Source organism: Vipera ursinii, assembly GCF_947247035.1.
Source record: "Vipera ursinii genome assembly, chromosome: Z".
NCBI classification, from domain to species: Eukaryota; Metazoa; Chordata; class Lepidosauria; order Squamata; family Viperidae; genus Vipera; species Vipera ursinii.
In genome coordinates, this window is record NC_139517.1 from 49,926,650 (window position 1) to 50,048,870 (window position 122,221).

The following is a 122,221-nucleotide window of genomic DNA, read 5'->3' on the forward strand; positions in this document are numbered from 1 at the left end:
GTCGAGATGCCTCAAGAGGATCTGTGGTGTTCATCTCATAAGTATGCTGACTTTCAGCAACAGGCTTCATTTGAACTAGAAGAGGCAAAAATTGAAGCACCACAAATGGACAACCAAATACAAACCTCTCTCCTTGACATATGGAAAACAAAGGAACTGAATCATGCCCAGCTACAAACATCTTGGATTGATTTACCAGGATCCACAGAAAAAAATCCTTTCCCCTCTGAATCTGAGATCCCAGTTCACTCATCCCTGGTTGTAAAGGCAGAATCTCCTCCTGCAAGCCAAGTCATTACCCAGGTGCAAACCTCCTCCCTCGATATATGGAAGACAAAAAATCTAATAGACACTGAAATTCAAACTTCCCTATCCTATTTGCCACCAACTACTGAAATATTTCCTGTCTCACAACAGACTGAAAGCTCAAAGCTATCATCTGGTCCTGAAATATTGAGGGTGACAGAGTCAGTGGAAGATCAAATAAAAACCACTATGACTGAATTTCCAGATACCAATGCTCAAGTCTTGACTGATACGCATGTTCCAGAGGACCTTCCAAATGCCCAGAAACAATCTCCTGGGAGCCCTCTACTAAGTTCCCCATCAATCATAGATGTGTCATCCTCCCAATCACATATGGATGCATCTCATGCTCTTTCACACAGAGAGGTGTCTTCTCCTCTTCCGCACATGGTGGTGCCTCTTGCTCCATCACACATGGAGATATCTCCAGCTCCTTTGAGTACTAAAGTATCTCCTGCACCTTTGAGCATTGAAGAGTTTCCTGCTGTGTCACACATAACTGAGTCTCCCTTTCTTCCATGCAAAACTGAGTCTCAGGTTCCATCACGAACTTCCAGTCCAAGGAGACCATCAACTCCTGCACCAGGATATACAAAAACTGAGACTTTCCGCCTAGAACACAGCGGGGCTCTAGTGCAAAAATCATTGCTTGAATTATGGACCATGAGAGAGGAAGCAGTGCTCCAAATGAAAAATACCAATTTTGGTCTGTCCTTTGAGGAAAATTTGAGATTATTTCCAAAACTAGTAGAGAGTCCAACGGAATTTGCAGATGTTAAAATACAAGATGGGGGAAAACTAGATCAAATTTCCAAAGTGGAAAGGAAATCAAAACCTCCTCTATTTACTGAAGCTCAAGTTCAGACCTCATATGTCGACATACCACGGGGAAAGAAATGGCGTTCGTCTCGCATATGTACAGAGGCACAGGTGCAAACCTCTTCACATGAAATCCGTGTGAAAGACAGGATTCCAGCTGTACGTGATCATATAATAGCCAAAAGGTAAGGAAAGAGAGACTGTTCTACAACAGCTTTATGCCACACATTCCATAATTTTTACTTTTTCTAGGACTGACAGATAAATAGATGAACATAAGCCATAGCATGGCTTGCTTAAATGATTTGAAACTGCAAATAGAAGATTTAATGTTAAGGGCTCCCCTGTATAAATTACTTTCGGTGCGTACCAAGCTAGAGAGAGAGATTTCAGATAGTTTTGTTCTGACATTTTTGTTTTGACATTTTGTTTTTATAAATGCTGTAGAAGAATATATAGGAAAGTAGAGGTCCTTACATTTTATATGAGTTTGGGGTTTTTCCCCCCCATTCAATCAAGTCCTATTCTTGGAGTCTGCCTGGGCAAGCCCCTGCAATATTTTTGCCAAGGTTTTTCAGAAGTGGTTTGCCATTGCTTCCTTCCTAGGGTTGAGAGAGAGTGACTGACCCAAGGTCACTCAGCTGGCTCTTTGTGCCTAAGTAGGACTAGAGACTACACAGTCTCCCAATTTCTAGCCTGATCCCTTAACCACTACACCTGACTCTCTATAGATAGAAAAGAATTCTGGATCACTGAATGTGATGAGTGAGTGACAAGGTTTTCAAATATAGGTATAATACTCTAGTTTCCTATCCAGTTCCAAACTCCTCTTAATTTCTCTGAAGTCAAAACACAATGAAGGAAAACACATACACTTTTATCTTCTGGAGAAAAACAATAGTCTTCCCAGTAGCTCTGTATTACTGTGTGGTTAGGATAGCATTTATCTTTGGTATTGCTGGCCACTGATAGCTGTTAAGCAGATTGTATGATCCATGGTTCCCTTTTGTGCAGTCTTAAATTACCGTATGCAGTCCAGAATTATATTATTCAAGATCAATGCTACATATTGATTTAACTAACAAAAGTATTGTGAAAAATACCTGTGAGGTTGTTTTCTCCATTCATATGTTAAAGCTGATCCAACATTTAATAGTTCATGGTCACTAGATCAGAATTACGGATAATTTGGAATTTAATTCAGGTCTTCCTGACTTCAGCCTAGTATTCATTAATTTTGTGGGCTATTTAGTAAGTCTGCTGAATTACTTTTGAAAATGTCAGTTTGTTTTGTCCATCAAAATCTTTATAGGGTAAACAAAAGTAGATTTAAGTTAAATGTAGATTTTTGATATCTATTATGAAATCCAACTATCTCAACGTAAATGATTGTAAAAGTACTACTAGTTAATACTGGTGTGTTTTTTGAACGTAAAGCAAAAGACTAATATTTACATCCAACTAAATATGCAATATGGAAGCCATCCATGCAAGTGAGGAAACATAATAGATTGGTTATACTTCTTTTTAGGCCCATTAGCTCAATGTACCCCATGCTTATTTTATTTTTATTTATTAAATTTATACACCACCCTTTCTCACCTAAATGACTTTGAGCAGTTTACAACATTAGTAACACAAGTTAATTATAACACAAATAACAGTAACTGTCAAGTGCCAGGGAAATCAGGAGACTCAGGCAGTTCAAATGAGATTTATTGCAAGCTTAAGTTTTCTACAAGAATCTGACCAACTAATGGTCAAGGTAAATGAGTGGAAGATAAGAGAGGCATGCAAGGCATGCAGAGACTCGTGACTTATGGCCATCTCCTACAGTAACATTACAACAGTGTTACGTGTGTTACTATATGATACTTATTTCAGAGAGACCCAAGAACAATAATGTAATTATACTGAGACTAATAGTTTATTCCTAGAGTTCCAAGCTGTATGATAAGCTTATCTTATACATAGGGAAGTTTTGTTTTTCAGAAACAGGTTTGTTGAGTGTGAGTATTGTTTCAAAATAAACAAAACTTGTTTGATTTTCTATAACATAGAAAGTAGATTCGCTCTTAATTTTAGATTTACTGAGAAGTGATTTTTTCAATTCTAAGATATGAAAAGGACTAAACCATTTCTTTTCTACCCCCCCCCCCATTTCTGAAACAGCAAAGTGCCTAAAGGACCAAAGCGAGCAGCACCACTGTCTGTGCACTTACACATAAAGATGGCTCCAAAGCATTGACCTAACAGTGGAAAAAAATAACGAATACTTGAATTTAAAGAAATAAAAGATTACAAAATACCACAAGCATAAGCAGTGATTACGTACGTTTGTAGGCAATGTGCAAGTTTACATTTTTGAGATGCATGTGAAGAAACAAGGATATTTGATTTTTTTTATTTGATATTTGGTGATTGATATGAATCAGTGAAATAAAGCTGTCAGTAGAAAAATGGAGTAGCATAGCCATCTGTAGTTCTCCGCTGACTGCTTTTATGCCCCACTTTATACAGGAGACAGTGCAGGGCTGTTGTTTGATTGGTTCTCAATATGTTTTACAAACACTTCTTTTAAGAATTTGATTTTGATGTTTATTTATTTATTTATTTATTTATTTATTTATTTATTTATTGAGTTTATATACCGCCCTATTCCCGTAGGACTCAGGGCGGTTTACAAGGCAATTAAAACATAAAATACAAAAGTTAAAATCAGTTAAAACAGTTATTAAATTTAAGTCCTAAAAATTAAGTCTAAAATCCAATTAAAAATTAAAAACCCCTCAGTCTGGGCCAGACAGCTCGAAGAGCCAGTTTTTCAGGTCCCAGCGAAATGAACGAAGGTCAGGGGCAATTCTAAGTTCTGTGGGCAGTTGGTTCCATAGGGCTGGCGCAGCCATAGAGAATGCCCTTCCCCTGGGAATAACCCGCCGGCATTCCTTAACTGGCGGAACCCTGAGAAGGCCCTCCCTGTGGGAGCACACAGGACGATGGGAGGTTGATGCCGGCAGCAGGTGTTCCCTTAGATCAGGGGTCAGCAACCTGAAACAGTGAAAGAGCCACTCGGAACCGGTTCCCTCGCAAAAGGAAAAACTGGGAGCCGCAAAAAATGTGTGCACATGCGCATACATGCGCGCATGCGCAGAACAGGGTTTGTCTGAAGAGTGGAGCCAAGGCAAGATATGCACTTACCCTGCATATTTGAATTGATTGGTTGAACTTTTGTAGTCCCACTTTTTTTTCTTTTTTGAACTGCACATGGCAGAGGACTGGGAGCCGCAAGAGACGGCTGAAAGAGCCGCATGTGGCTCCGGAGCCGCGGGTTGCAGACCTGTGCCTTAGATAGTCCGGACCCAAGCCATTAAGGGCTTTATAGGTCATCACCAGCACCTTGAATCTCACCTGGAGGGCAACCGAAAGCCAATGCAGCTCGCGGAGAAGAGGTGTTACACAGGAGTATCGGGAAGCTCCCATAACAACTCGCGCGGCTGCATTAGGCACCAGTTGAAGCCTCTGAGTGGTCCTCATGGGCAGCCCCATGTAGAGAGCATTGCAGTAGTCTAACCGGTAGGTCACGAGCGCATGAGTGACTGTGCGTAGGGTATCTCGGTGCAGATAGGGCCGCAACTGGCGCACCAGGCAAACCTGGGCAAAAGCCCCCCTGGTCACGGCTCCTATATGATCTATATGATCCTGAGGAAAACTCAATAGAATGGTTTGCAGTTGGCAGACCTGTCTGATAAGAAAGTCAGTTACATTTTCGTTCCTTAAATTTATCAGGTTATTCCCGCCCTAATCCTGCTTGGCCCCTTTAATTATGACCAACAGTTGCTGGAGCCAGGCAATATATGCCAAATTGCAGTTTTATTTTTTTATTTATTTGTATACTTTATTATTTTCACAAACAACTCAAGGTGGCAAACAACAACCCTGTGAGGTAGACTGAGAGAGTGACTGGCCCAAAGTTACCCAGCTGGCATTCATGGCTAAGGCAGGACTTGAAATCATGGTCTCCCACTTTCTAGCCTGATGCCTTAACCTCTAAACCACAAGTGTCACTCAATCATGTCACATGACGTATTGTGACATATCACATTTTTTTACCTTTGCAGAGCTGGGGTGGGTGTGGCCTACTCGTGATGCATCTGGTCCACGGGCTGCCAGTTTGACACCCCTGCTGTAGACCAAATTGGCTCTCACATGTCTCCTATATATGCCTGATATATCCCATAAAAGTTTATGACTTTTAATGGCCAGCCATCACCTTGATGGGCTACATAGGTGCACTAGCTGATCTCACAGTAGGTCATTGATTTAGAACTGCAGACTTTTCACTCTATCCAGAAACACTTTCTTGAGCCACTGTGCATATCTTCTCCAACCAGCTAGATAATTTTTGTACCCCAAAATTCAGAAAGTGTTTATGCTTAACCATATTCAATGCCAACAGTTATTACTAATGAAAGATGCCAACAAAATCCCCTTTGAACAGGGACTATGGTGAAGAATTAATCAAATCAATGTTGTTCTTAGCTGCGAAGTCATGTCTGACCCATCGTGACACCATGGACAATGTTCCTCCAGGCCTTTCTGTCCTCTGCCATCTTCTGGAGTCCATTTAGGCTCACACCTACTGCTTCAGTGACTCCATTCAGCCATCTCATTCTCTGTCGTCCCCTTCTTCTATTGCCCTCAATCTTTCCCAACATTAGGCTCTTCTCCACTGAGTCCTTCCTTCTCATTAGGTGGCCAAAGTATTTGAGTTTCAACTTTAGGATCTGGCCTTCTAAAGAGCAGTCAGGGTTGATCTCCTCTAGGACTGACCGGTTTGATTGTCTTGCAGTCCAAGGGACTCGCAGGAGTCTTCTCCAGCACCTTAGTTTTAAAGGCTTCAATTCTTTGGCGCTCAGCCTTTCTTATGGTCCCACTTTCACTGCCATACATTGCAACTGAGGAGACTATAGCCTTGACCACGGGTCAGCAACCCGTGGCTCCAGAGCCGCATGCGGCTCTTTGAGCCATCTCCTGCGGCTCCCAGCCGCCCGGTGCACGCGCACCTCTTCGAATGGGCAGTGGTGTGCGTGCACCTCTCCAAATGGAGAGTGGCACCGCCTGTTCCGAGAGTAGCGCGCGCACCTTTCCAAAGGGCGGAGGTGCGCGTGCACCTCTCCAAGCCGCCGCCGTCCCGTCCGGAGACCTGCCGCGTTCACGGCAGCTGTGCAAATGGGATGGCGGCAGTTTGGAGAGTGCGCGCGGACTCGCCAAACCGCCGCCATCCCGTCCAGAGACCTGCCGCGTTCGTCAAACATTGACGAACACGGCAGCTGTGCAAATGGGATGGCGGCGGTTTGGAGAGAGCGCGCGCACCTCTCCCAAGCCGCCACCGTCCGGAGACCTCGGAATGGGTAGCGGCTCCGCTTGTTACGAAAGCTGCCGCGGCCCGTCTGCAAAGCTGCCGCTTTCGGCAGCTTTGCAGACGGGCCGTCGCCGTTGCACAACCGGGAACCGGTTCCATCACACATTAAAAAAAAGGCAACCGCGCGCATCCGCGCATCCGCAAGAAACTTTTTTGCACATGCGCGTGCATGGACGCACGCATGCGGCTCCCACTTTTTTTTATGTGTGATGGAACCGGTTCCCAGTGGCTCTTTTCCCTTTTCGGGTTGCCGACCCCTGCTATAGAGGATCAGGTAGTGAGATGTTACACATGCCAAAGGTCAAGGCCAGAACAGCCGCACACGCTGGTACACAAGTGGGAGGCGACACATAAACCGTGGTCTAGAGTCCACATTGATTATGCCGGCCCTTTTCAAGGTCAAATTTTCCTAGTGGTAGTTGACAGCTACTCCAAATGGCTAGAGGTAGTACCAGTCACTAGTATGACCACAGCCAAAATGGTCCAGGTGCTCAGGGGATTCTTTGCTACACATGGCCTGCCTGATGTAATAGTTTCGGATAATGGCCCACAATTCACATCTGCTGATTTCCAGGGTTTCATGAGGGCCAACCTGATTAGACACGTCACCTCCACGCCCTTCCACCCATCGTCCAATGGGCAAGCAGAATGTATGGTGAGGACGACCAAGGATGCATTGAGATGCATCATCAGTGGAAACTGGCACCAAAGGTTGGCCCAATTTCTTCTTGCACAACACACCACACCGTGTACAACCACTGGCAAGAGCCACCTGTCTGTTGGGGCAGACAGCTTATCACTAAGTTGGACAGACTCCACCCTGACAGAGTGGCCGCAGAGACGGAACAACCCATCCCCACCAGAGAACTACACACTGGCAATCTGGTTTGGGTCAGAAACTATGGGCCGGGACATGTGTGGATTCAGGGGGTGGTGATTGACAGAACAGGGCCATTGTCTTACATTGTAGAGGTGGAGGGGGCCGTCAGGTCAGACGACACATAGACCAAATCAGGAAGCGGGTTCCTGACAAGTCACAGGTTGACAGGCCCACCCAACCGAAAACAATGGGTTCTGGGAAGGAGGAGGATCTCACAGACACTGAACTGATACCAGAGAGTTTTGGCAGGGCCAAACAACAACAGGAACAACAGGCCCTGGCCCACCAGGACAATGCGGTCGTTAAGGCCCAGAGCCAGTTCTCAACTTATGACGCAGCTGTCCAGGACGGGGAGCAACCCCTGAAGCGGTCATCCAGGGCTCATAGGCCACCTGCCTATTTGGAGGACTATGTAAGGATGTAAGGGAGGACTCAACGTGTCTAATCATCACCAGTGAAACGTGTGTTAAAAAAATTGTTTATTGTTTGTTATTATGGGGGAAGGGGTGTTATGTATGGGGTTGAATGAAACACAAGCAGCGGCTCACTGACACCATCAGGTGGCACTGTACTGTGATTGGATTGGCTGACTAGCGCTCAGCAGGAAAACCAGATAAAGGGATTGGCCACGAGCGTACCTGGCCAGGTATATAAGGGGTACAGGTAACCCCTATTGTTCAGTTCAGTACTTCCACCAATAAAGAGCTGCCATGCTGAACCCTTTGTCTGTCGTCTGGCCATGTGGTCGAGAACCCACTACACAATAGATGGTGAAAGGGCAACAGGGCTGCTGCTGGCCAGGTGCTAAGGCAGGACCTCCCTCAGACCTTCCCTCCCTCCTTCCATGCCTCCCTCTTTCTCATTACCAATCCTTCTCCCTTTCTCCCCACTGCTTCTCTCACAAAAAGCCTTTTCTCTCTTTCTCACACCACATGCCTTCCTCCAAATCCTTCCCATTCTCATGCACATGTTCCTCCAAAAGCCAGCCCCTCTCTCTCTCTCTCTCTCTCTCTCTCTCTCTCTCTCTGCTTCTCTGAGAAAAGCCCTTTCTCTTCTGACTTTCTCCACCCATCGCTTCCAAATGCCACATGCTTGCTACGCTGGTGAACTCTGCTGGAGTGACGGCGTGCATGCCCACAGGAGGCCTCTGAGTGCTGCCTCTGGCACACGTGCCATAGGTTCACCATCACTGGATAAGAATTTAGAATCTTTAACAGGTTTCTGTAGTGTTAACAATGGTGGAAGATAACTCGGAAAATTCTTGCAATGATTTAATTACTTTGGACCAATCATTAACTAGTCCTTGTTAATTAGTTTCTAGTAGTAGTTCTAAAGAGGAATCATTATTTTCTTTGAGTTACAAAGCTTTTGTTGTGGTTGATTGCTCCTGCTTTTTGGAGCTTTCTGAAGATAATCACTATCTCTTATTTTCTTAAAAGGTAAGATCTGACAGTCTTTTCTTTTCTAGTTTTGTCTCTCTCCCCACCCCACCCCACCCCACCCCAAAAAAAGCCTTTATCAGGAGAGAGAAATAAATTAGTCCTTTTGGTTGTATAGTTTAAATTAAAGAGAAGAGAGCTGGAGCAGGAAAGTCAAAATACCATATCTATCAGGCCAACCAGCCCTTTGTATTGTTATTCAAAGAGAAGTTTATTCATTTTTTTGGATGAGGGTAAAGATTTTTACTGATTTTGTAATGTAGATATAAATTTTTACTGAAATTGCAATGTAGTGAAAAAGTTTTGTTTTTTTTATTCCAGAAATTGTCCTTGAATAACAGAATTTGGCTAGAGGTTTAAAAAAACTGAACTCATCCACCTGGTTAAGGACAGGAAGTTTTCTGCAGAAATTATTGATTGAGGAAGAATTTGTGACAAAAGTATGGCTACTCAAGAAAAGCTTACAGTGAGTTCAGAATCAGTAAGATCAGCTACAACAAAACTTTTCATCCCTTTATTGATTGTTCAAGTAATGCTGATAGGAAATGTTTTATGTGGGCATGTGCTTATTTGGCCAACAGATGCTAGCCATTGGTTAAATATTAAAATAATCATTCAGGAACTGATAAACAGAGATCATCATGTCAGCATCCTTATTCCGACAACATCTCTTTTCATCACACCTGGAGATATTTCAGCTGCCAACTTTGAAGTGTATTCTGTTCCCTTTACAAAGGAAGAGGTTAATTCTTTGACCATGGATATGATGAAGTTGTGGTGGAATAACAAACCATCTATTACAACCTTTCATACATTTTATCAGGAGTTAGGGAAATGGATGGAGAAAATTAATAAACTCAATAGGCAAATGTGTGAAGCAGTTCTATCTAATCAAGAACTCATGTCTAAGCTAAAGAATGCTAAATATGATGTTCTTCTTTCTGATCCTGTGACACAATGTGGTGATTTGATCGCTTTGAAGCTAAACATTCCATTCTTATACACATTGAGGTTCTCTCCAGCCTCAACAGTGGAGAGACACTGTGGAAAAATGCCTGCCCCTCCTTCTTATGTTCCAGCTGTTTTATCTGGGTTCACAGACAGATTGTCATTTGGAGAAAGGATTAAAAATATTATCTCTTATTGCATCCAAGACTATGTTTTCCAAAAATATTTGGGGGAATGGGATTCCTATTACAGTCAAGTTTTGGGTAAGTCAGTTTTATTAATTCATTTACTTCCCAAGTATAACTGGTGTAACTTTCAATACTAAAGGAAAACAGTTGGATTAAAAGAATTTTCACAAAGCAGAATTAGAAAAGCCTCATTCTGAAGCTATAAGTTAAACACATTGCTGCAGATTAGAATAGATATGCCTCTGTCAATTATGCTTGTATTATATTGGCTAAGGTTGATGGAATTGTGATAAAAGATCTGGGAGAAAATAAAGTAAATAATTTTACTGCCTGACTATAATTTAATTTGAGCAGGTTTGGTATTTTTTGGATTGTGAAAGTAGATGAGATACTCTTCTACTCTCAGAGGTGTTTATGAGTGAAGTCAAAACAGCAGCGGTGCTGATATGATCAAACCTTCATTTGTGTAATATATATAACATAAAACCGTGCAAATCTTTCATTGACTCATTGTGGCTACCATTTTGATTTTAAACATAAACATAAACATCCAGCCTCCTTTTATTCTTCTGACTATCTAGTTTCTATTTCTGGCCAACATGGCGATGAGGCTGTCATGTTTTGTTTGCTGTCCCTGAGACCTAGAGATATGATTCTTATGGAAATTCACGTCCTATAAATTAGATGTACCATCTCACTTTAAATTTGGGATCTGCGTATTTATTTTATAGTTTGGTAAAGAAAAAAAAAACATAAAAGAGGGGGCCAGCTGAATGTAATGTATTTAACAACTATAAGTCTGCCCTCTTCCTGTGTGATAGCACCTTGTTAGCATTATACTAAAGTTTTCTGCAAAATTGATAAGATATGGATAATATCATACAGATATATAAAAGCAAAGTATCCTAAGCTTCCTCAAATATGAGTTGTATTTATGTTAATAGAGTGGGCTTACAACACAAGATGGGCCTCTAAATCTCTATGTATGGTAGGGTTAGATAATTCTATCTTGCCTTTGTCTATCTATATTTAGGCTTCATTGGGGCAGATAGGAATTGGAGTCCAAGAACAACTAAAGGAGTAGAGATTATCTGCCTTGACCTGTGGAGTTCACTTATGCTTCTGTCTCTAGGACATTTTTCCATGGCAATGTTGGAAATGAACTTGCTGAATCTTCTTAGGAAAAAAAAGGGCATTTGAAGCTTTAGATAACTAAATCTTATCCAAATATTGAGATAGTTAATTGGACTTAAAAAACAAATAGTGCTGCTGTACCAAGAACAAATATGCCTGTAAATTGCAGGATGAGAAGCTTTCCCAAAGTGATTGTTAGCCCCTACTCTTTTTAAACTATCATGAAAAAAATGTTGCTCACATTATATACAGTAGTGTCTTAGCTCTTCAAACTGGTTGTACTTTGAGCCAAACAGATAAAAGAAAGATACAAGATGAACAAATCTTGTTTTTTGTGACACTAGGAATATCTAAACTTGCTATTTAAAATGATTGCATTTTTAATTAAGGGAGTAAAGCTTCCTCAACTGTTAAAAAGTACCTACATGATCTGCAACTTGCTTTTGTTGTTCTCCCTTCCCGCTAACAATTATTGATATTCTTGACCACCATTTTCATTAAGAAAAAAACAGGCTAGCGTGTTAAAGAGAATAGTCAGCTTTGCTTTTGCAAGCATCCAGATTACCAGGATCCAGGTTTTTCTGTCCATTTCCCATCCTAGTGAGAAACTTAAGTCCTTTTTGCACAATTTGATTGGAGGAAAGATCCTGGTCTAGAAGCAATAAAGATCTGACTTCTGTTGTCATTAATAAACTTACTGGGTTTTTTCATAAATAAATAAAATTTAAAAACCACATTTTTACTTCTAATTGAATACTTGGTATAAGAAATTCTTTGTTACAACAACAACAACAACTTTATTGATTAGCCCTTGGGCCATATCAAAGTGCAAAGTTCCAGCAACAAACCGTCACCAAAACTTGATAAAAGCAATCCAAAATGGAATTTGATAAAATACAACTTAAAATGGAATTAAAATAAAATACAATTTAAGATGAAATAGTAATAAAATACAAATTTAAGATATAGATAAAATATGATAACATTATATTTCGGAGTCGCCCTTGCAATCTACCCCAATCAGTCCCACATATGCAGATCTTAACCGGATCATTTTGTTTAAATACTGTGCTACGTTAAATGTTATTTTCAAGTTCTGACCGGACATAAGTTATTTTGATATGGGGATCCCAATGGGTCATTCGTTTGGTATATAGACAAAGATACCTGTCTCTCACCCTCTTAAATTCTTTGTTAGAAATTGAAGGTTTGGCTCCATTTTTATTTGTCACCTAAACAATACTGGAAGAACTGAATGAAAGTTTTTCTTTATGCACATCAGCTTAGATTTATGAACCCATATGGAACAACAAGAAACTGGCTCATAATTTCAGTTATTTCAGTTTTTGTACTACCCAAGTTATCTAAGTAAGTAAATCAACAAAGATTACACACATGTCTAGGTGTGTATAATTATTTGTATCTGTAAATTTCTGAGAATAGATATATTTAAATAAATCAAAGTGTAGGACCTGCATATCTTCTGCTCCATCTTGTATTGGTCAAATGTTTTCATTTTCTCTTATATCCCCAGATAACTGGGCAAGAACCTGACTTGGGCAACTCCACAGGACCTGCGTTTTACACTATACATTCAGTTCCATCGTAGTTTTATAGTTTGTATTCTGTGTGACTCAGATGACAGAAGCTTAATTTTGGGAACAAATACAAGCTTCTAATTCACTGAATTAACTTTTAAAAAGAAATGAATTTTTCTTTCTGTGGCATCTGTTTCAGTTGTTGTTTCCTTTTTAGGCTTATCCATATTGTCAGCTGCCCCATCACTAGAAGAGAGGAGAAACGGAGGGCATTGCCTTCTAGTAATCCCTCACATATCATGAAAGTGACTTCAGGGCATGTTTTTACTTATCCCTTCTGAAGAACGCTTTCCATTTTGGGTACCTCAAATGCTCGTGTTCACAGAGAGAGAAAATACGAGTTATCTCTTTAAACAAACCAGTGCTTAGCATGGTCTTTGATAGTTTTCATACTATAATATTTGGCATTAGTAGATAGCAAGAAATCTTTGCAAAGCACAGAGAAAATTGTTGGTTTGAAACTCAGCAGGTTTTTTGTTATATTTTTCTTGAGTTGTTATTCCCTCCCCCCCAGCTTTTTTAGTCTATTTTTTATTAATCTCCTGAAGTAAATTCCACCCCCAGCACCGATAGCCCAGAACCTATAATTTTTTTTGAACTGCTCATTGTGCTCGCATGTACTGTATATACATTTAAAGTTGCGCTTTACGATTGCATCACTTAGCAATGGAAATTCCAATTCCAATTGCTGTTATAATCCAGGGACCACCTGTAAATTAGCCCCGTCACAATTATGGTTTTCCTGTTCATCTTGTTGACTGGACCATTAAGCTGTTTCCAATACTCTGTCTTTTGTCTTTTGTGAATAAGACTCCAGAAATTCCTAGTTTTGGAATACTCCCATTTATACATAAAAAGAAGGAAATTAAGGAAGTATAAGAGATTTATAGGAGTTATCTGCGTACAAAATGCCTTCTTCTCTGTAGAATGAATGGGGATTGTTCTTTCCACATTTGACCACCTGTTTAACTACTACCCTCCACAATAGTTGTTCCATCTTGTATAAAATTAAAAGGTAGTTCAGCATAACTTTTTTCTATTGAAACATATACATCACTCAACACTGCAGCTCTTTAGAAATAGACTCTAACTAGTTCCTAGTATGTGAATTAAATATGCACTTTATAGATAAACATTGCTTTTCAAAAATTACCCAATGCCAGTGGAAGATATCCCATCAAGAAGGTTGACCTATTTTGGTCCCTTAGTGAACAAATGCACATTTTGGGGAAAGTTTTGCTCACCACTGATGACATGTATTTTAAAACTGTGAGTAATGTTCAGTTGAAAACATAATGTATTGATTTTGAATATTTCTGAAATCAGCACCACTAAACCTATTAAGGACCAGTGCAGGAGAAACAAGCAGTACATAATGTCAGTACTTTATATCTGTAGGAAGACCCATAACAGTGTGTGAAATAATGGGTAAAGCAGAAATATGGTTAATCCAAACCTACTGGGATTTTGAATTTCCACGACCTTTTCTCCCAAACTTTGAATTTGTTGGAGGTCTGCACTGCCAGCCAGCCAAGCCTTTATCTGAGGTAATTATATCCTTTGCCATTTATCTAGTAATAACAAAGCTTTTTTAAAGAAAGTACAACAGGAAAAAATGCCTTAGAAACAGCATTTTTTTTCTTTAAAGTACGGTAAATGGTAGATTTTCTTCTTTGTCTAAGATAGTTTATAGCAACTGAAAATACATGGTGCCATACAATGATTATATAAAATTACATTAAGATTGGGGGACAGACAGATGCAATATATTCTTGAACTGCAGGTTGAATCATAACGTTTGAAAATAGAAATGGATTTGTCTTCACCCTACCACTCAGCTACAAATGGTGAGGTGGAGAAGACTAATCAAATGCTCCAACATTTGAGAAGGTATTGCATACACAGCCAAGACAATTGGCCTGTACTCTTACCATTGACAGAATTTTCATACAAAAACTGTCTCCATACATCAATTGCTATGACCCTTTTCAAGCTTTGTGTGGCACATATCTGAGAGTTTTATCAGGGAGCATGAATGAGAAGGGCTCCATCACATTAGCTGTAGATTTTTTGCAAGAGCAGCTTGTTGCCCAAACACTGATGAAACAGCAGCTAGAAGAGGCAAAGCAATTATACAAGAAGATACCCATTGACAGAAAGGCCTCCTTTAGCTGCTACATAGCCACAAATGCACTAAGTACAACCCACTGTGAATTCTATTGACCCTTATCGTAGCAGGCTCTAACTGTTAATTGAGAATATTCTTGTGCATAGGCATTAGCAATAATTAGTAATAATCAGTTTAATTAAAATGTCACATATCATAGTATTTCATGCCTGACACTGGGTCATGAATTACACCTGTTGTAGGAATTATATTGTTTATGGATTCCTAATTTTGTTCAATAAATGTTACTTATCATAAGTTCTTTGATTTCTTGTGAACTTGCCTGCCTTGAATCACAATCTGAATAAACTGATATTGTACAATGGTTAAAACTTGAAAGCCACCATGTTTCCAGTTCAAATCTTACTTTAATCTATCTAATCCAAGGTAAATAAATATAAATTTTTCAAGAGGCAACTGGACTTTCTTGTTTTTGTTTGAAGACGTTTTGCTTCTCATCCATTTTTTTTAGATGGAGATGAACTGCTGAATCTTGTACTGATGGGTTTGTTCTTTGTTGTGCCATGCGTTTATTTATTTTATTTTATTTATTTTATTTAATTAAATTTGTATACCACCCTTCTCCCGAAGGACTCAGGGCGGTGAACAGGGCAATACATATCAAAAACAAGATACAAAAATTAAAAACGATTAAACAAAATGCCCACGAATAAGGTAAAACACATTAAAAGTAGGTTAAAACACATTAATAAAACCCAACCCCATCCCATCAGGCCAGGCCAGCTTGTTTGAAAAGGTAGGTTTTGAGATCGCGCCGGAAGTGGTTCGTTTGTTTCCCAATGTACAGATCTGCACATCTCACTGCATTGCATTGCATATGCATTTTTCCCTGGTCCATCATCTGCTTGTATATGATCAAAAACATGTGGTTTGAGCACCCTAATCATGGCCAACCAAAGAAAATTTAACATTTCATGTAATGATAAAAAGATCTGATTCTTTCTTCCCTTTGCTTTTAACAGGAAATGGAAAATTTTGTACAGAGTTCAGGTGAACATGGTATTGTGGTATTTTCTTTTGGTTCACTGGTTCAAAACATAACAGATGAAAAAAATAATATAATTGCATCAGCACTCAGCCAACTTCCACAGAAGGTCAGTCTCCTAGGCATAAGTCACACACACAAATTTCTGTGAGGGAGAACACTTTGTGGATGTTCCAGAAATCTGTTCATTTTACGCTCCAATAAACAGCTGATTTACTGATTTATTGAACTGTTTACTGATTTACAAAGGAAGCTTATATTTCATTATTTTCATTTAATTGAAATGTGTCTACAATTTTCTTATCCCAATAACTTTTAACATTTGGAGTTTGAAAATGTAGAACATGTGCATTTTCAATTGATTTTATGTAAATTCTTCCTTTTTGAAAATTCCCACACTAGGGAAGGGATTGCAAATACTCTTTGTTAAAGCTCATGCTTTCTATGAAATTTATGGTGAAAGACGTAAGAAATACAATAAGCATCTATTAAATTTTGCTTATGCAGCATAAATGTTTTAAGTGGCAAGTACAATTCAAAACAAAAATTACTAGTAAAATGAGTTCAGTATTTTATTGTCATAAAAAGAATAGTATGCAATTTTATTTATTTATTGCATTTAAATTATCTTGTAATCCCTTGGAGTTTCAGCAATTTCACAAGGATGAAAAAATTAAAAGATCCATGGCACAATTCAATCCCCAAACCCAAACAAACTAGAAAATCTGAAATTCATGGGCCAAGAAAAATTATAACATGGTTTGTAATTTGGACTACATAGAATAGCATTCCAATTATTTTTACCCTAGGTTATTTGGCGGTATAAAGGAAAAAAGCTAGAAATGCTTGGAGCCAATACCAGGATCTATGATTGGATACCACAAAATGATCTTCTTGGTGAGACACCTTATGTTAATTAAACCATCAGTATGTTTGTATCCTAAAATATTTTGTCAGAACATTTTCATCTTTCTATTCCAGGCCACTCAAAGACCAAAGCTTTTATAACACATGGGGGAACAAATGGAATTTATGAAGCCATTTACCATGCGATTCCCATAGTAGGGATTCCCCTATTTGGAGACCAGACTGATAATATTATCCATATGAAGGCGAAAGGAATGGCTGTGGAACTGGACATCCATACAATGAAAACCGAAGATTTAGTAAATGCTGTGAATACTGTCATTCATAATGCTTTGTGAGTTATTGGTAAACTCTTCTGAAATTGAGATACAGATTATATCTAAGAAGTATCTAAGAAGTAAATGTAAATGTCTTTTTTCTTTGATGTCATGACCATTTTTGCAAAAATAGTAATTGTGGTTACTTTACTATTTATGATATTTTATCTCAATTAGGCCTACTTTTTGTATATCTATAAAGAGATAACAATAGAATATGTACTTTGAGCATTTTATTGGGATTGGATTATCTTCCAATTGTCTGTGCTACCTAGAACTATATGGAATTTGGAGCATCATATTTTTCCTAGTATAGGAACATTTGTGCTTTGTTCAGTATACTTAATTTCATTGTTCAGAAAAGGATCTTGAAATTCTAGCCAACTTTTTGATATTTTTTATACATTAAAATGAATAGAGAGCAATGCAAGTGTCACGGAAGATAACAAAATAGTATTTCAGTGGAATATAAATTAACTAGCTGTTGGTTATAATAATAATGGAACTGATTTGGGGTAAGAAACTATAACAGGCACTAAGCTACTTTCAGTTTCGATAAATAGGCAGATTGTTCTATATAAAGTCCATAGGTATTTGAAGACTGCAGTTCTTAAATACAATAGAAAACTGATTTCTGGCTCTTTCCTAATTATTCTTATTCTTGTTCTTTCATTTTCCAGTTTTAAGAAAAATGCGTTAAGAATATCAGAGATCCATCATGATCAACCAGTAAAGCCACTAGACAGGGCTATCTTTTGGATTGAATTTGTTATACGTCACAAAGGTGCCAAGCATCTGCAAGCAGCTGCCTGTCAATTGACTTGGTATCAATATCACTCTCTGGATGTCATAGCCTTCTTGATTGGCTACACAGTAGTTTTTGGATTCATCACTTTTAAATGCTGCTCTTATTGCTTTTGGAAATGTGGCAACATTTTACAAAAATCAAAAACAGAGTAATTCTTCTGGGACTCAACTCTCCTAAACCTGATTAACATGCTCATTATTAATAGACTAAGATTTATTTTAATTGTTTTCATATAATTAGATTCCATTCATAACATTAAATTTTATTTGTATGTCTAAATGGCTAACCAATTTAGTTTTGATTTAGTTAAGAAATTTTTGAAGTAGAAATTGAGCTATAATGAAAGATGTCTATAGAGATTCTCAGTCATCCAGTCATAGTTGTCCCAAGGGTGCTTTTTCATGAGGCAACTGGATTTTCTTACTTTTCTTTGAAGATGTTGTTTATAATGAATGAAGCAATGTTGACAAAGGCCACTCTTTCAAAGACAGCAGTCCACATTTTGGACAGAGGACTACTAGTTTGAAAAAGGGGTCAAAGAGGCCATCTATGCCAAAATTAAACAGCCCTCTCTCAACAGAAGGGGATACAATATCATCTATTTATAGTCTATAACACAGTCCTTTCAGCAGTTCCAAGAAGGCTCTACACCCATTTCCACTACTCAGGTGAACGTGACAACACAGATAAACCTCCAAGTGGCCTCAGCCACTCTCTAAAAGAATGCAAATGAACAGCTGTCTGCAAGGAGTGTAAATTCTTCCATCCATTCAGAGCTGAAGAAGCAAAACATCTTCAAAGAAAATCAAGAAAGTTCAGTTGCCTCATAAAAAAGTGCCTTTGGGACAGCTATAAGAAGTGATTTTTTTTTTGCAAATAGTAGCTTCTCTATAGTTCTCCAAATCGTTAATTTATATAGAAAAGCATATGTAGTATTTTTTCCACAGAATGCCAATCACTTTTTAAAAAAATATTCATGGAAGTATCTAATATATGAGAGAGCATTAGGTAAGATTAAGTGATATACTTATCTTCAGCTGTCACCCATAACAAGCATGAGGAAAAGTCAAATTAAAACACTAATTTATCTAAAACTTTTGGTTGTGTTGTATTGTAGTTTTTCAGATGGATACATCTTTACTACTGTATTAAGAGTAACAAATAAGAGTTAACAAGTACCCAAATGTTGCTGCTTTCACAATATAATTTTTATAACTTCTATCAGAAAATACTTGATCTTCGACAAAACCTCCAAATGTCTCTGAGAGCCTTCACTGCAATTCACTGCCTGTCTTGTGCAATATTCTTATCAACACATGGCTTTTACCAGGACTAAAAAGGTTAGAGGGAAAATTTCTGTTTTCTCAAGATTTAAAATACAAAAAAAATGGATTATATATCTGTCATGGCTGCTGTCCCCCAAGCCAAGTTTTGCAAAGCCTACAGCCTGACATTAGCAACAGGGGAGGGAAGAGGGTTGGAATGCAAGGAGAAGATTGGGGGGAAGGGAAGGGAAACCTAAGCTAATGAGAAACAAGTACCTGCTAGCCAAGGTCACCCATCAATATACCAGCACTTAATTGGATGTTTCGTGGTAATGGGGGATAGGCAGGAAAAAGGCAATGTTAATTGCTTTGACTGCACACAAAAACACCAAAACCAGGTTTGCTAAACTTCTGTAACCATTTAAGCCTCAGTAAAGTATACTCTTGACAAAACAATGGTTCGGAAGTCTCTTTGCTGGATGGATGAATGAATGGGATGGTTGACAGCACTATTTTCCTACAATTGTGAATAAAATATTTAAGACAAGATACTCATATACAAATTCTTTTGTCTCCTGCAACCAACTGGCTCTTTTGACTGTAATAAATTTACAATAACCCTCATAAAATTATTTTCCTTTTCTATGCAGAGGAAAAATAGTGCTTCCCAGGATATACTGTCCTTGACAGAGCAGAATTCATTTCTATCCTCTGGGATATCCTGTTGTCCTGCTAGCATGACCAGGTTTTAAAGGATGGCAAATACAGAGAGAAAAACCGTCTATTTTCCTAGGTACAATATTTCCTTTCTGAAAGAAGATCATTTTAAATTAAGGAGTCTTTTTGAGCACATCATGTATTGAGTTAACCAATTGCTCAATTTCATTGAGAGGGCTGCATCAGCATTACGATTGCCCTAAAAGGGCCAGATGGGCCTGGCCAGGTAGGTGTGGCCAGGTCACCGCAACTAGGTAGGCATGACTGGATGGACATGGTTGGCTTGATGAGCCGGTTTGTGGGCACCACTTTGAGGTGGCTGCTTTGCCCAGTGGGCTGCAATGGCGGCTTCCCCTCTGGGCTTCTGAGCTTCCCGGGCTGGAGCAGAGCAGAGGGGTGCTGGGGCTGCAAAGTGAGGCAGGTGATGGGGCAAGGGTGGCCTAGTTGCGGTGCTGCTGTAGTAGAGCAAGGCGAGGCATGTGGTGGGGCGGGAGTGGCTGGCTGCAAGGCCCAGAGGTGTGCAATTGTGGTCCAGATTGGGGGTGGGGTTGAGTGTGGCTTATTAGAAGTCCTAGCTCACATCCGGCTGGCAGTCGCTGCTGGCTAATGAGCAGCAGAAAGGCCAACCAGCTGCAGCCGGGCACCACCAGACCCTGTCCGCACACCCAGGGGGAGCATCTGGATGGACTGGGCTGGGCCAGGGATAAGGCTGCAGGGGCTGTCTCCTTGCCATCTCCAGGGAGGCCCTGCAGGCCAGACCTAAACACAGACTGGATCTGGCCTGCAGGCCTTGAGTTTGACATTCTGTTCTAGGAACTAAATGTAAAAGCTTAGGAAGAAAATCCTCTTTCTGGCCTTTTAATGCTTTTATTCCATACAAAAAAAACACCACAAAAAAGTTAACAGAAAACACTATTTTAATAGAAATACAAGGGGTTTAAAGTCAGAATATTAAATCTTCATTGACCACATCAATGCATTTTCTAATCTTATAGTTTGTTTCAAAAATACCCAACCACACTCAGATTGGTTAATCAATATTAATGTTATATTAAAATGATTTTATGAGCAATTATACATAAATTGCATTATATTTCTATGGTGACAAAATAACAAGACTGGTAAAGAATACCAGGTATTGCTATTTTTTGTTTTATTTTAGAAAAGGAAAAAATGAGAGATATTATTTGTAGAATCAAGATGTTTAGAATCTTTATCCCTCTAGCTTTTTCATTAAAGAACTACTATAATTTACTGTAACATCAGACTATTCTTACTATAATATCAAATAGACAATTTGCTTTGTCTCAGGCATGAACAAGCATTCTTACTGGCAATAATTTGCAATAAATAGCATGGGGCTTGGTTAAATAAACTAACATGGAACTATTCATTGGCCACCATTTTCCAAGTTTCATATTTCTATAACAAAACTGCACTTTCCTGAGTCTGAGATTCCCACACTTTACATTTTTATGGAGTTGTAAATATATATGCCCACAAATTTAAATATATTGGATACAAATGGAAATTTATTTGGGTTATCATCACTACCTAGGACAATTCTGAGGGTGCCTCTTTTTCATGCTGAGGCCTGAAAGCGTGAAATCACATTGACAAATTAATCATTAATCTTTCCTTAAGATTTAAAGGCAGAAAGCATCAAAGTCCATGGAATTTGACTATTAGTAATTTATTATAAAAAAGAAACGATAGCAATGTAGAATACAACAGTATTTGTGCTCACGCATGTATGCACACATACATACAGTGGACATTCTAAACAGTATGGTTAATTTGGAGAAAAAAGAGTGCAAGTTAGGTGATTAGATGAGCATTAAACAAAATACAATCAGAGCACAGGTTCAATATCATATTACTATTGCTTTCATTATTGAACAAGCTTTGTCTTTACAGAAATTAAAACAGAAACAAAAAAACAAAAGGCGACTACTTCAATACTGCCATACAGCCAACTATCACACATCCAGTATTTTTTGCATACTTGATAGCAGCATTCCACCCTACCCCACTCAAGAAATATTAAAAGTTACATATCAAAAAACAGAGCAAAAATTATGGCAGCTAATAACTCGTATTCAAAAGAACATATAATTAAATTACTGTTAAGATAAACATGTTGGGAAAATTCATCTACATTCTTTAAATATTTGTCTTCTAAACTGCTTAAATGAAAATCTCAACTGAAGAATCAAGCTTCGCACATTTTTGGCCGAAAGAAGTTTTTCAATTCACAGCTTACGGCATGCTTGGAATAGGGGCAATTATAAATTCATCTACACAATCAAGTATGATGACTTAGGAAAATAAAAGTTTACTACCTGTAAACACGCAAATATACATGCCTTTGCTTCCTTAAGTAATTGTAATTTTACAATACATTATCTTCTGTATCTTCCTCTTTCTCCTCTGTCTCTGTCCCGATCACATATTCTTTCTCGCTCCCTTTCCCTCCCTCGTTCCCGATCTCTGTCTCTTCGGTTATCTCGGGGCCGATCTCGTTCCCGATCCCGCTCTCTCTCTCTCGGCCTGCTTCTTCGACCACTGACAACTGCTTGTGTCCGACGTAGAAAGTCATCCACCCTCATGTCATAATCATGCTATGGAAGACACAGTAAGTTTAAATATCACTAAGTTTAAAATTGCAAGTTCTTCTATCTACTTGGGAATAACTAAAAAATACTTGGATCTAAAGGGCTACCAATTATCCAGCAACAGTTCACTGTTGTAATGTTATCATATTTAATAACTGTTAGTATATACTAGACCACTTTGATTTAGATAGTAATAATCTTGCAAGTCTGATTGTGCTACCTCTCCTCTCTTATAACCATGTGATTTAAAAGGGTGTTTGTCAAGTTATTTCCACATACTTTCTACATGACCTAGGCTTAATCTATATTTTATCCTTGATTCTTTGGTAACTCTCCCCTCTCTCCCTCAGGGCCATCCTCTTTACATTCTGCATTTTCCACATGCTGATCTTTATTTTTCTAACTGAATTTTTTGAAATATGCTGCCTGCAAATCTCACTACACTGAGTTTTACAAATATGTAAATACCTTTCCCCCCCTTCTTTTCAATAGTGTTTAATTATAGGGGACTGGATAAATCCTTGCAGTATTTTTGGCAAAGTTTTTGGAAGCAGTTCGACACTGATTCCCAAGTAGAGCTGAGAGTGACTATTCCAAGGCGACTCACCTGGCTTTCTATCTAAAATGGGAATAGAACTCATGATGTCCTGCCTTGTGTCTTAACCACTACATCAAATTGGCACTTCTAGTCCTGGATATTTAGCCATAGATATTTCATAATGAACATAATGATTTTCAACCAAATCTGAATAAACCAAATTTTCCTAACTTGGAAAACAGTGACCCAGGCTGCACTTACCACTCGCTTATCCCTGTACCGCGCATCATGTGGCATGGGATGGTGTCCTGAGTAAGGAGGGTGAGCCTGTGGAGGTGGAGCATGGTGCTGGTAGTATGGGTGATGGGGAGGCTGTTCTATCCCTGGATAAGGAGGCTAAAAAGAAATATTTCCTTGTTACTCCAGTAATTTGCTACCCAAGAACAGAGCAGCATCAACAGGAAAATATAATTCAATATTTCAGCAGTACTGCAATATATATCTAACATGGTATTTGAATTCTCATGCTATTAAACCTTTCTGCAACAAGTACATTTTCACCCCAGGAAAGCTGAAGATATTTAATCCATTTCCTTATAGCTATTACTAATAAAAATACTCTTAAAATATTTTTATAACAAGATAGAATAGGGTTCCATATTTAAGAATGATCCAATTGTTAAATAAAAGTTTCAACTCACTGTAATCATTATTGCATCAGGACTGTGCATTGACTACAAATTTGATTTCAGACCAATTTGGTCATTCCAATCAATCCATTTTTATTAGTCACAGGTCAGTATTACAAATAAAAGCATTAAGAACAATAATAATTTAATACAAATAAAAAAGCAAACAAAACAATTTATTACGATTAGTGATGGATTATCAGTGCTCAGTTAAAATCTGCCTAATTTATACAGTATAACAAAATTTGGCCACATTTAAAGAAACTACTTTGTGCTGATCTGATAGCAATAATGTATATAAAAGAGTTCAGTATTTCCCAGGCATTTTATTGGGAGGTGTTATAAACTGAGGCTGTAAGTCCTTGCAGAAGATGCAGAATAGCAGGCAGGAGTTATGGTTTCCTTGTCTACCAGGGCAAAATCTCAGTTTATATGGTATTTTTTTGTACCAGCCCTCCAAAACTGCTGTGAGAAGTGCATTGCTGCATACTAAGGTTAACGCCCTTCGGATTTTGGAACAGTTATTCAATATAAGTATCTCGCTGCTTTAAAAGGGGGAATCTGGCTACTCAAAAATGACTAATTTGGTCATTTAAAAAGAAGTTTTGTTCTGACATGATTCAAAGCATTTTTTCCTACCTGGATCTTGTTTAGAAAATTCATTTCCCTCCTCTCCACCCGAATATCTCATTATCACTGAGAAATAATTATTAACTTTCTTTAGTTTGATACCATCCATAATTCATATCTGGAGAATCTCTTATGTACCAAATTATACTGGACATTAATAGGCTTGCTGGAATTCAATTTTTTAAAAGACCTGTTGGCAAATTAATTTTTTGCAGAATAAATAAATTCAAGTAGATAATTATGAGATTGCATCTGTCAGTTTTCTATGAATTTGCTTAGGAAAGCTGTGAAAAGTAGATTTGCAAAATAGACTTTTTGTGGCTAAGTTTATTAAAACAGTAAAAATTGAACTAGTTCAAAACATTCTATACATAAAGTAAGTTATTTCAGGTCAATGGTGCTCCAACTGGATAGTGCCCAAAATGGTCTTCTGAATCTGCAAGCATGGAGACAGGAAAGCTACCACTCAGAATGAACTTAAGACTTGGAATGGACAGAGATACACATAACTAAAGCAAAATAAACCAATTGCCCGAACTTGCAAGGATGGAATCAGAAAGCTAAGGCTCAGAATGAACTAAATTTGCAAATGCCAAAAATATTTTTTAAAAGTTTCTTTTGATATGTAAAGAACAAGAAAAGTATCAAGGAAATGATAGGTCCGCTAATAGAGAGGGTGGCAACATAGTGACGAGCATCAAAAAGAAATGGAACTGCTTAATTCCTTTTTGCATTTGTCCTCATGCAAAAGGAAGAAATAATCCAATCTATCAAAAATAGCACAGTGAGAGACAGAACAGGAAACGACAAAATAGGAAAAAAAAATAGTGAAGAAAACACCTTTCCAATTTAGATGAGTTCAAATCGCAGGGCCAAAAGCATTACATCCCAGGATTCTGGAGAAACTGGCAGGTGTGACTCAGAACCACTGAACAAAATATTACAACTCCTGAAATAGAGAAAGGATGAGAAAGAGGAGGATTGGAAAAAGAGCAGATGTGGTTGCCGATGTAGATTCTAAACCATCCAGGTAAATCAGACATGTCAAACTTGCGATGTCATGTGACGTCGCACAACGTATTGGAGCCTTTTCGCCATTGCCGGCAATGGGGTGGGCATGGCTTCCGGATGACACGTCCGGTCTGCAGGCTGGCAGTTTGACACCCCTGAGGTAAACTGTTTTTCTTGGAATTTTTCCCTGCCAAGAAGCTGCTTCAACTGATGTGGTTCCAATTTTTGAAAAAGAAAAAAAGGGAAAAAAGTAGAACCAGAAAACTACAGATCAACCAACTTGACATCAAAACCAGGAAAGACTTAGAAAAGATAATCAAGCAGATCTGTGAGCTCCTAGAAATGAAAAAGATGATAAATAAATAATGCCAGCTTAGGTTTGTTAAAAATAGATTGTGCCAAACAAACTTTACTGCCTTCTTTGATAAAGTGATTAAATTAGTGGATCAGGAAAATGCTATTGATGTAGTATAGTTGGATAAGGCATTTGATAAAGTAGATCACAGTTTATCCTCAATGTAAGATAGACAGTAGTACCACCACTAAATGGATTCATAATTGGCTGACCAATCACACTCAGCATGCAGCCCTCAGTGGAGCTACATATACATCACACGTATAGTGTGATTCTGTCAAGGTTCAAAGTTCTGTCTTGTACTCTTCAATAACTTCATAAACAATCTAAACAAGGGAACAGAAACACCTCACCAAATCTGCAATGATATCAAGCAGGGGGGAATTGCTAACACTTTGGAAGATAGAGATTCAGAAGGAATTTGACAGATTAGAGAAATTAGCCTATTCCTCAAGATGCAGTTCAGTAGTGAGAAAAATAAGGTCCTGCACTTAGGCAAGAAAAACCAAATGCACAGGTATAGAATAGGCAGTACCTGGCTCAACAACAGTTATTGTAAGAAAAATCTAAGCCTCCTAATAGCCCACCACTTAAATATGGGCCAATAGCATGTTGCAGTTGTAAAAAAAAAAGCCAATGCATTTCTAAGCTGCATTGACAGAAGGATAGCATCAAGAGCATGAAAGTGATGTACTGCTCCACACTATATTAGTAAGGGCACATTTGGAATACTGCATCCAATTCTGGTCACCATAATGCAAAAGAAAAAAAAGATGATGAAACCCTTGAAAGAGTGCAGAGAAGAGCACTCTCAGATAAGGGGGTCTGGAGGCTAAATCACATGATCAGCAACTGAGGGAGCTAGGCATGTCTAGCTAAAAAAAGAGAAGGATTAGGGGTGACATGACAGATGTCTTCTAATACTGATAATCACAGATGAGGGAGTTTATTTATTTTCTAAAGCACTTGAGGACAGTATAAGAAGCAATGGTTAGAACCTTGTTAAAGAGAGATCCTACCTATTAAGGAGAGATTTCCGGACACAGCAATTAACCAACAGAACAGCTTTTAAAGAAAATTTAATTTAATTTAATTATTAAATTTGTATACCGCCCTTCTCCCGAAGGACTCAGGGCGGTGAACAGGGCATATATAAATAGAAAAATACAAAAATTAAAAGAGAATTAAACAATTGCCCAATAAAAAACAGTAACAATATAAAAACCCATTAAAACCCCTAACGTCCCCCATCAGGCCAGGCCAGCTTGTTCAAATAAATGGGTCTTCAGACCGCGCCGGAAGGAGTGAAGGTCCGGTGCCGTCCGGAGCTCAACCGGCAGTTGGTTCCATAGAGCCGGAGCGCCCACAGAGAAGGCCCTCTCTGTGGGAACGCACAGGGCGGAGGGAAGTTGACGCCGGCAGCAGGTGGTCCCCGAGGTACTACGGACCCATGCCATGTAAGGACTTAAAGACCATAACCAAAACCTTGAATCTCACCCGGAAGACAACTGGTAACCAATGCAGCTCGCGGAGCAAAGGTGTAACATGGGAGTACCGGGAAACTCCCAAGACAACTCTTGCGGCCGCATTCTGTACCAGTTGGAGTCTCCGAGTGGTCTTCAAGGGGAGCCCCATGTAAAGAGCATTGCAGTAGTCCAGGCGAGAGGTCACGAGCGCATGAGTGACCATACACAGGGCATCCCGGTCCAGATAGGGCCGCAACTGGCGCACCAGGCGAACCTGGGCGAAATCCCCCCTAGTCACGGCTACTATATGGTCTTCCAGGGTAAGCCGTGAATCTAGGAGGACTCCCAAGTTGCGAGCCCTATCCACGGGGGGTAAAAACTCACCCCCCATAGAAAGAGGTGGAATATTTTGAATGTCCCGGGATGCCGGAATGTACAGCCACTCAGTCTTGTCAGGGTTGAGCTGAAGTCTGTTCCTCCCCATCCAGACCCGAACCGCCTCCAGGCAACGGGACATCACATCGAGGGCATCACTGGGGTGGTTTGGGGTCGAAATGAAAAGCTGGGTATCATCAGCGTACTGATGATACCCAACTCCAAAACCACGAATGATTTTACCCAGAGGTTTCATGTAGATGTTGAACAGGAGAGGTGAGAGGACCGACCCCTGAGGAACTCCACAAACGAGAGTCCTTGGGGTCAACCTCTGCCCCCCTGTCAACACCGACTGCAAGCGTCCCAGGAGATAGGAGAAGAACCACTGAAGAACTGTGCCTCCCACTCCCAATCCCCTGAGACGCCGCAGCAGGATACCATGGTCGATGGTATCGAAAGCCGCCGAGAGGTCTAATAGGACAAGGACAGAGGAATGTCCTCTGTCCCAGGCCCTCCAGAGATCATTCACCAGAGCGACCAATGCCGTCTCCGTGCTGTACCCGGGCCTGAAACCCGATTGGGACAGGTCTAGATAATCCGCTTCATCCAGAACCAGGGGGAGCTGATGCGCCACCACACTCTCAACAACCTTCGCAAGAAAGCGAAGGTTGGAGACCGGACGAAAGTTATTCAACACAGCTGTGTCCAGGGCAGGCTTCTTGAGGAGAGGTCTCACCACCGCCTCCTTCAAGACGGCAGGGAAATTACCCTCACTCAAAGAAGCAGATATAACTGCCTGGAACCAGCCTCGTGTCCTCTCCCGAGTTGCATAGACCAGCCAAGAAGGGCACGGGTCCAATAAACATGTGGTGGAGCTCAACCTCCCCATAATCCTGTCCACTTCCTCAGGGGTCACAGAATCAAACTCAAATTGGACATTCAGTTGTCTGGGATGGTATAAGGATTCCTGCCTTGGGCAGGGGATTGGACTAGAAGATCTCCAACCCTATCATTCAATTATCAAATAAAACATGCATTTTGAATGTGTGTGTGTGTGTGTGTGTGTGTGTGTGTGTGTAAATTTTTTGGCTTACTAACAAAGAATAAAGAGAGACCGATATGATCATTTCAAACTTATTTGTTCTCATCAGTCAGCCATACCCTTCTGAGATTTGAACCTGGGCCGACTGCATCTCAAGCAGTTGTTTTAACCCCTAGGCCACAGGCTCTCTCTCTCTCTTTGTTAGCTGAACTAAGCTAGGCTGGGCTAGGCTGAAACAGGAAATAAGATTTGTCCCGTGTCTGGGACCAAGCAAGTGTATTCTGAATGCTTAACAAACATACTATACAACACTGAGAATCTGAAAAATTCCCACTAACACCTGTAAGGGCTAGGAATGAAAAAATATGAATGAAAAAATGTGCCATGTGTGTTTACATTAAAAAAATAAAAAAATGCACCAGAAGAGAATGGATAACAGATGTGAAACATAACAGAAAATTTATTTGGCAGGTATTTTGGAATATTGTATCTTTAGCATAGCGCACCTATATTGATGATTAGATTTTCATACCACTTGGCATCAAAATCTCAATACTATGAAAAGCCCAAGGAGGCACATGTATCTTCCCCCCTAAATTAGCTTCATTGCTGACTACACTGCTTCTTGTCTGAGATATAAATGCTAGTTAATCAGTTAACAAAGTATAAAATACACTTGAAAACCATTATGGCAAATCAACCGTTTTAATTATACTGCTGTCAGGAGACCCACTTAAAAAAACAAACTGGAGTGACATAATGGAGGTGGCTGACATAAATTCTTAGCTGGTCTTAACAGGAAAACTTTTTAAAAGGGTTTCTTTTTTAGAAATACATCACAAAACCTAAAATACTGAAACTGTACAAGCAGTTGTGTTAGAACCGAATGACCTGGAATATTCCCATTTCTTTTTCAAATATTTTTGTGGCATGGTATGGTAATCTTTTTAAAAAAAATTGTAAAAAAACAAAATCTGTGTTGAACACTATAAGTCATTTTCAATTTGGGAGGATTAGCTTCCCCAAGAAAATAGCTGGAGAATTCTAGAACAGCTGAAGAAATGGAATGTTCTAGAAATGTTCTGGAACAACATAACTTATATCAGCCTTCTCACATAGTCCAGACTGGAAGCATATCCAAATGAACTAATTCTATTTTATTGTAACAGAATTTTAAGAATCTGAAAGTACATTTCTCCCCTGGTGCTTTTATAAACCAAGAAACCATGGGAAGCACTCTTTTAAGATATTTTCCACACCCACATTCCTGCTAAGCTGCCTCTTATCCAACTGTTCCCTGGTTGCATTCCCCCAAGGTCATTTCCACTGCATCTATAGCCTCTTATTGACTAATTAAGATCATGTTTCTTTCTCCTCATACTCATCTGAAGTGTTACTATTTCTACCATAGTATTTCTTTGGAGAAGATTTAGACCTGTTTTTCCAGTACGGGTTTTATTATGGCTAGTCCTTATGGCTGCATTGCTTAACCATCATCTACATTTATGATGGAACAGGAGCTTTAAAGTCCACAAAGCATCCCAGGCCTTTGTAAAAATTTTGTGCTGCAATCTGATCACATGACCACATATTGGGCACTTGGCAAATGGTCACATCTATGAACACTCATGGTGTTCCATGGTCACGTGACTGATTTGTGACCTTTTGTGTTGGCTTCCAACAAAAAAGCCCATTGGATTCACATTTACAACTGTGCTGTTTGCCTAATCCAGGGGTGTCAAACTCAATTTCATTGAGGGCTGCATCAGCATTGCGGTTACCCTCAGAAGGCCGGGTGGGTATGGCCAGGGTGGGCATGGCCTACTGGGTGGGCGTAGCTAGTGTGCATGGCCTACTGGGTGGGCATGGCCAGCTCTACATCATTTGTGTCAAAGGTAGCTGTGGGGGCCTGGGCAGGAGTGGGACAGATCTGAGGGTCTCTGGCAGAAGGGGGGTCTCTGGGCCAGGGCCAAGGCAGTGGGGGCCGTTCCCTCACTGTTTCCAGGATGGCTTCGTGGGCCACATGAAAACACTTCACAGGCCGGATCCGGCCCCCGGGCCTTATGTTTGACATGTCTGGCCTAATCACTTCTGGTCATGTGACTACATCAACTTATGACCAAACTGACTTATGATCAGATTTCCAATCCCATCTGTAGTCATAAGTCAAGGATTATCTATATTGCTTTTCTTTATTTATTTGTTAATCATGGTACAACTCTTCCACACTGACAGTGTAAGCTTGTTAAGTTTTTCTTTTCATTTCTATTCCATAGTTATACAGAATCTTTTCTGAAATGTTTTGCGGGGTGAATGTGTAATTCCAGATTTTCAGGGGCATTGGCTTTGTCTATAGTTTGGCAGCATCAACAGATCAATCAAGTATTGGGAGCTTTAATTTCCCAATTACTTCTCAATCATTGTTTACTGCTTAGTTCAAGGGTAACAAAAACACAGCCTACCTTCCCAAAGCCCAAGGGACAAAACAGAGGCCTGTTTCTTTTGCTCTGGGGTGTCTGTATATCTGCGTTAAGGAGCAAGCATTCCACAATAACTTATCATGATGCTTAAAACATTCGTTTTAATTCCTTAAGTCTTGTCATCCTCTGTTACAGTCCTTGAGGCAACAGATATTCTGTAAGCCTTATGTGGTTCTTTCCAACTAAGGTCATGTATAATTTTCAAATAAACTATGACATGAAGAATACTATGTGAAACTTTACTAACTTGGATCTTACTGATTTCATTGAAGGAAACTGCAATGCTAAGATTGCATTTTCACAGGTACTAGTTTTTGATCAGACTTGTCTAACACGTTTGACTAAAATTAGTAATTAAAATTAGGAAGTTATGTCATAAAGATCTACCCAAATGTCAGGCTTAAAATCACAGCAAAATGCTGTTTTCTACACAAAAGAGAGGAACAGCTGTGTTTAACAATATTCCCTTATAATACTACGGGTATACTAAAGTCAAAGAATACAAAATTACAAACCATTCCTTGCCAAGGTGGTGGTGGTCCCATGTTATGAAATTCTCTCACATAATCATTGTAAGACTACAAAAAACACATATACAAGAATGTCAAAATCAAGCAATATTAAAATTACTGTTACTACCAATGAAATACCATAAACTTACCCCATTTAAGAAGACATCTCTCCGAACTCCTGAAAATCGCCTGTTGAGAGTAAGATATATTAAATTAGACACAAATACTCAGATACCTTAGATTAGGAAACAGCACTGTTGAACATCTCTTACCTGTCTATATCTTGGTATCTGGGGTCTTTTAAATATCCTGTTTAAAATCAAGCAGCATTACGTATCATATTTATTATATTTGACAACATAAATAGCTATTACCATCTTTATTTTAAGCATGCTACTGCCTTGCTACTCATAGATCCTTCTCTTCCCAACTGGCCCATGAATTTCAATTTTAAAATAACTATGTAACACTTTATGGCAAAATATAGTAAAAATGTTGCTCTACAAGGAGGCTGAATTTCAACTAATACCATCTTGTACCTTTAGGCAGACTGTCTGGGGCTGCTGGAATCTATTGAGCCATATAGTATATGAAAGACCACTGCTCCTATGCTCCCTCCACCCCCCACATACTAAGACATTGTGTGAAATTAAGTGAACAGTCCGTGATGCTTGGATTATTCCGAACACAAGGCAGTTTATATAAACTCAGTCCTGTTTAATTTTTGGTTTTACTTAATGATTAACAAGAACTAGTACATTATTTTGAATGCCTCCATATTACTGTTACAATGCCTATTTGTTCCAAAGAGGTCCTGTTATTGCATAACTATTTTAGAATCTTATTAGTGTGATTGTTATTCCAAGAAAGTCCCCTTATTTTTTATTGTTATATTCTCATATTTCTATTCTTAATCAGAATCTTCATGACCTTAAATTTAAATAATTTATTTAATATTCACATTCCCACATGTTGACTATTGTAATACACAAATCTGTAAATTTGTGTATATACATTTAAACAGTAAGATATTAACCTGGTCTTTGGTGAAACTCAGTGGGATAATCAATCCTTGGTTTCTTTCTGCTGTTATGAATATCATAATCCTCTGGTCGACGCCTACATAAATTAGACAATAATTAAGAATTGTTTGGAACAACCTATATAAATACAAAATCTTTAGAAGGACTCACTGGAACAGCCCACAACTTTCTGGAGCTTTTTTGGTATGTTTTCTGTAATTCCCTATATGGTTTCCCAGAATTTGTTACAAAAGAATTGTATTTGTGGTAGCAACAAAATGTATATTCTTAACTAGAATATTATGATGTGAAGATTTTAGATGCTTAGCAGGGAACTTTATCCAATCATACCTACAGGAAATCCAATCTTAATACAAATTTCTTTAAAAGTACCACTGACTTTTGGGGGTCTTTTTGCAGCATGAAATCTTCTTGATGCTTACACAATTTCTACATTGAAGTTTACCCTGGAAGCACAAGCTGCATAATTTGTGAATACCATTTTATACACTTGATCTGATTAACTGTCTTACTTGGTCTGTAAAAACTTGATCAATTTCCAACATGCAAATCCCATTCCTGCATAGACAACAATTACTTGTTACTGTACAGAAAAAAACATTTAAGGCATGAATATTTTTAACAAAATCAAATATTGGAATCAAGAGCCCATTATTTTAGGCTGCTATACATTTTAGTAAAATGAATTTTAAATTGTTTTTAAATGATTTTTAAGATTTCATGCTCTACTTTGCTTTTCACTCATTAGCAAGTTACCTGGCGTTCCCTTCCAATGCACCTTCACAATTTCTATAACAGGGAAACATGAATAGACCATAAAATGATTCCTCCCACCTCCCCATTTATTATTTAAATTATCATTCTTAAGAATAAGTATCACATTCTGAGAAAATAAAGCAACCGTATGTACAGCAAAAAAGAGATTTAGAAAATAGCTGGTGTAAAGAATAAACATACCGCTTTCTTGTAGTTTGAGTGTGCACTTACGACCGGTATAATATATGATAGTAACAGTTCATATAGTAGTCCAACTACTGACTTTAAGCTGAAAGCCACATACATAAATGGAGGCCCTGGCAGGCTTGAGAAGGTGTGATGGTGTTATAATGTATAGTTTGCAGTCCATTGCAAAACCTTCACTTGTAAATACTTTATTGCACTGGAAATCTCTTAGGGCTTAACTTCAAAAGCCATCTTGGTGCTCAGTCCTTTTATGCCCAAAGAAAGGGGGGTTGCTGCCAGGATTCCTCCTACCTACAGGTTACAGTGTCCTTTAAGAGCAAGGATATGGGGACTCGTTGGATATCTGTACCTACCACAGGACATTTCCACAAACTGGAAAGTCTAACCAAAAAGGTTTCAGCCCAAACCACACAGTCTTTAGCAGAAAAGCTTTAGATTTATCAGAAAACAAAGTGGCTACACAGGGATCAGGGAAACGTGTTGGATAGAAGGGATTATTATCAGTCCTTTGCAAAGACTCCTCCAATTCTGTAACAAGATATACCCTTCTTTCTGGGGAATGTTGGTAAGTTCATAGAGTAGTGATCAATAACCATGGCGATCCTCTAAAACCACTTTTAAGTCCACGGGTGCTGCCAGCATCTGGAAAGGTTGTATACATTGACACAGCAACAGCCATTCTTTTTGGTTTGTTGCCGGGTCTCCAAGGGCTACTTCCTTTGGAGAGAACCTACGGCTTCCAGAAGCTCAGCAAGATGTAAGAGAATATTTGGCAATGGGCATAACCACAGCACGGTGATACAATTTGAAACAGTCCCAAACACGCTCTTCTTGAACAGCAAAATATTATAAATATTTTATCCTCAAAATGAGGCGACCATCTTCTGCAAAATTATAAGTGATCCTGATAAAAGTCCCATATTTGACAAGGCTTATCCAGAGATATACCTGAAAGAAAAGGCTTTTACAAGATATTAACACATTTTGGAACACACAGACTTGATTTTCCTCCACCTAACCTGGTTTTGAAAAAAAATTGGCTTACCTACAATTGACTAAAAATCTAGTCAAAGCTAGATTGACACAAACTTTTCTGTGTAAGCAAAATGTCCCCATTTTCCTCTTGAAAGTGACAAACTGGGGGAGAGGGACAATGTGAAATCCTCAATGAAGCCACAAACCCGTCCATGCAGCTTGATGTGAGGATTTTCTCTCTTCTTGATTGCAGGGAAAGCTTTTTGATGAATCATATTCCTCCATCACGTTATTCTGACACATGTGCCTATTATCAGTCCAAAGAATGTTTCTAACCTTCCCACATCTCGGAGTGGCTCTCGACGGGATGGACGTCCTCTTGACCGGGGCTGAGAGTGCATTCTTCTCTTATGACGCATTTTATGAATGACTTGATACAGATCAATACTTTCATCAGGAGGGAATAGGAGACAAAGTTGGGTTCCACATTCAAGCTCAATTTCCTGTAATAATTAAATGTTGATGTTATAAGAGTCCACCCAAAGGGATCAATGTTTAATTATATGGTTTCATTCTAAGAACAAAGGAATACATTTTATGAATGCTAATGCCTAATTTAAGAAATATGTGAAAGCTTAACTTAACAGGTCCGATTAAACTACTTAAGTTGCCTATGTTGTAGTGATTTTAGTGAAATTAACAAGAGATGGACCAAGGCAGGTGTATAGTTGCAGGTAGTCCCTGACCTATGACCAGTCAGTGACCATTGTAAATCATGATAGTGCTGAACAAATGATGGTAACAACAATCCTCTGGGTTCTGCCTATCCCAGCATCCTTGAAGACAAGGGATCGTAATCTGAGTGCTTGGCAACTCAGTTATATTTCTAATTGCCAAGCCACCTACAATCATGTGACTGCCATTTGCACCCTTCTTGCCCAGCTTCTCCAGTAAGTGAATGGGAAAACTGGCAAAGGTCACAAGTTGCTCACATAACTCTCCTCCTTTAACTCCTCTGTGCTCAGAGTATGCTAGCCTCTTGCACAGACCTACACTCCCTCCTTAACCCATATGGAACCTCCTGCACACCCTCCAACCTGCATAGTGCCTCTCATATACTGCATGCTCTCCACCTGCGGCTTCCCCCCTCCCACCAACCCTCACCAGCACCCCCTTGTCCTTTCTCTCACCTAGCTGCTGCCACCTACCTGTTTGTGGATCGCAGATTTGCAACTTCTTGCCAGCTTTCCCAATGACTTTAGTTTTTATTTCTTTATTTCTTTATTTTAATTCCATTTATATCCCGCCCTTCTCCGAAGACTCAGGGCGGCTTACAAGCTTAGCAGTAGCCTTCATTCTATGTATATGCCTGCTTAATAGGGCTTTCACACACACCCCAAGCGGCATTATTACAAAGTCAGCTTAATTGCCCCCAACAATCTGGGGAAGTTGGCAGGAATTTGAGGGAAGTTGGCAGGAATTTGCCTCACCTAACAACTAGGATTCAGTTAATGATGGCAATTGGAACTACCGGGATTTCTATCACTAATTTGTGTGGTCACACCTTATAAGTACATCACTTAGTGATGGAAATTCCAGTTCCAATTGTAGGTCAAGATCTGCCTGTCTTTATTTAATTTAATGCACACCCCAACTTAAATATACATGCTTAGTAAATAGGTAATTTTCATACAAGTCCTTATCTCACAATTTGTGAGAATAGGGAGTGCCAATCTATGAGGTGCTGTGGCTGTGATATATTTACCAGTGTTTTTTTTTAATTGAAGTTTCACAGTACATTTTTGAATACAAAACCCCTCCCCTCCCCCCAAACCTCCCCAACTCTCCCCTCCCCTCCCCGACTTCCCAGAGCTAAATACTGGGTATAAAAATACGAACAAACATAATCTAAAATATGCAAACAACAATAAGATATTAAATTCTATCGCACTTTCTTAATAAAATAACTACAAGCTAATTATACATCATATAAATCCGCTACTTATTCAAATGCTAAGTGAAACTTTTTAGTCCCATATTTATTCTGAATATAATCTATCCATCTCTTCCACTCCACAGTATATCTCTGTTGCGATTGATCTTTCAAATACGCTGAAATCTTTGCCATCTCCACCAAGTTAGAAACTTTTAAAGTTCATTCTTCTATAGTCGGCAGTTCTTCCTTCTTCCAATATTGCGCTACTAAAAGTCTCGCTGCCGTAATTAAATTCAACATCAATTTAATATCTACAACGGTGGTATCTGTAATAATACCCAATAAAAACAATTGCGGAGAAAACTTTATCCTTTTCTTGAATATCTTTTGCATATTCCACCAAATTTTAATCCAAAAAGCTTTAACCTTTTTACAAATCCACCATATATGAAAATATGTTGCATCCTCACAACCACACCTCCAATATTTGGGCTGGCAGTTCGGATACATACTTGCTAATTTTTTAGGATCTAAATGCCACCTATAAAACATTTTGTAAAAGTTCTCTCTTAAATTTTGGGCCTGTGTAAATTTTACATTTCTCACCCAAATCTTTTCCCAAGTATCCATTGTAATAACTTCTTGAAAATTCTGAGCCCACTTTATCATACAGTCTTTGACAAGTTCCGTTTCTGAATCAATTTCTATCAATGCAAGATATATCCTTTTTATATGTGCTTGACCTTGATCTCTGATTTGCTTTACCAAGTTTTCATCAGTCATCAAAAAACCAGTTTTTATTTACCAGTGTTATCATCTTTCTTCCCATCAGTTCAATTGCCATTTTCCATCACTACGAGTGCTTTGATTAAAAAGTTGAATGACAGTTCTTCTGGCTTCATGCAACCTTGTTATAGAAATCTGCTTACAATGGTATATTTTATTTTAAAAGAACTTGATATACATCCCCAGGTGTATATTTAATAAAATATTTGGAAATCTTTTTACCAAAATGTGACAATATTATATAGATAATTGTGATAAAGCAAAAACAGCATTAACTGTCAAAGATGAACAACTATATCACAAAAAACCTATTAACAATATTTTAAAATACTGGAATTAATATTTTAAAGAGCAATTAAAGGCAGTCGACAAACCTGTCCATCACGTCCAATCTTTACTGGCTTATGCTCATTCCAAGGATTCGTCAGGTGAGCAGATTTTGTGAATGGCAATTCACGCCTAAAAATATGTTATGAGACACTTTTTCATATATTGAACTGTAACTTAAAATATGAGAATGCAACTAGCAATGGATCTAATGAATGAAAGCAGAGTTTAGAGGCTAAATCCCATGAGATCATAACGTTCATCTCACAAAGCAAATATTACAATCTCCAAAATTTGTCTTCAGTTCTGATTATGTAACTCTAAAGGCAGGTAATTTAATCTTTCCTTTATTGTTTCTTACTATCCAATGTTCAAAAATCCCCTCCTCCATACCCTTGCTTTTGCAACAAAGGAAGCAGATTGATAAACATGTAATTTTCCCTATATGAATTACATAATAATGGTGCTGGAAAACTTTTTGACCCAGTGCTCCTCATATCTGCCATCCTACAAAGTTAAACAAGGCAGGAAAAGAAGGGAAAAAGAGTATTAAATAGAAAAGCAATTTTTGGATGCTATGGGAGAAACCAGAAAATGATTAGTTTGTTCTCCTTGAAATCTAATCAATCAGATTAATAGACTGATTATGTGCCATAAAGTTGACTATTAGTGAATTTTCTCCATAATAATCAATCAGAGATAGGTTAATCATCTGAAATAGCATCAGTTTTTATTTTCAGAGAACTAAAATTTCCACTTGATTTGGGGAAAGACTATGAGGCATTATTTTTAGAATCAAATTCTAAGCTTACCTTTGGCAAACGTATTTGTTATTACTAATAAAATCCTCTACACAATTTTTGAAATTAGGTTTCACTATTTTCATTTATATTTATAATGAAAAAAACTGAAGGGATTCCAGGCTTTGGAACAAAATGGAAGCGATTCTAGTCTTTACTGAACTTGAAAGGGATAAAACAGACAATACTTAGTTTTTAAAATAATGTTTCTTAAAATCTTAAGTCACATTTCTAGCACAATTTCCCACTGGACAAGAAAAAAGCAACCTTTTGCTTCTCTACCCATTTTACACTTAATGTGATTTCAAAATCCAAGGAAAGGAAGCTATCCATCATCAATAGAAGACACATAAGACTATAAGAACAATAAGAAGAAAAGGCAGCAATTCAGAATCAGTAAATAAAACAAAAACCACAGCAGAAGAATTATATGGGAGAAAGAAAAATGGGGTAGCAGAATCCCTGACTTTGATGGATCAAAATATGGACCTCCAGGCTACCAAAATAATTTTATCTTTCAATATTACACTCAAAGTCAAGTCTCTCTTGAGATAGGCTCAACTCTTGGCACCTATATGATCATATCCATATTGTTTTCTTGGTATCAATGCAGATATTACTCACACTGCTGTCTTCCAAGAAGTTTCTTAACTTCACATTAGAACCTATATATTTTTTTTATTTTATTTTAATTCCATTTATATCCCGCCCTTCTCCGAAGACTCAGGGCGGCTTACAATCTTAGCAGTAGCCTTCATTCTATGTATATGCCTGCTTATTAGGGCTTTCACACACACCCCGAGCGGCATTATTACAAAGTCAGCTTAATTGCCCCCAAAAATCTGGGTCCTATATTCCAGGGGTAGACAATTAATTTTCACAAGGGGCAACATGAGAAACTGGGAATGTTGTGGAGGGCTCTCGACACCACCCCAAACCTGATGCTGCCACTGCCCCCAATGCTATGGGCTGGACAGGGACAGCTCATGGGCTGGATGTGGCCCGCAGGCCATAAAAGGTCCAGGTCTATTATGGCTCTACATATTCTGGTGATCTCTCATCAAAGTACTAGAAGTGACATTATTGGGGGGTTTCTTCTTTTTTTCCTTTGGTTAAGACAAGTCAAATTTGGATAGGGGCTCTGGCATGCAAATATTACTTGCTACTTAAACATTATGTATCTATTCTATAATAAATAGCCTATCCAACCACATTTTCATTTTCTAATTTCCACCCATTTTACCTGCATATCCAATCTATCTTAAATACTCCTCCCAGCATTTTTGCATTCATTCCTGCAGGTAGCACCCAATGTATGGGAGATCCTCCATGGTGAGATTCAGAAGCAAGCCTTGCAAATCCTGTAAGAATTTTAAAAAAGTATAAGGCCCTTATCCAAACAATTTTTGATTTACGAATGCAAGTATTCCTTTTACAAGTAGTCCTTGACTCACAACCATTCATTTAGTGATTGTTGGAAGTTACAACAGCAGTGGAAAAAGTGACTTATCACCATTTTTCACACTTACGAGTTGCAGCATCCCCATGGTCACATGATCAAAATTGGCAAGTGGTTCATATTTATGATAGTTGCAGTGTCCTGGGGTCATGTGATCACCTTTAATGACCTTCTGACAAGCAAAGTCAATAAAGAAGAAAGATTCATTTAACAACTGTCTTACTAATTTAACAACTGTAGTGATTTGCTTAGCAATGGTGGCAAGAAAAGTCATAAAATGGGGCAAAACTCACTTTAACTGTCTTGCTTAACAATAGAAATTTTGAGATCAATTCCTGTTGTAAGTCGAGGACAACCTGTACTTACCTTGGAATTTTCCACTCTCTCTTACAGAAAATATCAAAATCACACTTCTTGCTGATCTGAAGGCAGCATTGAGCTTTTTCTCATTGACTGGAAGGGTTGACCAAACACCCTATGGAGAGATGAGAAAATAATTTACAAACCAAAAAATATTTGATGGGTTCAAGTTCAGTACAATTTTGGAATATATTCAGCAACAGCATATATTTTCTATGAAGACCTCAGTTTGTATCCCTGCAATTTCCAGATCCAGAGAATAGATCCAAGACAGATATCTGTCTGAGTCATAAAAAAACCTATTAGTTATTATACAATCATATAATAACTAAGAAAGCTTTATATATTAATACATACAATTTTTTTTGGAAAAGTATCAGAAATATGCACATTCTCAGTAATCTACAGATAACATTCACTAAGTTTAAACTCATTTTAACCCAGGGCTTTTTTTTGTCATAGAACACTCAGAACAGAGTTCTGGCACCTTTTTTTGGATGGAACCTTGTAGGATAGGCAAGGTGGTTTGTATGATATGTGTGAGTTCCGCCACCTTTTTCTTTTACAAAAAAAGCACTGTTTTAACCAATATGTGATATTCCTTCTACACCAGGGGTTCCCAACTTCTGGGCCATGGAATGGTCTATATGGTCTTTTAGATACAAAGCTGCAAAGCTGGAGGTGACTGGCGGGCAACTGAGTGAAACTGAAACCATCTCCTCCCCATCAATCCATGGAAAAATTGTCTTCCATGAAACTGGTGCCAAAAAGGTTGGGTGCAATTGTTCTATACAAAGCAAAAATAAGAGAAAAAAATTCAATAGGTAAGAAACTAGTTCATTATTCCTAATAATTTGTCTGTAAAACATGCATGCTTCTACAAACCTATTTGGCATTCCCCAAAGAAACATACATATGTCCTTCCGCCATGACCTGAAGACATGGATGTTCCAACAACTGGGCCTGGACTGACTATAGTTTTAAATTTGGTTTTATTGGGTTAATTGTTATGTATTTATTATATTTATGGTTTAATTCTTTTTTAAATTTTGTATTTGATGTTTTTTAGCTTTTTATTGTTGTGAGCCACCCTGAGTCCTTAGGGAGAAGGGCGGCATATAAATTTAATAAATTCAAATTCAAAATTGTGATTTTTCAGCAGTACATTTGTAAAATATAAGCTCTTAAATATGTGTATTATGACTTTCAGAGGCTTAAAGCATTAATTTTGCACAATATGGGGGGCAATATGGGGGGGGGGGGAACAGGAACAAAATTTTTGTTACTACCCATTCCAGTGACATTACCACCAAGTTTCCATGACTTCTGGTGGTTGAATATAGTTAATTTGAAACATGTGGCTGGGGGAAAATGTTACCTATTTTAAATGAGGCAATGAGCCAAGAAACATATATTTTATTTTGTATTTATGTTTTAGTAATTATATTTATATTTAATAAAAGAAAAAGAAAATTAAATAAATAAAAAGAAAAGCAATTAATCTGATTCTATACTTTGCATATGACTTCACAGGAATTCAGCATACCTTAGCTTTGGCAAGAGAGACATTTTCATGGTTGTTACTTTTTATAAGAAAAAATCGTGCCTCTTGGAGAATATATTTAAGTTTGCTAGTTTGGTCTAGAAGGAAAAAACAAAATAGGTAAACTTTACTTGCCAAGTAAACTTAAATATAGGTAGTCCTCAACTTAAAACAATTTGTTTAGTGACTGTTTGAAATTTCAATAGCATTGACAAATTGACTTATGACCATTTTTCATACTTATGACCACTGTAGCATCCCCATGTCACATGACCAAATTTTAGATGCTTCCCCAAGGACATGTGTTTATCACTGTTACAGTACCCTGGGATCATGTGATCACCTTTCATGACTTTCTGACAAGCAAAGTCAATGGGAAAGCCAGATTCAATGAAAAACTGTTCTAACTTAACTAAGTTAGAATAACAACAGTCATTCACTTAACAACTGTAGCAAGAAACGTAGAAAAAGAGGTAAAATTCATTTAACAACTATCTTGCTTAGCAATGGAAATTTTTAGCTCTATTGTGATCATAACCAAGGACTCCCTATACTTATAGGATTTGGAGTACAAAATCTAGCTGTTGCAATGGCAAAATTGGCCTCTAGTAGGGCATATGCCAATCATGTCAAACACAAGGCCCTCGGGCTGGCCTGTGATGGGTTTAAACCTGGGCTGCAGGGCAACCCTGGAGACGGCAAGGGGCCAAGCTTCGTCTCGGTCCTAGCCCATCCCCGCCCAGCCAGGCGCTCTGCCTGGGCCCATGCACAGGAGGTTGCGAGTGTGCGGAGGCAGGCAGTGTCTGACTGCAACTGCAGCTCATTGGCCCCTTGGCCATGCATTATGTACAGCTGGATGTGAGCTGGGGTGTCCAATAAACCACGCTCAGCCCCACTGTGCATGCATCACAACTGCGTACTTCGGAGGCCCTGCAGCCAGACTACCCTGTCTCGACACCTGCCTCGCCTCATGGCACCGGCAGCAGCCCCGCTGTCCCTCCACTGTCCTGCAGCCCAGGAAGCCCAGCCTGACCAAGGAGAGCAAGCACAGCAGTAGCAGCCTCAGGGAAGGAGTAAGTGCGGTCAGGCATTCCCTCAGGAAAACAGGGCTGGGCTGGACTGCGGGGCACCGGAACCCCACAGCCCAGCCCCGCTTCTCTGAAGGGGAGCCTAGCTGTGCTTAGTTCCTCCTCGCTCTCCTTGGGGGACGGCAAGGCTCCCCAGCTGAATGACGCTCTGGCGCTTGCCCTGGTCTTGCCTTCCTCTGCTGGAGACCTCCGGATCCCCCTTGCAAGCCTTGCCTGGCACTCCCATAGGAGTGCCTCAACATGAGCCGGCCATGCTCACCTAGCCATGCCTACCTGGCCCTTTTGAAGGCAATTATAACGCTGATGCGACCCTCAATGAAATTCAGTTTGACACTCCTGGCCTATGCAGTTTAATACCATAAATTCCTTCTTAATAAAAAGGTCTATAATTCAAATATACAATTGTGCTTTTCAAATGAATAACATAATACCACCAAATTCAGATTTCCATACCATGCAATGTTAAACTTTAAAAGCAAAATAGGTTATTCAAGGTGGAAGCCAATGCAACATTAATAATGTTCTGATATTTTTATTCATAATAAACAACATAGCCTTAAGCAGAGAAATTATTTTTATGAAGTTTGTTGGTAAAAGGATGTTAGATTGCTTATTTGCCTGCTAATTCAGTGATGAAATAGTTTTTTCCATTAAAAACCACATGCAAATAATTTGAATTATTCACTAGTATGCATTTTACTCTACATCGGAACATTATTTTATTTGCTATATAATCAACAAAGTCAATACAATAGCTTGCAATAGATGCATGCATTAAAAAGTTCAAATTTAAATTATACCTTTTTGGACAGCACGAACGGAAGATGATAATTTCTCATGCTTCTTTTCTGAACCTGTATTTAGCCAAAGTACATTCGTTCAGATTGAGCCTTTATTAATACGATACAAATTCTACAATCTTTTCACATACTATTTTCATTCATGACAAATTATTCCTCCTATGTGCACCCCCACACACAAAAAGAATGCTTCTCAATGTGCATGAGGATTTGAATTTGATTTTTTTAGTTGTCTGTTTTTGGGTCTGATTTGTTAGACCAGTTTTCTATAGAGAAAACTAGTCAATGAATCATCATCTTCCAAGTTTAAAAAAGTGAAATTTCCACTTAAGCAACATAATAGAATATAAGAAAGCCCACTTTATCAAATTATTCACACAGAACATGCCAAAAAACTAACTATATCGGTTCAGCTGTATGTCCAAAGCCTATTATGGGCTACAGTTTATTTTTACCAATGCATTTCAAGGGTTTTCTACAGATCATATTAATGAAGATAAGCAATCACAAAATACCTGCATACGACTCTGATGCAGAGCTTCCACTTCTATCAAAAACAATTGGAGAGATGCCTCTAGCTCTTTTCCTGGCCTTCTTTTTCTCATCTAAGATCATCAAAATAAGCAATAGCAGTTTTTTAAAGGTTCAAATAAAAAATAAATATTTGTAAACAAATATGATTTAAAATAGTTAGTATATAGTTGTCTCTCAAAAGGTTTAAAATCTATTTCAATGATCTTTTCTCATTGGGCCAGAATTCAGAGAACTGTGATAGTAGTTCCCAAAGTATCAGAAATTTAGACAACTTAATCTGAACAGAAACAATGCCTGTCAGTTATATTTGAAACTCAGGGAAACTTCTGGAGGTTCCATGTGAGGGATGCTTCTCAAAATAAAAAAAAGAGCATTAACCTCTATTTGGATTATCAACAATATTTCAGTTATAGGTGTAATACATTTAAGTATATTCTTATTTATAAACCTAAATTAGGTCCCAATCTATGCATACTAATTCACCGTAGTTGTCTCATTTACATGACTAAAAGCCCCATCATTAGTAACAGTAATAACTGCAGATTCTTCATCAGAAATATTGAACATTCAAAACAAAAGACAGTATGGCAGATGTCTATGTTATCTTTCCACTGTAAACATTTAGATCTTTTCTCTCCAAAGTGAAAATAAAGATTAATATATTCCAACAACACTCAACTAGTTGAAACTAACCCCCCCCAACAAAATTATCATGTCTGATTACTGTATTTTCCAGCGTATAAGATGACTTTTTAACCCATGAAAACCTTCTCAAAAGTCGGGGGTCGTCTTATACGCCGGGTGTTAGGGTTAGAGGCAGTTTTATTGTCCGATGTTACAGGAAAAACCAGAGGCAACACCCCTCCACACATACACACATGCAGGCAACCTCAGCAGCTCATTGATGGGGGGGAGGAAGGGGGAGAGAATCACAAAATTGCTGTGTTGTCGAGCCCTGCGGGCCCAACACTACACAGGGGGTCTCATTCCAAAAACAAGCCCTGCTTCACCTACTCACCCCCCTCCCCACTGCTTGCTCCATGACCCGCCGCTCCGACAAACAAGGGAGGAGGTCGACTGTAATCAGCAAGCCCAACTATCAGCTGATCGTCGGTTCCTGGCTCTGCAAACTCAACGACCAGCTGCTTCATGGCGTTTGCACGCGCCTGCATCGCAGGACTTTGCTGAGGACCCCGCAGGCACTCAGGACAGCCCAGTCTGCCTTGCCGTACAGGGAGCCTGGACCTGGCTTGCATCACGGAGACTTGGTTGGGCCCAGAGGGTGGGGTCCCTTTGGTTGATCTTTGCCCACCAGGCTTCCGGGTGCTACACCAGCCTCGAGCTCAGGGTAGGGGTGGGGGTGTGGCGGTGATCGTTAGGGAGACCTTATGTCCGCGGGAGACCACCGTTCCTCAGATAGTCGGGTGTGAGTCTCTCTTTATGAGATTTGGCTCTGGGGCGCAGTTGGGCTTGCTGCTCGTGTACATTTCGCCTAGTCGCGTAGCGGCAGCCCTGCCCGAGCTGCTCGATGTCCTCTCAGGGTTGGTGGTTGAGTTCCCCAAACTTATAGTTTTGGGAGACGTCAACCTACCATCCCTGGGAGGTTCATCTGAGCTTGCTCGGGAGTTCATGGCTTCCATGACGGCCATGGACCTGACGCAGGTAATTTCTGAGCCAACTCATGAGGGAGGCCACACCCTTGACCTGATTTTCTTATCTGGACGGTGGTTGGATGATCTTGGTGGGGGCTTTCCATTTATTATGCCCCTGTCATGGACCGATCATCACCTCCTGCGGCTGGTCTTCCATTTTGCCACCCCTCGCCGTGGAGGTACGGAGCCAATTAGATGGTACCGCCCCAGACGCCTAATGGATCCTGAGAGATTCCAAGCGGCGCTGGGGTCTCCACCTGCCTCCATTGCTCACAGCTCGGCGGATGCCTTAGTGGAAGCCTGGGAAAGGGCAGCCACTGAGGCACTCGACCGGGTTGTACCCTTGCGGCCCCTGACCCGGCGCAGATCCCAGCGAGCTCCATGGTTCTCCGCGGAGCTCCGGGAGATGAAGCGTCGGAAACGGGGCCTAGAGAGCTGCTGGAGGTCCAGCCGATCTGAACCCGACCGATTGCGGTTAAGAACCTACATTAGGTCTTATCTCGCTGCGATGAGGGAGGCGAGGTGTAATTACTTCTCCACCCTCATCGCGTCCGCAGACAATCGCCCGGCCGCCTTGTTTAGGGTGACTCGCTCCCTTCTTAATCAGGAGGTGAGGGAGGATCCCTTGCAGGGTCGTGCCGAGGAGTTTGGTCAACATCTGTCGGATAAAATCGCTCGGATTCGGACCGGTTTGGACTCCAGCTGGGCAGAGTCTGACGATCAGGACACGGGCGGTCTTGTCAATGTTATCTGGGAGGAGTTTGATTCTGTGACCCCTGATGAAGTGGACAGGATTATGGGGAAGCTGAGTTCCACCACATGCTTATTGGACCCGTGCCCTTCTTGGCTGGTTTACGCAGCTAGGGAGAGGACACGAGGCTGGCTCCAGGCGGTTATATCTGCTTCTTTGAGTGAGGGTTATTTCCCCACCGTCTTGAAGGAGGCGGTGGTGAGACCTCTCCTCAAGAAGCCTGCCTTGGACCCAGCTGTATTGAACAACTTCCGTCCAGTCTCCAACCTTCGCTTTCTTGCGAAGGTTGTTGAGAGTGTGGTGGCGCATCAGCTCCCTCTAGTCCTGGATGAAGCGGATTATCTGGACCCTTACCAATCAGGTTTCAGGCCCGGGCACAGCACGGAGACGGCATTGGTCGCTCTGGTGAATGATCTCTGGAGGGCTCGGGATAGGGGGTATTCCTCTGTCCTAGTCCTATTAGACCTCTCGGCGGCTTTGGATACCATCGACCATGGTATCTTGCTGCAGCGTCTCAGGGGATTGGGAGTGGGAGGCACGGTTTTTCAGTGGTTCTCCTCCTATCTCCTGGGACGCTCGCAGTCGGTGTTGGCAGGGGGGCAGAGGTCGACCCCTAGGACTCTCGCTTGTGGAGTTCCTCAGGGGTCGGTCCTCTCGCCTCTCCTGTTCAACATCTATATGAAACCGCTGGGTGAGATCATTCGTGGTTTTGGAGTTGGGTATCATCAATATGCTGATGATACCCAACTTTTTATTTCGACCCCAAACCACCCCAGTGATGCCCTCGCTGTGATGTCCCGTTGCCTGGAGGCGGTTCGGGTCTGGATGGGGAGGAACAGACTTCAACTCAACCCTGACAAGACTGAGTGGCTGTACATTCCGGCTTCCCGAGACACCTGGGATGTTCCACCTCTTTCTATGGGGGGTGAGCTTTTACCCCCTGTGGATAGGGCTCGCAACTTGGGGGGTCCTCCTAGATTCACGACTCACTTTGGAGGATCACATAGTGGCCGTGACTAGGGGGGCTTTTGCCCAGGTTCGCCTGGTGCGCCAGTTGCGGCCCTATCTGGACCGGGAGGCCTTGTGTACGGTCACTCATGCGCTCGTGACCTCTCGCCTAGACTACTGTAACGCTCTCTACATGGGACTTCCCTTGAAGACTACTCGGAGGCTCCAACTGGTACAGAATGCGGCCGCGAGAGTTGTCTTGGGAGTTTCCCGGTACTCCCATGTTACACCTTTGCTCCGTGAGCTGCATTGGTTGCCAGTTGTCTTCCGGGTAAGGTTCAAGGTTTTGGTTATGGTCTTTAAGTCCCTACATGGCATGGGTCCGCGATACCTCGAGGACCACCTGCTGCCGGCGTCGACTCCCCTCCGCCCTGTGCGCACCCACAGAGAGGGCCTCCTCAGGGTGCCTCCTGTCAAGGAATGTCGACTGGCGGCCCCCAGGGGGAGGGCCTTCTCTGTGGGTGCTCCGGCGTTATGGAACCAACTGCCGGTCGAGCTCCGGATGGCATCAGACCTCCGATCCTTCCGTCGCGGGTTGAAGACCCATTTATTTGAACTAGCGGGTCTGGCCTGATGGGGGTACTTGGGTTTTTTATTGGCTTGTTTTATTATTCTGGTTTTAACTTGGGCATTAATTTAATTATTTTTTAATGTTTGTATTGGTGTTCATATTTATGCCCTGTGAACCGCCCTGAGTCCCTTTGGGAGAAGGGCGGTATAAAAATCTCAATAAATCTAAAATCTAAATCTACAAAACATGCTAGCTGTTCCCTTGCCTGCCGACGGACCTGTGCCGGGACTGCATGCTATAGCCTGCGCGCTGGAGACAAGGGCCGGCTGTTTTCCGTCGGTGTCAGATGGACCGGAGCCGGGGACTGCTGGACGGCGGCCCTGGGACGTGTGGACGAGCCTGCTGGAGCCAGATACGGATGGGGGGGCAGTTGGTTGGAGAGGGATAGGCACACACTGGGAGCACGTTAGTGTTTTCACCCGGGTTGGGGTAGAGGGGGTTTGGAGAAGAGTCACCCAGGATACTAACAGCAGCAAGGTTTACAACGCTGAAGTTGTCGAGTCGGAAGCATGTGGCGGTTAAAGAAACGCAGGCAGGCTCTGGATGCCGGAAGTGTACTTTGTACATTGCTAAGCACATTTATTTGTGCTTTAAATTGTAAGCTGCCCTGAGTCTTCGGAGAAGGGCAGGATATAAATGGGATTTTTTTTAAAAAAAAATTGCGTCTTGGAGACAGGGAGAGCTGGGCAGGCAGGCAGGGAGAGAGGGCTGACCCACCCAATCCAAGCAGACTTTGTATGCAGTGGGGTAGTCTTATATGGCGAGTATAGCCCAAACCCTATAATTTAACAGGAAAAGTAGGGGGTCGTCTTATACGCCCAGTCGTCTTATACGCCGGAAAATACGGTATTCCAATCATAGTATATATAAATAGGAAGGGCTAAATGCATGTAACAGAAGAAAGTATCTAGGAGTACTCGCTTAATGATTGTAACTATTCAAAATTTATTTGCTTTACAGATGGTTAACAATTTTAAATAGCTAGATCTTTGCTATTTGCTATATCTTTACTAGTCTGTTTACTAGTCCTTTTACTGGTAGAAAATGTAGGTTTAAGTTCCATTGCTAGCAATGCAGTGGTAAAGTGCAATGTCATTTGACTGCCCTGCTTTGTAACAGGAATCCTGGTAGTCCCCACTGCTATCATTAAGTGAGGATCACGGGTTGTTAAGCAAGGACTTCCTCGTAACTTCCTGCCAGCTTCCAAAATGCAAAATCAGTGCAGAATCTGGTAGGAAATTGCAAGTTCCAGATGGCTTGCAAGCAAGTACATAGCTGCTGCTGGATGGGGCAGGGTTCGGGCATGGCCAGCAAGATATGGTATGAGCACAGAGTTGGTTGCTGCTGGATTGGGGAGATATGAAGGTTGCCGAATTAGCTGAGACAGCCAGAACTTTGGGGACCAGTCATACTATTATTCAGCACCACAATAATTTCAAACACAATTTGCTGAATTAGTGATCATTAACTATTAAATGTATGGCCAATAGAGTGACCAAATCTTACTGATTCAGGACTAGATGTCCAAGATAATACTTAATGCTCTGTTCTCCTTGGGACCATGCTATTTTTCCCTCAAAATGTACCAAATCCAGTGGCTTCTGGAAGTAAATCCTCCAAACTGGAAGTAGTTCTGATGACCTCGACAAAGTGTTCCAAGACTATACAGACCTGATTTAGGGCCAGACCCACCCCCAGGTTATCTTGAACTATTTGCTTTATCTTTATTCTCACTGAAATCTATACTAATCTATTTACTGGTGGAAAATGTAGATTTAAGTCTTAGCTCATTTTGTCTGTTACAGTATTCAAAATATAGACTACATTCTGATTTGAAGAATTTTCCTTGTTAATAGAAATTCTTAAAAAGGTAGAATTATGGGCAAAATAAGTAACTGCACCAGCAGAACCTTGTGTTTTATGCTTCACTTCTTCACAGACTCTGGCCTCTAAGATGGAAACTGATGAAATCTGTGATTCTGTTATCCATGTTTTTCTGTCCCTACTATTCATAATAAAGCTAGTATTTTTAGCTCAAACTATTGAACACTGACATGGGACAGAAAGAGATAAGAGCATTTCATACCTGATATCTCAGAGCCTGAACCAGTTCTGACTGACCCATCAGTAAAGGATGCAGATTCAGAATCAGAGTCACTAGCTTCACTTCGCGTATCATAATCATTTCCTTCCTTCTGATCTCTTTCATCTTGATCATACTCTTCTTCCTCATCATCTCCATCTTCTTCTACTTCCTCCTCTTCCTCTCCATCATCTTCTTCCTCTTCTTCCTCTTCTTCTTCTTCTTCCTCCTCCATTCCTTCCTCCTCCTCCTCCTCTTCTTCATTTTCAGTATTTCCTGCATCAGAGGAACCACTACTACCTGTTTCACGGTCTGAACCATATTCCTCAGAATTTACTTCTTCTTTTGAAGAATGGCTTGACCTGCTTGGTCGTCTCTCCATATCATGCCTTAGTCTCTGTTTATAGAAAACAATCAGCAATCAAGACCAATTATTTTAAGATAAAACTCTAAATGCTTGCTTTAAACCCTCATTTTATATAACTGCAATGTATTATTCATTCAGGTTAAAAAATAAATTTCTATTTAAACCTAGGATAGAATAAATTAAAAATTAAAAGCCAAATAAGCTAGGAAGTGAAATGCTGAAACTAATAATATAAAGCAACACGCTACTGGAGAAAAGATCCTATCTATTTAAGTACAGAGAGATTAACAATCCATTACTTACTGCAGAAGCATCTGGAGTGGAGGACTTAGCTCTTCTGTCAATTTCCCTTTTCCTCATACATCCCTTTTCAGGCTGTCCCTTATATGGATCTCTGGAGGTGCTGCTTGTCATTCGCAACTTTCTATCACTTTCTGGACGCTTACTTCTGTCAGACCTTCGATAGTCCTCACTCTTGTATTCTAATACAGGCTTTCCTTTTGTGCTCACAATTCTTTTGTTATTGCTAACAGAAGAGCTTGGAGGCTTGGGTAAGATCTGCCTTGAGGAATGTACAGATGGTTTTTGTTTTTTAATTTCAGCTGCTTCCATCCGTTCACTTTTCCTTTTGGATCCTTAAAAAAATAAAAGTTATTACTTACCTAAATGCTAAAAAATGTGTTGCAAACATTTTCAAAAAAACAACATTTTCTTATTTAGCATAGGTCAAAGCATAAAGAAACATTTAATCTAAATTTCTGATATCAGTAATTCTGCAACTATTAACTTTTAGCCAGTTGATAAGAAATTCTAGGATTAAAGCTTGGGGAGCTAAGGTATTAATTTGAAAATTACTGAATAAAGATGAAAAATACAGGAAATCATCTAAAATAAAATTTTCTTTTTTCCCATTTCATTATCAGGCGAACATTTCCTATATACCTGCCTTCAAAGACTTCAAATTATTAGCTATATTTGTTTACAAAGCAACAGTAATTACTTACAAGAAGTAGTATTAGTTTATGTACTATTTTGCATAAGAAGTCTGAATAACGGTTTCACCCTGTTAAAGGTATGAAGAAAGAGGACTGGAGGATTGAGATAACATACACTAAATACTATAGATCGAGCAATGTTTGAAAAGCCAGGAGTGATGGGGAGAGAAAATACTTCACAGAGAATTTGCTACACAAATTACTTTCAGGAAATGAAGAAAAGAAAAGCAGAATGTTCAGCAAGAATAAGCAAGACTTCCTGCATATTGAGAAACGTTTTCAAGCTTGCCAAGAGGCCACTTGTAAGGCCTTTTTATACAATGGTAAATTTTCCAATAGGTGTCATATCTAATCCGGCTCCAAAATCCAGTTACTCAGATCTCTGGAGATAAAACCAAGTTGTAAAGTAGCATACCTTTTTTGTCATTTTTATCTTGTTCACTATCAGGGTTATACAATTCATCGTCATGATCTGGTGCATCAGTTAAGATATCATCAAGAACATTTAATTCACCATCTATGAAGAAACAGCAAACGTTTAGAAATGATTATTATTAAACAGCAAACGTTATTTAGAAATGATTATATTAAAAAAAACTGAATGAAAAGGTACTGCAAGCCAAAATCCCAGAGATTTATATTAGTACCATTCCTTCCCTATTCAAGGTTATCTAGAATCAAAGTGGAAACTAAGTACTAAGTTCTTTCTTTAAATAAATATGTTGAATAAAAACAGGAGGTAATATAAGAAAATAAAACTTTGTGTCATTATTCTTCCAAGGATAGAGTGTATTTCCCTGTACTTGCTGATCTCACTGACAATATTTAGCTGTCAGGTATGGCAATGAATAACTTCCTACTATGCCAAGCAAAGGAATTCAACCTACTTTTGCCACAAGGATATAGGATCTGATGAATGCTCTTAAAGAGTAATTGCGAAATAATTTCAACTATTCTAGAAAGAAATTCCTAGTCCGTTAATATTATTAATATCAATTGCTTCTTTGTATTACATATGCTTCAGGTAGTCTTTGCTTAATGACTGTCGCTTAGCAACTGTTCAAAGTTATGACAAGCCCCCTTACACCCTATTTCAAAGTTCTGACAGCTGTATACCCTACCCACTCCACATAATCGTATTCTGGCCACTTGACAACTGCCTCACCTTTATGGCCATTTGCACCATCCTGTGATCAACTGATTATGATTTCTGAATGTTTTTTTTTTCATTTTCCAGTGTTTACTTCTGATTTCCAACAAAAACTACACACTGGATGAAATGGATTTGAAATGGATAATGACTGCAGCAAAAAAGGTTATAAAAACAGTCATGTAGTGATCTGCTTAACTGCAATGACTTATGACCACAATTGCATGTTCAGTTATGGAATTTCATGTTCAGTTATGGTTGTAAGTCAAGACTAACTGCATATATAATCAGGTTCATTCATATCGGTTGACTGCTTGATTTGTCATGGACTAATGAGGGAGGCCACCCCTGGACATGAACTGCTTGTCAGCCATTTGTCCCATCATATATGGGTGTGGATATATTAGAATGGCTGTAATTTCTCAATGGTGAATGCCGCACTTTTGTCAAAGCCCTTGAATTACAGCTGACAGTTTTCATTTCATTCACTTGTGTGTTTCATTTCAAATTCTCTGTGTGTGGAATACAGAGACCAAATGCCAAAACACCTATCATTCTCCCAATATGTTTGGGAATAATTTTCAGCATTCTTTTTAAGCTATTCAGTTTTAATTTATGGTCGGTCTGTCATCAGGACAAAGATAAATAAGAGCATAGACTAACAATTTTTGAACTAGTCGAGAGGTAATCTGTAGCACTGAATTTTGGACACACACTGTAAGTTAGTCCATCTGAGGTAAACTTAGTTCAAAAATTGTTGCTCTATGAGGCAGTTTTACCCAGTGAAAGGTTATGACAATGGAAGTTTAAGTACAGGTAGTCCTTGACTTTGACTTTCAACAGTTCATTTAGAGACTGTTCAAAGCTACAACAGCAATGAAAAAAAGTTACCTATGACCATTTCTCAGACTTACAACCATTACAGCATCCCCATGGTTATGTGGTTAAAATTCAGACACTTGGCAACTGACTCATATTTACAACAGTTGCAGTGTCCTGGAGTCTTGTGAACACCTTTTGTGACCTTCTGACAAGCAAAATCAATGGGGAAGATGGATTCACTTAACAACTGTGGCAAGAAAGGTCATAAAATGGGATAAAACTCACTTAATAGCAGTCTCACTTAGCAACAGAAATTTTGGGTTCAACTGTCATAAGTAAAAGACTATCTGTATATAGATAGCTTATATGTGAGTTCTTAAAATATCTCCATTAAAAATTATCAACAAAATATTTTTCAATTGCTATACACTTTGTTAAGAAATTGAAGAAAAGACTATTTGTTCTCCAAATTCCAAAAAATTATTTGCAAAATAACTTCATTATAATTAAGATTTAACTTAGTATTGGCAGACCATACAGTATATGACACCAAATAGCCTGAGAAGAATGTAAAAATTTGCCATAAAACACCTTTGTGCATCTCAGCTCAAGAAATATATTATAGAAGAGAAATGGTAAATAAAGACAAATAGTTGACATACCACGATCTACTGTAAAATTATCAAGGGGAAGTTGAAATCAAATCGAGAGAACAATTAATAGCAATAAGATATAGTTGTGAATGGTTCACCCATTTAGTTATCTCAGATATTTAAAAGAAATAAATTTATATATTTATGGTATGGAGCAAAATAAGTCAGAACATGTATTTGAACATGTATTTACTAACATATGTAAACTTTTGTTGAAATTTGAAACAAAGGAAAAACATTAAATAATATATGAGTGGGGCAAGAATTTTGGTTATAATACTAGGCAAATCAATGTGGTTAAAAATGCTGAAATTTACATTGGATTATGATCTCAAACAGAACTGATGTAGTTTGCACATGGCACCAGCTAAATTATCTGGAATGTGTAAAGCCACTTAATGTTGGAAATGTGAACAACATGAAGGGATGTCTTTTTTTCATGCTGGTGGATATGTATAAAAACTTTAAAAATGGATCCAAATAGTATATTTTAATGCAGAAGATTTTAAAGATCAATATTCCAAGGAAGCTAAAACTTTTCTGTTTAGGATTAATGAATAAACAGGGATGGTTATTTCAGTATATGATTGCAACAATGAGACTCTTGCAGGTAGAAAGGAAAGATTCAATACTACCCATTTTGGAGAATGCTTGGTGAAGATGACACATTTTGCTGAAATAAATTATCTACATTTGCTGCTGTCTGGAAGCCTTTTATGGAATTTTTGTGTACAAATGAGAAAAATGAACTTGCCATTTATGATTTTGATGATTAGACAGGATAGATTATAGAAAAAGCAATATGTTGTAAGTCAAAATAGGTATTTTATAATTGTTATAAAGAATATAAGAAGCTACTTGTTTAAATTTTACTTTAATTTTTTCCCTTCTCTTACATTTTTCCTTATTTCCATTTTTTTGCTTTCTTCACTCTCATTTTTTGTATCAGCATCTTGTTTAAAAGTTTAAAGTATAAGAGTGTGTGTGTGTGTGTGTGTGTGTGTGTGTGTGAGAGAGAGAGAGAGAGAGAGAGAATTTATTTATTTATTTATTTATTTTATTTTAATTCCATTTATATCCCGCCCTTCTCCGAAGACTCAGGGCGGCTTACAAGCTTAGCAGTAGCCTTCATTCTATGTATATGCCTGCTTATTAGGGCTTTCACACACACACCCCATGCGGCATTATTACAAAGTCAGCTTAATTGCCCCCAACAATCTGGGTCCTCATTTTACCTACCTCAGAAGGATGGAAGGCTGAGTCAATTTAGTCACCAAGGTCTCATTTAGTCACCAGTAACTCGTTTAGTGGTAAAAAAAATCTGATTTGCAAGAAACTGAATTTTTTAAAAGTAGGAAAATTCTGCCATTTTCATCACTGAACTGATTTAATAAGTTTCTGTATTAATAGCTGACAATTATTTATGGCAAACCAGGACCAAAATCTTGTAAAGAAAACTTCAGGAACTTATCCAGGTAATTGTCACTGATATGAATGCTTAAAAAAAAAAACATAATCTATGCCCACCCAGATCATAGCGAAAGGTAACCATAAAATTGTAGGGCGAAGTTAAGGTAAGTAATCAATATGATTATTTAAATAAATGCAAATATGTTTTTCTCGACACTTTCTGTTTTGGGGTGGATCACTCAAAAAGTAAAGGATGGTCCTTAGTTTGGAAAAAGAACTATTACCTTTTAGGTAATTTAGAGGAATCCCTTTATCATTATTAGCAATAATCTTATTATTATTTATTATTATTATTATTATTATTATTATTATTATTATTATTATTATTATTATTATTATTATTATTATTATTATTATATACAAAAATATGTGAAATTACAACTGCCAGTTCTTTATTTCAGAGGTCCCCAAACTTTTGGGCACCAGGGACCATGGAGAGAGGTTTTTCTGTGGACTGGAGGGGCCGTGGTTTTGTGTGCTGCCTGCATCCTGTGGATGGGGCTTTCCTTGTGTGGACCGGTTGCTGGCATGCCGTGGCCCAGTACTGGTCCATGGACCAGGGATTGGGGACCCCTGCTTTAGCTGGTATTGGCTTCATGTGAATCAAGCTTTTCCCAAGAAGCTAGGACATCATAATGTACCAGTATAGTATATGTGAGGAACCAAGCAGTTTGGACTATTATTATGAAATATTTTGATCATGAACTCTCTGATCTTAAATATTTTCAATGAAACCAAATACCTGTGGTTCAATAATTTTTGTTTTGAAGTGAAACAAAATCTGGTTGTTTCAAAGACAATCATATTGAATGCTCTGACTGTTCTGAGGACTGCAACTAAGCTGCTATTTTGTGGCTTGTGACTGGGTTGTTTTCAAGCTCTGTCCACCCTAGCTGGTAGAGAAGCAGAGAGCAGTCATATCTCATCTTCTATTGGTTTGATTGGATGAGATGATGTGAGATATTGTTGAAAGGAAAAGAACAGTGAGGTACATGGCGCAATAAAACAGAATGTTTCCAGCTGTACACATGTCTGGTAAGTTATTACTGCTAGTTACTGTTTGTTTTTTAAAAAAAGAACTATCAGTTCATCAAGTAGACCAGGGGTGTCAAACTGCTGGCCCTTGGGCCGGATGCGTCATGCTGAAACCGTGCCCACCCCATTGCCGGCAATGGAAAAAAAGTTGCGATACGTTGCGACAAGTCACGTGACATTGTGAGTTTGACACCCTTGAAGTAGACTAATACCTTATGCTATACTTTATTTTGCAGGTAGGTAATATTAAAGGTATGCCTCATATGCAAGTCCTGCTGAAGCCGTTAAGGCTGTATAAATATGAAGATTACTACTACAGTGTTGTTTTGGATGGCTTGTTAAAGTCTGGATGTATCTGTGCACCTTCAAATATCCTCCCGTGTTGAGCTTAAAAAATATTGAAAAAATCTAAGTATGGTTTGTTGAAGAGGATTGATTTGTTGAGCTTTGGCATACTTTCTTTGTTTTTGTTCCTGTAATACTAATGTTAATTCGGAATATCAGTAATCAGCAATCACTCAAATATGTAAACAGAACATAATCTCTAATGAACAACAGTATTGCTTCTGTTAAACTTACATCTGGCACAGATTGCAAAAACAGAGGTTGTACAGAAATTAAACCTGGATCTTTAATAACCTGGATTTTACTGAATAAATCCTTTACCTTAATTTGATCACTGACAAGATTTGGAGGTTTATATACAATGGCCATATTTTTACTTTGATGAATCACTATCTTTCTATTTTAAGAGCAGGACAAATAGAAACTTCTATTGGCTTTTATTTATTTATTTATTCGTTTTATATACCGCCCTTCTCCTGGAGGACTCAGGGCGGTGTACAGAGCAAAGTAAGTATACAATAAACCAACAATAAAACAAATAAAACCCCAGATCTACAAATAAAACCCCAAATCTATCAGGCCAGGCCGGCTTGCTGGAATAGATAGGTTTTTAAATCTCGCCGAAAGGTGCAAAGGTCGGGGGCCATCCGGATTTCGGCTGGTAAGCGGTTCCAGAGGATTGGCGCACCCACCGAGAATGCTCTCCCCCTGGGGGTCACCAGCCGGCATTCTCTGACCGGTGGCACCCTGAGGAGGCCCTCTCTGTGGGAGCGCACAGGACGGAGGGGTGTTGACGCTGGCAGTAGGTGCTCCCGTAGGTAATCCGGACCCATGCCATGTAGGGCTTTGTATGTCATCACTAGCACCTTGAATTTCACCCGGAAGGCAACTGGAAGCCAGTGCAGCTCACGAAGCAGAGGTGTAATATGGGAGTATCGGGGAGCCCCCAAAAGCGTCCGTGCAGCTGCACTCTGTACCAGCTGAAGCTTCCGAGTGATTCTCAAGGGCAGCCCCATGTAAAGAGCGTTGCAGTAGTCAAGACGAGAGGTCACAAGTGCATGGGTGACTGTACGTAAGGAATCCATGTCCAGATAGGGTCATAGCTGGCGCACCAGACGAACCTGAGTGAAAGCCCCCCTAGTCACAGCTCCTATGTGATCTTCTAAGGAGATCTGTGAATCTAGGAGGACACCCAGGTTGCGAGCCCTATCTACGGGGGGCAGTAACTCGCCCCCAATATGAAGGGATGGAATACTCTGAGTATCCTGACATGCCAGTATGTACAGCCATTCAGTCTTGTCCGGGTTGAGTTGAAGCCTGTTCCTCCCCATCCATTCCCGGACCGCTTCCAGGCAACGGGACATCACATCAAGGGCATCACTGATGTGGTTTGGGGTCGAGATGAAAAGCTGGGTGTCATCAGCATACTGATGATAACCCACTCCAAAACCACAGATGATCTCACCTAGCGGCTTCATATAGATGTTAAACAGGAGAGGTGAGAGGACCGACCCCTGAGGAACTCCATAAATGAGAGGCCTCGGGGTCGATCTCTGGTCACCCACCAACACCCACTGTGAACGTTCCAGAAGGTAGGAGGAGAACCACTGAAGAACAGTGCCTCCCACTCCCAATCTCCTGAGACGCCGAAGTAAGATACCATGGTCGATGGTATCAAAAGCCGCAGAGAGGTCTAATAGGACCAGGACAGAGGAATGACCCCTGTCCCGAGCCTGCCAGAGATCATTCATCAGAGCGACCAATGCCATCTCCGTGCTGTGTCCGGGCCTGAAACCCGATTGGAACGGGTCTAGATAATCAGTATCTTCTAGGAACAGAGGAAGCTGATGCGCCACTACGCTCTCAACAACCTTCGCAAGAAAGCAAAGGTTGGAGACCGGGCGAAAGTTGTTTAAAACAGCTGGGTCCAGGGAAGGCTTTTTGAGGAGGGGTCTCACCACCGCTTCTTTCAAGGCTGCGGGGAAACTGCCCTCTTTCAATGAAGCAGTTACCACTGCATGGATCCAGCCTCGTGTCCCATCCCGAGCCGAATAAACCAGCCAGGAGGGGCACGGGTCCAATAAGGATGTAGTGGAGCTTAGCTTCCTCATGATCCTTTCTACCTTGTCCAGAGTCACAGGATCGAACTCTTCCCAGATAACATCAACAAGACTGTCCATGTTCTCATCGTCAGACTCTGCCCAGTTGGAATCCAGACTGGTCCGGATCCGAGCGATTTTGTCCAGCAGATGTTGGCTAAATTCCTCAGCACAACCCTGCAAGGGATCCTCCTTCACCTCTAGATTAAGGAGGGAGCGGGTCACCCTAAACAGGGCGGTCGGGCGATTATCTGCGGACGCGATAAGGGCAGCAAAGTAATTAGACCTTGCCCTCCTTAGCGCTGCGAGATAAGACCTCGTAAAGGACCTTAGTTGCGATCGGTCGGATTCGGATCGTCTGGATCTCCAACAGCTCTCTAGGTCCCGTCTCTGCCGTTTCATCTCCCGGAGCTCCGTAGAAAACCATGGAGCCCACTGGGATCTGCAACGGGTCAGGGGCCGCATGGGTACAACTCGGTCGAGTGCTTCTGTGGCTGCCTTTTCCCAGGCTTCCACCATGGCACTGGCCGAGCTATGAGCAAAGGAGGCAGGTGGGGGGCCAAGCGCTGTTTGGAACCGCCCAGATAAAGCTTCCCCCTCCTCCCAGGAAAAAGAGGCGACTATTACCACAACCTGTTAATTTAGATTTCATGAAGCTAATGTCCTACAATAGGCAGAGATAGTAGAGACAGAAGATCCACTAGAAAGATAAGTATCATTCTTTCTTGCTTTACAGTCAGCATTATTCCAGGAAATTAAAATTAAAATAATTGCTGGCTGGCCTTCACTGAATCATTTAATAACTTAAAGAAGGAAGGGCACTGAGATTATATCTAGAATTTAAATCACCTGGGGAAAAGATTGGCCATCCACCATAATGTTTAAGTGTAGGATGAAACTTCTCTAATAAGCTCTGTTTTCTACCAGGCTGTATGGTTAATATTTTATTAATTGATAAAGTGGTTAAAGACATTGAGCTTGTCTGCTGGAAAGCTGACGACAGCCTGAGTTTGAGACCAGAGTGCCACGCAATGGAATGAGTTCCTGCTACTTGCCCCAGCTCCTGCTCACCTGGCAATTTGAAAGAATGCAAATATTAATAGATAAATAGATACCACTTGGATTGGAAAGTAACAGCATTCAGTATATAGTCATGCTGGCCACATGACCATGGAAATTTCTTTCAACAACACAGGCTTCTTCTGCTAAGAAACTGCTCCCTTGAGTCGGAATGACTGGATAGAGAATTCTTTCCATTTTTATATCAATTCTAGATAACCTCTTAACAAAGAAATCTTTTGAGCATACAACTATCTATGAGAGCGCACCATAAATTTGTCTAGGCAAAGAGAACTGACTAATTTCTATTCATGAATATAATTTGCAATAATGATATTCTTTTGCTTGGAGATTTCATTATCGGAGGTAATTCTATTACCAAGTTTTAATTCTATCTTCACTCATTAAAGACCAGGTGATAAATGAGGAGACATTAGTATTTCAATCTGCAGGTTTCTTGCATACAACATGTGATCTACCTGCAATCATTATTAATACAGACAGGTACATACACTAAATTGTAATATTTTTCTCCTGCTAAGAATTTGATAGGTCAAAATGATGTGCCATTCATTGCCTGGGGTAGATTAAAGCATGGAGATCCAGCATCATTATTTATGCCATTATTTCATATGATTTTTTAAAATTAGTTTCACCCTTTAATATTGTTTGATAGTTAATATTGAAAACTCTCCATTAACAATTCATTTAGGTATCAAGAGAAAGCCATACAGTTAACAGAAAATAACCTGTCTAAAGAAAAACCCCAGAATGAAATGATCTGCAAAAGCGGAGAAATTAATTCAAACCCACCGGTAACTTCCAAGAAGGATCTAGTGTTACATAACATCTTATCTTGAGATAAAATCCAAACATGGTAAATGGACACTGGCAGGCAATCCTATAAGATTATACCTAATCAGGCGCAAAATAAAAACAAACTCTTCCATTTTATGATGAAACACTGGTTTGACCATGGGTGCATACATTCAAGGCTAAATTACTGGAAGTCTTTAAAATAAATCAATTTAAAAATTATTCACTATATGGCAAAATTTTGAATTTAAAAGTACAAGCAGTCTTTGACTTACAAACATTTGTTTAGTGATAGTTTGAAGTTACAATGGCACTTATGAACACTTTTCACACTTACAACCATTGCAGTCTTCCAATGGTCACATGATCAAAACTTGGGTACTTGGCAACTGGCATGTATTTATGATGGTTACAATATCCCAGAGTGATGTGATCATTTGCCAGTCAACTTCCAACAAGTGAAGTCAATGGGAAAAGTAAAAAATACTTAATGATTGCATGGTTAACAACTGCAGTGATTTGCAACTGTGGCAAAAAAAGATAAAAAATGGGGCAAAACTCACTTAATAACTGCCTTGCTTAGCAATGGAAATTTTAGTCTCAGTTGTGATCGTAAATCAAGGACTACCTATATGTATAAAGCTCTAATCAGAAACAAAATGGATGCCACTTATCTGAAAGTATGTAATTTGATTAATTTTTTTAAAAAGTAGTGGCTTCTAGGAGATTATTGCAGTTTTTATAGAGAAAGGAGTACTTACATAGTTGGTAAAGTGACAGTCAATACAAGAGAGAAATTTGTGGTAAGTTATTTTGTGGTTCTTCCCTAAATCTTTATTTCCCACCATTGCAGCTCAACAGTATTCTAAGGTGACCTGCTCCTCACTTGCCAGTATCATAGTAGTTCTCTCTCACATTCCCAAACTGAACTGACAACTTAAAAATGAGAAGACTCTTGTATGATCTACCTTTTCTATGAAAAAGAATATGGATTGCAGGCCAGTTCTGGTATCTACATTTCTAAGAACTGGAGCTACATTTTATGACTCTCATGTAGAAAATAGGAAAGAAAGACAATTGGGCTGATCCAGTCTTTACTGTCTAAATACTTTTAGTCACTTTAAACATATAAACCTTTTTTGGGGGGGACTTCTGGATTGACTTCAGTGAGAAAAAGTCCTACAAGATGAATAAACAGGGTTTTAAAAGTTCTGTTTTATACCTTGATTTTACACCTAGCAATATGTTCTGGTAGAAACTGACTCACATGCCCTGTACCCACGCAACTCTGCGCTCCACAGCCAGGCCTCCCCTGCCACCTATAGTACCTTGCCTCATGGCAGCGGCACCACCCACAGACTATCACTTGGTTTCCACAGCCATGGATTGCTCCTTCCTTCCTTTCCTCGCGCAGCAATCGCTGATCCCCACTTTCTCACCTTGCATCACCCCATGTCTCCCTTCTCCCTTCTGGAAATGGCAGCCCTGTTTTCTGCCACTTCTCTTCCCAGCATTGTGCTCCTCCTTTGTATGGAAGGATGCTAAGCACTTGTCCCTTTATTCTCACAACAACCTTGTGAAAGAGGCCAAGTTGAGAGTGTGATTCTCCAAAAATCACCTCATGAACTTCAGTGGGCAGAGCTGGTCTTCAAGCGAGGTCTCCCCAGTATACAGATGTCTTTTCCTATGATCCAGTAAGTTCTTTTCTACTACGTAGTTATTGAACATTAATAGATGGGATGAACATTAGAAATTTCACCAAAAACTCTACATGAAATCAGAAAGCTAATATATCACAGCAGCTGCTTGTGCAAAATATAAACTCAGAATCTTGTATTCCAAATCAACCTCGAATAACAGCTTTATCGTTTCAGCTTCAGTTCCATATATGGATAATAGGACAGACTCATCTTGAGGATGAACTGCTAGTACCAAAATGCAGACAGGTAATACAAAACAGTCAACAATGCGATAATAAAAGAACTTCACGAAAATTACGCCCTACATATTTTTAAGGGCAAAGTTTAACTCTTTGCGAATCCATCAGTGCTCGGCCCCGGCAGGATCCCATGCAATGAAGTCAAACTCCTTTCAGTCTTCGACCTGGTTTCCTGACCTGAGCTTTATCACTGTTAAGGCTTGACCCTTCCAGGAGACGGAAAGTAGCAATGAGCGTGAACGCTTAAACCCTGGATCGACACTTGAGGGAAAGGCGTGGTTTACCTCAGGGCAGGGCAGGGCAGGACGATTGCTCGTTGTAGGCCGACTGCGCGTCCCTCCCACCGCGCTTCCCATGTACCTATGGGCAGCTCCGCTGCCGTGACAGCATGAGGTTCAGGAGGAAACAGAGGATAAGGAGGGGGAAAGGGAAACATTCTGTACCTTTTTCTTCCCGGCTCTCGGCCGCCATCCTTTTCTCACAGCCGCTCTGGGATATAAGCACAGCGCTTGCCACACACACACACACAGAGACAACCTCACTTGGTGGCGAGGAACGAGGAAGCAAGTGACAGAAAAGATCCAATAACGATCCAGCAAGAAAAAAAAATATTCTGTGGCTGCCCAGCCAAAATGGAGTCTCCTTTCCGAATCCACTTCTCCCTCCTCCTCCTTCCTCTTCTCCGTCCCGACTTCCTACGCGACAATTCTCTCGCTCCCACAATGCTCCACGCGACGGGCGCAATACGTCACAAGTCTCGGCGTCGGCGGAAGTGGCGGTTCGCATCATAGAGAAGGAGGCGGCAGAGTTATACGCAGGGATGCCCGCTCCTTTCCAGATGGAGGCCCTGAAAGCCTGCAAATTCCTCTTGATATGAAGTGAAACCCGCCTAGTGAGATTTCGCCAAGCACTTTAGGATAGGTTGGGCCTAATTTCCTCTGGTGATTGTAGTAACATGGTATAAAACTTTGCATTCTTTATTAGATGCCCTTACTTGGGTATTGATGCATATTTCAATAAGTTTTTGTGCAATATCTTGTAATCTTCGATAAAGGGTATTAATGTCCGTAAATAAATATTATTGTTATAATATATTAAAATAAAACATTTTTAATTGTTTTTGCAGTAGCCCTTAAAAGGAAGAAAAGACAACAGACTTTGACAGATTTTTTTCAATAAAAAACCAAAATCAGAATCACTTGTATCAGAATTGGATGGGACAAAACAGTCACAAGCACAACCGCACCAACTTGAAGAAAGCAGCACATCAATTATTGAAACAAAAACCAATAACGACTCCAAAATTGAAAATAGTTTTCCTCAATGTTGGACAGCACAACAATACAACAATTTTAAAGAAAAATATGAGACTGTTAATTTCTAAGAAAGGTTGCGAGTGACTTCAAAAAGGGAAAAGTGTTCATGTGTTAAAAGAATGGTAATGTTTTCAGATTGACGCATCAGAAAAATAAAGAGGTACAACAAGCTTCTCTAAGGGGAAAAAAATGAAAAAACATTTTTCATCAAAAGCTCCTATAACATTTGTAAAGAGAACTTGAAACAATGTGAGTAGGATTCAGTAACAAAAATAATAGATATGATGAATGAGAAATATTTACGTATTACTTGTACAGTAGTTAATACAGTTTTCATCCTGGCAAAAAAATGTAAACGTACAAGATGTAGACATAGAAGATGACATAGAAATGCAAATTTAAAATGGATTAGATATGGGAATAGCATTACATTCAGGTAAAACTGCTGTGAAAGTAGTCAATATCATTGCAAAGGAAATTAAATATTTACTAAAATTATTGAAAATAATCTGAAAAGATGCTTGATTATTGATGAAGCCACAATGATACCTTGCAAACCAGTTATACTTTTCTTAAAAGTTGAGGATTCAGTTACATCACCAACAATTTTCGTTGAGGTAGTTGAATTGGAAAAACAAGATGTAGAGACAATATGTTCTTCAGTTATGGAAAGTTTAAATAATGTTGGCTTACTAAGAACTATGTAGAGAAAAAATTGTTAGGATTGTGCTCCAATGGTGTCAGTGTTATGCTTGGGAGAAAAATCTGGAGTGAGCACTAAGATAGCAAAAGAGTTTCCAAACATAATAAAATGGCACTGTTTAAAGCATCACCTCTATCTTAGATGATTCGATAAAGGAAATAAAGCAAGTATATCATTTTAAAATATTGATTATTTAAATGTATAATTTTTCATCAATCCAATAAGAACCAAATTGAACTTAACAAAATTTCCAAATAACTTGGAATTGAAATTATAAAGATTGGTAGAGTTTGGGGGCCAAGAAGGGCTGCCTCTGGTTTAAGGTGAACCCTAGCAGTGTAGTGCACTTATCCAGAGCTACATCATTATTTTTATTCAAATGAAAAGTACTTAGGCATGGCTGCCCATCTTGAAAATATTTTATAATTGATTTGATATTGATGATTAATATTTTACATGAAATTTCTTTCAAATGCACTGCAAGTAAGAAATATAGATATAATAAAGGCTGAAAAACTTGTGATAAGATCTATTAAAGCATTTCAAATGCTTGGAAAAGAAAAGTGTCCATATAAAAAAAAGTTGGTGAATTAATTACTTTAGGAACCTTCAAAAATATAACATTTGTAGAAAATCATCGATTTGTCAGGCTTTCTTGGGAAAGACTTAGAAAATATAATGAATTTGAAAAACAAAAACTAATGGATTGTGAACATTTAAAAGCAGGTTTCAAGATAGGAGTAAATTACAATTTCTGAATTTTTTGGAGCCAGATTACTGGAATATTGAAGTATTAGTTCCATGGAAAGCAGCTGAAGAACAATTGCTCGTATTTAATGACATTTTAAATTACCAAATTGATATTAATGATTATCAAGATTTCATGGAAAACGTTTTTAAAAATTCCCAGAGTGTTCAAAGAGTTAAAATATTGTCAGAACAATTGCTTTAACTTCAGCAGAAGTGGAAAGGTGTTTTTCAAAGATGAACATATAATCAGAGAAGTCGCCTCTTTCTAATGTATCAAACACAATGACTGTTAGTCTAATTGGCCTACCTCTAAAGGAATGGGATTGTACTCTTACAGTCAAAAGACAGTTATAGATAAATCACACATTCAATGATGCTTGGATAAAAGCGAAGAAAATTGCAAGTAAGGACGCCAATCAAAAAGCAATATGGAAATATCTTAACAGTTTTATTGCTTTGTCAGGTATTAATATTTTTTCATTAATATTTTAAAACCTCTAATTTTGTGTTCTTATTCTTATTTAAGTATTAAATGCAAAAAAATTACCTTTCAGTATATCATTTTTTATACTTAAAATGCTCATTAGGGCAGAGAAGTGGTTGTTAAATTATTTGAATCTTACCACTGGTTTGGTGTGATTGGGGCTTGGGGAATTAGGAGAGAATCAATTACTTCCACCTTCTCCCATCCCAAAACAGCACAAGCAGTTTCTGATGCTCCTGCCCTTTCAGTCCAAAATTGTCATTAAGCATGAGCTGTATAGCATGTGTCGGGCAGTTAAAAGCCATTTCAAAGGCAATGAATTGTGTTTGCCTTCCAATTTGTGGCAAATTAGTGGGAGCAGAGGCCAAGAGAGGAAAGATGTTAGATAAATGTGCAATTTATTGTTGCAATAGTTAAGTAGAGGCTGAATCTTTGAATCTGACACCTCTACCTTCATTGCTTTTTTTAGCAGAATGTCTATTCAATCTCAAGTATATTCAGATGTTGTTCTCACACGGCATGTGGGCAAAAGTCGGTTTCAGAGTCCGTGTTATTCTCCCCGTTTACATTTTATTGGCTGTAAAGGGAGAGGGTTAAGCACTGGATTTTGCAGACTTGATGATCCTGGGGTTTCAGACATGTCTGGGATGGCCATTGTGGCAGCCTATTTTGTCGTCCTAGGCGTTGCTATCAGTTTTCAGGATGCTGGGTGGTCTAAACAACGAAAAAAGTAAAAGACAAGAAGCTTCTAAAAACAATGTCACGTTTGATGGGAATGAGGGGCCGAAGGCGGCAGAAGGGGCTCTTTCCAAGGTTGTGGAGAAAATCACATCCCTAAAAAATTCTGGTGAGACCAATACTCACACGTTTGCCTTCTTTGCTATTCAGGTTTTTTCCTCCTGTTGGGTAACAGAATGCAGAAATCAGATATTTTATAGCAATCAGATACATATTAAGATTATAACGAAAAGTTAGGCTAATCAAGATAAGCTCTGATCACTGATTCTAAATGAGTAAATAGGAAAAGTAGATCTCTCTGCCTAATTGTCTCATTTCCCCATTTTAACAATTGTTAAAATAGTTCGTTAACATGTATAGCACTATTTAGTGTTTGGTTTTCCTTTTTGATGCATTTTGGAAGGTTTGTAAATTACCCTGAGAAAATGGGGTTTGAAGAATGCTATTTAATAAATTATATTATTATTCTGAGCATATTTTACTGCTCTTTATTGTATTTCTTTATTGTGTTTATTACTATTATCTTATTGGTTACTGGATTCTGCAGTTTGTTAAACTGTAATCTATAGTTCACACGTGAATAGCTAAATCAAAGTCAAATAAGCCCACATTCTGTATTAGCATAATATGTGAACAAGGCATCAGGATAAACTATACTGGGGATTTCTGTTAGCTTAGAATGTTGTACAATGCCAGCCTGCACTTTTCTATGGCAAGGTAGACCTTTAGAACTTGTATGGGCTGGTTGTTAAGACATCAGGCTCAAAATTGGGAGACTGAGTTCTAGTTCCACTTTAAGCACAAAGTCAGGTGGGTGACCTTGGTTCAGTCACTTTCAGTCCTAAAGGAGGAAATGGCAAATTGCTGTTGGAAAATCTTGTCAAGAAAACTTTAGGAATTAGTTCAAGCAGCTGTCAGGAATCAAACAAAACTCACCTGAAGGTATACGCACACAAAATGAGACAATCCTTTTTCTATATTATCAAATGGACATTATTACACCTTTTATTTGAATAGTAACAATGCAAACTGCAGTTATCACACTCATTTTTCAAAGCATTTCAATTCTTATTACAACAGTCCTAGAAATATTCCCATTGCAGGGGTTTATTACATTTAAATGCAGCTTAATTCCCAGCGATAGTGGGCAGTTTACAAGTTGTTAACAAAACAACAGAGATGGCAAAGGTAACAAACCCAGATGAAAAAAATAAAAATAAAAGAAGGCCTGGAGAAAGAGCCAGGTTTTCAAGGCCCTTTGACAGATTGGAAGGGTTGGGGCCATTCAAATATTGGGGGGAAGAGTCAATCCAGAATTCAGGTGCTACTGTAGAAAAGGTGGTCTTTTAGGATCTTGAAAGATAACATTGTTAATGTGGTTTTCTATTCACCAGAGGGAAATTGTCATCAGGCTCAAGAAATCAGGAAACAAACCTGTTCAAATGAATATAGGTTTATTCGCTTGTTAACACTACAAAAAATTGAGCTACTAATGGTTAAAACAAATTGGTGGTAGATAAGAATCAACTGAAATCAAGGTGTGCTGAAATTAGATCTGTTGTGGGTATGAAGGGACTTGAGACTGGTGATGTTCTTGACCCCTCCCTCCCTGGGGTTCTGCCTGGCCATCTCCTACAATTGTGTTTTCACAATTGATATAGAGCTGGCCATGCCCACCCAGTAGGCCATACGCACTCTAGCCACGCCCACCCAGTAGGCCACGCCCACCCTGGCCATACCCACCCGGCCCCCTGAGGGTAACCGCAATGCTGATGCAGCCCTCAATGAAATCGAGTTTGATACCCCTGAATTAGAGATTGCAGCAGCAGTAGCAGCATATCACTAGCATATACTGTATTTTAAGGCAGGGCTTTTCAACCAGTGGTACGGGTGCCACCTGTGGTACATTGGCACCTGGCAGGTTGTACGCGACCATCCTAGAAAACTGGTAGTGGGGGAGGGGAATGAGCTGAACTGGTGGCAGCACTGCACAAGCCTGAGCGAAAGATGGCTGGATCAGCACTTCTTCAGGGCTATCAGGGCTCAGTGGAAGTGCCAAGATCAGGCTCAGCACTGATCCCAGTGCTTCTGCTGATCCCAGAAGAAACGCCGATCAGCTGGAATGTTGCAGCATCTCCAGGGTCTGGTGATTTACATTCAGATGCTTGGCAACTGATTCATCTCCAAACAACCCCCGCCCCACCCCTGCTGCCAATTCTCAACAGAAATGCTCACAACAATGAAAACCTCGGACAGGAGGAAGAGTGCCGCTGGGCAGGCAGGCAGGTGACTTGCTCGGCTGTGGCTTGGGGGTCAGTGCCTTTGTAATTTCGAACAGTCACTAAGTGAACTCTTGTAAGTCGAGGACTACCTGTACTTCATCACTTTTTTCCTTTCCTTTTTTTTTTTGGTCATCAAGTTTTTGACACCTTGGTAGGTGACGTGGTACTCAGATGTTGCCATATCCTAAAAGTGGTACAATGGGTGAAAAGATTGAAAAGCCCTGTTTTAAGGAATAGCTTATGCTTTCATTTGGGGATATCAAATTTCCGATGTTCTGGAAGTAGGAAAATGGTAGATTTGTGCAAGTTTCACGCTTGAAAGTTTTAATTTCAAAACACCTCATTTTGAGTCTGAAATAGCTGCTCCTTTTGAAATTGTTCTCCTATTTCAAGCTTGGTGAATGTTTGGATTTTTTGGAATGGCTATTTAGAACTTAAAACAAGGTGCTTAGAACCTGAAATGTTTTAAGTTAAAATGTTTTGTACAGCTCTAACATGGCCAAGTCTTCAGTTGCCTCTCTTTGTTTATCAGTTATAGTTGCAAACCATACATTTCTATGAGAGAATCATTTTGAATTCAGAACCAAATTTTTAGTAGAATCAAGTAAGAAAGCAGAATGATTTATTCTTCTACCTTTTATTTATTTATTATAGAATTTATATGGCCATCCAAGTTATTCATGATTCTACGGGTCACATTAAGCAATAAAAAACAGGATAAAAACAAAAATAATTCTGATTATATTCTTCATAATTTAACACATGACCACCAAACAGCTTTTGTATCTATTTGATCAGAAAAGCCACAAATGAGGAATTAGTCACTAGATGGTGCTAATATCATATGTATAGTTTAATGATGCATTATACTACTGGTAGGAAGGAGGGAGAGAAAGTTATCATGGGTTGTCTGGAGGCAGGGAACCTTAGGGGGTGCATGGGAGTGAGAATGCAGTTTTCTTCATGGTCCGTAGTTTTGGTCCCCCTTCTAGCAAACTGGCTGGCAGTTCCCTGGAAGGGGGGGGGGGGAAGAGGATGTTTTACTGGGTCTCTGCTGAAAATCATGAGGAAAAGAGTGCCATATGATAAGAATGATCCTATTAGTTATGGATTTTCTAGCTTCATATAATATCTAGCAGGTGTGCTGCTTATTGATACATTCTGAAATATCTTCAAACAGTTCATTCCACTTTATCTTAGAAACTGCTTATTTTGAGATGTTGAGCCAAAGAGCTTTGTACAGTAACCTTCCATCTCTAGAAACAGAATACATTACAGATGCAATATATTAAGCTAAAAAGTTGCTTAATTAGCACATGCCACCATTTTATCAGCTGCTGCACTTTGCATTTAACTTGTGCTTTGAGGCTTGCTATATTTTCTTGGTCCTGTCTGGATGAATTTTGGATTTCTAGAAACTGGAAGATTTCTTGGTTGCATGTTCCATTTTTCAGTAAACCATAAAATCTACTTTATGTACTGTACAAAAAAGATAAACTATCAGTTTACATATATTAATTAAGGGTTTTTGATAAAACAAGTCATGCATATAGTTGACATGGGTTCAAGAAATTTGGAGGTCATTTTTGTTTGGAACAAAGGAATAGTTATGACATCTGAAATCATAAATGTTCAGCCATCCTTCAGTTACAAATTAAGATAATTTTGTATCTCTGTGAATCAATACACAGACCTGATTCACTAATTATATTAAGTATGGATTACTTATATTTTTTTTGAATATGTAATGGCCTATGTTTCTATAATCTGCTAAATCATAAACCATGGTTTACAGAATTCAATACTTTAAGCTTATTTGATTTGTTTGTTTTAAGTTTTAACATATTATATACAAAGCAGCACAGCAATTCAGTTTGACATATGGAATATGTTTTTCATGATATGACAGGACAAGACAGATATAGTTATTATGACAGCTAAACTATGTATTGTACTGTGATATGTGTCAAGTGGTCAGCATGATAGCTATGATGGCCTATCATTTTGGCCAGTATTCAATAACTAGTGGATGTTTTTTGTATGTTTGTAAACACACAAAGCACACACATATAAGTGACAAGGAAGCTTGATTGGAGTTAGAGTTATAACAGTGGAGAAAAACTTAAGTTATGTTCTTCTCTATATCCCTGTTTCATCTTTTGCTTGTTCAGGCTGTTTCACTGTGAAAGAGGAGAATCTTGGATCTTCATGCATCTTACTTGGGCAATTATAAAGATGGAAGCAATCAACATGAATAGAAGCTGTACCATAAAATAGAATCCCTGAAGCATGTTTTCAGCATGATAGCTTCCTCTCTCTTCCATCTCTCTGGTATTAACTTTAAATAAATATATACATAATCAATACTTTATACACGTTTTCATTTATTCATTTTCATCTATGGCCTACTTTCTTTTAGGCCAGGAGTTTCAAACTGCTGGCTCGCAGGCTGGATGCATCACGCAGAAGCTGTGCCCACTCCAGCTCCAGGAAAGGGAAAAACATCGCAATATGTCACAACACGTCAAGTGACACGACGAGTTTGACACCCCTGTTTTAGGCAGACTGATTGCAACTGGATGGATGGACTAACTTCTTTCTTTCTTTCCATTATTGGCTTTTTCTTCCTAGAGGCAAAGCAAAATGGACCATTATACAGAATACATTTGAGAGAAGAGGTATCTTTCCTCTCTGCTAACTCAATATATTTGATGACCATAGACTGACTTCATTTGTTGCAAATGTTTGTTTCTTTGCTTTGCCTTTTCTGATTCCTTTATCTTGAATTTAAACATTTCTTTTTTTATTAAAGAGTTTTAAAGTTTTACAATATATTTTAAACATAAACATAACATACATTATCCAGTACATTTTAAACATAATCCCAATTCCCCTCCCTCCCCCTCCCCCCACGACTTCCCAGAGCTGAATACAGGGTATTGCCTTTAACAAACTTAAACTAAAATATGCTAAATAACTATAATTAAACTTTAAATCCTATTGCACTTTAACTCACTTAAACATAACTAAATAATAACACATCTTATAATTCTAATATGTATAGTAATACTCATTCATATGCTAAATGAAACTTTTTAGTCCCATATTTATTCTGTATATAATCAATCCATCTTCTCCACTCCAGTATGTATCTCTGTTACAATTGTTCTTTCAAATATGCTGAAACTTTTGCCATTTCTGCCAAGTTTGAAACTTTCAAAGTCCATTGATGATAACTTTATTGTCACTTTGAATGTACACCAATCAGCATACATCAAAATGAAATTTCGTTGCATACAGCTCTCAAAGGGTCATCACCTCCGATATATACTCCTTGTTCGGGGTCCGCTCAAATTTCACATTGTCCATTTTAGTCTCTAGGGAGTGAACGATGGCAAACAGGACAGATGGAAATGGGGCTCCATGTGGATTAGCCCTCAAGTTAGCTTGTTTTCTGACAACCTCGCCTTCTTTCCTTTTTCTGATCCTGACTCTTCCACCCTTTACTTAAAGAGGCCTTGCTTCTTTTTGCCCCTGGAGCACGCTGCTGCCGCCGCCACCAACTCCTCCAAAAGCCTCTCTCTCTTCCTCTGGGCCTGCCGACAGCCTCATCTAGTTCCTTCGCCCCATAAGCTCCAGGTCCTCTCCTCCTCTGCCTCCTCTGGAAACAGCCCTGATTTGCAGTAGAATCCATCACTGGGCCAGCAGCCAGATCTTGCTGCTGGTAGAACAAATTCAAACAGTGTCAACGAGTTTTAATGGTCTCACCAACAGTTCCAAAACAACTAGAAACTCGCCAGGCCAGCAAAGATTGTCGGTCGTATGTCGTATGTTACCTTAGTTCCACCATGTTGCTCAAACACATTAAAATCTTCCTGATAATGTGGCCTATAGCCCTTACTATCCCTCCCAAAACTATTCACCTTCAAGAGCCAATGCAGCCGCAGCCATTCCAGGCGCCGCCATCTTAAAACTTCATTCATTCTTCTATAGTAGGCAGTTCCTCCTTCTTCCAATATTGTGATACCAAACGTCTTGCTGCCATTATTAAATGCAACATCAATATAGTCCAGGGGTGTCAAACTCAATTTCATTGAGGGCCGCATCAGCATTGCGGTTGCCCTTAGGGGGGCGGGTGGGTATGGCCTGGGTGGGTGTGGCTAGAGTGCGTATGGCCTACTGGGTGGGCGTGGCCAGCTCTACATCGTTCGCATCAAGGGTGCCTATGGGGGCCTGGGCAGGAGTGGGACAGATCTGAGGGTCTCTGGCAGAAGGAGGGTCTCTGGGCCAGGGCCAAGGCAGTGGGGGCCGTTCCCTCACTGTTTCCAGGATGGCTTCGCGGGCCACATGAAACCAGGCCGGATCTGGCCCCCGGGCCCTGTGTTTGACATGTCTGATTTAGTCTCTATCACAGTACAATCTGTAATAATACCCAACAAAAATAACTGTGGAGAAAACCTTACCTTTTTCTTAAATATCTTCTGCATATTCCACCAAATTTTAATCCAAAAAGCTTTAACCTTTTTACAGGTCCACCATATATGATGGTACATTGCATCATCACAACCACACCTCCAACATTTAGGCTGATAATTTGGATACATACATGCTAATTTTTTAGGATCTAAATGCCATCTATAAAACATTTTATAAAAATTTTCTCTTAAGTTTTGTGCCTGTGTAAATTTTACATTTCTGACCCAGATTTTTTCCCTAGTATCCATCGTAATTGGCTCTTGAATATTCTGGGCCCATTTTATCATACAGTCTTTAAGAAGTTCCATTTCAGAATCTATTTCTATCAATGCATTATATATCCTTTTTATATGCGCTTAACTTTGATCTCTAATTTGTTTTACCATATTTGCATCTAATATCGAGATACCAATTTTCTGATCTTCTTTCCATCTAGCTTGTATCTGGCCATACTGAAACCAAGTTTATACTATTTTTTCCTCTTTTAAAATATTAAATGGCTTTAATTGCCATACATTCCTTTCCAGTCTAACGATTTCTTTATATATAGTCACATCATGTTTAAATCCCACATTTATATTTTCTATCACATGTTTAGGTATTGCCCAAATTGGTATTTTATAACAACTTATATCGATATTTTTTCCAAACTCGCAACATGGCATACCTTAATATATGTGTCTTAAAAACATTATCCACCTTTTTATCATACAATAAATAAGCATGCCAGCCATATAACAAATCACACCCCTCAATATTCAACAATCTCCCTTCTGTTAAATTAAACCAATTACTAATTGATGATAAAGCCGCAGCCTCATAATATAATTTAAGATTGGGCACTTTAAGACCACCTCTTTCACGTATATCTTGCATTATCTTAAGTTTAACTCTCGGTCTTTTCCCTGCCCAGATAAATTTATTGATACCTCTCTGCCATTCCTCCAAATCTGAGTCTTTTTTAAGTATAGCAATCATTTGAAACAAAAATAAATTTTTTGGCAAAACATTCATTTTCACTGCTGCAATTCTTCCCAGTATAGACAATTGTATTTTTCTCCAACTATCTAATTCTTTTTGTATTTTTAATTAACAATTCATAATTATTTTTATACAATTTCACATTTGAAGCTGAAAGATATACCCCCAAATATTTAATCTTTTTAACTATTTCAAATCCATTTACCGTATTTTCCGGTGTATAAGACAACTGGGCGTATAAGACGACCCCCTACATTTCCTGTTAAATTATAGGGTTTGGGCTATACTCGCCGTATGAGACTACCCCTCTTCCAATGCACACCAAATAAAAATTAAAAAACATCAGATTTGATTTTAATATGGTAATTTTAATTCAAATGCTTATGGCATGCAGGTGCTTAGTAGGAAAACTGTCACTTATAAACATAAGGCTGTTTGTCATCAAACATGTAAACATAAAACAGTGCAAGTGGATTAAACTATAATAATAATAATAATAATAATAATAATAATAATAATAATAATAATAATAATAATAATAATAAGAAGAAGAAGAAGAAGAAGAAGAAGAAGAAGAAGAAGAAGAAGAAGAAGAAGAAGTTGTTGGAGGGGACCTTGGAGGTCATCTAGTCCAACCCCCTGCTAAGGCAGGAAACCCTATACCATTTCAGACAAATGGCTGTCCAGTCTCTTCTTAAAAACTTCCAGTGTTGGAGCATTCACCACTTCTGGAGGCAGGTTGTTCCACTGGTTAATTGTTCTAACTGTCAGGAAGTTTCTCCTTAGTTCTAGGTTGCTTCTCTCCTTGACTAGTTTCCATCCATTGCTTCTTGTCCTGCTTTCAGGTGCTTTGGAGAATAGCTTGGCTCCCTCTGCTTTGTGGCAGCCCCTGAGATATTGGGTCACTGCTATCATGTCACCCCTCACCCTTCTCTTCGTTAAACTACACATACCCAATTCCAGCAACTGTTCCCTATTTTCCTAATTCACTTTTTCACTTTTCCTAATTCACTCTAAAGCTTTCCATGCGCAGAGCCTTACGTAAAACCAGCTGCCTGCAATTAGTGCAGGTTCGCATCCCACCAGGCTCAAGGTTGACTCAGCTTTCCATCCTTCCAAGGTAGGTAAAATGAGGACCCAGATTGTTGGGGGCAATAATCTGACTTTGTAATAATGCTGCTTGGGGGGGGTGAAAGCCCTAATAAACAGGCATATACACAGAATGAAGGCTATTGCTAAGCACATTGATTTGTGCTTTAAATTGTAAGCCACCCTGAGTCTTCGGAGAAGGGCAGGATATAAATGGGATTTTTTAAAAAAAAGACCAAATGGGAGATCCGCTCCAGGTTTTCCAGCCAGCCCGCCCGGTTCCTGAGTCAAATGTGTCCTTAGAGCTAAGCCTCTGTTCTGGCTGCTGCCTTGCCCACCTGCCTTTCAAGTTGGGATATACTACAGCTGCTCTTCAACTTTGGAAAGAAAGACGCCCAGACCCCAGCCTGTAAAAAATCACAGACTGCAGCTTCTTCTCCAATTGGTCCCACTTTCTCTGCACAGACTAAATGGGAGATCTGCTCCAGGTTTTCCAGCCAGCCCTGTCCCTAAATTTTCAGCACCCAGCGTATAAGACAACCCCTGACTTTTGAGAAGATTTTCATGGGTTAAAAATAGTCTTATACGCCGGAAACTACGGTAATTCTTCTAAAACTTCCTTTTGTTCTGTAGTCATATTTTTAGACAATATTTTAGTTTTTTGCCTGTTCACCTTAAATCCAGAAACTTGACCATATTGCAAAATTATTTCCATTAAATCTACAACCGATTGAGTCAGTTAACTTAATGTAATAACCAAGTCATCCGCAAACGCTCTCAATCTATAATCTTGATCTTTTATTTTAATTCCCTTTATTTTCTTTGAATCACGTATCTTAATCAATAATATTTCCAGTGTCAAAACCAACAGCAATGGCGACAACGAACATCCTGTCTCGTACCCTTTTCAATTTTACAAGCTTCTGTTAAACTACCGTTAATTATTATTTGAGCTGTTTGTTTTTGATAAATTGATCTAATAGGTTGTAAAAACTTATCACCAAACATCATCTTCTCTAAAACTTTAAATAAAAATTGCCAATTCAATTGATCGAACGCTTTTTCAATGTCCAAAAAGATCAAAGCTGCCGGGACTTGATTATTTCTTTCCAAATATTCCAATAAGTTTACAATATGTCTCACATTATTTTTCATTTGCCTACCACTTATAAATCCTGTTTGATCAGTATAAATCATTTGCTGCATAACCTTCATTAATCTATTTGCTAAAATCTTTGCAAATATGTTATAATCATTATTTAAAAGCGATATAGGTCTATAATTTTTTGATTGAGTAAGGTCTTGATCTTCCTTTTGGAATCAACATTATAAATGCTGTTTTCCACGATGGAGGCACTTCTCCACCAGATTGAATTGTTCTAAAAAGTTCTTTTAAAGGTTCCACCATTTCTAACTATAAATTTTTATAATAAATAGCTGTTAAACCATCCGTACCAGGTGCCTTACCCACTTTTAATTGTTTAATTGCTAAAATAATTTCTTCAGCAGTTATCAACTGATTCAACCCTTCCCGTTGCTCTTGTGTAAGTACCGTGATATTCACTTCTTGTAAATAACTATCTATATCTAAGCCTTGAATTGTATCCCTAGCATACAATTTGGAGTAAAATTCTACAAAAGCCTTTTTAATAAGATTTTGCTGAAATACTTCTTTACCCTTATATTCTATCTTATATATATTACGAGATCTTTGTTTTTTCCTTAATAAATAAGCTAGCCTCCTATCCAGTTTATTAGCATTGTTAAAAGTATTGTGTTTAACGTATCATAAATTAGTTGCCACTTGATCTGCCATCAACTTATCAAACTGTCCTCTTAACAAATTAATTGCTTCTCTCAGCCTCTTATCAGATGGGTTCAAAATAAAAGCTTTCTCTTTCATCTTTATTTCCTCCTCTATTTCTTTTTGTCTTTTTAATTCATCTGCCAAAAAACCAAAATCTTTTCTTTTTCTTAAAATTCTTGGGGGAATTTCTTTCAGAATCAAAACCTCTTGATCAGCCACTTTAATCTATTACTGTAAAAAGCTTGAATGATCGCATTTCTGATCTTTCTCTTTGTGAAATACACAATCACATCTCTTGGCAGCTTCCTTTGCCTAGCAATCCAAGAATTAACATGAAATATTTTGTCTATCTCCATTATAAAATCTTCCGGTTGAAATCCCAAAATAGGCGCCAGAGCATCCACCACTATCTCTTCCAAATTTTCTTGTGGATTTTCTTTCAAACCTCTTATCCGCAAGGCAAACTCCATGTCTCTATATTGTATCATAACCACCTCATCATCATTTTTATCCATTTTATTCTCAGCTTCACACATTTTAGCCTCCAATATCAGATTATTTTGATTAACTTCTTCCACACATTCATCGAGACTCTCAATACAACCTGAGAGCCCCTGAAATGCCAGCAAAATATCCTCCCGTATTTCCTTATTTTTTTCATTGAAAAGCTCTGCCACTTGCTCAGATATTTGTTCCGATTGAAGTTTTAAGGCATCTTGTAGATTTTTTAATGTCAATGTAGGTGCAGCGGCTGCGGGGGGCGGCATCAAAGACTGAATTCCAGATTGTTGAACTGGCGATGCCCCCGCACTTTTAGGAACGGGAAATGTAGGCAGTTTAGAAGCCATTTTTAACACTCAGTTAACTTTCGTTTCACACTTTCACTTTTCCACCCCAATTGCAAATATGTTGTTTAACTATTAAGTATCCAAGTCTTTTAAATCACTTAAGCACCTTCAAACATTAACAAAATCTTTTGCAACTTTGAAAATCCACATCCAATCTTCCTCCTTCCTCTTTATTTTATTTTCCTTAATCCTTTGTTCTTCCCACTTTTCTCTAAATCTTGTTACAAAGAATCACTCAGGCACCATCTTCCCCTTCTTTTTAAAAACGATCGTTGAAACAGAAAAAAAGGTTGAGATTCCAGAGTTAGTTTTATACTTGCTATTTATACAGCTTCCGCATCTGCTCTGCCTGCTTCAGTTGCTCAAGATAACAATCAAATCCAGCAGGAGTGGATTCAGCATCTTACTCTGCTTAAAAGCAGAGAAGTCCTCCGATTTGGAGTATCTCTGGGCTTCGGGGGAACTCTTACCCTTCGAGCCCCAGAATAAATATTCTAGGGCTCTAGGGGAGCTCTACGCCTACCCAGAACACTCCCCTTCCCCTCTTCACCCAGGGGGAAGGGTTTTCAAGCCGCAGAACAGCTGATCGTCGCTGCTCTGCGGCTTTAACGAGATTGGGGGGGCTGGCGGTCGATCCCGACCGTCCGCACCACTGAAGAGCCACCCGGAAGTCCCGAATTTAAACATTTCTTTTGACTTGCTTACTGCTTCAGTTAAAAATTATCAGCAAAGAACTTCATTTGCATTATCTTCCCTCATTTCTTCTCACAACCACATTTCATCTCCAGGTAGTTGATGTGTTGCCACATGGAATACATTTGAATGGAATTTTGCCATTAAGTCATTATGCAACAGCACACCTCAGACCTAGATTTTCTATTTCTATTTTGAATATATCTTTTTAGATTTTTAACCATCATTCACAGCAGAGACTCAGAAAGGATGTTTTGCAAATGCCAATGAAATACACAAATTGTTAAAGGTTTATTAGTAGTTAGAGATTTCCAGACCAAGAATGTAGAGAATATATATTTGCAACTTAGACTGAATATGAAAATTAAAAAAATAGATTACGCAGAATAAAACACAGAAAAGGTACTAGATTTGAATCTACAGAAGAATACGTTTTTATGGCTCTGTGAATGTAAATGGTTTGTAATGTCTACAGTACTTGAATGACTATGAATTTACACTTCTAGCCATTCATTTTGAGATTGTTAGGTTTGTACCTGCCTTGAGGAAACTTATGAAAAATACCTATAGACAAGTATACTGAATATGAGTCCAAATTATTTTTGTGGAGGGAAGAAGAGAGAAAGCAGTTTGCAAACTTTATCAACTGTTGAAGTTTTTTGGTAGAATAGTCAGCTACTAACTAGCTTAAAGGCATCACGAGTCAGTGCTAATTAGTTGCCATTTGCTTAAAGTTTTACATAGGCAAAAATATTAACATACCATGATAAATAGGTTGTTGATTTTTGTATGGGGGAGGAATAGAGAAGCTTTCTAGCACTGGTTTTGACATGAGATAGGAAACAAAAAGGTATGTAGTCTAAAAATGACCATTATGTTAGTTGCCTAAGGAGCAGTATCACTTCCCTTTGGAATTCAACATATTTCAAAATGAAGGCAATCTGGCCTTTCATTTTCAGAAATCTGAACATATTTCCTTAATGTTCACCTTTAAGGAAGACCCAAACTTCCATTATTCCATTTTTGAAAAGAAAAAACAATTTAAGTGATAGGTATGTAGGTTCATCAACCATTTCTGTGCTAATAGTATGATATTTCACGTTTAGCAGTATGAATCACTGCATACATTACGTATATCTTCCTTATGTAGTTTGAATAAACAAGTAGAAGAAACTCAGCAGTTGTGACTAATTGAACCAGTAAAGCTAGTTTGGTTCACTAAGTAATAATGAGTTTTGATAACCAGAAAATTCTAGGTATATAAGATTCTACCTCTGAATTTCCTGGTCTGCCTAACTCCATACTATTGACTCAGAGTCAATAATTTTATTTTATTTTTAAAGAATAATATTAAAAGCATTATTTTTGGTATCTAGAAAGGAAGAGTTTATGAAAAAAGGTGTGTGTGTGGGGGGGGGGGAAGCATCTGATACAGTGCTGAAAAAAGTGGGAAATAGGTTAAAGGATTGGTAGACCTATTTAGGATCAGTATGAAACAGGAGAAAAAAAGGGAAGTCTGCAAGAAATCTAAGAAATCCTATCCTTAGAACATCTTCACAGTAGAAAAAAGTAGTTTTTTTCTGAACATTTAATTGTATCTGGCTGTTCTATTTTTGAAGAGTTAATTTTCCACTATTGGATGATTGAGTTACATTAAAGAGTTATCCACACAGCCCTCTTGCCCTGGCTCAGATATGGCACATTTACTAGTCATATCTTCAAACAAGAGCCTTCCTTTTGAGGTCAACCTATCAATGAGGCAAGCTGAAGCTTTATCAAGAAAGTTGTTTTCCAATGAAAAAAAACATTCTCCATAAATATCCTGATTGTCATGAAGGAGTAATCTGGGGGAGGTTGTCTATGGAGATTCTCAATCATCCAGGTCCCCATTGTCCCAAAGATACTGTTCCAAAAGGCAACTGGATTGAACAACTGAAGAAGCTTCTTGGATAAGAAGCAAAATGTTTTCAAAGAAAAAAACCAAGAAAGTTCAGTTGCCTTTTAGAAAAGCACTCTTGGTACCTGGGGGAGGTTGGTAATCTGCCCGGCTATAATTGGCCCACTGAGAGACTGCCCCTTTTCTTCCAGTATAGAGCTGTGTCTCTGGTCCTTTCTTGGCAGACCAAATGTTCTTTAGGCACTCTGATAGGCATACTGATCTTTTGGAAAGTGTTTCCACCAGTACCTTCAACAGCTCTTACCAGAGTGATCCCTACTTTTACCTCTGTCTTTGCTAGAGAGTGCTGCTACTTCCGTGGTAGCCAGGTTCTCCAGCAGAGGTAAGGGCAGAGATGGATATAATGGGTAGCAGTGAGGAAATTCTGTTTGGGGTGAGAGACAGGCAGGCAGCAAAGAAGGGAAGAATCTCCTTTTCTGTTTCTTGCTTTTCTTACAGTACTAGTAAAACTTTCTTCCCCAGCTGTCATGCTACCTAATATGCAAATGAACCTGTGAAAATGTATGTTTTAGTAGAACAGATAAAGGCAGTGGCAAAGATTTTTTAAAAAAATAATGTTTCAGTACAAAGGCAATTTTTGTAAAAAAATTACTGATCTCACTAGGTAAGGATCAGGCAAGAAATGTATAGTTACATTTATTTATTTATTTATTTATTTATTTATTTATTTATTTTTATAAACCGCACTTCTCCCGAGGGACTCGGGGCGGTGTACAGAGTAAGGTAGGTATACAGATTGAACAATAGTGAAAAACAATAGTAAAAACAAACTGGGACCCCAATTAAAGCTATCAGGCCAGGCCGGACTGCTGGAACAGGTAGGTTTTTAAGTCGCGCCGGAAGGTGCGGAGGTCGGGGGCCATCCGGATTTCGGTTGTCAAGCAGTTCCAGAGGGCTGGCGCACCCACTGAGAATGCCCTCCCCCTGGGGGCCACCAGCCGACATTCCTTGAGCGGTGGCACCCTGAGGAGGCCCTCTCTGTGGGAGCGCACAGGACGGTGGGGTGCTGACATTGGCAGAAGGTGCTCCCATAGGTAGTCCAGACCCATGCCATGTAGGGCTTTGTATGTCATTGTTAGCACCTTGAACTTCACACGAAAGGCAACCGGAAGCCAGTGCAGCGCACGGAGGAGAGGTGTGATATGGGAGTATCGGGAGGCTCCCAAGAGTGTCTGTGCCGCTGCACTTTGCACCAGTTGAAGCTTCCGAGTGGATCTCAAGGGCAGCCCCAAGTAGAGAGCGTTACAGTAGTCTAGGCGAGAGGTCACAAGGGCATGGGTGACTGTACGTAAGGCATCCAGGTCCAGATAAGGCCGTAGTTGGCGAACTAGTCAAACCCGGGAGAAGGCCCCCTTGGTCACAGCTCCTATGTGATCTTCCAGGGAGAGCTGCGAGTCTAGGAGGACACCCAGGTTGCGGGCCCTATCAACAGGGGGTAGTAACTTGTCCCCGATGTTAAGGGATGGAATGTTCTGAGTATCCTGGCTTGCCGGTACGTACAGCCATTCAGTCTTGTCCGGGTTCAGTTGAAGCCTGTTCCTCCCCATCCATTCCCGGACCGCTTTCAGGCAGCGGGACATCACGTCGAGGGCATCACTGATGTTGTTTGGAGTTGAGATGAAAAGCTGGGTGTCATCAGCATACTGATGGTACCCTACTCCAAAGCTGCGAATGATCTCACCCAGCGGTTTCATGTAGATGTTGAACAGGAGAGGCGAGAGGACCGACCCCTGAGGGACTCCGCAAGCGAGAGGCCTCGGGGTTGACCTCTGTCCCCCTGCCAGCATCGACTGCGAGCGACCCTGGAGAAAGGAGGAGAACCAACGCAGAACCGTGCCTCCCACTCCCAGTCCCCTGAGGCGTCGCAGCAAGATACCATGGTCGATGGTATCGAAAGCCGCCGAGAGGTCTAATAAGACTAGGACAGAGGAATGGCCCCTGTCCCGGGCTCTCCAGAGATCATTCATCAGAGCGACCAATGCCGTCTCCGTGCTGTAGCCCGGCCTGAAACCCGATTGGTACGGGTCTAGATAAACCGCTTCATCCAGGATCTGAGGAAGTTGGTGCGCCACCACGCTCTCAACAACCTTCGCAAGGAAGCGAAGATTGGAGACTGGACGAAAGTTATTCAAAGAGGATGGGTCCAAGGTGGGCTTCTTGAGGAGAGGTCTCACCACCGCCTCCTTCAAGGCGGTGGGGAAGTGACCCTCACTCAGAGAAGCAGAGATGACCGCCAGGAACCAGCCTCGTGTCCCCTCTCGAGCTGCATAGGCCAGCCAGGAAGGGCACGGGTCCAGTAAGCATGTGGAGGCGCTCAACCTCCTCATAATCCTGTCCACTTCCTTAGGAGTCACAGGATCAAATTCCTCCCAGATGACGTCGACAAGACTGTCCATGTCTTGTTCTTCCAGCTCAGCCCAGTTGGAGTCCAGGCCAGTTCGAATCCGAGCAATTTTATCCAGCAGATATTGACCGAATTCCTCGGCTCGACCCTGCAAGGGTTCCTCCCTCACCTCTTGGTTCAGTAGGGAGCGAGTCACCCTGAACAAGGCAGCCGGGCGATTATCTGCGGACGCGATGAGGGTGGAAAAGTAGTTGGATTTTGCCACCCTTATCGCAGCGAGATAAGACCTGGTGAGGATTCTTAGTCGCAATCGGTCGGATTCGGATCGACTGGATCTCCAACGGCTCTCTAGGCCCCGTCTCCAACGCTTCATCTCCCGGAGCTCCGCGGTGAACCATGGGGCTCGCTGGGATCTGCGCCGGGTCAGAGGCCGCAAGGGTACAACTCAGTCCAGAGCCTCCGTGGCTGCTGTTGTGACTCAGGGCCAGCCTGTGGGTCCCACAGCCGGTTCCGATGTATCGGATGACTCAGATGAGGGGGAGGAGGGAAACGAACCGGCTGATGATGGTTTGGAGACTTTGCAGAGCCCTCAGCCGGGGACCTCTTCTCAGCTGCGTGAGCCCGAGAGTGCGGAGGAAGATGACCCACAGCTGGCCCTGTTCAAGGACGCCCGACGCAGGAGGCAGTCGAGCAGGAACAAACAAAGAAAGGCTGTGGGACTCCTCGGGAGGAGGCACAGGGAGACCACGCCCTGAGCTCTCTATAAAAGGAGTGTTTGGGGAGGGGCTGGTTGCTGAAAGCAACTTTTCCACTTGAGAAGACAAGCTCTAGTGTTTTTGTTAACTGCGTAATTAAATCTTGGCAGATGCCTCTTAGCCTTGGACGCTCTCCAGTCTCTTCTTTCTGAATAGGGGTTTGCCTTACTACAAGGCCAGAAGAGGGCTGGTTCAGAACAGTTTGCTTTCAGCCACCCACCCCTTATTACTACGATGGAGCAGCTTCTTGCCGAGAATGCCCAGCTCACTCAGCAACTCACTTTGCTGGCAGCTCAGGTGGCTCAACTGCAAGCTCAGGTACATGCTGCACCCCCACCCAGGAGGAAATGTCAGATAGCTATGCTGGATAAATTTGCTGGTAAACCAGAACTGTTTCCTGCCTTCCTGGGACAATGCCAGCTTTTTATCAGCGTGAGAGCAGCTGATTTCCCCACTGACCGAGATAAGGTGGGATTCGTGTTGAGCCTTCTGTCGGGGGATGCAGCTCGTTGGGGCACGCCTCTGTTGGCACAGCCTAGCCCTTTGTTGGATAACTTTGGGGGGTTTTGTGACCATATGCGCCTCATGTACGAGGACCCGATTAAGGCGCAGACTGCCACCCGACGCCTGAAAACTTTGAGGCAGGGTCAGCGCCCTCTACAGGCCTATATCAGCGATTTCCGGCTGCTTAGCCAGGATTCCGCCTGGAATGAGGCTGCGCTCGTGGATGCCTTTCAGGATGGCTTGTCAGAGGAGATGTTGGATGAGCTGGCCCGCGTGGACATTCCCTCAGATCTGAATGGGCTGATCCATCTTTGTCTGCGGATCGATGCCCGGCTGCAGCAGCGAAAGAGTCACCGTGCCACCCCACAGACCCCTGCCGCCCCTGTTGTGCGTGAGCCCCCAGTCCAGAGGGAGGAGCCAATGGAGCTGGGTGCCGCCAGGTCCCGTCTATTGGTGACGGAAATGGACAGACGACGATTGGAGGGGTTGTGTTTTTACTGTGGGGACCCTGGACATTTGGCTGCTTCTTGTCCAAAGAAGCGTCAGCGGGCATCAGTGACCAAGCCGGCCCCGAGAAAGTCCCCTGCTTTGCTGTCGGGAAACGGCCCGAGCCCGATCTAGTCGGTGTGATAGATCGGACGACCCACCATGACCACGCCGAGCGACGCCATTCCGATGGTGCCTGTGAACCTCCACGGCATTTGATTTTGGAGGCACGACTGATCCTTCCTGGCAAGCCAGAGGGGATTCCGGTCCATGCCTTAATTGACTCTGGGGCTACCACTAACTTTATGGACTCGGCCTTCGTGGCCAAATGGGCTGTTCCTCAGTGTCCGGTGGATCCGCCCATGCTAGTGGAGACTATTGATGGTCGAGTGCTCCTGTCCGGGCCTATTACGGCCGCCACACAACCAGTGAGTATGGCTATCAGTTCCCATGTGGAGGCCATTCAGTTCTACATCACTTCGGATCTGCACTTCCCCGTGGTCCTGGGACTGGCGTGGCTCCGGGCGCATGATCCACAGATCTATTGGTCTCAGAACTTGGTCACCTTCCCAAGTTTGCAGTGCGTGGACCACACCCGCCATATCTGTGCCGGCCAGGTGGAGGGCTCCCCAGGAGTTTCTTTGCCTCCCGAACTGTCCGACTTTGCTGATGTGTTCAGCGAGTCAGAGGCGGACCAATTACCCCCGCACAGGCCCTATGACTGTTCCATTGATCTAGTTCCTGATGCGCCTCTCCCAGTGGGGCGTTTGTATTCCATGTCGGAGCCCGAGTTGGCTGCATTGCGGGACTTCTTGACAAAGAATTTGGCTCGTGGTTTCATCCGGCCCTCGTCCTCGCCAGTGTCTGCGCCCGTGCTCTTCGTCAAAAAGAAGTCGGGCGAGTTACGGCTCTGCTGTGACTACCGGAAACTCAACGCCATCACGGTGCGTAACCGCTACCCGCTGCCCCTCATCCCCGAGCTCTTGGACCGACTCCGGGAGGCTAAGATCTTCACGAAACTGGACCTGCGTGGAGCTTACAACCTCGTCAGGGTTCGGCCGGGTGATGAGTGGAAGACGGCGTTTGGTACTCGCTATGGACATTTCGAGTACACGGTGATGCCGTTTGGCCTGACCAACGCCCCCGCTGTGTTTCAGCATTTTATGAACGACATCTTTCGAGATCTGTTGGACCAGTTTGTCGTGATTTACCTGGACGACATCCTGATTTACTCCCCGTCGCGTGAAGCGCATCATCAGCATCTCCGTCAGGTCCTGCAGCGCCTCCGGAAACATCGGCTGTTTGCCAAGTTGGAGAAGTGCCAGTTTTACCAGGTGACCATCGATTTCTTGGGTCACCGCATTTCTCCTGAGGGCATCGCCATGGAACCGAGTAAAGTTGAGTCGTTGCAGAGTTGGCAACCCCCACGTCGTGTGAAGGATGTTCAGCGACTTCTTGGATTTGCCAACTACTATCGAACATTCATTCCTGGCTTTGCTGCCTTGACAGCCCCCCTTACCCGGCTCCTGCAGAAGAAGACTCGGTTCCAGTGGAACGCCCCCGAACAACAGGCGTTCCAAGCTTTGAAGGACGCCTTCATGAAGGAGCCCATCTTGAAGCATCCTGACCCGCAACGGCCGTTTGTCGTGGAGGCGGACGCCTCCGACATTGCCATTGGGGCCGTGTTACTCCAGGCAGCGACGCCCAACGGTACCCTTTTCCCTTGCGCGTATCACTCTCGGAAATTGAACCCCTCGGAGCGCAACTATACCATCTGGGAGAAGGAGCTGCTGGCCATCAAGGCGGCGTTCGAGGCTTGGAGGCATCATCTGGAGGGGGCGCGGCATCAAATCGAGGTCCGGACGGACCACAAGAATCTGGAAAGCCTGCAGACCGCTCGGAATTTGAACCAACGCCAGATCCGGTGGTCCCTCTTCTTTGCGAGGTTTGACTTCCGGGTGCGGTACATACCAAGCGGGCACAACCAGAGAGCGGATGCTCTGTCCAGGAAGCCCGAGTACACCCGAGTGGAAGACAAGCTTCCACCCAGGACAGTGATCCCCGTCGAGTCTTTTGCTGCGGTGCGGGAGCCAGTGGATATACGGGCTCGGATCCGGGAGGCGCAGCAGCAGGAGGCGTGGGTGGCTCAGCGGAAGGAAGAGGTGGGGCCAGATTCGCCTTGGTCGGTCACGGATGGACTCCTGTATTATCGTGACTGGCTCTATGTTCAGGAGGGCCACTCAGGGGACTCGTCCTCAGCCAATGTCATGATAACCCAGCTGCGGGGCATTTTGGCCTGTTCAAGACTCTGAACCTGGTCTCCCGTACCTTCTGGTGGCCCCGAGTCCGACACGATGTCCAGTCTTATGTCACCTCCTGCGTCCCATGCAGGCAGGCCAAGTCAGCGACAGGGGCCCCGCCTGGTTTACTGCAGCCTTTGCCAACGCCCAAGAGACCCTGGGGGGCTGTGTCCATGGACTTTCTGACGGATCTACCCCCATCCTCCGGCTTCACGACAGTGTTTGTGGTGGTGGACATGTTGACCAAGATGGCGCACTTCATCCCCTGTCGCGGCTTACCGTCAGCTCGCGCCACTAGTCGCATGTTCATCCAACAGGTGTTCCGGCTGCACGGCCTTCCCGATAGGGTCGTCTCCGATAGGGGGGCCCAGTTTACAGCCCGCTTCTGGCAGGAGTTGATGCGGGCGTTGGACATCAAGGTTTGCCTCTCGTCCGCGCATCATCCTCAAACCGACGGGGGTACCGAGAAGGTCATCGGCATCTTAGAGCAGTATCTGCGCTGCTATGTTAACCTGCAGCAGGACAATTGGGTGGACTATTTGGCCATAGCCGAGTTTGCCTTTAACAACTCGCAGCACACCTCCACGCAGATGACACCGTTCTTGGCCAACGTGGGTTATCACCCCAGGTTTTTCCCCCTTTCTCCCGTGGACTCACCGGAGCCGGCAGCGAACGAATTCATGGCGGAATTACAGGCGATCCATCGGTTGGTGCGACGGCAGCTGGAGAAGGCCAAGGCCGACTACAAGAGGTTCGCCGATCAGTCGAGAAGGGATACGCCTCCATTATCGGTGGGGGATCGGGTCTGGCTGTCCACCAGGAACCTACCATCCACTCGGCCGGCGAGGAAGCTGGACCACCGTTACCTTGGACCGTTCCCAGTCGAGGCCGTCATCAACCCGGTCGCCTATCGTTTAACTCTGCCACGTTCCCTGCGCGTGCACCCCGTCTTCCATCGGTCCTTGTTGGTCCCCGAACAACCGGCTTGTCCACTTCGCCAAGCGGAACCTCCCCCATCAGGACCTCGTGATGGCGACAGCACCCCCGAGTACGAGGTTGCCAGCATCAGGGATTCCCGCTGGCTGAAAGGTCACTTCCAGTACCTGATCGAGTGGAAAGGGTACGGGCCGGAGGACTTCACATGGGAAGACGCGACCGCCGTTCATGCCCCTGCGTTGGTGACTGCTTTTCACGAACAGTTCCCATCCCGACCGCATCCGGATCGGCAGACCCGGGGGAAGGGCCCTGCGGTGCGGGATAGTGTTGTGACTCAGGGCCAGCCTGTGGGTCCGACAGCCGGTTCCGATGTATCGGATGACTCAGATGAGGGGGAGGAGGGAAACGAACCGGCTGATGATGGTTTGGAGACTTTGCAGAGCCCTCAGCCGGGGACCTCTTCTCAGCTGCGTGAGCCCGAGAGTGCGGAGGAAGATGACCCACAGCTGGCCCTGTTCAAGGACGCCCGACGCAGGAGGCAGTCGAGCAGGAACAAACAAAGAAAGGCTGTGGGACTCCTCGGGAGGAGGCACAGGGAGACCACGCCCTGAGCTCTCTATAAAAGGAGTGTTTGGGGAGGGGCTGGTTGCTGAAAGCAACTTTTCCGCTTGAGAAGACAAGCTCTAGTGTTTTTGTTAACTGCGTAATTAAATCTTGGCAGATGCCTCTTAGCCTTGGACGCTCTCCAGTCTCTTCTTTCTGAATAGGGGTTTGCCTTACTACAAGGCCAGAAGAGGGCTGGTTCAGAACAGCTGCCTTTTCCCAGGCTTCCACTAAGGCATCCGCCGAGCTGTGAGCAGGGAGTGCATGTGTGTCCCCAAGCGCTGCCTGGAACTTATCAGGGTCCATTAGGCGCCTAGGGCGGTACCATCTGGCTGGCACTGTGCACCCACGGTGGGGGGTGGCAAAGGGGAAGTCTAGCCGCAGGAGGTGGTGATCGGTCCATGACAGGGGCGTAACAGTCGTGGCACCCCCACCGATATCATCACGCCACCGTCCAGACAAGAACACCAAGTCTGGGGTGTGGCCTCTCTCATGAGTCGGTCCAGAAATTATTTGCGACAGGTCCATGGCCGCCATGGAAGCCATGAACTCCCGAGCCAGTTCGGATGATCCTCCCAGGGACGGTAGGTTAAAGTCGGTAGGTTAAAGTCGCATGTATTTGTGCTTTAATTTTTATAATGAACTCAAATATTTTTGTTCTTTCTGCTTAGAAGACTCTCATCAGCACATTTTCATAATTGCCACTGAAGAACAAGTGGTATAGTGAATGAAAGTCCTGTGACTGTTTGCAGATTGATGATAAACTTAGTACTAAAACAAAAAACAAGTAGCAACTGTTCCATGTATTAAAAGTATTATAGTTCCAGAAAGCTCTGAATAAATGATACATATTAGATAAGTGTTTCTTGACAAGTTGCTGAGGTTGAGAAAAACGACATTAGATAGATGATAATAGAATTGATTCATGGTTTGTATAATGCAACTCTATTTGTCATAGCAATATTTAAAAAATACAAACATTTACTAGAATAAACTGACAAAATGGTAAGTTGAAAGAAATATTTTTTGTAGCTATGGGCCATATTTTTATTTTTATTTTCAGCTACTGAAAGTTATAGGACACATGTGATATATTGTCTTCAAAAGTTCTGGGTATATCTTCTGAATATATCTTCAGAAGCGATATTGTCAGGACCCACCCCAAACCACGTCTTAGGAAGACAAAATTCTTGGAGTCAAGTCTATTCCAAAAAGAATCTTTACTATGACATGCTTGGTTGTAGGAAATGAGACAGGACTTAATATTATTCCACGAAATAACCCTTATATAGAGTTCCCGGTTTAACCCCCCTTAGCCCCATTTGGTCAGTCCCCCATCCTTTCTCTCGTATCATCCCTCTCGTGGGAAAAAGGAATTTAGGACCTTTCATGTTTATTGCTCTCTTCCGTGACACAAGCCAGATGCTAGCCCTCCCTTTTGTTTCCCCAGTTCAAAAGGCTTCTCCTTTCCTTTGAAATGCCTAATACCGGTTCAATACACATCCATTCTCTTCTCTTCGGGAGATGGCAGAATCCATGGAATAATGTTTTAAACATACATTTATGAATATGATATTAATGGATTCTGACAGATATATTATTTTCAGAAGTTGTGGGTACATAACTGGAGGTTTTTAAGAAGAGACTGGACAGCCACTTGTCTGAAATGGTATAAGATCTCCTGCTTGAGCAGGGGAGATGGACTCCAAGGTCCTGTCCTGTTCTGTTCTATTCTATATATCATGGGATGGATATATATATATATATATATATATATATATATATATATATATATATATATATATATATATATATATGTTTAAGTATTTGTCAAGACTTTTTTGAATGGACCTTGCTAATTAACTCTTTCATTCCTGTTTTGGCCCGGCTCAGGGCTTATCCACAGGAACTAGTCAACTTATGACAGCTCATTATTTGTGCAAATTATTCAAATTGCTAATAAAGAATTTGGGAGGCTAAGATGATCATTTCGAACTCTTTATGTTCTCGTCAGTTAGTCATACCCTTTATCTGAGATTCTTTTCTATATATATATAGAAAAGAGGGACACATAACTAAGGCTAATTATCAGCAGACAGGCAGAACAGGCAAAGATGAAGTCAGGAAAGCAAAGGCTCAGAATGAATGAAAACTTGCAAAAGAAATCAAGGACAATAAAAAAAAGTTTCTTTAAACATATTAACAAGAAAAAAGTCAAAAGTCAAGGAAACTATACATCCACTAAAGAGAGAAGATGGCAAGGAAGTACAGGCAGTAAGAAGGAAGCAGAGGTGCTTAATTCATTCTTTGCATCAGTCTTCACACAAAAAGAAATTATACCACAACATACCAAAAAAAAAAAACCTACTGAAAAAGACAAACTAGAAAAAAAATAAGCAAGAAAATGGTAAAAGAACACCTATCCAACCTTGACAAATATAAATCAGCAGGACCCAATAGTTTACATTCCAGAGTTCTGAAGGAACTGGCAGAAGTTATCTCAGAACCATTGCACCATATATTTCAAAAATCCTGAAGCACCAGGGAAGTACCTGAGGATTGGAAAAGGGCTGATGTTCCCATCTTCAAGAAAGGGAAAAAAACAGACCCAGGAAACTACAGACCAATCAATCTAACATCAATACCTGGGAAGATCCTGGAAAAGATAATCAAAAATCATATCTGCGAACAACCAGAAGTAACAGAGATGTTCAATAGAGGCATCAGTACAGGTAGTCCTCAACCTATAACAATAATTGAGTCCAACATTTATGTGGCTAAGTGAGAAATTAGTTAAGTGAGTTTTGACCCATTTTACAACTTTTCTTGTCACATCTGTTAAGTGAATCATTGCAGTTCTTAAATTAGTAACATAGTTGTTAAGTGAATCTGGTTTCCTCATTGACTTTGCTTGTCAGAATGTCACAAAAGGGGATCACATGATCACAAGCTGCATTCTGGCACCTATTATTTTCATCTGTTATATAAATGTATTAGTGCAAATCTTGTCAGAATGAAAGTTTCACAGATATACTTCTATTGTATGCAGGGAGGCAGCTATTTTGTCTAGATCTCAAGTGGACTTGAGAAGATGTCTTGAGGCTCTTTCCTCCTCCTACAGGGGGAAAGGCTTATCATCAGTCATGACAAAGTAAGCATGTTTTTAGAAAGTGCTACAATATTGCACACAATCACTCCTGGATGCTTAGGCTTTCATATATCTAAGGGCATAGGTCCCCAACCCACAGGCTGCAGGCCACTACTGAGTTTTGAGCCTTTCGGAACCAGGCTGCAGAATCGGTGGGCGAGCATGTGCATCCACACTCATATGAGTAGTGGGCAAGCAGCAGGCAAGTGTGCTCCATTTGTTCAAGAAGCAGGCACGCATGCCAGCCACTTGCACAATTGGACCTTTGTGCACACACGTGCCTATCACACACACGGAAACATCCCCTGTACTCCCTCCTGCTGGTCCCAAAGCCTAAAAGGTTGGGAGACTCTATCTTAGGGCTTTCTTCTTTGCCTGGAAAAAACAGATAAGAATTGTATCCCATAATGTTATTTTGTATTTTATGGGTGACCATAATAATAAGCATGACCAGGTAGCTGTTGTGATATACAGACCAAAGGTGCACAGGTTTCTAAAAGTGTTTCATTAAAAACATACATTTTCATTGTTCAACATCTATATGAAGCTGCTGGGTGAGCTCATTCATGGTTTCGGGGTGGGGTATCATCAGTATGCTGATGATACCCAGCTTTTTCTTTCCACCCCGAACCAACCCAGTGATGCCCTCGACGTGATGTCCCATTGCCTGGAGGCGGTCTAGGTTTGGATGGGGAGAAACAAGCTTCATCTCAATCCTGCCAAGGCTGAGTGGCTGTGCATACCGGCATCTCAGACTAACCAATCTTTTCCATCGTTAACTATGGGGGGTGAGGTGTTACCCCCCGTTAATAGGGCCCGCAACTTGGGCGTCCTCCTGGATTCACGGCTCAGTTTGGAAGATCATATAGGAGCCGTGGCCAGGGGGGCTTTTGCCCAGGTTTGCTTGGTGTGCCAGTTACGGCCCTATCTGGACCGAGATGCCGTATGCACAGTCACCCATGCGCTCGTGACCTCCCGGCTAGACTACTGCAATGCTCTCTACATGGGGCTGCCCCTGAGGACCACTCGGAGGCTTCAGCTGGTGCAGAATGCAGTCGCGCGAGTTGTGATGGGAGTCTCCAGATACTCCCATGTAACACCTCTTCTCCGCGAGCTGCATTGGCTTCCAGTTGCCCTCCGGGTGAGATTCAAGGTGCTGGTGATGGCCTATAAAGCCCTAAATGGCATGGGCCCGGATTATCTAAGGGAGCACCTGCTGCCAGCGTCAATTTCCCATCGTCCTGTGTGCTCCCACAGGGAGGGCCTCCTCAGGGTACCACTGGTCAAGGATTGCCGATGGGCGATCCCCAGGGGGAGGGCATTATCTGTGGGCGCGCCTGCCCTATGGAATCAACTGCCAACGGAACTCTGGACTGTCCCCGACCTTCGTTCATTTTGCCGGGACCTAAAAACCTGGCTCTTTGAGCTATCTTGTCTGGACTGAGGGGTTTAATGTTTTTAAATTGTGATTTTAATTTTTGCGGCTAGACTTAATTTAATTTAATTTTAATTTTATATTGTATTGTTTTTAAATTTTGCCTTGTAAACCGCCCTGAGTCCTTTGGGAGTAGGGCGGTATATAAACTGAATTAATAAATAAATAAATAAATAATAAAACTCTTTATGAAATTTATCAGCATTTTAAGAACTTTTTCAGGCATATTCGTGCTGTGTATCCCAAATCTTATCTGTTGATCTGCTTTTTGTAAAAAAAGAATTAAGTTCCCTCCAATATCTAGTTCTAATAGTAGACATGATTCACCTGTCTTATCCTGAACAATATTTATGGGCCTACATGCACACATACACACACTTTGTCTTATAATTGAATGTGTCTCAATCTTTTTTCAGCTGAGATGAAAGTAGTCAAACTATTAACAGTTCACATGTATACCCACAGCATCTCCTCCCCTTCCATTTAACCCCCACTGTCTCTTTAATCTTCTTGTATCTTTGGTTTATTTTAATTTATGAAAGTGGAAGCAGATAGTAGGGAAACCATGTGTGAATTGCTCAGTTGTCCACAGAAGAATGATTAAAGTGATACATACAAACCTCTAAGCGGCTCAAATGAGAATGCTGATAGGTCAGGAGTACACTGGAAATTAATAAAAAGAAAGAGAGCATTGACATAGTAGAGTTGCAATGAATTTTGTTGAATCTTAGTTGTAGTTAAGATACAATATTTTGCAAATCTTCCATTGCGTTTTCTTGCAAGAGATGCTAATTGCACTAAATTCAATAACCACAACATGATTAAGCCTTTATCAAGATCAACCTTTTTATAAGCATTTCACATTTTCTAGAAATCCAGATCAAGATGATATTAAAGTCTTAAACTGTATGACATAAATTGTAATATTTATATAATTCAAACCTCTAAATGCCAATATGTATATAATCACCTGCAGGGATAGTTAATCATCAGATTCCAATGATTTTATTACTTGATGATATAATTTTTAAAAAGAAAACGTTCTTAATAATTTTGTTTAAATTAGTCTCAGAGATTTTGATATAAGTCTTGCTCTAAAGGATGATCATTCTACCATTCTAATCTGGTGGTAAGCAATACAAGTTTATATTGATCACTTACTGTAAGTTGATATTTCTAGCAAAGTTAATTAATATTTTACAGTTCTATGCTTTTAGGATAAAGCACATAGATATTTTTCTTCAATGAACACAAATGTATTCTTAAAGTATAAAATACAGGTGATGAAAACAAATGTCAAACTTAATTCTTTCAAAATCTACAGGGAAAAAAATGACACCTCCCCTCCATTCAAACTAGAGCAGAGGTCCCCAACCCCTAGGCCATAGCCTACTTAGAGGCTATGACTGGTTTGGAATCAGGCCGCATGAGGGCGGGTGAGCACGCATGCACATGCAGCTCCACTCACATGAGCAGCAAGCATTTGCACTTGAGTGTGCAGCTCCACTCATGTGACTGGAGGTTACTTGCACTTGCATTCTTTTTTTAAAAAAATATTTTATTAGTTTTCCAATATTTACAATAATATCTTTAAAAAGCAATGTGGCGTCCGAGTTACAATAGTTCCATTTCAGACAAATACATATTATTACAAATCACATTATTTATAACCAATACTTCCTCTCTCTTTTTTCTTCGATATATACTACCTAAATTAACATATTTCTTATTACTATCCATCAATCATTTAATAGTTTATTTTATTTTATTTTTTGGATATATGTCCATCAATCTTTTAGTATATTTCATATTTTAACATTCCATCTTTAAGACATCAAAAACCTTATCTATTTTTTCTAGCTTTAATTTTACATTGATATTAAAATTAAAACATTTAAAATTTCTCAATTTCATATTACTAAATAACCTCTTTTTCCTTTATACAGTTCAATACCTAGTAATGTAGTCCAGTTCTCATTTATTTCATTTCCATATCTATATCAATTACACAATATTTAAAATAGTAGTCATTAAGATACAAATCGCAAGGAGGAGGGAAAAAAAGAAAAAAAGAGGGGGAAAAAGAAGAAAGAAAAAAGAAAAAGGAAAGAGGAGGACAATAAAATATTCTTGTTTCTCATTTATAGTTTCCACATATTAAAAATTAGCCAAAATTTGTTCCATTTTAACATTCAATACATCCTTCATGTCTCTGCATCCAAATATATTAGTTACATTCTATCATTCTTAGCATATATACATCTTAACCCATATCATTTAGAAAAACTCAATATTTCAATGTTGATATACATTTGTATTTTATTTTTTATTTTTATTATTTTTATTAGTTAATCAATATTTTTATCTACTCATCAAAACATTCTTGCAATCCCAGTACCATCCTGTCTATTTTAATATTATCTATTTCAGGCCTTTTAAAAATGTTCATATTTCTTCAATCTTATTCTTGCTTTCTTCCTTTGCCATGTCATTTTGCACTTCTTTGCTTCAGGGTCATCAAAGCATTCTTGTATTACTATATCATATTGAAGTGGACCCCCAGTCTCCACCTTTAAAGAATTAAAGAATCTGCCAACAGCACCACATCTTATTATTTTCACCTCTTGATACAATTGTCCTGGTCCAAATAAACTTCCTTCCATATTTTCTCCATCACCATCTTCAAAAACCTGTATTTGTTGACTGTTTAATTCTTCTGCCAATGTATTTAATTGTTTAATTTCTTCTGTTCTGTCCCAGTAAAATATTAGTTGTAGTCACAGTTTGAGTTTGAGTTTATTACATCGAGATGCTTTCTAATTCTTTTCCAAAAGCTCTTATTTCTTTGTCAGCTGTAGAAAGGAGCTGATAAGTTTGATAAGATATTTCCCACAGAGCATGAATTTGTTTTTGAAACTCTTCCATTGTAAACTTTCACATCTGATGTTCAAGGTTACTCTTTATCTTGTTTTCTTAAATATTTTCTTGGTTGTTTTTTTAAAGAGAAAGTCAAAATTGCAATTCCAAATTTAGCCACTGAGTGTCCCCCAAGTACTTTAAGAGTTCTTTTCTTTTGTTATTTCTTAAACATTCTTTTGTTTCCAAAAAACACCCCTGAGTTTGTTTGCCGCCTTCCGAAGGGAGGGTTAAATTCCCCCTCCCTCTCCACAGGGGGAAAAGTACTTAGCAGCTTAATTAGGTGAAAAGAAGATGATTAAGGTACAAGAGAGAAATCTTACCCTCGTCTCTTCCACGCTGCTTTAATATTGCCTGATGGTAGATTTGACTTCAGCTGTCTGCAGCCTAGGAGCTAGCCATATTCCTATGGTCAGTCTTTTGTCCGCCAGTACAGAGGGAATGCAGGCACTAACGAGGAGGTTGCTGCCCCCTGCCTTTCTGCAAAAGCTCCTTCTGTCTGGACACCCCTCCAGGGTGATTCTTTGGTCCTTTTAGGACCCCCCAGCGATGCAAATCTGGACGTGGAAGATGGGAGCCATCCTCCAGGCATCCATTTACGTCTGTCGGCAAACCGGAAGTCTGCTTGCAGTTGCATTGTTGCATGCAGCTCCATTTGAACGAACAGTGGGACTGAAGCTGCATGTGCGAGTGGAGGACACTTTCACTTGGACATGAAGGTCCACTCTAATGAGCAGTGGGAGCTTACGCTTGTGCAAATTGAGCTGTGTGCATGTGCATGCACGCACCTGCCATCACACAAAACTATCCCTCTTGCCCCCTTGCCCCAGGCAGCCAAGCCGGAAATATTGGGGACTGCTGAACTTGAGAAGTCACATTTCTATGTTTTTAGCAATAGTTCCCAAAAGGGGGCAAAGGGAGTTGAATAACAAAATATGTATTGTGACTTTATCTCCGCCTATTTTGTATCTTTTTTGTGATGTTACACAAGTGCATATGGGATGGAGTTTGCATTGAGTTGTCAATTATATGTTCAGTGGTGGGATTCAGCTGGTTTGCACCACTTTGGCAGAACTGGTAGCTAATTTTCTTGTTGCCCAGACCCAGAATGGACTTCCGGAAGCGGCATCCACACAGAGAACTGGTTGTTCACATATTTGAATCCCACCACTGTATATGTTTCATTACTGGAGCTACCTGCACATGCTTTGGCCTATAAAAAAATCTAAAAAAAATGTTCCTCTTGGGCTTCCAGTTTTGCGCAGTAGTGCAGCATCTGAGGGATCATGGGGCTCTGCACCCTGCAGCTGAATTTTTTCTGTTAAGGTACCCTAAATGGGTCTAAAGGCACTCTGGAGAGGTGATGAAGAAGGAGGGGTGTCCCATCAACTGTGGAGAAATGGTGGTCTATTCGATTGGTCTTGGAAAAGCCCTCCAGAAACCAGCAGGAGAAAGACTGGCTTCACTCCAAAGTCTAGCCCAAGCTACAAGCAGTTGAAGCCCCAAAGTACTACTTTAAGCTGGATATAAACAATGTGCTTGGAACTGGACAAGAATATTGATTCTCTCTCTTCTACTTAATAATTGATTTCCTGGGGGGAAAAACCCAAGAAGCAAAAATTCTCCTAAAGTGAGAAGGAGGGGGACTCTTGCCCCACCCTCCCACAGATGGAAGCAGCAAATTAAACTTTTATGGGGAACAGAAATATATTGAAATGAAATGAATATAAGACTAAAATCCAGATAAGTTTGGAATTAGTGAAAATAGTTAAGATCTCAAAAGACTATTGATGAAAACAGAAGAAAGTAATTGCTTGTTTTGAAAACTGAAAAACAACTTGGTGCTGACATCTAGTGGTGGATGAAAATATACAGCTGTAGTCGCTCTGATACAGGAATTGACAGGAAGCTCAGAAAAAGAAAACTTGTTTCTTTGACCTTCAATGTCTTAACCAAACAGGGAACAGCTGCAACAAAGAAAACATTTTGGGCTACCTGCAAAGTGAGAATCATAAACTTTAGGAAAAAAATTGACCTTCCTGGACTATAAATACATTGAATTGTCACTCTAAAGCTGTTTGCAGAGAAAGGAAAACTTTGGCTATTGTTGTGATTCCATGCCAGCCTGTGATCCTGGCAGCTGAGTCCAGGGAATCAGAGGAGGAGGAGGAGGGGCATGGGAGCCATCAGAGTCAGAGGAAGGCTCTGATGAGTTACCAGACTTACAAAGTGAGGAAGAACCTGGCCCCTCCACTCATGGTCAAGCTGAAAGCCAGCTGGCCTGGGAGGTGCAGTCAGACTCGGAGGAAGCATAGCTGGAAGACCTCAGAGATGCTCAGAAATGTAGACAGGTCACATGAGTACATCAGAGGGAAGCAATAGGGCAATCCAGGGGAGAAGGAGAAAGCAGTGAGAAGCCATGCCTTGGGGGCTGCATAACAAAAAGGGAATATGTGGTCAGGGCTGGTTGCTGGAGGCAACCATTTGCAAAGAATTTCTGTCTCAAGCGATGATAGTCTGTTTATGTTACCAGTGAGTTATTTCCTGTTGGCTCGTGCTCTGTTTTGTTTGTGGACAAGGTCTGCAACTTCAATAAAAGAGGTTTATTTATCCAGTCTAATGCTAAATTAGGGGTTGCCTTGTGAAATAACATAGTAGGCTGGGACAGAACAGTTATCATGGAATATCAGAGATCTGCAGAAAGAACATAGCAAGAAAAAACAAATACTTTCCAGAAGGAAATGTATGTCATATTGTAACTAATTCAAATGACAATGATTTTAAACCATGAAGAAATTAAAAACAACTTTGAAAATATAAATAAACAAATCTTCAATTTAACCTCACACCAAAATACTCTCCGAAAATAAAAATAGAGAGGGATCAGATAAATCAGACAACTGAATATAAACCAAAGGAAAAAGATTTAAAGAGGAACTCATCAACAGAAGGAATTATGACTTAACCCAGGCAGAGAAAAACTTGCAAGAAATATTGGACACAGAAAAGATAACTTATACTTCAAGAATGCAAAATAAGTCTGAGGACAAGAAAAAAGGAAAAATGGATTATAGAGCTGTCAGGAGAACTACAAGAACTTGAAAGACAAAAAATGATAAGAGAAATTAAGAGAGAAAGAAAGAAAAATATTTTCAATGAACATGAATGGGCAAATCTTCCCACAAAAACACTTTATTTGACTTGTCTCTTGCACTTACAACACCTACAAGATTACAGGAAGATTTTTTTGGTTCAGTGGAGCATACTGATTAGGAAAAAAGTTTGGCAAAAAAAAGGCTAAAGTTAGAATCAAGAAATTTTGATGATGGGATTTATCAGATGGAATATCTAAAGGTTAAACACTTGCTTGAATATGGTTAAAGAAATAGAAAAATTCTGGATATAAATGAATTTTAGTTTAAGAGGGTTGGGCCCTTCAAGTAACATAGTATTTTTATTATATGAGAAATATAAAAATATTGGGATGGTTAATATGAGGGAAATATTTTAGATACTTAAGTGTAATGATATAAATGTATTTTAGCTTAAAGGGGATATGTTTTTTAAGTGGTATAGTATTTCCTTCCTTTTCTCTCTCTCTCTCTTTTCTTTCTTTTTAAGATATGAGAAATGTAAAACTGTTGGGATGGCTTGTATGAGGAAAAAGACTTAGATACTTAAGTATAATTAACTCTGAGAAAATCTTAATGGATTATAATGTCTTGAACATTGAGGGGAAAACAAATCTAAATAAGAACTTTGAAAACAGGATCTATGATGAGGTAGTTAAGATGTTTAATTAGAAAGAAGCCTTATATTGATGTTGTAGTTACTTGTATAAATACTAGAAAAATGTTTATATTCAATTTTTATCTATCAAAATACTAAGAAATGTACTAATTTAAGGTTGGTAAAATAGAATATTATTGGAAGAAGAGAAAATCAAGAAAAGCTATGTGGATTATGGAATTATAGAAAGTAATTGTTATTGATTGTTTTTAAATATAAACCCAGACAACACACTGTTTACCAAATATTAAGGTTACTATGTTAAAAAAACACAGTAAAATATATGTTTTTAAAAATCTTCCTTTTAACAGGGGCTCTCCTGTAACATATCTAGTATGTCTCTTTAGCTTCCACTTTAACATGTTGTATTGTTTTTAAAGTATAAGATGGGACTCCTAATTTTTAGTTATAATAGTGGAAGGCAATTCATCTACTTGCTTTTGCAGTTTTATTGAGTAGAAAAATCCATTTATTGCACATCTGCTAAAAGCATAATTCAATTATTGAGAGTGCAAGATGAGGATTGTGGTACCATATATTGTCATAACTAATGTTAATTTGGTCTAGGAATTAAGACATGAAGCTAATCCTATCTTGGACAAACAGTAAAAGCCAGCTGAATAACTTTGGGCCAGTCACTCTCGATTAGCTCAAACCATCTTAATATGGAAAAAAATATTGTGGGGAAAATAGGATAAACATGGAGTATAAGCTATGTCCAGCAACTTAAGTTATTTATAGAACTAATAAAGGTGGGGTACAGGTAGTCCTTGACTTACAACTATTTGTTTAATAACCATTCAGAGTTACAATGGCACTGAAAAAATGACTAATTTTCATACTTCTGACTATTGCATCATCCCCACAGTCATGTGATCAGACTTTGGATGCTTGGCAACTTGTAGGGAAAAGAATTCAGACCCGCGTCGATAGAGATGCTCTTACAAACCAAGGTATTAAAGACTTATACCATTGAAAGCATGTTGTGTTATCCTGATGCAGGCTCTGCCTGTTTTGTACATGTGTACTTTCCCTTCTCCCCTTCTGCTTACATATCCAGGAGAATAAAGTGAAGCCCGCAACTCTGTGTACTTTTATGTGAAAGAAACCTGTCAGTTGCAACAGTGCTTGCTTTGAGACAAGATACATTGGATTCTTTCTGCTTGCAAATGGGTTTGTATATACTGTATATGTATGGGAATGCATATGATAAAAAATAATTGATTTTTATAAAAAGAAGTTGAAACATCAAGAAAATACATTTTTACTGTTGTGCATAAAAACACTGTTCCCTATTTGATCTTGTCATCTGGAAACAATCAGATATGTTGATTTTCAGTCTTACTTCTGGCAGATGAGTAATAAGCTGCAAAGGATAACACCTAAACAAAATGTAAAATGACAACAAGTAGTTCCATTGAGGGTGATCCTGATTGTTCTTTACCAAGAGCAGGGCTTTTTTTCTCATAGAACGCTCAGAACGGAGTTCCAGCACCTTGTGCTGGAACCTTGTAGGGTAGGCAAGGCGGGTTGTATGACATGTGAGTTCCGGCACCTTTTTCTTTTACAGAAAAAGCACTGACCAAGAGTAATATAAAGGTGGGCAATTATTTAATTTCAGAAATAGATGGTAGGTGATGCTTGGATGATTTATGATAGCATTGTGTCTGGAGACATTTTTAGTACTTTTACCATTATAATAGCAAGGATAGGTTAGTCATTTAATCACCTATTGTTCCATTTATTTCTCTCTTTTTACTGAGTCAAATCTAGATCTACTTTATAAGAATTTTGGAAAAAAGAAGACAACCTAAAATTCTGTACCCTGGAAGATGCTGTTTGTGCCTACATTTTTAACACTTTATTTGTTTTGGATTAGGATTGATATTTTTGACTCTTGGTCCATATTTTCCTCTCCATGTTTATAGTATTATTTTCCATTTTCAATATTTTTATATAGTGAATATATATATATATATATATATATATATATATATATATATATATATATATATATATATATATATTGCTAATTGCTTTGAAGAACTTTGAAGAGAAAGGTCGGGGTCTATCTTCTCAAATTAAAGTATAAATACTTATATATGAGCCAGACACAGTCTCAATTTCCTTTGCAAATCATGTTCCTCTAACTAGTTCTCAGTAATAATTCCATAATTCAAGACAAGTCTGTGGTATTATAGAATGAATCAGGAAATATTGATTCTAGAATGAATCAGGAAATATTGATTCTTTGAAAAAAAGAATCAATTCTAAGAAGCAAAGGAACCATTGCTAGCTTACTGAATCTTCCATGTCTTCAGTATCCTGCCCTCCTGACCAGCATGGAACTATTCAGATCCATATACAAACACCTACACAGGCATACATATAAAGAATCAGGTCCCAGCTATTAAGCAATAGATTTTAGAAACTTGGAGTTGTTTGAAGCACACAGTTCACTGCAGTCAATTATGTTCACTAATCTAGTTGTTTAAAAGGTCGAATGAGTCATCAGGTCTTTGAGAGTTCACCACAATATCTGCTGTTATGACGACACTACCAAGTCATAATAGACATTGTTAAATTCAGTTTTCAATTCAGCGGTTTCCAATTCAAAGTAGCTCCACACCTTGCTCATTTCTCAATGGATGTTGACAGAAGAGTTAACTGCTAGAATACATACAGGATAGAACTTGTTAACAACATTCCTTTAAACTGTGAATGAGACCATGTGTACCTTATGAAACAAAAGAGAAGTCTTAAAGAAATATGATGTATGTTTATTAATTTTCACACATGTATCTTATTATTTATTGTCATTGGTAAAAGCTAAATGTTTGTATCAGATCATTCTAAAAATTATATAATGACTAGCCAAAGAAAACTGTAAACTTGAATGTATTTGGGTTAATATAAAAGGGGGAAAAATGACATTGCCATAGGTGTATACTATAGGCCACCCAACCAAACAGAGGAAATAGATGAACTTTTTGCTAGTCAGCTAACTAAGGTATGTAGGAAGCATATCACAATAGTAATGGGGGTCTTTAACTACCCTGACATCAACTGGGAGACAAACTCTGCACCAAGTGGAAGATCAAACAGAGTCCTGACAAACCTAGCAGACAACTCTGTCACCTAAAAAGTAGAGAAGGGAACTAGGGGATTAGCCATTTTGGATCTAATTCTCACTAACAGAGATGAAAGATAAAAGGTGTTGAAGCCACAGGAACCTTGGGAAAAAGTGATCATGTAATATTGGAATTCAACATTCTGGAAGCACAAGCAATAAAATACAGTCAAACTAGAGTCTTGGACTTCAAGAGAGCTAATTTCAATAAACTTAGAGAGGGCTTGGGAAGGATTCCATAGATGAGAATCCTCAAGGGGAAAACAACTCAAGAAGCTTGGGAAATTTCGAAAAGTGAGATAATAAAAGCCCACTCTAGCACAACACCAACAAAGAGGAAAAATAACAGCTCTCAAAAGAAACCAGCATGGCTGCATAAAGAACTCTCTGATAAATTGCAAGATAAAAAGGACAAGTATAGAAAGTGGAAAGAGGGGCACATAACTAAAGCAGAATATCAGCAAATAGTACGAGCTTGCAAAGATGAAGTGAGGAATGCTAAGGCTCAAAATGATCTAAGGCTTGCAACCAAAGTCAAAAATAACAAAAAAGCTTCTTTCAACATGTAAAAAACAAGAAAAAAGTGAAAGAAATGATTGGTCCATTAGTGGGTGAAAGTGGCAAGAAGGTGACAAGCAACAGGGAGAAAGCAGTACTATTTAACACGTTTTTTGCACCTGTCTTTACACAAAGGGGAAAAAAGCAGACCAACCTATCAAAAATAGTGCCATAAAAACAGAACAGAAACACAAGTTAAGATAGGCAAGAAAATGGTAAGTGAGCACCTGTCCAGCCTAGATGAGTTCAAATCACCAGGACCAGATGGATTACACCCAAAGGTTCTCAAGGAATTGGCAGATGTGATCTCAGAACCACTGAACTATATTTTTTTCAAACAGCTTGGAGCACTGGGGAACTACCAGAGGACTGGGAAAGAGCTGATGTAGTTCCCATCTTCAAAAAAGGAAAAAAATGGATCCAGGAAATTATAAACCTATCAGCCTGACCTCAATACCTGGGAAGATTCTGGAAAAGATAATCAAACAACAAATCAGTGAGCACCTAGACGCAAACAAAGTCATTACTAAAAGCCAACCTGGGTTTGTCAAAAACAGATCATGCCAGACAAATCTTATTGCTTTCTTTGACCAAGTGAAAAATTAGTAGATCAGAGGATTGCTGTGGATATAATTTACTTGGACTTCAGTAAGGCATTTGATAAAGTAGATCACAACCTACTACTTGATAAGATAGAAAAATGTGGGTTAGACAGCATCACCACCAGATGGATTCGTAGCTGGCTGATCAGCCATACTCAGCATGTGGTTCTCAATGGAGCCGCATCTACATGGAGGGAAGTGTGTAGTGGGCTGCCTCAGGACTCTGTTCTGGGCCCAGTGCTCTTCAACATCTTCATCAATGATTTGGACAAGAGGATAGATGGGGAACTCATCAAATTTGCACATGACACCAAGCTGGCAGGAATAGCCAACACTCTAGAAGACAGGCTTAAGATACAGGAGGATCTAGACAAACTTGAACACTGGGTGCTATCTAACAAAAAGAAATTCAGTGGTGAAAAATGCAAGGTTGTACATTTAGGCAAGAAAAACCAAACGTACTAGTAAAGTATAGGTGGTACCTTGCTCAATAGTAGTAACTGTGAGAGGGATGTCAGAGTCCTAGTGGACAATCACTTAAATATGAGCCAGCAGTGTGCTGCAGCTGCCAAAAAAGCCAACACAGTGCTAGGCTGCATTAACAGAGGGAAAGAATCCAAATCACGTGAAGTATTAATACTTTACAATGCCTTGGTAAGGCCACACTTTGAATACTGCATCCAGTTTTGGTCACCACAATGTAAAAAAGATGTTGAGACTCTAGAAAGAGTACAGAGAAGAGCAACAAAGATGATTAGGGGGGGTGGAGGCTAATACATATAAGGAACAGTTGCTGGAATTGGGTATGTGTAGTTTAATGAAGAGAAGGGCGAGGGGTGACATGATAGCAGTGTTCCAATATCTCAGGGGCTGCCACAAAGAAGAGGGAGTGAAGATATTCTCCAAAGCACCTGAAAGCAGGACAAGGAGCAACAAATGGAAACCAAAGAGAGAAGCAACCTAGAACTAAGGAGAAATTTCCTGACAGAACAATTAATCAGTGGAAAAATCTGCCTCCTGAAGCTGTGAATGCTCCAACACTGGAGGTTTTTAAGAAGAGACTGGACAGCCATTTGTCTGAAATGGTATAGGCTTTTCTGCCTTAGTAGGGTGTTGGACTAGATCACCTCCAAGTCCCTTCCAACTTGATGGTGATGATGACGACTATGACTAGGGGTGATACGATAGCAGTATTCCAGTATTTGAGGGGCTACCACAAAGAAGAGCAGGTCAAATTATTTTCCAAAGAACCAGAAGGCAAGACAAGAAACAATGGATGGAAACTAATCAAGGCAAGAAGCAACCTGGAATTAAGGAGAAACTTCCGATCAATGAGGACAATGAACCAGTGGAACAGCTTGCCTTCAGAAGTTGCAGGTGCTTTATTATTGGAGGTTTTTACTCAGCGGTGGGATTCAAATATGTGAACAACTGGTTCTCTGTGTGGATGCTGCTTCTGGAAATCCATTCTGGGCCTGGAGAACAAAAAATTAGATACCGGTTCTGCCGAAGTGGTGCTAACTGGGTGAATCCCACCACTGGGTCTACTACTTGAACAGGGGATTGGACTAGAAGACCTCCAAAGTCCCTTCCATGTCTATTCTGATTGAAATCACTTTTTTCATGGTTGTTGTAACTTTGAACAGTCACTAAATGAGCTGTTATAAGTATAGAATTAGCTGTAAACTAGCATATGTTCAACATATACAACATATGTTTATTTGTGGTAATAGTGAAACATTTTCAGAGATACTCAGGGTGTTGCAGGGCTCTGCACATAGCCATGTGACTCCCGGATCCAAACCCTTAATCAATGCTAAGATGCAGTCTGATGTCTGACTTCACATCATTCTTGCTCAGCCCAACTTTCTTTTCTGGGATGGATCTAGAGTAGGGGTGTCAAACTGCCAGCCCATGGGCCGGATGCATCATGGTGAAACCGCACCCACCCCATTGCTGGCAATGGAAAAAAAGTCGCAATATGTCACAACACATCATGTGACGTTGCAAGTTTGACACCCCTGATCTAGAGTAAAATAGTAATTCTGATATTCCTTCCAGATTTTATGTCAATTTAAACTGATACTTTACCATATGAAAACCAAATATCATTGCTTCTATATTTTACAGTTCATTCAAATTTAAAACCAAAATCCAGATGAAAAACTTTCTAATGTTCCAGTCTTAAGTAATATTTGTAAATACTTTTAAATAATATTTTTCACACATTGTCTACTGATTACTTGGTGTCATCTATTTTTCCAAAAGTGCATTTTTGCACTGCAGACTAACGATCTCTTTCTTTGTTTTTGCAGAGGATTAGTCCAATTGATTGGAGATAATGGCTAAGAACTAGCTACTCCAAACATGTATTCATCCCTCACATATACCTGGCACTAGCTCCAGTTGGTATTGATAGGAGCTGACAGATCTAATTCAAGGCCTCTTTTCTGGGGTGTCCTTCAGTTCTGCTTTCTCCCTGCTCCTGTTCAATATCCACACTATACAAAGCTGTTGGATGAGTTCATCTTCTAGAATGGGTTGTGATGATAACAACTGTACATTTCTACTTCAGACTAACGAAGTGATGCCATCAAAACTCTTTCTTGGTGTCGGGAGCTGTGGGAGTCTGGTTGGGAAAAAATGGCTTTAGGTTTTAAGGTACCCAGAATTTGAAGATTGCACTACCTCAGAGACACCTGGCACCTAGTTTTGGGTGGTGGTGGTGGTGATTCTAGACTTGATGCTTCTGTTCAAAAGATGGATGACAGCCATTGCAAGGAGGGCCTTTGCATAGATTCTTCTTGTATGTCAATTGTGCCTTTTCTTGGACCAGGAGGCATTACTAATTGTCATTCATGCATTGTTTACCTCACAAACAGACTATAATGCATTCTACATATGGCTACCCTTGAAGATACACTTGAAAGCTGTATCTGGTCTAGAATGTGGTAGCATTTATTTATTTATTGCCACCCATCTTATATAATGTAAGCCTGGGTGCCTCACAGACAGTTATAAAAGAATAAAAACAATAAAATGCATAAAACAAACAAAACATAATCTTCTTGGTACTTTAATACACACAGTACACACTCAATTATGTATAAGAAAGTGTAGAGTATCCCAGGCCTCCTGTCTCACAATACCCCAAAGCTTCTGGAAAAGTTATATCTCTACAGCTTTTTGGAAGGCAATGAGCACGGAGAGGCAGCTGGATCATAGGGAGAATGGTGTTGCAATGGACAGGGGCTGCTGCCAAGAAGACCACACTACCAAGAAGACACATTACCTAGGTCTTGCTAAGTGGCAACATTTGAGGAAAGGACTTGCAGTGTACCCAAACTGTCAGGTCTAGAGAAGTGGATGGATATTCTTAGGGACAGATGGTCCCACAACTTTCCTGGCCATGTACTATTTAGGCTTTAAAGATGGAAAACAGGTAAGCAGCACCTTGAATTGCAATGAGAGAGAGAGAGAGAGAGAGAGAGAGAGAGAGGGAGGAGAGAGAGAGAGAGAGAGAGAGAGAGAGAGAGAGAGAGAGAGAGAGAGAGAGAGAGAGAGAGAGAGAGAGAGAGAAAGCCATTGCAACCCACACAGCAGCAATAACTTGAGAAAACCACGTGTCCCCAAAATTGTGTGTTGCTGTAATCTAGACCAGTAGTAATATCTGGATGGTGGTCTTGGCATACTTGTAGCAATCCAGCTGGGTAGTGATGAAGGTATGAGTGACCACACAAGCATAATACAGAATAACACTGTTTGAAGGGACCTTGGAGATCTTCTAGTCTAACCTCCTCCCCAAGCAGACCTTATGCCATTCTAGACAAATGACTATTCAATCTCTTCTTGAAAATCTCCAGGGATGGAGCACCCCCAACTTCTGAAGGTAAGCAGTTCCACTGATCAATTGTTCTCTGTTAGGAAATTGCTCTTTAGTTTTAGGTTGGACCTGTCTTTGATAAGTTACTTTTTGTCTTGCCCTCAGGTGCTTTGGAGTTTATTCTTTGTGGCAACCTCTCTATATCACGCCACTCTAGTCTTTCTCTTTGTTAGACTAGACATACCCAATTACTGCAATCATTCATCATATGTTTTAGCCTCCAGACCCATAATCATTTTGTTGCTGTTCTCTGTAGTCTTTCTAGAATCTTAGCATCTTTTTGTACTGTGGTGACCTCCTCTTCTTAGAATTTAAGCAAGAGCCATGAATCCAAGATGATCCTGAAATTGCACCCCAGCTCCATTTGGGGGACTATGTCAAGGATGGGATCTTGCCCAGCTGGGGAGTTCAAAATGCCAGGGCCATTCCATCATGGTAAGTATTGTGTAGTGGGTTGAGGACTGCATGGCAATGAAGAGGCAGATGAGTACTGCATGTCAGCTCTTTATTGTGGTAGGCACGTACTGAACAAAGGGGGTTACCTGGACCCCTTATATACCTAGCCAGGTGACACCCTGGCCAATCCATCCGTTCGTATCTCCCGCCGAAACTCAGCCAATACAGCCAAAGCACAGCGCCACCTAGTGGTACCTGCAGAACTGCTGTTTACTCCCCCATACACAACAACCCTTCCCCCTTAAAGATGGCACATATACATATATAAAAACAAAGGCATGCATAATATATTTCAAAACAACATCGACCCGAGCGGTGACCCACTCTGGCCTGTTCAGGATTGTTCATAATCTGCAAGGTATGTTGGTGGTCTGTGGGTCCTGATAGACCATCTCAGCCCTTGCAGGATTTCACCCTCATCATCGGTCAAGGTTGAGCCCTGGTCCCAATGTTCTGCTTGACCCAGTCCCTGGGCTTTCCCATTTTGTTCAATTGTTCGTTGTTGTGCGTGGTCACCGTGAGACCCTTCAGGAACCCGCTTCCTGATTTGATCTATATGACACCTGATCTGACAACTTCCCTCCACCCCAATAATGTAGGATAATGGCCCAGTTCTGTCAACCACCACCCCTGGAATCCAGAAATGTCCTGACCCGTAGTTCCTTGCCCAAACCAAGTCGATCTTGTGAAATTCTCTAGGAACTCTGGGATGCACAGCCTCAGCCACCACTCTGTCAGGGTGCAGTCTGTCCAACTTGGTGATGAGCCTCCAGCCCCACCGCAGTTCTGCTGGACTCTTGCCTGTGGCAGTGCAGGGTGTGGTATGTTGCACTAACAGGAACTGTGCCAGCCGTTGATGCCAGTCACCATTGATGATGCACCGCAATGCATCCTTGGTTGTTCTTACCATGCGTTCTGCTAATCCATTAGACGACAGGTGGAAGGGCGCCGATGTGACATGCCTAATCAAGTTGGCTCTGGTGAATGCCTGGAATTCAGCAGAGGTGAATTGAGGCCCATTGTCTGAGACTAATACGTCTGGAAGGCCGTGTGTGGCAAAGAGCACCCTGAGCACTTGGATGGTTTTGGCCAAGGTCATGCTAGAGACTGGTAACACTTCTAACCACCTAGAGTGGCTATCTACCACCACCAGGAATAGCTGTCCCTGGAAGGGGCCTGCATAATCAATGTGTACTCTGGACCATGGAGTGTGTGTCTCCTCCCACTTGAGTACTGGTGCATGGGGCATCTCAGGTCTGGACCTTTGGCAGTCATAACAGCCATTAACCTGTTCCTCAACAGCCTTATCGAGGCCAGGCCACCACAGATAACTCCTTGCTAATGCTTTCATTCTGACTGTTCCGGGATGTCGGTTTTGGCCAAGGTCATGCTAGAGACTGGTAACACTTCTAACCACCTAGAGTGGCTATCTACCACCACCAGGAATAGCTGTCCCTGGAAGGGGCCTGCATAATCAATGTGTACTCTGGACCATGGAGTGTGTGTCTCCTCCCACTTGAGTACTGGTGCATGGGGCATCTCAGGTCTGGACCTTTGGCAGTCATAACAGCCATTAACCTGTTCCTCAACAGCCTTATCGAGGCCAGGCCACCACAGATAACTCCTTGCTAATGCTTTCATTCTGACTGTTCCGGGATGTCCTTCATGTAATGATTTAATGACCATGTTTCTCAGTGTTTGGGGAATTATAACCCTACTTCCCCATAAAAGGCAGCCCTTGTGTGTCGACAACTCATGCCTCCTGTTGAAGTAAAGTTGGAATTCGGTTCCTGGAGACCTTTCTTGCCACCCCGTGACTACCCAAGACTGGACTCTGCTTAGGACTCTGTCCGCTGCTGTTTCAGCTGCTATGTCTTTTGCCTGCAGGGGGCACTCTGGTAGATCTTGAATGGCCAGTATCTGGGCTGCTGGTGCTGGGTCCGGTTCGGCCTTGACTAAAGGCAACCTGCTTAACCCATCCTTATGACCCATCTCCTTACCTGTCTTGTGAACTAGCTTGCAAGACTATGCAGACAGGAAGATGGAACACCTAAGCATTCTGGGAAATAAGATTTGAGGTGTCTGTTTGTCTGTTGTGAACAACCCCAGGAGAAAGCTTATGATCTGTGAATATGGTGAATTCTCTGCCATAAAGGTAGTCATGGAATTTCTTGACCCTGGCCACGATGGCCAGAGCTTCCTTATCGATTTAAGCGTAGTTCCTTTTGGCTCTAGACAATGTGCGTGAGTAGTAGGCAATGGGCACTTGGTCTCCATTGTCTTCGAGGTGGCTCAGTACAGCACCCACTCCGTATGGGGATGCATCACATGCGATGCATATAGGTTTTGACTCTATGAAGTGGGTGACTGTGGAGTTATTTGACAGTAGCTCTTTCAGTTGTGTAAAACTTTTTTCATGCTGCTTATTCCAATTCCACACAGCTTGCTTGTTTAGGAGCCTGTGCAGAGGCTCAGCTATTGCAGCTTTGTGTGGAAGAAATGAGTGGTAAAAATTTAGGGGCCCCAGGAATGCTTGTAATTCTCCCTTGTTTTGGGGAGTGGGGGCCATTTTTATTGCCCTCACCTTGGATTCAGCTGGATGCACCCCCTTGGCATCAATTCTGAACCCTAGGAACTCAGTAGATGTTACCCCTATGCTGCACTTGACTTTCTTGAATTTGAGCCCTGAAGAGCGAAATCTGTTTAAAACAACCTGCAGTCTCTCAGCCAATACTTCCTCAGAGCTTCCAGCGATGAGGACATCATCAAAGTAAGGGCATACTCCTGGGGTGCCCTTCAGTGTTTTCTCCATCACTTCTTGAAAGATCCCTGGTGCTGAAGAGATACCGAACTGCAAATGGTTAACTCTGAAAGCTCCTCTGTGCATTACTATGGTCTGCGTATCAGCAGTCTCCAGGTCAACCAGGAGCTGCTGATACGCCTGCGCCAAGTCTAGCTTTGCAAAGATGGCGCCACCCTGCAGAGAAGCGAGGATGTAGCTGACGGTCTGGACCGGTTAAGCATGCAAATTGAGGGCCCGGTTCACCGTACATTTGTAGTCAGCGCAGATCCTCACCTCCCCGTTAGCTTTTAATGGGGTAACGATAGGGGTTTCCCATTCACCCCCTTCCATGGGCTCTAACACCCCCTGGTCTACTAGCCTGTCCACCTCCCTCTCTATTTTACTTTTAAGGGCAAAAGGAACCCTGCGGGGTTTGATTCTGATGGGCATAACATTGGGGTTTAGCTTTAACTTGATGGGTGGCCCTGTGTATGTGCGTAGCTTGTCCTCAAATACATTTGCAAGCGCTTTGCAGACAGATTTGAGGCTCATGGCCTGGACCCTGTGGATCCCTGAAATGCCTACGCCCAGTGGTCCGAACCAGCCCAGCCGCACTAAGCTAGCCCTGCGGCCATCAACTACCAACACATCCAAGTCCCCACGGAACCCTCTGAACCCCACCGACAGTGTGGCCTCCCCCTTGATTTTTATGGGAGCATGCTGGAAGTCAGTTAGTTTTAGGTTAGTCGGTCTTAACGTAGCCCACCAGTTGCTCTGGCCGCACACTTGTTTAAAGATCTCCTCCAAAATTATTGAGACCATGGCACCAGAGTCTAACTCCATCTTACAGGGTATGTCCTGCAAATGGACTTCTAGCATAATTTTGGGGGTTAGTAACCACTGAACCCCCAGATGGGAAACGGCCTTAATGTTCACTACGGTGTTGGAGGTCGTGTTTTGGGGTGTCCCAGTACCTTTTGAAGATGTGTCCTTGTTCCTTTGACTGCTTCAGCAGACCACAGCGATGTGGCCTGTCTTTCTGCAGGTTCGGCACTTAGCTGATCGAAATCTGCAGGTCACTCTTGTGTGGTTCCCCCCGCAGCCGGCACACTTGGGGCTGGTTGCTTCGGCTCCTGGGAGGGCATCTGTGCTGGCCCCACCGGCAGCTCTCTGCACCACCATCAGTCTCTGCTGAGCCACCTGGTCTACCCGCAGTCGTGTTGGTTGTTGTTGTGCTGCCCTCCGGTCTACCGCATCGATCTCTGCTGCCTTGTCGTCATCCGATCTGCCGTATGCAGCACTCTGCTGGTGCACAGATCCCCCAGAGCTGCTGCTGGGTTGGTGGGTTGTTTGCCTGTCACCGCTGGCTGCCTCATGCGCTTGGACCTTGTCCAAGTCCTCTTGCAGGCTTATTTTCAGCTTTGCAAGCAGTTTCTGCCGCAGCTGCTTGTCACTCAGCCCGAAAGTGATGCAATCTCGCAGGCGGTCCTCTAGATCAGGGAACTTGCAGAGATGAGCAGCTTGTCGCACGTCTGCCATGAAGTCGGTTGTAGACTTGCCCAGCCTCTGAATCCGCTGGATGAACTGGAACCTCCAAGACATCTTCGACCTCTTGGGCATAAAATGCCCATTCAGCTTGCTTACGAGGTTGCAGAAGGGAACATATGCGATGGGCATGGGCAGGGGTCAGCAACCTGAAACAGTGAAAGAGCCACTCAGAACCGGTTCCCTCACAAAAGGAAAAACTGGGAGCTGCAAAAAATGTGTGCACATGCGCGTACATGCATGCATGCACAGGACAGGGTTTGACTGAAGAGTGGAGCCAAGGCGAGATATGCACCTACCCTGCATATTTGAATTGATTGGTTGAACTTTTTTAGTTCCACTTTTTTTTTTTGGACTGCACATGGCAGAGGACTGGGAGCTGCAGGAGACGGCTGAAAGAGCCGCATGCAGCTCTGGAGCCGTGGGTTGCAGACCTGTGGGCATGGGTGTGAACAAACCCACGGCCACATCGTAGACGGCAGATCCACTGATGTACAGCAGCGCCGCTGCCTTCATGTGATCGTCCGTGATCCGGTTGACCAGGAGGTAGCCTTTGACCTGGCCCAAGTGCGATTCCCATCGCTCGGGCAAGTGAATGTTGAACTTGCGGATCTCCATTATTTTTGCCATGGTCTGACTGGTTCTAGGATGCTGCTTTGGCAAGGATCGAGGAAAGAATTCTTTCCTCCGATCCAGTGATTTCAGCTAGTGATTTCAGCTAGTGATTCAGCTGTGCGCGAAACAGCGATCCCACCTTCGTTGCCACTATTGTGTAATGGGTTTAGGACCACATGGCAATGAAGAGGCAGATGAGTGCCGCATGTCAGCTCTTTATTGTGGTAGGTGTGTACTGAACAAAGGGGGTTACCTGGACTCCTTATATACCTAGCCAGGTGACACGCTGGCCAATCCATCTGTTCGTATCTCCCACCGAAACCCTTCCAGCCAATCTGGCCAAAGCACAGCGCCACCTGGTGGTACCTGCAGAGCTGCTGTTCACTCCCCCATACACAACAGTAAGCCAATTTTTCTCTATCCTTACAGCCTCCCAGCACTGGCCAGCACCAGGACAACATCACTTGGTTGATCAGGTGTGAAGATGTAGAACTGAGTATCTGTCAGCTGCCACCTTATACTTACACTTGGGTTTTACTACTATATGATGACAAACTACCATGAACTATGGGGAGGGGAGAATGAAGAGGGGAATGCTTCAGAAAATGAAAGTAAATGCTGAATCTCCTTGAGACACTGCTTCAAGGTCACCCAGTTGAAAGAAGGAGAGGGCCACATACCAAACTACACTTGGACTATCCATTAGGAAAACATCTTGCCTGAATCAGATTGATTACACTGGAGGAATAATGAGAGACAGTTTATTTATTTATTTATTTTTATTTTATTGAGATTTCTATACCACCCTTCTCCCTAAGGGACTCAGGGCGGTTCACAGGGCTGAGTTAAGGGAGTTAAGGGAGTTAAGGGAGGGAAAAGTAGAACTTAGTGATTTTGATACACAATTTTCAGATCTAGCTTTGTTTTACTGCAATACACTTGGCCTCTAATAAATTATATCTTTCTCAATAAATAGGGTGAAGGATCACTTCTAACTAGGGGTTTAAGCTGTGGCAGATCTGATATTGAGGCAGAACTGTATTATTTAATCCACCCAGAGGAATAACCTACCATGGGGATTTTGCAACCTTTAGAAACATGGCTAACTCCAGTGAAGACCAAACGAAGCTGGAAGATGGCAAAAGTTCACTATAGGACTGGGAGAGTAACTACAAAAGCCCTGACTTGGGAGAGGAGCTGGAGGCTTCTCCAACCCAGAGGAGAAACCAGTGAATTGTGGCTGAAACCAGCACATGCCCTAGGACAGCCTTGTGTAAGTCGGTACTGCTGCCTCGATCTCCTGAGAAACAGAGGGAGTCTCCAATGGCGAGGAACTGGCCCTGATGGTTGCTTAGCATTTGGGAAATCAAAGGTACCATCAGCAGAGGTGACCATCACCAGAGGATCTGGAGGCACCCAGGACAATGGCACAAGCTATGGCAAGTCTAGAGAGGGGCTCCCAACATGACCATCAACTAGAGGGATGAAGAAGAAATGAAGAAATGCTTGGGGAGCTCTTGGCCCATTCCCCCATGAAGCAGCCTGCTCCTGTGCCTGGACTGGCACTAGCAGCTCAGCCCATCACCCCAGCAAACCTTAATTCCCTGTGGGGCCAAGCAAGGCAAGATGAGTGTCAGATCCCAGAACTGAAAGTAAAATTCAACATACAGGTGGGACAGCTGGGATACTTCCTTGCCCAGGTTTGGAACTTCATGGCACTCCATGGACTGATCTTCCTGGACAACAAAACCAAAGTGAACTTTATTACCATGGCTCTGGGGGGGGGGGGAGGCAGCAACTGGGTGTTTTGCTTCATGACACTGATGTCAAACACCTGTATGATTTCGACTACTTCATGTCTGCCCTGAGATGACAGTTTGCGGACTCTTTATTTAGCAGACCAGAAAGTGAAGAGAAGGGTCTGGTAAGGCAGACAATTGATTGCAGCCTACATCTAAGATTGCCAAGGTTTGGTTAGCTAACTCCTGGACTGGCCACAAGACATACTACTGGAATACTTCCAACAAGGCCTCAATCAGAGGTCCTAATCACCTGCCTGTCCCAGGGATCATCCAGAATCCTGGGAAAGTGGTATGTTCTGGCAATGAGATGTAAATTGATCTTGCCATTATCAATGAGACTTTAGAGTGAGGACCATGAGCAGCTAGAGTATTGGAGAAGAGGGTCTCCCTGAAGATGAGCAAGGGAGAGTCTAATCCAAAGCAGTGCCCAAGGGTCTGCTTCCATTGTGGCAGAGAAGGTCATTGGGCAGCCAATTGCTCAAGCCCACATTTGGGGCCCATGAACAAACATTCCCCACCAAAAAGAGGAAAGCTATGGCCAAACCCAAAACCGCTGCCAGAAATGGCAACAAAATTAAAGCTCTCTCTTTATCCTCCAGTGAGGAGGAAGACACCCTGGTAAAAGTAGTAAAAAAAAACTGGTTGGAGATGTCAGCAGCAGTGAGGATGATCCATTGATGAGTGGGGACTCAAAATCAATGGCAGTGAGGATGCAATTAAGAGTAACCTCTTCAGGCAGAAAGTGGAATTAGTGGCTTTCCTAGACTCTGGTTGTACCCAATGTCTTACAAGGCCAGCTGTAGTGGAGAGGCTGGGAATGTAATGCCATAAACTAAAAGTGCTGGTGGCATTCCAACAGTTGAATGGCTCCTTAGCGGGAGGGTGCTAGATTTGTGACAGAACCCACTAGCATAATACTGATGGAACATTTTTCATGTATTTGCATTATCTGTTATTGCAGAATCTACTTCTTGTATCTTTAATATCTCTTTTTCTCCTCCCCCCCTTTTTGCAACTTGTATGCTGTCTATTGTTGAAAGGAAAATCTTCAGGTCCAGTCCAAGCTGAGAATAAAGAAAATTGAGACTGCTTTAGAAAAAAAGGTTCTTGTTTATTTAGTTGCCAGAAATTTCAGTGACAGCAGCATGTTTCTGGGGTGGCTGGCAAAATGGAGCTGGGAGTGGTGGGTTTTTATACCTTCTTGGGCTTTTGTCTTTGGAGTTGTTCCTGTTCCTATGGCATTGTATTTGAGGCTCTTCCTGTTCCTGTGCAATAAACTTTGAGCTGAGGTCCAGTGTGCCCTTTTGGTATTCTAATGGTGCTGGGTTGATCCTATTGTGTCCTAAGGGTCATGTCTTTAGATTTTGGGTGGGAAAGGTAGATTTTAGGGATCTTTGTCTTTCTAATCCCATCAGCTCCAAGGATTCTGGCCCCAGTCTTCCTGAATGAGTCACCAAATCTGCATTTCTAAAAGTTGGTTTTGCTTGGGCTTATTAAGAAAAACTGGGCCTGTTTTTCTGCCTTTAAGATCTTTTGGGGAAATATAATATTCTGCCTTTTTAATATCCCCCAGAATATTTCCTTTTGGGAGGGCAGGGGAGATGATTTCTCACAATCCCCCCTTTGTGCCATATAAGTGTGGGTGATACACTTTTACTGGCATAAGATTAAGAATTGATGTGATCAGGGAGACTTGCTTCTATGGGGGATTCCAGGATGTGGGGAAACAAGCTTTTAAACTGTTAATGCAAAAGGGAGACACTGATAGAGGCAGTAGAAAATGATCCCTGCAGTGGCTCACAAAAGGGGAGCTTCCAACCCATAAAGGTCTAAAAGTCAGGGCAGAAGTTCTGTTAGGTGGGAAAGAAATTTATAGTGCCCAATATTCTGTGCCAATTCCTTTCAGATGTTTGATGTCACTTCCTGTGAGCTCTCAGTCTGGTCTGCACATGCCCCAAAATTACTCACAGCCAGGTTTTGCCTTACTTCATAACCACTGGCCACCCATTTTCAAGGGTTGCTTACTGAACCTGCCTTAGCTCTTAGTGTCACTGCATGTTTTTCTAGTTTTGCCAGCTTTGCTCATTTCTAATTGTACATCTCTCTCTGCTCTGCACCTGTGTTATTATCTTATCATGTAACCATAGTGAATCCAGCTATGTCCAGCTATGTATTGGTTTTAAACTGTTTCGTGCGCATGCCTAGAAAAAGTTTCTCACAGTTACTACTTTACTTTTTCTCTTCTGCCTGATGAGAGAATGTAGTCAGTTTAGGTCTTTTGTTTTCTCATTAAAAGTTTTACTGTAGAATATGCCTTGGATTTCTTTTCTTTGATATTGACCATGCAAATGAACCACAGTCCATCCTCCTCTGGTCGGACTGTTAATTGTTCCGTGACATTTGGTAGCAGAGGATGGTTTATTTTTACTTTCAAGATTTATTGATAGGCAATTAGCCAGGCAGCTAGTCCGGCACTGAGGAGGCTGTGATTAATTAACTTAGTTTAGTGCATCCAGTGTTTGTGATGTCCAGTTGAGAATAGCCAATGTGCAAGCCAGGCTATTAATATTTGTTAAATTGCACACAATGTTCCTTAGGACTCCTACTAATGAGTCCATCAGTGCAACATATTCAGGACTTCAGTTTGGAGATCTCTTTCCTGCTACTTCCTCCATGAGGGCATGTGAATTATAAATCTCCTGACAGGGCATGGAATTTGCAGGAAGGGATGCATGCAAAGGTTTTAGTGCCACAGAGCAAGAACCAGCCTGGGAGCTTTACATGGAGGTAGGTGGAGAGGATAACCTTAGTATGATTCTGAAAGGTGTTTGTGTGTGTGTGTGTGTGTGTGTGTGTGTGAGAGAGAGAGAGAGAGAGAGAGAGAGAGAGAGAGAGAGAGAGAGAGAGAGAGAGAGAGAGAGAGAGAGTGTATTGCCTGTCCTTCTACAGGACAGGCAATACAAACATCCTAGACAAATTTCCCTCCCACTAGACAGAGGTCCAAGGTGTTCAGGACTTGCTTTGCCAGCCATTCTCAAATGCCATCCCTCCATGAATCCATTCAACTGGCTTATTACAACATATATGAGACAAGAATGAAAACCTTACAATGAGTTTCTGCCCTCCCCCACCATAGTCTTTCTAGTAGTCTTCTGACGCTTCACATGGAAGCCAATGCATCCAGGAATCCTTCCTTTCTCTACAGCTTTCACAGGTATCTGGTTGAGCAGAGTCCACTGCTGCATAACTTGCATGTGTACTTCTTACTCATTCCCTGCCCCTGGCATTCATCCATCCCTAGAAGAGACTCCAGCAGGATCCTAGATGCTTCAGCTTCCCATGCTCTTTCCCACCATGAGACTCCAAGGTTTTCTTAATGGTCCCTCGCAACCTGCGGAATACACCACCTGCAGAACTATACCACCCCTAACAGGTGGAGGTAGCTGATCCATAAATTGCAAGCCATGAACCTCTCGTTGGTGCTAGGTGAGCTGCAAGCTGTGAGTCTCTTGCTGGCACTAGCCGAGCTGTGAGCTGCAAGCCATGAACCTCTCATCAGTGCTAGCTGAGCTGCAAGTTGCGAGCCTCTCACCGGCACTAGCTGAGCAGCAAGCCACAAGCCTCTCGATGGCACTAGGTGAGCCATGAGCTCACTAGTTTTTTTTTCTAAAAAATATCTTGCTTTCTGCATAGGTTCAGTCTGACTCTCTAGTGTTAAAAGTAAAAGTATTCCTTCCAACCTATCCCATCTAAATGGAATTTTCTTCCCTTTAAATTTGTCAGAAAAAAATACTAATTATTTTTTGTGTAGTATTTTAATTCAGAGTTCCCTAACCTTTCTGGTTAGCTGAGGCGAGGTCTGGAGAAGTGCCTATTTGGGCAATGACCATCAAACACTCCTACAACCAGTACTATCTGAATGCCCACCAGAGCTCCCATCAAGTGTTTCAGATGTGGGGAGACTTTCGGTAGCGCTGCTGTGCCGAATGGTGGCATTTCTGAAGCTGCCCGATCTTGGGATGCGTTAGAGCGCCCGGAGGCAGCGAAAATCAGCTGTCCCGTGGCGCCGAAGTCTCTCCCTCAGGAGAAGAGGGAGAGGCAAGCTTGTTTGGGTAGAGGTAGAGCTCCTCTGTGATTCCCCCAATGAGTTTGGGGACTAATGGAGTGAGTTCCCTCAGAGCCCAGGCTTTCTCTGCTCCCAGGACGCTTTCACTCCATAAAGGAGTGGAACTAGACGCGACAACTACATCTGCTGCTTAGATGGGACTGTGAGTATTTTTTTTTCTTTGAGAAGCAGGCAGAGAGAAGCAGGAGGATTTGAATTTTCAAGTTGGATTTTAACTTTAACTCAGACTCATTATCTTCTTCAAGTTTTAAGCTGATGGAAATGGAGTAAAAGTGGCGCTGGAATGTTGCTTTCTTGTGTGAATTGACTGTTTTGGAAAATTGTTATATTTTGCAACATAGCAAGAGATACAATTTGCAACTGATTCTACCCAGTACCGTATTTTGTGTATTTGAAAGCTTGTCCTTTTTTTATTGAAGGATAAGGAACTTTGGGAGAAAAACTTTTATTTTTTCTCCCTTCTCCTTTCCTTTTTTTTATTTCTCTTTTTGAACTTTGATTCTGCTGGGAGAAAGAGGAAACCGAAACCTAAGAGATGGCTGCAAGGTGTGGGGGAGGCCCTACAATCTCTAAAAGTGTTATTTCTTCACCTTTACCACAAGCTGCAGGACAAACTACAACAAAACCTACAGTACAACCACCTTCCCCCCCACCACCTGCATTTACATTGGCAGACATTCAGCAAGTTGTGATGCAGTCAACACAAGTATTAACACAAGTATTACAGCAAGAAATAAAGGAAACAAAGGAAGAATTTGTTAATCAAAATAAACAGATGAAGGAGGATATAGTGCTTGCACTTCAGGGCTTGGCTGCACATATTGAATGTCTGGATGTTTGTGTGGATTCAGTTATGGAGTATGTGGAGAATCTGGAAAATAAAATCATCAGTGCTGAACAGAAAATAGACAGAACAGAGGTTAAAATTGATAGAACAGAAGATGAAGTCATCATCTCACAATATAGAGACATGGAGTTCGCATTGCGCATCAGAGGCCTTAAAGAGAATCCTAAAGAAGATTTGGAATGGGAAGTGGCACAAGCAGTGGCTCCTGTTTTGAAATGTGAACCTGAAGAATTACTTAAAGAAATGGATAAGACATTTATTTATTTATTTATTTATTTATTTATTTATTTATTTATTCGTTTTATATACCGCCCTTCTCCCGGAGGACTCAGGGCGGTGTACAGAGCAAAGTAAGTATACAATAAAGTAACAATAAAACAAATAAAACCCCAAATCTGTCAGGCCAGGCCGGCTTGCTGGAATAGATAGTTTTTTAAATCTCGCCGGAATGTGCGAAGGTCGGGGGCCATCCGGATTTCGGCTGGTAAGTGGTTCCAGAGGATTGGCGCACCCACTGAGAATGCTCTCCCCCTGGGGGTCGCCAGCCGGCATTCTCTGACCGGTGGCACCCTGAGGAGGCCCTCTCTGTGGGATCGCACAGGACGGAGGGGTGTTGACGCTGGCAGTAGGTGCTCCCATAGGTAATCCGGACCCATGCCATGTAGGGCTTTGTATGTCATCACTAGCACCTTGAATTTCACCCGGAAGGCAACTGGAAGCCAGTGCAGCTCACGAAGCAGAGGTGTAATATGGGAGTATCGGGAAGCCCCCAAAAGCATTCGTGCAGCTGCACTCTGTACCAGCTGAAGCTTCCGAGTGATTCTCAAGGGCAGCCCCATGTAAAGAGCATTGCAGTAGTCAAGACGAGAGGTCACAAGTGCATGGGTGACTGTACGCAAGGCATCCAGGTCCAGATAGGGTCGTAGCTGGCGTACCAGACGAACCTGAGTGAAAGCCCCCCTAGTCACAGCTCCTATGTGATCTTCTAAGGAGAGCTGTGAATCTAGGAGGACACCCAGGTTGCGAGCCCTATCTACGGGGGGGGGCAGTAACTCACCCCCAATATTAAGGGATGGAATACTCTGAATATCCTGACATGCCGGTATGTACAGTCATTCAGTCTTGTCTGGGTTGAGTTGAAGCCTGTTCCTCCCCATCCATTCCCGGACCACTTCCAGGCAATGGGACATCACGTTGAGGGCATCACTGATGTGGTTTGGGGTCGAGATGAAAAGCTGGGTGTCATCAGCATACTGATGGTAACCCACTCCAAAACCACGAATGATCTCACCCAGCGGTTTCATGTAGATGTTGAACAGGAGAGGCGAGAGGACCGACCCCTGAGGAACTCCACAAACGAGAGACCTTGGGGTCGACCTTTGTCCCCCTGCCAACACTGACTGTGAGTGTCCCAGGAGATAGGAGGAGAACCACCGAAGAACTGTGCCTCCCACTCCCAATCCTCTGAGGCGCCGCAGCAGGATACCATGGTCGATGGTATCGAAAGCCGCA

The 122,221-nt window shown here is 41.0% G+C and overlaps 2 protein-coding genes across 3 annotated transcripts; one reads left to right on the top strand and one right to left on the bottom strand.

The window, feature by feature from the left end:
* Positions 1-9,308: 9,308 nt before the first annotated feature.
* On the top strand, positions 9,309-18,051 carry LOC310650164 (UDP-glucuronosyltransferase 2A1-like; the record flags this gene model as incomplete). The annotated part of the gene is made up of 6 exons (XM_083378997.1): positions 9,309-10,077; positions 14,133-14,281; positions 15,885-16,016; positions 16,717-16,804; positions 16,889-17,108; positions 17,772-18,051. The coding sequence occupies 6 exons, from the start codon at positions 9,309-9,311 to the stop codon at positions 18,049-18,051; spliced, it is 1,638 nt and encodes a 545-aa protein (XP_083235123.1).
* A 2,729-nt stretch (positions 18,052-20,780) lies between these two features.
* YTHDC1 (YTH N6-methyladenosine RNA binding protein C1) lies at positions 20,781-63,708 on the bottom strand. 2 transcript variants are annotated; one of them, XM_083376939.1, is made up of 17 exons: positions 63,467-63,708; positions 52,051-52,152; positions 50,944-51,275; positions 50,277-50,670; positions 44,190-44,279; positions 43,675-43,728; positions 41,790-41,884; positions 40,250-40,358; positions 39,668-39,785; positions 37,672-37,756; positions 34,912-35,078; positions 32,631-32,713; positions 31,867-31,903; positions 31,744-31,783; positions 31,598-31,660; positions 23,296-23,430; positions 20,781-22,502 (listed from the first exon to the last, which is right to left on the bottom strand). In XM_083376939.1, exons 1-17 carry the CDS (start codon positions 63,492-63,494, stop codon positions 22,284-22,286), a joined length of 2,151 nt encoding a protein of 716 aa, XP_083233065.1. In that variant the 5' UTR covers positions 63,495-63,708; the 3' UTR covers positions 20,781-22,283. The 2 variants fall into 2 exon arrangements, with proteins under 2 accessions (XP_083233065.1, XP_083233066.1); XM_083376940.1 differs by lacking the exon at positions 43,675-43,728.
* Positions 63,709-122,221: the final 58,513 nt, after the last annotated feature.

Excerpts from the sequence above, each read along its gene's own strand:
- YTHDC1 (XM_083376939.1), bottom strand. The coding sequence starts at position 63,494 with ATGGCGGCCGAGAGCCGGGAAGAAAAAG. Across the intron at positions 43,729-44,189 it reads TGCATCAGAGTCGTATGCAG|GTTCAGAAAAGAAGCATGAG; the intron begins GTATTTTGTGAT and ends GGCTAAATACAG. Across the intron at positions 31,661-31,743 it reads GAGATGTCTTCTTAAATGGG|TCTTACAATGATTATGTGAG; the intron begins GTAAGTTTATGG and ends TGTTTTTTGTAG.